Genomic DNA, 139,551 nt, shown 5'->3' on the forward strand with positions numbered 1-139,551 from the left:
GAGCTAGTAATTAAGTAATACACCACGGTATTTTTTTTAGCGGCTTGAATGTTTGAACAATCTATGCATTATTTCTTCAGGATTATCAAATTTTGGCGTGATCAAGACCGGTGGTGAAGCAAGAATCATTTGCACCGTCCCCTTCGATCTATTTGTTTTTCCCCTTTGCCATAGCCACAAAATGCAAGCGGCGCGGACTTTGCCGCGAACCCGAGGGCAGCCCGCATGACGAACCCACCAAACCCGCATAGCTGATGCGGTCCTCGTGGGTATGCCTATTTTTCTCCCCCTTTGCCATAGCCCATTGGAATGTTAGCTATCCTTTCATTTCCTCTCGAGCCTCCAACCACCACAACAACCGCTCAGATTTGAAAGCTTTTTCTATTTCCACACAAGCCATGTCTGTTCCTGGATGAATGTCCTCTGGACAACGCGTACAGGGTGCGTGAACATAATTCGAAGTACTCCTTTTTCTTGCGACAAAAATTAAATTAGAAGCACGCCTTAGAAAGGAAAATAAAATGGCACATGTTTCTCTGTCAATTCCCAATGTTGACAACCACCGATTCCAACAAGGACTGGATCAACATATGGCGGATGCGCGGGCAATGGTGGCTCAAGGTGGACATAATTAACTGAGAATCGAACCTAAATAACTGACACCGAAACCGAAAAAATCGGTTCCCTATTCGGTTCCAGAAAGCATGGAACCAAAATAATCAAAAAAAATTGGTTCCTACTCTCGGGTAACAGAATTAACCGAAAAAATCAAATTACATACAACTCGCAATTTGTAAGAGTATATTTAGTTTATATGTGATGTATCATACTTCAATCACTATGTATTTCTTACTATATTGTCATTGTTCCCTTCTCAATTATTATTCTCTAAAATAGATAAAATATTGTCTAAATTTGCTATAGAACAACTTTTGGTAAAAAAAAATTGGTTAGAACCGAAATCGAACCGAAATAATCGAGAACTGAAATACTCGGTTTCCGAAATTTCTAGGAACCGATCGGTTTCTATTTTCTGGGAACCAAATTTCTTCAAAAATCGAGAAACCGTACCGAACCGAACAACTGAATGCAATGGTGGTGGCTACTCGGCTGCACACGCCTGGTTTTCCGGCTTGAAATAAAGCGACGGCTTTATCTCTTAAAAAAAATAAAGCGACGGCTTCTCTTCGTTTGGTTCCGGTGATTAAACTTTAGTTCATATAACATCAAAGAGAATTTTAAAATTAAAAAATATTAAATAAAGGTTAATTATAAAACAAACTGCAGAACCCTGATGCTAAACTGCGAGACGAATATAATGAGGTATATTAATCCATGATTACCGGATAATTACTGTAGCATTACTGTAATAAATTATAGATTAATTAGGCTCATTAGATTCGTCTCAATAATTATCACTCAGCTGTCAAAAAAATTATAAATAAATTTTATTTGATACTTTAAAATAGTAAAAAAAATTTGATGTGATAGAAACTTAAGAAAAGTGCATGGAAACAAACAAGGGCACTCTTTGGGAGGGCTCCGCTCCGGCTCCAAAACCGGCTCTTGCTGGAGCCCTCCCAGACGATGTTTTTGGCGTCGGCTCCGACCTTGGAGCTCTTTGGAGCCCCTGGATTCACGCTCACTGGAGCAAATTGGACGAGGAGGAGCCAGGAAACCGTGGCTCCGGCTGGCTCCGTGCGGCTCCTCCTTGCCCTTTCCCAGCCCTTCCCCTGGGTGGAGGAGCGCGGCTACGGGGAGGAAATGGCCAGCAGCGGTCGGCCGGTCGCAGGGGCGCGGCCCGTGGGGAGGAGGGTAGCCCGACCGGCGGCGGTTGCCGGGGAGGAGGGCGCTGGTGGCGGCCGCGGGGAGTAGGGGGCCGGCAGCGGTCGCAGGCAGGGGCCTGTGGCGGCCGGGGGAGGAGAGGGCCGGCGGCGACCGCGGGGAGGGGCCGCGGGAGGAGGAGATCGGCGGCGACCACGGGGAGGGACCGCGGGAGGAGGAGATCGGTGGCGACCGCGGAGAGATGCCGCGGGAAGAGGAGGTCGGCGGCGACCGCGGGAAGAGGCCGCGGGAGGAGGAGGGTGGCGGCGACCGCGGGGAGGGGCCGCGGGAAGAGGTGGCCACGACGGCCATGGGGAGGGACCACGGGAGGAGGTGGCCGGCGGCGGCTGCTGGCAGGGGCTGCGGCCGTGCAGGGAGGTGGCGCTGGGGACTAGAAGAAGCTGGGGAGGAGAAACGATAAGGAGAAAAGAGAAGGAAGGGAAGAAAAAAACGAAAGGAAAGAAAAAAAGAAATGGAAAAGGAAGGGTATTATGGGCATTTTACTCCTCAATTTAACAGGTGAAACTGTTTTGCTAAATATTTTTTAAAACGGCTCCAGCTCCACTAGAAAAACTGCTCCACCAGAGAAGTCGGAACCGGAGTTAATTTTTAAGCAGCCGGAGCTTGCCAAACAGCACCAAAGTCAGCAGAATCCGTCGCCTTCTCCGGTCCTCACTGCGCGTTTGACAAGGGGCCAGGTCAGTGCTCAGCACTCAGCAGCGTCGCGCTCACGCAGCCCTCCGGCGAGAACGACGTCGAGTCGATCGGACGGTGGTTGCCTGGTTGGTGGCGATCTCATAGCGGCCTGTCGACGTGGCCGGGATCATGTCCAGCGCCGTGACGTGGGCCTTCGAATTAAAACACGCGGGCCCCGCCTGGCGGACCAGCATGAGACGCAAGGACCGGAGGAAGTCCAAGTGTCGTCTATCCACGGAGCAACTGGTACGGGGACCATGCCGGCGGGCAACTTGACAGCGGCAACTGGCAGGTCTCGCCTTGGCCACCGGCCCGCCTGTGGCTGTTCCCATTGTGGACGGCATCTGTAGCTGTTTCATTCTGGATGATGACACCTGTAAGCGGCTGAGAACAGTGACAGCACGAGACGTCATTAAGGGGGTAAGTGCACGCTCGGTGTCGGTGCGTTTATGCACTGATGGCCGCTTGCAAAGGCTAAGCATCTTTACAATTGGCGATTTCCTCCCTCGGTCCCTCGACCCTCACTCGGGCGCTCCCCCGAGTTCCCAGGTGCGCCACTGCGCACCGCGTGTGCCAAAGCTACTTTTCACGCACCCTGTTGCGACGGTGGTGGGCACAGGTTCGCCCCGGCATCGCATTTCCGCTGCAGCCAGGGCACCTACTTACCTGCACATGATGGGTCATGGCATGGGGATGGGGGGAGTAGCAGGACTGCTGGGGAGAAGGCACGCGATCAAATGATGTGGGATGATGCCCGGCTGACTGCGCACATGCCAACAATTTTCACAGGACAGCGATTGGTTCTAGCCATCACGAACCATAATTTCGCCTTCTGGAGGTTACGTGTCATACTAGATTCTAGAGTTGTGATATATAATGTAGAGTTGTGATACGATTATCTTGGGTAAGCCTAAGTTACTTAGCTAATCTTGCTCACCAGACCCGAACCTGATATTGTCAAAACTGAAGTTTTTTATTTTTTTGAAAATTCTCCTACTCCTACTACGGTACTACCGTCTCAAGCCAAACGTATTTGCTTACGCAACGAAGCACGCGTATCCCTTCATAAAAAAAACGAAGCACGTATACCAGTTGGCCACAGAGAGGCGACGGCGATGCGGCCTCGAAGCTAACGGCTACTTTTCCAGCGCGAGCGGCTTCCGCCGTGTGGCCGTGTGGGGGCGTACCATCCGAGCTCGAGCTTTAGCCTTTCCGTCCCCGACGCCTTTTCCCCCGTACAAAACTCCCGTAACTGCGACGTCGGAGCCGAGGAGCACAGCTCGAGAATCCCGTTCGTCCCTTTCCCACTTTACCCCCGCCCCGCCCTTCTCCCCCGTCGGGATCCACCCAGGCACCCACCCACCCACCCCCCACGTCCGCGCGCGCGGCCGGAGATGGCCGCCACGGCCGCTGCGAAGCCGCCCGCACCGCCGGTGGCGGCGGGCCCCGGGGACGTGTCCGAGGTGGAGCTCTCGGAGGCGGGGTCGCCGGACCTCGGCAGCGGCAGCGGCAGCGGGGGCAGCGGGCGGAGCGCGGCGGAGTACTCCGGGTGGGTGTACCACATCGGCGTCAACTCCATCGGACACGAGTACTGCCACCTCCGCTTCCTCGTCATCCGCGGCAGGACCGTCGCCATGTACAAGCGGGACCCGCACGACACCCCGGGACTTGTCGGTTCCCCCCGGCTCCGCTACCCCTCTCTCTCCCCCTCCCGCTCCGCTTGCCGTGTTCGGTTCCGATGACTGAGATGGGCCGCGTTGCTTGTCGCGGTTTTCTCGTGTTACGGCTTCTCAGGATTTTTACGGGCTGGGTTGGGGGTTAGCTCAAAATTGTGTGGTCTGGCCCGTTTTGGTTGGGGAGCTCAAAGCCTGTAATCGCATCCTTGCCGGACTTGTCGGTTTCGTGTCGCCCGCAGCAATTGCTGGTTGAGTTTGCGCATGCGTCATTGCTCAGTTTATTTGGACCATAGGGAATTTAGATGGAATTGTCGAGCAATGCATGCTCGAATTCGTTATGCTAGCAGCTTGTGGTTTGGTTCGGCGAGTTTTCGCTTGATCCAGTAGTAGAATGCAGGGATTTTGCAGAGAAGTGCCTTACCTGCATATGTCTGCTAGGACTAGGAGAAGCATAAATGTGAATTTGGGGGCACATTTCTTGGTTGTAGTTTTTGCTCGGATCTTGCTACTACATGGTGATTGGATGGCTTGTCTCACATCGAGTTTGGATTGAAGCCTGCATGCTGGGTTCTGTTTGTTCAGGCTTGTCTCACATCGAGTTTTTGTGTTGTTAATTTATTAGTTATTGAAAATTGAAAAGTTGTTGGATTAGGAGTTGTTCGGGGTTTTTAGGTTTTCTGTATCCATGCTGGTATACATATCCAAAAATTGAGTATGTTTGGTGTTCTCGTATGGCCAATAGGTTGCCATACAGTTGGGTAAAGCTATGTTTGGAGACAACGTCACACAGTGGCTCCTCATTTTCACGATTCTCTCTTAAAAGTTCTTACATTGGCTTATTTCTTCTTAAACATTTTGTTTCAGGAACCTATCCGAAAGGGTGCTGTTGGCCACACTCTTATGGTGGAGGAGCTTGGTCGCCGGAGGGTCAATCATGGGGTACGGTTCAACCTTTGTTGAGTCCTTAGCTTCATAATGACATGACTACTGTGTGTTTTCATTGCTACATGAACTCTAGGAACCAGTACATTGTTTCAGTGATTTCCATGTGGTGCTGTGTTGTTTGTTCAGATGTCTCATCTTCTTATCATAACGATTTACCGATTTCTGTTCTAAATGTAGGATGTTTATGTCCTAAGGTTGTACAATCGGTTGGATCAAACAAAGAAAGGAGAGGTACTCAGCTTATGGTGTACTTGCAAATCTGTAAGCACCATTTCTCCATGGCAACTGAATGTTACTGCCGTTGTGGTTTTGATAGATAGCATGTGCTACTCCTGGTGAAGCCCGGAAATGGATTGAAGCATTTGAACAAGCCAAACAACAGGTTGGTATAGCAAATGCTCTAAAAAAAATTAACTGCTACATTTTAGGTGTAGTTAGGTGTTTATGGATGCATCCTCAATACCTCGTCCATTGTGGAACCATGCTAAGGTTCAAGGCACTTGTGCTGAAAGGCTGCTTTATTGCTTGGTGCAGCTGTTGATGTTAGTCATAAAATAGCAAAAAATGTGCAAACAGCAGGAACTATAAAACAACATTTAACATGCATTCAGAACATTAAATTTGCACCCGCTGGTGTTCACATTAATCACAACTATATTTGATTTGTTCATGTTTATTTGACTTAACACATCTTTTCTCATGATGTTTTCTTGCAGGCAGACCATGATTTGATGAGGGGTGTTACCTGGAACAGATTGCAGAATGAAAATGAGTATGATAATCAATTATCCTTTTCTTGTTTGTTAGTAATTCTCTTCAATGAAACACTGACACTGGACATCATGTGACCGTTTTACTACTGTAGGATTAATCTTGATGGTCATCGGCCTCGGGTTAGGAGATATGCACAAGGCTTGGGAAAACTTGTAAGAATTGGTAAAGGTAAGAATGAAAGCTACAACATTAATGTATCAGATCCATATCCTTCATTGCTGTTGAGGATAGTGGTCTCTCCTAGTCGAGTGGAGAATATTGTTCCAGGAGTGTGCAATGCGAGGATGACGATGCAGGCTAAACATGTCAAGGAGGTGGCATGGCAACATAGGGAACCCAGCTGGGTATAGAGGAGATAGGGAGCTAGGCTTGGTGTAGAGGAAGAGCTGAGGCACAGTATAATTTGATGGCAATGTAGGCCAAACATGGCAAGGAAGTTGAAGGTTCCATTCTGATGTGGGCAAAGGAGATCATTCAGCTAGTCTTTTTCAGCTACTTGCTTGTAAAATAATCTAATATTTGAGTGAACCCAATTGTGAAATATTTACAGACTATAATCAGTACAATGAACCATGTTTTTTTTAAAGTCGTCCACAACATGGCTAATGTTAGATCTATTCCTCACCTACGTCGATTTTTATTACATTTTCTTTACAGGACCTGAAATGCTCCTCCGTAAGTCTTCAGATCTTCGGAGCCAGGAAAGGGTTAACACAAACTTTGGAGGTTATACTGGAGATGCATTTGAAGCGCATGAATGGAGATATGTTCGAACATTTAATGGTATATTTAATTCTTTATATACTTTTCCAGTTGGACCCTATTAACATTTATTTCATCTGCCTGTATGTTGCTCTATTAATCTCTTTGCATCATTGTGCTGCTGGATGGTTACACGACTGTATTTTTATTTGGTGAAACCGCATAAGTGATCTTTCCTGGAAAATAGTAAAGCAACAGCTGTGCACATACAGTTCACTGCACAGTTACCCTGGCCACTTGCCTCCTTTTGTAAAACATTTTTTTTTAACTTGGATAGTTTGCATGCAAGAGAAACCATGCAAAGTAAAGCAAAAAATGAGTTTTGTTGGCTTCATATGAAATGGATGCTCCTCAAATATTCACATGCATAATCAAGACAATATCTTCACAATTGGCAATGTGTACTCTGCCATGCCATTTTAACCACAAACGAGTAATTTTTTTTGACTAATATTTGGTGTTCCTGGTTTTCTATTTATGGATAAGGTGCTGTGCATATTTTTCTAATCTGATATATCTTTATCTTCTGCATCGGTGAAAATAGTGAAGCAGAATGTTGCAACCTCTTGTGTTGTGAAACACAAGAGGCAAACTTTGATTAACTGATTAGGTCAATATACAGTCAGGTAGCGTTGGTGCCATGATGTTATTTTGTAACAGCCAATCTGTTAGATTAGCTCACAATCAGCTCCTTTGGGCTTCTTAAATGATACAATGGGCAATTATAAAGTTTACTATTCTTAGAGGAGGATATGTTCTTTATATTTGAATTTGTGATGTGATTAACAGCATAAATAATTGTCCATGTAGATTATGTGCCTTGCAGGAAGAAGTGGTCAATAGCATAACTTTTAAGTGCACCACCTTTGTTTCAGCTATTCATATTCTTATCGGGAAATGGAAAATTTGAAAGTTGTGTGTTTATGTTGAGTCACGTGCGACTTATCTTTATCTTGTTAAGGGTACAAGTGTTATTGTACTAGTCTAGGGTTTGGGGTCTCCTCTTGTATATATAGACCTTTGGGCATATCTCAATATAACAACACAGTTCAGTTCTCCTCCTCTCTCTCAATCGTAACATGGTAACAGAGCTCTAGGTTGAGATCCGGCCGCCACCCTTCTCGTCACCGCTGCGCTGCCCCTGGGAGCTTCGTCTTGCTCTTGGGGGCGGCAACCCTCGAGCCCCAAACCCATTTCCCCTTACAAGTTTGAGTCACAACAGCAGCAGCACTTACCCAATTTTTTTTCCCCGTCGGGTGCCATCTGCCGCCTGCCATCGTCAATCCGCTCGCGGGAGGGGAGCAGCAGCCCCTGCCCGTCATGGATCCGTCGCCGCCGTCCCCTGTCCGCCGCCCGTTGTGGCGGATCCATCCGCGCCGTCCGCGGCCACTTCCTCCGTCCCGGCCGGCCACCGTCGTCGCGCGCCGCCTCCTGTCTGGCCGCCGTCGCGGCTCTCCTCTTCACCACCCGTCCGCGGCGCCCGTCCCCGCCGGCTCGTCCTCGTGTCCGCCGCGCCCGTCACGCGGCCGCCGTCTGCTCCGTCCGCCCCTGGCCGCCGTCCGCCTCCTTCTGCGCTGTCGCGGCCATCCAGTCGTCGGCCGTCCTCTGCAGCGCCTCGTCTCCGCCCCGTCGCAGCCTTCCTGTCGTCCGTCTGTTGCAGATCTCGCCGGGATGTTGCTGCCCATGCAGCTCTGCGGCCGGGATTGGAGCAGCAGAGGCCTGCTCATCTTTGGCTCCTTCAAATCACGGCCGGCCGTATCTTCTCCGTCATCCTGCCGCCCATCATCGCAGAGGAGGTCGCCATTGCTCGTTCACCTGCATCTTCCGCTCGTGAGTAGCGGGTTCCTCTGTTTCCGCCCGTCTTCAGTCTGTCCGTGCCTTGGTACTCTGTGCTGCAGTAGTCCTCTGTTCTGCGGTGCTCTGTTTTGCTGCTTGCAGCTGCTGCTGCTGGTGGCCTGTTCTGAAATTGATCTCGCACATGCAGCTGCTGGTAGTATTGCTTTGCTTCGTTGCACTTGCATCTGCATCCACGCCAATCCAAGTCCAATTTCATTGCTCCGTAATTGTGCTACTGCTAGGCCACTTCTATCCATCTTTTGCATATGCGTGCTGCTTCTATCTGTCTGTGTGTGCGGCTGTGCTGCTCTGCTCATCTGCTCATATGGTCGGCTGTCCATCCATATCATATTTTGCTTGTTGCTTGCTGCTGCTTGTATCCATCATCAGATTTTGCCTGTACCTGCTGCTATCTTAGTCCTAATTGTCCAATTATGTCGTATCCATCCAAATCACTATCAATCCAAGTCCAATTGCATACCTTCAGTTCGTCAATGCCGTGCGTGTCCACAAAATTCATTGTCAGATCAGCCAATTTCTTTGTTTTGTTTTATGGTTAGCTGTCCCGTCGATTTAGCTAATCACATCATCATTGTGGTACGACAATGCCCTCTTGGTCCCTTTCGGAGCCATTTTGCTCCACATCATGATCAATGGCCGTTTATTTGTCGTCATCACCTTCCTGTCTCACCATCTGCCGTTTTGCAGTGGTGCTTTCTATCTTTGGCTGGTTTGACACATCTCACTATTCTTGTCGAGTTCAAAATCTCCAAAGCAAGGTTCATGTTGAAGAGTCGATGTACTGGTTTGTGAAGACTCGGGCTATTCGCTGAAGTATGGTTGTGAAGGCAATACCCTCTTGCGGAGGAGATCATCTACATCGACATGTTCAAGAGTTGCACGCTTCGACGACATCTTTCATTTCGGACTTTGGATGTATCATTTTCATGTTTATGTTTAGTCTAGTGCTTAGTATAAACTCTCCAAATGCAACATCATTGCATTCACGTTGCATTTGAGAGGAGGTGTTAAGGGTACAAGTGTCATTGTACTAGTGTAGGGTTTGGGGTCTCCTCTTGTATATATAGCCCTTTGGGCATATCTCAATATAACAACACAGTTCAGTTCTCCTCCTCTCTCTCAATCGTAACATATCTCACATCAGCTCCATATCTGTGCAGGTATTAGAATTTTTGAAGATATTGCGAACCCAAAGGTGAGAAAGCTATTTTACTTATTAAGGTAAAACATATGACATAGTACTGTAGCTTTGCAAGTTCCCAGGTGAGAAGCGCACCTGCCTGGGTTCGAACCCGGCTGCGTTCACGCTGAGGCCCAGCCCCTTTGCGACGCGTCCCAGGCCGCCACGGTGGCACTGGTGGGCCCCTCTGTTGGCCTTACCTAGTGAAAAAAAAAGCTTTGCAAGTTCCCGATGAACTTAGCCATTTTCTCATGATCCACTTCCTTTGTCTCTTCGTTGGGCTATCTCTTTTAAAACAAATATGTAACTCTCCAGTAAGTAATACGTGATGGCAATTAAACAGGCCTCATAATATTTTCCTGCTACCTGTCTAAGTTTGCAGCAGTCTTGATTATGTGGTTGCACTCGGGGGCCCGGGGGGGGGGGGGGGGGGTGACAAACTGCACAATAGCAATTCTATACATATGTACATATCCTTCAGCACGGCAACTCCTATTTCCATATCAGTATTCCACCTGTCTGAACTTTCTTGCACTGATTTACTAATCCAAATTCTTTCCCTAGATAAAATACAGAACAGCAGTACAGAATTGTAACAGCATACCTATTGGCTTCACTGAGTGAGAAATGCTAAGACCATCCATCTTCATGCAATGATTTATAGCCCGTCCCATTTGGCCCAAATGGATCTGATTTTATTCAACCCGCTAAGCCCAAAAGACAGTCTTACATATATATAGACTCCAACGGCATATTCTAGGGAATATGCTACTAGGCAGCCACAGGAGGCCAGGAAAACGACTGTGTGATCCCATCAACAGTCGAGATCACCCTGAGGAGGCTATACCTAGCCCTATCTAGTAATATAGATAGATACATAGACACACATATGTGGGACTTATCTAACAACTCTTTTGTATTAATTGTTGTCTAATCTTGGAGTATATTTCAACATGCTCTATCTGCGGAAAATGCGTAATGTTATTCCTTTTTTTTTGCAGGGTGGAAAGGGAATACTTCTTAAGTCTGTTGGGGTGGTTGGTGCAAACCCTGACACTGTGTTTGAAGTGGTTCTCAATCTTGATAAGCATAAGAGATATGAGTAAGCTAGCAGTTGATTTGCATCTATGGAACATAGATCTGCATCTTATAGTGGAATATATATTAACTTTTTTTTCTCCTTGTGGGATGGAACACAATGCAAACTCACTATGAAACGTTGATAGGTGGGATATGTTGACAGCTGATTTGGAGTTGGTGGAAACAATTGATGGATACTGCGATGTGGTTTATGGGACCTATGAACCAAAATATTTAAATTGGTACTTTCCTCTGATTACTTTTGCATGTACGATTCTGATGCAATCGTAGACCTTTACCTAATTTTCAGCATTAGTTTTTACCAATGACACAGAAGTGTAAAACATCTGTATAGATCTTTTGAGCATGACCAGATAGCCATCTTTTGGCATTTGGACAAATCTTGATATTAGTAACGTACAGGTTTTTGTGATTTCTCTGATCATCCATCAGCCTTGTGAAGAAGCATGTTTCTTATAGCTGCACATGTATGTTTCAATTTTGTGCCATGGGTTGTAGGAAAATAACACTTAGGTTGTTCTCAGGTGGAAAGGAAAGAATGATTTTGTTTTCTCAAGGCAATGGTTTCGTGGACAAGACGGAGCATATAGTAAGTAACTTAATCTGTTGTGTCAGTCTTTTGGTAATGATATCTCCTTAATAACCCAAAGATGATGTTTTTTCTAACTCCTAAAACATTTTATTAGGTTCACCTAGGTTGAAATGAGAGATATGAGTTCAACCTTTTATATTCAATTGTAACACTTGCATAAAAATTAGTTGGCAGTTTCCTATGTGATATCAGTTGATGTTAAAGCTCCCTATGCTTTCTGAAAAATGTTGCAAATATGATAATTTTACATGAGAAGATGTCAATTCACCCAAGTTTGCAAACTTTCTGTTTCTGAGGAATACATGATAAAACATTTTACATGGGACAATAAGTGAAAATCACCCACCTAAATGTACTTTGTTTGCAATCCTGATGGATTATAACTCAATGATCTTGCTGTCCTTTAAGTGTAACCATCACGGTTCATGGACCTGCATGTAAGTATAGTCTTTTTTTTTCTTGAGTACTGTGAATTGATATCCTGTTTTCAAATAGCATATATCTGGTTACTTTGCTCTGCATGGGTATATCATACAAAAGGTTTTCTAAATCTTCTAGTTATGGTAGGATGGAAATAATATTTACTGTGAATTATAAAAAGATGTACTGTTTGCAAAAAAATTGTACTGTTGACCTGTTGTGCATAAAATATGTATGTACAAATCCTGTTGTGACTATGTCCAGTGGACTATCTATCGAGAAAAGCCACATACAACAAATCAACAATTGATATCCATCAGATTCCAGTTATGTGCTTTACAGGTTCAGAGTTGAGTTGGTCATGCAAGTTTTTCTCTTATGCAGCCATTTTGCAGAGTCCCATTGGTCACAACAAAAGACCTCCAAAGCATGGTTACAAACGTACAAAGATCAACCGTAAGCTTGACCTTTCTTGATTCTATTTGTTGCGTTCTCAGTATGATTCCATGGAGTATTCATTATGGTCGCACCTTTTAGCTTTTCAGCTTGCTTTGCGTTGACCTTTTGTGAAACAAGCATGTTCAGAAAAGTTTTTTTTTTCTCGAACACGCAGGAGATCTGCGTATCAATATATTAAGAAGGAAATGGGTGAGAACACCCAAAGTTACAGGTTTTGTTTTCTTGTCCGGGGAAAAAACTAACCTGTAAAGAAACAAAAAACCCCCCCTATGCCCAGAATATCACTCTATTGCCTATACATCTGATACTAGACCCAAGACCACGGCTAGGAGTAAGTAACCTAACCCACTGGTAGCTGGGCGAGGATGTGAGAAACTCCTCGAGCACCAGCACAACTCCACAGGCGCAGCTCCTCCCTGAAGCATGACAAGACCCCGTTCAGACTTGGTTGCGAACCCTCAAACACAGTGATTGCGATGTATCCACAGCGACCAGGCCACTAGAATTATGATTGAATTAAGTCCTTTCTTAACCGGGCCATCAACCATGCCACTTACTTTCTCCCACCAATCATCCAAGGATTTATCCTCAAGCTGTGGGGCAAGTGCCTGCAGCCCAAGACCTTGCAGAATGCTGAACCACACCTGCCTTGAGAATACACACTGCAGCAGCAAATGGTTTATTGTTTCTTCTTCCTGATCACATAACAGACAATGGTCATGATGAGGTAATCCCTTTCTAGCAAGTCGATCCGCCGTCCAGCACCTATCATGTGCTACTAACCACATGAAGAATTTGCACCATGGTTCTTAAGGCGCTAAAAAATCCAAGGCGTCCGCCGACGCCATGCCAAAAGAGAAGCAAACTGAGAGGGAGGGTGAGGGAGGAGGGAGAGGAAGAGGAGGGGAAGGATTTCGACGATCTGCGGGGGAAGGGGAACAAGAGGGAGGGGGTGGCGGCCTACCTGAGCATGGTGAGGAAGGTGGGAGAGGGAGCGCCGACGAGCATGGTGAGGAAGCTCGTCGGCGCGAGGGCCTGGCGACGGCGCGCGGGTCCGGCGGCGGCGTCTGGCGGAGCAGCAAGGGCGGGCCGGCGGCGGGCGGAGGAGCGATGGCCGGCCGGCGGCGGCGGCGGGCGGAGGAGCGACGGCGGGCCGGCGGCGCGAAGGGAGAGGGAGAGCTGAGAGGGCAGAGAGCTGGGCAGAGGAACGGCGGCGCGGATGAGGAGATCGAGTGGGAGAGGGTTCTGGAGGTGGAGCTATTGTTGGGCTGGGCCTGTTGGGCTGGGCCTGTTGGGCTGGGCAGCAGCTATACCTTCCTCTTCTTTGCCTTTTTTTACTCTTTTTATTTCCTATTTCTTTTCATTTCCTCCCTGTGGCATATGGGTAAGGCGTCGCCTTGCTCGCCTAGGCGTCGCCTCGCCTTGCAGACGGGGTCGCTCGCCGTGCCTCGCCTTAACGCTTTAAGAACTATGATTTGCACTTCCCTGGGGCCCAACTTTTCTAGATCCTTTCCCATGGCCTGAACTGAGTGGATCCAATGAACATAGCCTCATAGGCTGATTTTGCTGAGTACACTCCTGTCATGTGGGGGCGCCACTACAGCCGTAGATCACGGGCTCAGGCTCAGCAGCCGCCGGCAGCAGAGAGTTAGGCGCAAGTTTAGGCATGCACGCATGCAGATCGTGCATGAGGATCAGCTACAAATTAGGGGTTTGTTCCCTCTTTTCAGCAGGCTATGAGCCTATTTAAGAGATGTAATCGCTACACTTGAGAATTAAGCAATCAGTTATCCCTAATCTCCCTACCTCTCTCGTCTTCCTCCCTCTCTCCACCATAGAGCGCCTGGGCAAAAATCCCAGCGCCATTACCGGCCAAGGCTACGAGCTTCGTAGTCGTGGTCCTCCTGTCTTGGGCACCAACGCTCTTGACAACTTGGTATCAGCATCCAGGCGCTCCTCTTCCGCTTCCTCCTCCGCCAGCCCATCGACCGCCGCCGCGCCGCCTGCCCCGTCCATCTCCTCCGAGATGGCTGAATCGACGACCGCCGAACTCGCCGCCCTCATCACCAAGCTTACCTCCACGGTGGAATCCCTCCAGGCCAAAGTCGACACGCTCCAACTAGACCAGCGCGCCGATTCCTCGTCCTCTCAGCGCGACAGGGTCGCCCACGAGCACCACAACGACCGCCCTCCTCGCTTCCAGAAGATGGACTTCCCCAAGTTCGACGGCAAGTCCGATCCCCTCGCCTTCCTCAATCGTTGTGAGTCGTACTTCCGTCAACAGCGCATCGCCGAGGAGAAGGTGTGGATGGCGTCCTACAACCTGGAGGACGGCGCCCAACTTTGGTACATGCAGCTCCAGCGTGATGAGGGAACACCGCCATGGCGCCGCTTCTCCGAACTGCTGAACACTCGCTTCGGCCCTCCCCTGCGATCCAACCCGCTGGGCGAGCTGATGGCCTGCAAGCGCACTGGATCGGTGATCGATTTCTAGGACCGCTTTGAGGTGCTTCTTCCGCGGGCCGGCCATCTCTCCGAGACGCAGAAGGTGCAGATCTTCACCGCCGGTCTGCAACCGCCGCTCAGCCTCGACGTCGAGATCCACAACCCGCAGTCTCTCGTCGTAGCCATGAGTCTCGCGCGCAAATTGGAGCTCCGCGACCAGTGCGCCGCGGCGTCCGCGCCTCTGCCTCGCCAGAGGGGGCTGCTACCCACTCCACCGCCGCGCCAAGCCCTGCCCCCTTCGGTGCCACTGGCCGTCACGACCACGCCGACCGCCGTCGACGGCCGCCAGGTGAAACGCCTGTCGCAATCCGAGATGGAAGAGCGCCGCCGCCTCGGGCTCTGCTTCAACTGCAACGAGCGCTTCAGTCGCGGCCACAACCGCGTCTGCAAGCACATCTTCCTCGACCTGGCAGATGACGACGATGGCGACGACACCGATCAGTCCGACCCCGACGCCGCCGCCGATGAGCCGCAGATCTCGGTGCACGCGATCGCCGGCATCCGCACCATTGAGACGATGCAGTTGGGCATCCGGCTCGGCGACGCCTCCCGCCTTGCCCTCCTGGACTCCGGCTCGACCCATAACTTCGTCGCCGTGGAGGCGGCCTCGCGCACGCAGCTCCGACTCCAACCCGGGGGCAAGATGCAGGTCACCGTGGCCAATGGGGACCGCGTTCCCTACCCTGGCGTGTACTGTGGTGCGCCATTCTCCATTAACGGCGAGGCGTTCGCGGTGGACTTCTACGCTCTCCCGCTCGCCGGCTACGACGTGGTCCTGGGTACGCAGTGGCTCGCGACCCTCGGGCCCATCTTGTGGGACTTCGGCTCCCTCACCATGTCTTTCTGGAAAGGCGACCACCAAGTGCGCTGGCAGGGACAGGCGACCTCCCCAAGCCTCGCCATCCGCTCCTGCACCGGGGACGACCTCCAGCCGGCCCTCCTCGACGCGTTCGCCGTGGTCTTCTCTGAGCCGACGGGGCTGCCACCCCCGCGCTCCCGTGACCACGGGATCACTCTGCTCCCCGGATCGGCCCCCGTGGCGGTGCGCCCGTACCGGTACCCGGCCGCGCACAAGGACGAGCTGGAACGACAGTGCGCCGCCATGCTCACCCAGGGCATCATTCGTCGCAGTACATCGGCGTTCTCCTCCCCAGTGCTGCTGGTACGCAAGCCAGACGGCTCCTGGCGATTCTGCGTCGACTACCGTGCTCTCAACGCCATCACGATCAAGGACGCCTACCCGATTCCGGTCATCGACGAACTCCTCGACGAGCTCTTTGGCGCGCGCTTCTTCACGAAGCTGGACCTCCGTTCCGGTTACCACTAGGTCCTCATGCGTGCTGAAGACATCGCCAAGACGGTGTTCTGCACGCATGATGGCCTCTACGAGTTCCTCGTCATGCCTTTCGGATTGTGCAATGCCCCGGCCACATTGTAGGTACTGATGAATGACATCCTGCGTCCGTTCCTGCGCCGGTTCGTCCTCGTCTTCTTCGAAGACATCCTCATCTACTCCAGCTCGTGGAGCGACCACCTCCGCCACGTGTGTGCCGTCCTTGACGTTTTGCACCAGCACCGCCTCTACGCCAAGCGCTCCAAGTGCGAGTTCGGCGCCACCACCGTTTCCTAGCTCGGCCACACCATCTCAGCCGCAGGCGTCGCCATGGGCCCGGCCAAGGTCCAAGCCGTCTCCGACTGGCTGACTCCCAAGTTCGCATGGGCGGTGCGCGGCTTCCTCGGTCTGGCGGGCTACTACCGCAAATTCGTCAAGGAGTTCGGCGCGATCGCCGCGCCCCTCACGGCCCTTCTCCGCAAGGAGGGCTTCTCCTGGAATGCCGAGGCTGAGGCGGCATTCGCGGCGCTCAAGACCGCGATCACCACGGCACCCGTCCTTGCGCTACCCGACTTCGGCCAGCCCTTTGTGGTCGAGTGTGATGCATCCACACAAGGGTTCGGCGCGGTCCTGCTGCAGGAGGAGCACCCGGTGGCCTTCTTCAGTCGTCCAGTGGTGCCACGCCACAGCTCCCTGGCGGCCTACGAGCGCGAGCTTATTGGGCTCGTCCTCGCCGTGCGCCACTGGCGTCCCTACCTCTGGGGCCGGCGTTTCCTGGTACGCACTGATCATTTCAGTCTCATGTTCCTCTTGGACTAGTGCCTCTCGACGATTCCACAGCATCACTGGGTGGGCAAACTGCTCGGCTTCGACTTCACGGTGGAGTACAAGGCGGGCCGCACGAACACGGTGGCCGACGCCCTGTCCCGACGCGACACGGAGGAGCCGGCCACGTTCGCCATCTCCGGCCCGACGTTCGACCTCGTCGCACGTCTACGCCAGGCCCACACTATTGATCCGGCCTTGGTGGCGCTGAAGGAGGAGCTCTCGGCGGGCTCGCGCGCGGGCGCCTGGTCCCTCGTCGACGACCTCGTGGCCTTCAACGGCCGCCTCTACGTCCCGCCGGCATCGCCTCTCCTTCACGAGCTGATCGCCGCCGTTCACGACGACGGCCACGAGGGCATCCAGCGCACGCTGCATCGCCTCCGCCGGGACTTCCACTCGCCGAGTCTCCGTCGCGCCATCCAGGACTACATCCGCACCTGCGCCACCTGCCAGCGCTACAAGACGGAACACCTGCACCCGGCCGGCCTGCTTCTGCTTCTCCTGGTACCCACGTCGGTCTGGACGGACATCGGGCTGGATTTCGTTGAGGCACTGCCTCGCGTTGGCGGCAAATCGGTCATCCTCACCGTGGTCGCCGATTCAGCAAATACTGCCACTTCATCCCCCTCGCGCACCCGTACACGGCGGAGTCAGTGGCCAATGTCTTCTTCGCCGAGATCGTACGACTACACGGCGTGCCGCAGTCCATGGTCTCGGACCGGGACCCCGTCTTCACCTCCAAGTTTTGGCGCGTGCTCATGTGTCTGGTTGGTGCCAAGCTGCACATGACATCGGCTTTCCACCCCCAGTCGGACGGCCAGACGGAGGCAACCAACAAGGTCATCGTCATGTACCTGCGCTGCTTCACCGGCACCACCTATCAGTCATCCCTCCGCGACACGCCATTCAGGGTCATCTATGGCCAGGACCCCCTCCCTCCATTCGCTCCTACGAGCCAGGGGAGACACGAGTCGCGGCGGTCGCCAAGAACATGACGGAGCGCGACGAGTTCCTGGCTGATGTCCGCCTCCGTCTCGAGCAAGCCCAAGCGGTCTACAAACGCCACTACGACAAGGGGCACTGGGAGCTTCGCTTCGCCGTCGGCGATTGGGTTTGGCTCCGTCTGCACCAGCGCACGGCGTCCTCCCTCAAGACACCCACGGCGGGCAAGCTCAAGCCTCGCTACTACGGGCCGTACCGCATCATCGCCGTCGTCAATGAGGTGGCCTAGCAGCTCGAGTTGCCTCCTCGCGCTCGCCTTCACGACGTCTTCCACGTCGGCCTCTTGAAGCGCTTCGTCGGCACGCCTCCTGCTGCACCACCAAGCCTGCCGCCGGTCCACAATGGCGCCGTCGTTCCGGAACCGGAGCGCGTCATCCGTTCCCGCTTGGCCAGAGGCGTTCGCCAGCTCTTGGTACACTGGAAGGGGGAGTCTAACGCGTCGACCACCTGGGAAGACGCCGACAGCTTCATCGACCGCTACCCCAGCTTCCAGCTCGAGGACGAGCTGCTCGTCGAGGGGGGGCGAGATGTCATGTGGGGGCGCCACTACAGCCGTAGATCACGGGCTCAGGCTCAGCAGCCGCCGGCAGCAGAGAGTTAGGCGCAAGTTTAGGCATGCACGCATGCAGATCGTGCATGAGGATCAGCTACAAATTAGGGGTTTGTTCCCTTTTTTCAGCAGGCTATGAGCCTATTTAAGAGATGTAATCGCTACACTTGAGAATTAAGCAATCAGTTATCCCTAATCTCCCTACCTCTCTCCACCATAGAGCGCCTGGGCAAAAACCCCAGCGCCATTACCGGCCAAGGCTACGAGCTTCGTAGTCGTGGTCCTCCTGTCTTGGGCACCAACGCTCTTGACAACTCCTGACGCTGAAAAACGCCATGTATGACTGTCCTCTAGTTCTGGCTGTAGCTCAACATCCAGTAGTAAATCCCAGAGCCCCAGGTATTCAATTAGGACATTAACAGTTAAAGCTCCTCTTATGTCCGAAACCCATCTCCTGTCAGTCATTGCCTCATGCACCGTCCTTCGTTTTGCTCTGCTGGAAATTGCTTCAAAGAGGTGAGGCACCATCATATCTAGGCTCGGACCGTGCAGCCAACGGTCAGTCCAAAATAAAGTGTTCGTGCCATTGCCAACCTGGGTTACAACCGCCATGCTAAAGAAGGATTTAACTGACTGGTGGACCTGAATTGGGAGGAAAGTCCATGGCTTATCAGGTTCTGTCTTTTGCAACCAGAGCCATCTCATTCTAAGAGCCCATCCTAGTTGCTGCAGATTAGAGATGCCAAGTCCTCCCAATTCCACAGGTCGAGTGACCTTGGGCCAAGCCAATAGACAGTGACCCCCTCTCGCTTCTTTTCTTCCTTTCCAAAGAAAACCTCTCCTAATCTTGTCAATAGCTCTAAGAGTCCACGAAGGTAGATCCATGGCCATTGCCAAATAAATGAGCATTGAGTGAGTACAAACTGAACCAAATTTTTTCTTCCCGCCTTTGTTAGGAGATCAGCCTTCCATCTTGGTAGCTGATCAGCTATTTTGTCAATAATTGGCTGAATTTGAGCTCTGGTCAATTTGAGCCTGAATGGTTTCTTTGTTCAGAAAAGTTGGAACACCTAAAGTTCTTAACCACTCTACTTTCTGTTTAATATATGTAAGCTTCATTGAGCGAACATTGCACATTGCTGATGTCTTGATATACCTGTAATATTGCATTAACTAATTGCCACTTAAGCCGAAATCAGACCAGCCGAACAGAGGGATTGTAGGACTTGAATGTGGCAAGATGAGTACACTTTACTGCTTGGATTTGATAAGAACCCATCTGTAGAAAGTGGTGTCCAATTTTGGCCCATGAATCATATATAATTCACCATTATCTGATTGCCACCCTAGCCTCTGACTATATTTATTTCTTCTGGTAACCCTAAAAGGCTATGCTTTTTCTATTTTTTTTCTTGACCATGGGTGAGACCCTCTGGGCAGTTTTTGGATTGGGAGAGGTACCCACAAATTGGTGAGCCCTGGGTTTGATCCTGGGTGGCCGTACTCTCAACTGGAAGCAGTAACCAACCAAGCTGCTTGGTTCACCAAGATGCACAAGATGAATAGTGATGGCACATAGTTTCTAATTACCTTTTCAGATGCAATAGTTTCAAAAATTACAATGTATATACTATATACCCCATTTTGTTTTTTGTCCCACCAAACACAAACTTTACCAGATACGTGTAGAAGTTTATAACTAACCAATTTATCTGGCATTGTTCAGCTGATGGTGGATTAGATCATTTAGATGAAATGAGATTAAACAAGTATATCCTATAAAAGACACATAGGTGCACGCATAACATAGTATTAAGGTTGACATGAGCGGACACCACTTTACCCTAGATGTTCATTAAGGACTAACTCCTACTCCCTATTACATACTACTTGGATTTTTTTCCCCACTGGTTTTCCACATTGCGTTGGAATGTATTAATTGTGCTACATCTTTCAGCATCAACATGGGAGATAAGGAGGTTGAACATATCAGGATCAAGTCCAAAGTGTGTTGTTACTCTTATGTTGGAGATTTCTCCGAGTTTTTGGGGCAGATGGAAGAGAACGCACTCCTCAAATTTTGACAAAAGTATCCCTTTTGCTTTGCTCAGCCAAGTAGCAGGTTGGTCAAATACGCTTCTGTTGCAACAAATATAAAATAATTTTGATTATATATTAAAGCCCTTGCTTTTTCTCTACTATGGCCAGGTCTAAGAGAGTACTTTGCTGCCAATCCAGCCTTGACATCTGATTTACCTTCAACAGTAGTGAAGTCAAAAGCATCTGAACCTTTGATCATACAGAGTGAACTCGAAGATTCTGAACCTGATGACGAATTTTATGATGCACTTGCTAGAGGTGAATCCTTTGAAGATGAAGATAGCGACGATGATGATGGTGCCACAACTCCAAAGGTGAACACTACGGTTACAAATCAGGATTGTGCAATGCAGATAGCCTGTTATGTTCAACGACAGATGGAGACCTAATCCTTTTATAATCTGTGCAGGCTGGAAAAGTGAAACTGAAGAATGTATCATGGGCTCTTGCTGGTTTAGCTTTAAAGAAAACTAAAGGTAAATTTTAACCATATGCTTTTCAAATTTTATAGCATTGCTGAATATGATAAGCATATATGCATTCAACTTTAGTTTCACAAACCCTACAACTGAACAATTAGACACGCAAATCAGTGTGCCTACACACATAAACATGTATGTAGGTGTGCACAAGGTACAGATATATGTGTGCCCATTTACAGAAATAGTTTGTAGTGGAAGCGCAGAAGAATAGTGGTTGCATAGAATGGTAGTATATCTATAATATAGAAGAAACCAACATGCTCAGCTAGCATGACGGACCAATGAATAACACCACTGTAGACTATGATGATGATCAAGTAAAATGGATACACTAATTTCTGGGTTAAACTAAAGCCTATGGAAACAGTTAACTGACCTCCATTTGTTATACTACTTTTCCAAAATGGGGTCCAATTTTGAAAAGGTAACACAAATATTTGAACTAAAGAGGCTTGGAGGAGGCTTATTATACTACTTTTCCAAAATGGGGTCCAATTTTGAAAAGGTAATACAAATAATTATTTGAACTAAAGAGGCTTGGAGGAGCCCCTACCCTAAGCCTAAGGATCAAGAATTGACATCTCTATTCATTTGCCTACACTTGAATGATGCAATGAATAGGCTCTATATCGATAAATATTGCTAGTATTTTTTACTTCAATGAAAAAGAGAACACGGTCGGTGTTTGTATTGGTGCATTAATGTTCCTTTTGGGTTCGGTTCAAAAAAAAAAATGTTCCTTTTGGGTCACGGCTGAAATGTACTAGTGTAGTAGAAACTAGGTAGATCAAATTCACTATAATTGTACAGAAATGTCCCAACTAGAGTCCCAGTTGTAACATAAAGTTCACTATAGTGTCTCTTTTCTGTCCTTCTCAACTTTGCTTCTTTTCCTAGTTTAGTTTTTGTTTCAGTCGTCATTCATTCAATGCAACCATTTTGTTTCATATTAAATCTTAAGTATGGTTCAATTTTTTCTACAGCTTTGGTTGAGACCAGTGAATTGGTTACGAATTCTAGTCCAGTAACTGCTGACCCCAGCCACTTCCATGGCACCCTTCGTAGAGCGAAAAGTGAAAATGACCCTAATTCTTGGAGTGCACCTGGTGGGGAGAAGTTTATGATCAGAGGGAAGACTTACTTGACAGATTACACCAAGGTATGATCGTGTGATGGAGCACTACAATTGTGGAAACAAACAAAAGTTATTTCTCTGCTAGTTAAAAAGAGTACAAAATCATGGTTCACCTAGAAGATCGAAGCAGAAGTCTGCTATTGTATACAAAATGTTGCTTTCATGATAGCAATTAATTCTTTGGTTAATAAGTATATCTGAGCATTATTTTTTCTCGAACGCGCAGGAGATATCTGAGTATTATTGTGTGAACCGATGCAAATTTGATCTGTTACTTTTCTTATTGAATTGCCTGTGACTTGTTAACTTTTATTTATCAATGCTTCTATATTGTGGAAGCTTCACCTTCATCTTCTTATTTTTATATTAGCTAGAAGGCCCGAAATCAATCAGTAATCACATTGTGGCCAGACATTGTTCTATATAACAAGTGTCTTTGTTTCAAGGCTAATTTGTGACATCTCTGGTGTTAACTTGGCATATAAACAGGTGGTTGGTGGGGATCCGCTTCTAAAGCTAATTGCGGTCGATTGGTTCAAGGTTGATGAGCGCTTTGATTCTGTTGCCTTGCATCCCAAAAGCCTTGTGCAGGTAAGCAAGGTTGATAAATATTACCAATATTCTGCAGTGATGGCCATCAGTTGCTGCTTTTGGAACTCACTTAATGTTAGAATTAGTTTCGTGATTGCATTGATTTTTCAGATTCTTCCTGGCCAATAAAATACAAGTATATCAATGCTTCACTGTCCTCTGCAGAAAAACTTGCATTTTTTACACAGTTAGAAAATTTTGACTTTCGACAAAACTAAAAGGACCTACATTTTGGAACAGAGGAGGTACATACCACTCATCATGTTAGTTCATAGATCTTAGGAACTATCTGTATGGTTTCTGGAAGCTTCAATTTCTAGAGGGAGTTTAAAATTATGCTAGTCAAATGATAGCACTAGTTTAACTTTATCTCTTGCCAATAAACTTATATTAGTATGTAGGCCTGGACTGTTAATTTTGTTGACCATCTTTATTATCTTCTTCCTTCTTCATCAATGGTGTTGGATAAGATTGGACCTTCAACATAATTGTAAGCTTCATTGCCCTTTTGCAAATGCATGTAAGCAATTACTACTTTGAAGTGAACAAATGTAGCCCTAAGCTAAAAAACACAGAAGATTGTATAATCACCAATAGTGCTCGTGCTTTTTTAACATTAATGCTAGTTTATAAGGGCAGTCCAAACCCACTGACCTAGGATAGTTTTCATGGCATTAAATAGCCTGCCATGTAAGCAGTTTGATGAGGTGGCAAGAGAATTAAGGAAGCGAAAGATGGAAATGGTTTCTCATGGAAGAAACCATGTCTACACGAGAACCAAGAAAGTGAGAAAGGGGATAGGGACACGAAAGGAGAGAGAAGATAGGGGATTGATAATTTATTTTGAAGAAACAATCCGTTGGAATATAGTTTCTATGGGTAGTGTCTACTATGACATCGCATGTATAGAAACTACATCTAGTGTCTTGGGTTGGGATTGCCCTAATGTAATTACATGCAGACCCAAAAGGAACTTGTCCATTATACTGTACTCTGTGACTTAGCATGCAAGTTCCTGTGTGCCTAATTTTCTTTTTGTTTTTACATTACAGTCAGAAGCTGCAAAGAAGATTCCTTTCATATTGGTTATAAATTTGCAGGTACTTACAGTTATGAGTTTCTTGTATTGTCTAAATTTATAGTTTGGCTTTGTGCTTAGCAAACCATCGCATCAAGCTTCATTGGAGAGCACCTGTCATCCCGTTTTCTGTGGATGGACATGATACGTGATTTATTGACTAGGATAAACATGCAGGTTCCGGCAAAACCAAATTATAACTTGGTTATGTACTACGCAGCAGAGAGACCAGTGAACAAAGATTCTTTGTTGGGTAGGTTCATTGATGGAACTGATGCGTTCCGAGATGCCAGATTTAAACTTATTCCAAGCATTGTTGAGGTATGCATGTCTTAGTTGATGTATCATATTACCATTGGATGTGATAATTTGTTCATCTAAACTCATGTACGAAATGATCTCAGGGCTATTGGATGGTAAAGCGCGCAGTTGGAACGAAAGCTTGCCTTTTGGGCAAAGCAGTAACGTGCAATTATCTTCGCCAGGATAACTTTCTGGAGGTACTCAATTGTAAAAAAAAAACCCAGCTCTTTCACTGAAAATTTCAAATAATCTAAGATAACCTGCTGGCAAATTTCAACGCCAAACAACTAGAATGTACACATGACGAATAATGATATTTATTTTTTTAGCCTTGTTCTTTTGTTTTTTTCCTATTTTTCTTACCGTATTTTATTATTTTAATTTGAGTATCACAGTGCCTAAGGTTGTTAGCTCAGTCAGTCTGGGCGCAGCCAGCGGCACCCGCAGGTGGGGGGTTCGAACCCCCACTGGGGCGGATTTCCCCCGCCTACGGAAAAAGCCCCCCCTCGCTGTGCTCTTGATGACTTGGGCTGTGTTGTCAGCCTGGGCCCGGCCCGGTGGGTAACGGTCTCAAGAACGTGGCACCAGACCCAGTGGGCTGAGTTGTCAGCTTGGGCCCGGCCCGTTGGGTGACGGTCCCATGAACGTGGCACCAGACCCAAGCTCAAGAGCCGGGGTTCGGGGGGGTTCTCGGCCGGGGTCAACTTGGCCTCTTCTTAATTTGAATGCCGCGGGGGGTCTTTCCCCCACCCGGTCGAGTTTTTTTTTTAATTTCAGTATCACAGTGGCCTTACAAAGGAAATTTGCTTTGCAGATAGATGTTGACATTGGTTCATCTTCTGTTGCACGGAGTATTATTGGTCTAGTATTGGGATATGTCACAAGCATTGTTGTTGATCTTGCTATTCTTATTGAGGTACTCCTTGGTCCCTATTACTTTACCAGCCGGAACTGAAAGAACTATGCGCTTTTATCATTTCCCCCATAAACCTTTCAATTCCTAACTGGATTATGATAAATATGATTTCACAAGCATCTACTGTAGTTATATTCTAGTTTTTACAGACATTCATGCATCTACCACAATGATACCTGCGCAACTTACTGTATCTACTTTGTTAAGCTCCAGCACCAAGGAAAAACCTCATTGAATGTTCCCAACATTTTACCAGGAAAACCAAAGACCACACCTTGAAACCCGTTTGTTAATGTTTGCCTAATTTAGACTTGGATTTCGTCAAGGGATACGCTCAAGAACGAATACCATGCTCTGTTTTATGAATTTAGCAAGGCTTCATTTTGCTCTACATTGGATAACGTGAAGGTGCTAACAGCTTTATCTCTGCAGGCAAAGGAAGAGAAAGAGCTGCCTGAGTACATTCTGGGCACTGTCCGTCTGAACCGCGTGAACCCCGACAGTGCTGTGTCAATCTGATTAAGTTAATTCCTTCTCTTATCGCAATTTTCCTCTTCACCCACCGAAGAGGTATATAGTTTTTGGCAGAACTGTCCATTTTTTCCCTCTCTTATCCTTCACCTAAGAGAAGTAGGATAGCATCTTTAATGTGAAGTAGTGTCACTATGCGCTGATCCCTGATCGAGGGTTGGCATATGTACAGAATACAGTAAAAGGTATGAATACATGACGCATTCGTAAATAGAAGACATGAAAGGTTATGTTATAGTAATATATTCTAAAATCGCGCATGCTGATTAACTGGAATTAGAAGTACAGGCGCACGCTTTTTTTTTTTTTTTGCCCCGGGTGAAAGGGAGTTTAGCAGTAGCAGGATTACATTCGTTCTCAACCAGGTCCAAGACACACACAGGTTCATGTGCGACTGAATTACACTTCCTTCTCACCTGGGTGATGGACCAATTGCCCAGCAGCTGGGTATGTTCTCTGGCTTCAGCAAAGATGAAGCTGAGCTCTGATCTGTCCGTTTTACATGTTAGGCCTTTGAACTATCCGCGCGCAGTCTGTATCAAATATCACTGAGCCTGGCCCCCATTCCGTCGCAAGGCAGTCACCTTCCACCCACGCCATCGCTTCTGCTTCTTCTGCATTCAGGCACTGAAGAAGTACTCGCCAGGCCGTAAATAAGATCTGGCCCGATGAATTCCTGGCCGTTAGCCCCAATGCCAGCTGCGCCGGTTTGGCCAATGAAGGACCCATCCACATTGACTTTTGTCCACCCCACAGGGGGCGGCAGCAATCAGGTTGTTCGCGGCTGGCTAATGTTAATGTACTTCCTCTGTTCCTAATTATAGGTCGTTTGACTTTTTTCACCCTAAATTTGAGTATTCGTTTTATTTAAAAATTTGTGCAAAATATCAACTCTTTTGTTGTGGCTTACTTCATCAATACAAGTTCTTCAAGAATGAGTTAAATTTGACTATATTTTTATAAATTTTTTTGAATAAAACGAGTGGTCAAACTTGGTGCCCTAATTATAGGTCATTTGACTTTTTTCATCCCAAGTTTGACCATTCGTTTTATTCAAAAATTTGTGCAAAATATCAACTCTTTTGCTGTGGCTTACTTCATCAATACAAGTTCTTCAAGAATGAGTTAAATTTGACTATATTTTCATAAATTTTTGAATAAGACGAGTGGTCAAACTTGGTGTCAAAAAAATCAAATGACCTATAATTTGGAACGGAGGGAGTACGGAATAACGTCTCTCTACATTATTTGGGCTATGTTTAGTTTTTAAAAAAAAAATCTACAGTACCCATCACATCAAATCTTTATACACATGCATGGAGCATTAAATGTAGTTGAAAAAATAACTAATTACATAATCTAACTGTTTTGAACGAGATTAATTTTTTTAAGTCTAATTAGTCTATAATTGAATATTAATTGTCAAATAACAATGAAATGTGCAACAGTATCAAAATTCAAACTTCTTCGCGCAACTAAACACGGCCTCATCTTCTTGTTGAGAGAGACCTTCCATGTTTTATTTGCACTTTGAAGTACAACTAGGCTACACGTAGCTAATGTTAATGGTCATGGTTATGGATATGCTTTCGGCTGGCTGTGGCTGGTGGCTGGTGCTGATTTGTTGCGAGAAAAAAGTACTGCCGGTTGGCTGGTGGCTGGTGGCTGGTGGCCGGTGGCCGGTGGCCGGTGGCCGGTGCCGATTTGGTGTGAAAGAAAAATACTGCTGCTGATTGCCGGCAGAACAGAGTCATATGGATTAAAATGTTGCATAAGTCGAGATGTTCCGTGTTCTCACGACTGTCTTCACGGTACACCCATGTTCCCAACAAGCTTATACAATACTCCACTCTAGTTTTTTTAAGCTGCCATGAAAATATAGCGATCAAAACTTCCTCGAAACAAGCGCAATTGTAAAAACCTAGCACCATGTAAAAAAATACACGGCTGGGGGTGAACGGACCTCACCGTTTTTCATTAAGAGGAAGCGACTACGGCTTCTCCCGGCCGCGGAAAAACTCCCGAACTCTGGCCCATGCCCGAGAGGGCCAAGCCTTGTGACAAGCACAGCGAGGGGATTTTTTTACCACACGGACTGAAAATTCGCTCTACACGGGAATCGAACTCCGGACGCGGGGGTGCCACCGGACGCCCTCGACCAACCGAGCTAGCGACCTTAGGCAAACCTAGCACCATGTTAACAAATAATTTAGCAAAACAAGGAATACCAATCTGATGTGGTGATCTCAAATAGTTAACACATTTTTTGATACATAGAGAACATCTGAGGAGCTGTGACTCCACATAGATAACTTAAAACAAGGATCAATCCGATGTGGTGATCTCAAATAGTTAACACAATTGTTAAAAGTTTTGCTGGACATTAAGCATTGTTGAAACACTAACGACATCATAGCACCGCCGCTTTTAGTTTTTTTACTCCCCCCCCCCCCCCCCCCCCAATTCTATTTAGCAACTCCCTCATGTAGCATAGATCAATTCCCAAATTGACATGGCTCTCAAGGTTGAAATGAGAGCCCCCACTCTCGTTTTATTTTCCCCGTTACCAAAAGGCATATTTATTTGCTACCATTCCAACAGCATGCAGGGTTAGGCAGGCTCATGTAGCATAGATCAATTCCCAAGAATGGTGGATGGGGTTATGTCATTCGGGACTCTGCTGGCTCTGTCCTTCACGCTGGGGCAGGGGCCGTGCAGAATGCAATGGATGCTCTCCCAGGGTTTAACTTCCCGGCGGGAAGTAATTTCCCGGTGAAGTCCGGGAACTGGAAACCGGACGGTTTCCGGTGTTTCCGACCAGTTTCCGGCGTTTCCCGATCGGTCTCTCGTTTTTGAGTTTTTGAGTCGGGACGAGAAACGGGAACCGCGGAAACCGCGACGGCTCCCGTCCGGGAAGTTGAACCGCTCTCCACGTTGAAGTGACAGGGGTTGTTTGGTTACAGGGTGAAACTTTAGTCCATATCACATTTTAAAAAAATTAGTATTTAAAAATATTAAATAAAGGTTAATTATAAAACTAACCACAGAATCATGAGGTTAAATTGCGAGACGAATCACTGTAGCAAATTATGAATTAATTAGACTCATTAGATTCGTTTCGTCAATTAACACTAAAAAAATTATAAGCAAATTTTATTTAATACTCTAAAATAGTAAGATATATTTTTATGTGACAGAAACTTAAAAAAAAAGTTCATAGAAACAAACAAGATCTTAAGCTGCTTGGTGGGCGTGAAAGCATCAAGCGATCGGGGGACGATCAAAATCATTGCTGAGACGGGTTCCTTTACTCTGTACCACACGCACATGAATTTGAAGCTCACGTACACTCACACCTCTATGAATATATGTACACAAACTTTATTCTCTATGAGCATTTTCGAAGACTGAGCCGGAAAATCCTCTAAATTGACGAAGTCACTACATACGTCTCGCTCTCAAGATTGACGAAGTCACCACAAATGAACACACAACACAAACTCTACCTCTATGAGCATCTTCAAAGACTGAGCAGGAAAATCCTCGAGACTGACGAAGTCACCATAGACGTCTCACTGTCGACGGAAACATCGCCTACCATTAAATGCATAACACCATTAAATTCCAGAATATTCGCTTCTTGAGAAGTCGAATCCAGAACCTCAGATGTTATCGAGGCTCTTCAACCACCAAACTACACACCCTTTCGCATCGTCGTAAGCTTTCGTTTCCAAAAAAAAAATCATGGTGAGGATTCAAAACTTTTTCCAATTGGAACATGTTCTTAGTGGATGCAGAGAAGAATTCTATGCAGACGATTCGGATATTTTTTTTTACACCCTGACGGCTCGGATTGGATGCCGATCATATTCACACCTCGATGGGTCGAGTCAATTAATCTCACTCAGCGGGGATTAAACCATAGTTAAAAAACCAATCGAGGTTTAAACCGCGTAAAGCTAAGGCCGCGGTGGCCCGTGGATCGATCCGGGCCCGCACGTGGGCCGAATCCTATAAGAAGAGAGGGCTCCACCTGCGCCCCTCCTCCGTCTTCCTTCCCTTCTCTTCTTCCCCCGACAGCGAACTCGGGAGCCGAGACTCCCGACCGAGAAGGGGAGAACTCGGCGACGGCGAGCCGAGGGGAGAACAACCCGAGAGGGGTCCTTAATCAGCGATCGAAGAAGGTGGGTGCAGGAGCAAGCCAGCCCGCTGCCACCATGAGGCGCGCCTCGAAGAAGTCGTCCTCGTCCGCCGCGACCGCCAGCGCTGGTAACGCCCCCGCCCCCGGATCCCTCCCTCCTCCCCTTGTTCTCGTGTACCCTGATCGGGTCGCCAGTTCCCGGGCGGCGCGGATGCTCCCCTGTTCGCGGGATTGGATACGGGTGCTATTTCCTCTGGAAGATCCAATCTCGAGACCGCGCCGCGCTGGAGCGCGCTGGACGGTCCGATTCTATGATGCTCGGTGGCTCGGTATATGAGGTTATGGGTCGTTCGATACGAGATTGGAAGGGTATGGGTTAGGTTAGGGGGCTTCGGCGGCTCGGCGTTGTGGTTGTACGAAAAGGTGTTTGAATCTTTGACTGAATTTTGTGTGGAATCGCCAGTCGATTCGTTTTATCTGATAACAGTTTTGTGCAGTCGGCAGGTTTGATCCTTTACCGGCCTATGTGAATTAGTTTCTAAGCAGAAACTTACAGTGATGATGCCGTTTACTGTGTGTGTTTCGATTTGTAGACTATGAGAACCTTAGGTTGCTAGGTGTAGGTTTGAATTATATGCTTATTCTTAACTGAAGGAACTATTGCTGCCATTGTGATGGCCATATAATTGCTACTTTAATTAATTAGGTGGTTAAATTTAATGATTGAGTCACACTTTTCTCAGAAAGTTGTTGTGAAAAAGTACAGTGCATTCCTTCCATAATTTAGGTTAACCTAGTTTGTATGAAATAGCCTCCAACTCTAACTCGAGATTGTGTGGTCTACTTGCTCCTTTTTGTGCCGTCTCACTTAACTCAAGTTCTCTCGTTCTCTTCCATCTTCCATTCTACTAGTTTGACTTTTTCTCATTTGGGTGTTAAATTCAGCCTCATGAATTCATAGTGACTTTCTGACTCTAATACTTAATTACACTCCAACAAGCTTTAAGTTGAGAAGTTTGAACAAGTTGTTATCATGTAATTACAAGTTCTTTAATTAGCTTCATATAGTCTGCCCATCAGCTCATCTTGTGTCGTGGTTGGTTTTAGTAAGCATTTTATTTGTACTTCATTTTCCATTGCACTCTATTGTTCTTCAAATGCATTGGAGTAGGGGCTCCTTTGCTTTCTATTCTAGGGTATGTGTATCTGAATGAATACTAAGCAAACAATTATATTTAGGTGCGGAACAAGTAAATGAAAAACAAAACAGAAAAAGAAAAGGAGTCAGTACAGACCTGACCAGCAGGAAAGCACAACGTGGTGAGCTGCATTGATTCCTTTTCTTCAATTAATTGTGAAAATGTTTGTACTTATCTGTCTGGGTGTGCAAAGAGTGTGCGTTTCTAAATGTCCACATGCATGGATTTGTGTGTCCCTACCAAACATGCCCATATGCTTATATTCCAATTTATGTTGTTATAGGTTAACAGTAAACCTCTACTAGGTGTCTTCTTATAATATTTTTGAGATACATTTATCCTGCAAATACAGAGATGTGCACAGGACAGAGCAATACTTATGTACCTCGGTTTATTCTTTGCAATGGATGGGTTGGGCCTCATGCTATTTGAAATTTTAGACTGCTATTTATTTATGTCAAGCTGATGTTTTCTCTATGTAATTTTTGTTTTTTTCCTAAGATATCATCTAGAAATTGGAATTATCTAATGTAACAACATAATTTTGACTCATGTTTTGTGCTTTCTATTTATCTGTTTATGATAATGTTTTCACTATTATTACCAGGCCCTACGAAAGCAGTTTCCAAGGAAGTTGAACGGATTGATCAATTTTTCTATGCTTACGCTGATAACTCATCTGGCATGATTGAGTAAGTCTTTTGTCCAGTAATTCTCAACGTTTCGCCACTCTATGTGTTCTTCTCGTTATGGTCCTCTTTTTATCATATGGGTGATGTGCTAGCTCTTTGTCTTGATGATGATGTGCTTAGTTAATAGCTCAATTTTGCGTCCACCATGTAGTCTAACAACTGAACAGGAATCCCACAGCTTTGATGCGATAATTTTTTCATTAGTACTATGAATCTAATTTGAGAAACCAATATATAATGATATTTGGTATTTTTGTTCGCAATTAGAAAAATGAACCCAAAAAGCTCTTTATGTAGCAGCAGTTAGACCAAACCACAAGGTGCTGAGTCCCAACTAAGGACAGTACCAATGCTGAGTTAACTCACTTAGAAGTTCTCACTAACGGTAGTTTTTGTCTTTTTGCTTTAGTATTATGATAAATCGATTCAGATCCATTGTGAGGACTGGTTTGGGGGTGTTATCTACCAAAGTGGCCCACAGTGGTTGTCTTATATAAATGGTCATGGATGAATCCTTCTATTGTACTTGATAGATATTACAAGATCTACTATATTTTTTAAAAACTATGCTATGATACTTTTTCATTTTTTTATTTAACTTCGTGCAACCGTTCACGCTTACCAATGCAATACTGATTATTATTTCTCTCCTGGAACAGCCCAGAAGGCATTGAAACACTCTGTTCTCATCTCGAAGTTCCCCATACCGATGTTAGGATTCTGATGTTAGCATGGTATATGCCATTTTTCCTCTAAAATTTCCAATTTTGTTTGTCCATTTCACAAATACCTGATAAATGCCATGTATGTTGTATCAGGAAAATGGGCTGTGAGAAGCAAGGTTACTTTACCTTGGTATGCATTACACACTTCTTTGAAGAACTTATTTTAGTTCTGATCAGTATAAAACTGTATATGCTTTCATGTGTTGACCAAAACATACTCTTGTGTTGTCAGGATGAATGGCGAACCGGTTTGAAAGCTCTTCGAGCTGACAGTATCAGTAAGCTGAAGAAAGCATTCCCAGAATTGGTTCAAGAGGTGAGTTTGTCCCCCAAATATAATCCGGGCATTACATGCATGTTAGATGTAGCTTGTGGAGTGAAGAAATTAACTTTGTAATCAAGAACTTCCATCTCACGAATTTATCACAAGATACTGCCACCTTATGATTGTAATGGAATAATTAGCTTATTTTGGAAGAGTACTCTGCTTCTGTTGAAAGCAGATGGAATAATGAGATATCATTACTCATTAGTTGTAGATAATTTTTTGTTCAAATGTAATTGAATTTCTGATAACTTTGATCTGCTTTACAAATCCAGGTTACAAGGCCAACCAATTTCCAGGATTTCTACACATATGCATTTCGTTATTGCCTCACAGGTAATGTTACTAGATATTGTAAGTTATAACTGTGCAACAAAATGATTAAACTGACGACTATTTCTGTCAATATTTTCTTATCTTTGCTCAGAGGATAAGAAGAAGTGTATAGAAGTACCGGTTGCTTGTGAGTTGCTGAATCTAGTATTAGGCTTGCAGTTCCGCCCCCAGGTTGACAAGCTTAATAATTACCTCAAGGTAATGGACACTATTTTTCATTCATCCCTTTCTTCTGTGGGACTCATCTTTGCTTAACCGACATTCAATGCTCTTTGTTTCAGTACCAAAATGACTACAAGGTGATAAACATGGACCAATGGATGGGATTTATTCGGTTCTGTAATGAGGTCACTATTGAAACATTCCCAGTTTTGCAGTAGTTCATGTTTTATCGGAATAGCTCAACCTTGTAATCCTTTTTACCAGGTTTTGCGTTATTCTTTGTTCTGTCATTGACACATGGCATTTTTTTTATAATGCAGATAAACTTCCCATCACTCGACAATTATGATTCGGACCTTGCTTGGCCTTTGATTCTAGACAATTTTGTTGAGTGGCTACGAGAAAATAGAAGTTAGATCTTCTATTCCTGCAATGGTGGTGAAGATGTCGTCCAAAATGTAATATTCAAGAATGTAGGTGAATATTGTTTCAATTTGTATATGACATCAATTTTTGCCCCCACACTTGTGTACTTCGACCGTAGTGCAAAAGCACTGCCATGTCATGAATTGAGAATGGGCAGTTCGCCAGTTACATATACTGTTTTGAGCAGTTTTGCGTCCAATGTTCATGCAGGTTTAGTGGTTTACATATATATCAACTTAGATTTGCAAGCATGTATAAGCACGAAATTATCCTTTTTACCCCCTCACATGTACTGCTTGCGATTTTCTGAGCCCATGCTGATTTGTATGCTATATAATTTCAGCACCCTGAAGGCTCCGGAGGATGCAGATTCAGCTTGTTTATGATTGCTTTGGTGGAGGCTGGCTACAGAAATCTTCGATCACTTTCTTGTGTCGCCTTTTGATTTTGGGTGTTTTTGAAACTGGAAACGGTCTATGTTTTTTGGCTATGTTGCGTTCAATCAGTTTTGGTATACTCCATTTTTTAGAGCTTTGCAAGTTGCAAATCTTTCTGGAATGTGCCGTCTTAGTGTGTGTTTTGGTGAAACAGATAGGGTAAGTTTCAAGCTGGCTGGCATTGCAACCTGGAACTCCACTTTGGTCCATTTTCCAAGGAGGGAAGCCCGGATAGTTGATGGGCCCCAGGAAAGTGTAACAAATTCGGGCATGGCGCACGCAACTTCTGAGAAAAATGGCTTAAGGCCCCGTTTAGTTCCCAAAAACTTTTGTACAGTCCGTCACATCGAATCGTTTGACATATACATGAAGTATTAAATATAGTTGAAAAAAATAACTAATTATACAGTCTAGTTGATTAGCACGAGATGAATATTTTAAGTCTAATTAGTCAATGATTGAATATTATTTATCAAGTAACAACGAAATGTGCTACAGTATCAAAATCCAAACTTTTTCGCGGACTAAACACAGCCTAAAGTACACAATTCACGAATGTGGTTAGAACTTTAGGTGCTTGAAATTGGAAAGATGTTCTACATTCGTTTCGTTTTCCGAGTATGTACAATTCCACTGTAGCCTCAAACCTAATCCCCCTTTCCCTCCGAGAGAGAGAGAGAGAGAGAGAGAGAGAGAGAGAGAGAGAGAGAGAGAGAGGAACCGGTCCGTGGCTACTTTGCCCGTGACAGGCACAGGGCTCGCCATCATCCCCATCCTTGGACCAGTTGTCTCCTTGATGCAAGACGAGAAACGCCATGGCCACTCTTCCGCCCTGCCGCGCTGGGCCATGCAAGGGACGAGCCCCCCACATGGCATTCTCTCTCGCTGTGCTAGGTGGGCGGTTCACGTCAGGCTCCAGCTAGTTTACCTCCACAGATTCAGAGCGCAATCAGTACGGAGCACGGCAAGTGGCCACCACCACACAACTAGTCAAGGAGGCCTCAGGCCTCTTCCAACAGCGCAGAATCGATCTCGCTAGCGCTCCGCTTCTCGCCTAGTGCGAAGCCTCTCACACGCATGCGTCCCGAGCCCCCTACTGCTACTGTGCCGGTCTCCTCTCTCCTCCACGTTGCTGGCGAGGTCACCAGTGCCGCCGGAGGAGGCCAGCAGAGGCGGCCGGCGGGAGCGTGCAGGCAGGCATTGAAATCGGCCAGTTCATCCATCCATCCACTCGCCTGGATCTACCGCCCGTCAGCCGGGCACGTCACGTACGACCGGAGCAACACGAGGTGCTCTCCCGCCTCCAGACTCGGGGCCCCTGCCGTGCCCTGGAACAGACGGGATCGCATCGCCACGCGAGTTCACGCCCGTGGTCGCCTGCCGGCAGCGCGCGGCCAGCGCCGCCCCTCGCGATCTGCCGCTGCCGCCCGCCCGCGCCCCTCGTCTCGAGCACGCCGCTGCAGCCAAGCGGATGGCAGCTCGCCGCCGACCGCCCACGGCCTGCCCGGCAAGCTTCTCGACGCCGGCAGAGGAGGAGGAGAAGGCCCGCGTCGCCTGCGATGTCGCTGCCGGAAGCAAGCGAGTAGGGTGCAGTGCAGGGTCGGCGTAGGGGCGGTTAACTTGGACCGGTCCGGGGATCCTACCGCGTACGACCGAGCGTGCGTGTGACCGACGACGACCCCGTCGAACAGCTGGTCCGTCAAGGCTGCCAAAAAGGGAGCCGAGGCACGGTCGCGTCGCCGGCCGGTCGATCAACCTCGATCCCGGCACCAGCCAACTTTGACCGCCGGTTGCCGTTCCGTTCCGTCGCGTCCTCGCTGGCCCGAATCGATTGCCCGACCCTGGCCCTGACCCGACCCCTGCCGGTCCGGCCGGGTCCTCCTCTCGGTCTGGCAGGTTTGGGGCCATCGGGGTAAAAAGCAAGCGTCCAGCGAGGAAAGCGCGCAGAGGCTGCTGGGAGCCTGGGAGACATTTTTACAGCTGCACACAGCAGATCCTGGGGGTCCAGCGATCATCCCCTCTGCTAGTGGCTAGTGCCCGTGTCCAGTTTAACGGACACTTTCGAAAGGCATGGGAATTGGTTAGGCGCACAAGAAAAGGAAAACGGTTAGGCACGCTCGTATCCTCGTATTGGCGAATTCGGGATGCACTCGCCACTCGCGCTCGTGCAAGTTGGTGGTAGCGCACAAGGTGTGCTCGGTGTAGCTTAAAAATAGTATACTTGATTTTTCGTTCCTATTTTGGCTTAACAGCATTCTCTTTTTTTTTTTGCGAAAAGCTTAACAGCTTTCTCTCCGTCAATTGGCGGGTCGTTTTCTCTTTTCTAGATGTATAATATATATCTAAATATATCATTTATCTAGGTGTATAGTCAAACTTATCTATATAGAGAAACTAAAGCAACCTCAACATTAGAACAAGATAAGTATAAGTCTAGTATTTACTTGGAGTGCTATGCTAATATTCTAATACATAGCAAAACTAACTTGATTAAGGCCAAGTTTGATTCACCTCGGGGTTATTTTAAGCCACGTCACATCAGATATTTGATGCTAATTGAAGTATTAAACATCGACTAATGATAAAAAATAATTCCATAACTTTTAGTCTTGTTCGCGAAGTGAATCTATTAAGCCTAACAAGTTCATGATTAGCCCATGTGATACTACAGTAAATATGAGCTAATTATGGATTAATTAGGATTAATATATTTGTCTCGTGAATAAGCTCTAGGATTATGTAGTTAGTTTTATGATTAGCTTATGTTTAGTCTTTCTAATAATTGGCATCAACATATTCAATGTGATAGGACTTATTTTAAGCCATTGGAATACAAACAGCTTAAGAAGATCTCTATCAAATAGGAAAAACAAACAACTTTGCTACTCACTTCGAAACAGTTCCAACATTATTTATCTTGCATTTCCGTAATTTTCTTATCTTTCAACTATATCTCGTTTTTAATATTGTCATACAAAATCACCTACTACCTTATATTCGGTAGTAATTGGTGGATTTCTGAAACTTCTTTGGTGATTCTCTCAACACACGATTAGTTCCAAATTACCCGCAAAAAAAAGATTAGTTGCAAATTACCCGCAAAAAAAAGATTAGTTCAAAATTGATGTATTTATGCAGCATGTTCGGTTGCCAATTCATACAACTAAAGTCTAACCATCGAATAAACCTAGCCGATAGTACCAGGCCCGTATTCAGCAGCGTCCCGGTTTGATACACGAGTTTCCAAAATAAAAAAACATCCTACGAGCTCTTACGAAATGGCCGGTTACAAAGTCCAAATGGAAATGGGGACGCGCCCCTATATTTTTGCCACGGCGAACGAACGTGCCGCGGCAAGCCGGCAACCCAGCCCCCCGCTTGCGGAACGCCACAGCTCCCCCCCTCCGCTTTGGCTTCGCGGCGCCCACACGGCGACGCCTCGGATTCGCACCCTGCGACCCGGCGCACACGTCACACCAACCGGCGCGGCACGCCACGCCGGCCGCGCGAGGCGATGCCCGGCCGGATCGCGGCGTGCTTCCGCTGCGCCGCGGCGGCGGCGCCGTCCTCGGGCGCCGGCGCGGCGGGGCCCAGCCTCGCGACCTCCGTCTACGAGACCCACCTCGGCCTCGTCGCGCTCTCCTGGTCCCGCACCTCGCTCGGCCTCTCCCTCCGCGCCGTGCTCCGCCTGTCGCCGCTGCCCCACTCCGCGCCCGGCTCCTCCTCCTCGGCGTCCGGGGCGGGCTACCTCGACGACGACGCGGACGAGGAGGAGGCCACCCTCGCCTTCCGCGCCCGCCCCTGGCTCCTCTGGCGCCGGCGCGGGACCCGCCGGTTCCGCGCCGGGGACCGCCTCGTCGACCTCGCCTGGGACCTCTCGCGCGCGCGGTTCCCGGGCTCCGGGTCCCCCGAGCCCTCCTCGGGCTTCTTCGTCGCCGTGGTCGTCGACGGCGAGATGGTCCTCGCGGCCGGGGACCTGCCCGACGCCGCGTACCGGAGGACCCGCGCCCGGCGCCCGCCTGGTAGCCGGCGCCCCGTCCTCCTCTCCAGGCGGGAGCACGTCTCGCTGCGCGACGCCGGCGCCGGCCGCGGCCGCAGCCACACGACCTGGGTGACCGTCCAGGGCAAGGAGCGGGAGATCTCCGTGGATCTCGTGGCCCGCGGCCGCGGCAGGGACAACGGCGCCGCCAGCAGGGACAAGGACAAGGACAAGGAGCGGGCGGACGTCGGCATGTCGGTCTCCGTCGACGGCGAGCGCGTGCTCCACGTCCGGCGGCTGCGCTGGAAATTCCGCGGCAGCGAGCGGGTCGACCTCGGCGGCGGCGGCGGCGTCCAGGTCTCCTGGGACCTCCACAACTGGCTCTTCCCCCCGCGCGATCCGCCCCCCGCGGACGCCTCGGCGCACGCCCACGCCCACGCCCACGCGGTGCTCGTCTTCCGGTTCGACCTCGCCAGCGGCGGCGGCGGCGGCGACGAGGAGCGCGACGCCGATTTGGGGCAGGACCCCTCCCCCGACAAGGCCGCGAGGCGGAACACGGGCGTCTGGGGAGGGTACCTCGCGCGGTGGGGGCAGCGGGACTGGAGCGAGGCGGGCAGCAACGGGGAGCGGAGGAAGGGGCGAGTGCGGAGGCTCGCCAAGGAGAGCTCGTCTTCGTCGGCGTCCGTGGCGTCCTCGACGGCGTCGTGGGCCAGCGGCTCCACGGTGATGGACTGGGCCAGCCCCGAGGAGGCCGAGATGCAGCGCGGCGACGGGTTCTCGCTGCTGATCTACGCCTGGAAGAGCTAACACCACCGCCGCCGGCGCGCGCGGCATGGCTCGGATCGGCGCATTCGTCATCTCCGGATTGTTGTAGGTTGCAATGTTCCTGTGCAGTTAGAAGATTGAGTTGAGCTTGCATTACGGTAGCGCCATTACTAAGTGAGGTGAGCAGCTAGTGTTGAATTTTTTCCCCATTACTAGTAAAATTCGCATCTCCTGATAGATTAGTGGATCAGATTTAGGACATTTTGAACAGATTGCAGTCAGTTTTTTTACCTTAAATTATCCAACGACAGCTGCCCCAGCATCTTGTTTTGTGCCCGTATTGTGTATCTCATGTGTCACATACTACCTGCTGAAAAAGCGAATCTAATCTAGTAGTATCAATCAATTAGCTGTCGCAGCAGCGTATCCCTTCCGGTTATCTGGACCTTAATCATGGTTGTTGATCTTAAGCATAGGTGGTCATGATCATGACGTTCGCACGCACTCAAATAATCGATGGTCTCCAGTTTGTGATTGTCTATGCTGCTATCATTAGCATTGCCTTTTAAGCATCCTTGTTTTTTTGGGTAGTTTGTTTGTTCCATTGCAGCTGCCTTAGGCCAGTCTTGACACTCCTCTCATATTTCATGATACTTTTTTTTCTCTCTTCTCATATTATTGGTACATGTTAGCAAATTTAATATCATGACACTCTTAAGACACTGAGATTGGCATTAGCTGCAAACACAAGATCCCTGAAAGCGCCGTCTAGTTCGGCCATCTTCTTCTCTCTTCAGCGAGTGAACGGCGGAGCTCTCTACGCTGTTACGGGCAAAAAATTGTTGTTTAGTAGTTCACTTCCAGTCCACTTCAGTTTTTTTCTTTTGTACTGCAACTGGAGTGACTGATTCTTGGCATGCCCGGTCGGTTAACCTTGGCGATCAAACGCGCGTCAGGCCGCGGTATCTTGACTTGTTCAACGTGCCACGATGCCCTATTAAGCCGGAATGATTGACTTAACTAACCATAGCGTTATTTCTTCAAAAAAAAAAACTAACCATAGCATTATTTCTTCAAAGTCACTCAAGAATGGGATCCTCAGAATGATCACTTGAACAAGAGCACCAAGCTCAGGTCCAGCTCCTTCTCCCGTTACCAGGCAAGGCAGGCATCTGGCTACTGCCACGAACTGCTAGTTCTCCTCCAGCTTTGCCGGAGATGCAGCCGGCATCGTTCAGGATTTCCTACTCGCGGAAAGCAAGCCTGAAACGTCCCTGGCTGGCTGGAACCGAAACTGAAACTGCCTGCCGGAAGAAGCTGGAGGCCGGCTCGCTCGCCCGCTCGGGGTTCCGGACGAAAACGAACTGCGCGTCGGCGTGACGACGTGCATTCCAGCTTGTCGCTAGCTTCCGCTCGCTGGGGCCGTTGGGCTCTGGGGAGTGGTGCCGCCGGCGGTTTCCGCTCTCGCGTCGTAGCGGCGGCCGGCGGCGTGTCCGTGGACGTCGAGACGAGCCATCAGCCGCGCGAGCACGCGACGGGGGATCACGCGAGAGGGCCGGCTCCCGGCTGGCTGGGCACGCAACGAGGAGGCCCCCGCGGCCCGCTCCGTCTGCGCCGGCCGCTCATGCGCCCTCGTGCTATCACGTGGGCAGGGGTGGTAAAGGTTCAAGATTTTAAATTAAAAAATTTAAAAATCGGACTATAACAAAACTGAACTCTAAACTAAAAAATTTAAAAATTTTGTTGGGCTACGAAGAGACTAGCAGAGTCTTCCATTACCACTCGTACTTATGGGTTGTGGCCGGAGGTGGCCGGCCTAGCCGGATGATCCCGCGCTGGGGGCGCTGGACTCGGGCCCGCGCTAGCGGCGCGCACCACGTGGCGCGGGGCCGTGCACCACGCGTACGCGCAACGTGTTTGCTTGCGGATTCGCCCTTGCTGCCCGTTCGTCAGCGCCGTGTCGGGCTGCCACGGCCAGCGGGTCGAAACCCCGCCGCGGACCCAATCGATCGACATGCCGCCGCGGCGGCGACGGGAGTTCTTGCGCCTGCCGTCGTCGGTCGTTGGAGGGAGCCCTCGTCGACGCGGCTTAATTTGTTGGTCCGTTCCTCTTTCGTCACCCACTCGAAAGCGAATCTATGTATCAATCAGTTTTTTTTTTTCGCGAACGTGCCTGAACACGTATTTCATTAAGAGGAAAACAATACAACCATTACAAACCTTAATAGGCAAAGGCTATTAAGGCGGAAAAGGAACACCATCAAGCAAGTGGCAGTCGACCTAACAGCAACAAGAACAGCAAGAAACAACAGAGGAGGAGACACACGAACCCACTAAACCTAGACCGGACCATACAACTATGTCTGCTAAAAGGTACAACAACATCAGAGGTGCAAAGGTCTACAACTCAACAAAGGTGGCAAAGCATCCACCCGATCATCACAACCAAAGCGGCAAAGCATCCACTTGAAGCAACCAACCAACACGACAACGGCGGCAAAGCATCCGCCCGAGCAGTAGCGACGGCAAAGCATCCATCAGCGAAGAAATGGGCGGCTAAGCATCCGCCAAAGGACGACCAATGCAACCTGGACGAAGCGGACCGAAGGCAGACACAGAAGTGAGGACTCTCCGAGGAGAGCGGTGGTCCACCACCAGATGCACACGAAAGGGGCCGGAGCGTCGACAACAAGCAGAGCTTCCAAGACGACGCCTCAAGGGAGGGAGCGACGCCATAGGCGCCGTCGTCGTCCGACCAACATGGCCAGGGTTTTCACCCGGAAGACTCGCCGAGGGAGGGAAGGTGAAAAATGATGCCTTCAACAAGGTGAACGGCGCCCGAGGGCGTCGTCGTCATTGGCTCGCAGCAGACCTAGGCTTTCGCCTTCACCCATTCCCTCCCCAGAGCCGAACAACCCGCAAGGCAGCACCAGAGCGGCAGCACGGAGCACCCGACCAGGGACGGCGACGGCCTGTCCCGGGGCAAGCAGCGGCAGCAGCGGCACGACCAAGACGCCAACGTCCACCCAAGCCACCGGCCCTGGACCAGCCGCGCGGCCACCCCCAGCGGACCTGGCGGCGCACGGCGGCGGCAACCCCGGCCGTGACATGGCCGGCACAAGGCCACGGCAACCCCGACCGCGGCGAGGCAGCACAAGGCCGCGACAACCCCGGCCACGGCGAGGCGGCCCGCCCGTCCCGGGGCAAGCCGCGGCGAGGCAACGCACGGCCGCGGCGACACCGGCCACGGCGAGGCGGCGCACGGCCACGTCGAGGCCGCACACGGCCGCGGCGAGGGGCGCCCGGCACAGCGACCCCAGCAACGGCACACGGCGCCAGCGGCAACCCCGGGCGCGGCGAACCCGAGCCGAGGCCACCCGGGCGAAGGGCCAGCCGGGGGGTGGAGGGGCGGCGACCCCCGTCGGGAGCGGCCAGATCCAGACCTGGGGGGCCCGGATCCGGCGAGGAGGAGGCCGGATCCGGCCCCGGCGGCCGGCGGCGGCGACCATGGCCGAAGTTTGGGGACCGGGAGGAGGGGGTGGAGGGGAGGGGAGGGAAGGGAGAGGTATCAATCAGTTAGCTGCAGCTGTGGCAGCAGTCCGTCCGAAGTCTAAACTATAGACCATAATCAAGGGAGTTAGACCGCGAAAACCGGTTGTTAGGACCCCGGCCGGCATCCCCATCCATCCGTGCGATTGGTGGCCTTGCCATCATTAGCAATAATACTGTTATGGTATACCTGTACTTTTAATTAATTAGCTCTACTGATCAACCACATGATTTGGATTTGGGCCAGATACACCAACATGAATCTAATTACGAGATGGATTTGGGCCAGATACACCAACATGAATCTAATTACGAGATGTTTGGATCTACTCCCTCCGTCCCATAATATCTGTACATCTAAGATTTGACACGCAAACCAATATATAGTGTGAAATTATAAAAATACCTCTTGTCTTGTGTGAGAAGAATCCGGATACAATCTTGTCTCTTGTGAGAATGATGCAGACATTGTCTTATCTTTTTTGTGAGAAGACTTCGGATATTCTTGTCTTTGTCTTTTATAGTAGTGGAGTCGAAGTAGCTATATTTTGTGGGATAAATTTTAAACTCTAGATGTGCAATTATTTTGGAACAGAGAGAGTAAGTGCTAAATGCTCCAACATGCCAGTATGTTGTGGCCTAGACCCTAGACTGACCAACTTTGACCACCAAAATTACGCAGTAACAGCCAGTAGTAACTCGAATGAGAAGACCGACTTTCCAATCATTCTGTTGCTGAACCAAACAAAGGCTGATTTTCGGTGGAAATAGCTGAATTTAGCTTGGTTTTGGGTTATTGCAGGCAGCCCATAAGCGCTCCGGCCGCAGCCCCAGTTCACGTCCGGTCCACTTTCTCGAGTTTGACTGCGACCGCGACGACCAAAATTGAGCTCACCACTTCACCAGCATGACTACCGCGGCGATCAATCACGCGTCCGCCGCACGTGGCATCTTTCCCTGCTTCCCTGCGACGCCGTAATGATGGACCGAAACCTGTCAGCATCTGAGTGCCTAGACGAGAGCAACCGTGCCATCAAAGTCACCCTGCGACGCCGGAATGTTAGACTTTGAAGGTTGTCGAGTGAAGTGGTTCGAGCGTGTTGATTTTCCAAGCCAACCGATCGGCAATTTTTCATATTGAAAGCAGCTGTTCTTCGTGTCGAGTTGACGTTCCCATCCAACCAGACGAATTTAAATTATTTTTATTTTCTTTTATTTCCAGACTATCTTTGAGAATCGTAGTCTTGTAGTTTTTACTATATTACTAGAAACTCGCATTGTCTTGTGCAGATAGTAAAAAATATCACCTAACAAATTAGCACTGGTCAGCTAAGCAAGCTTATGCTGTTATCCCTGCCGTACAAGGCAGTCCCAGACGGGGACGGAAATCACAGGAACGAATGGCTTCGATGACGGAAGACGGTGGGGTGCGGCCGGGCGCGCTGGGCGCTTGGCCCGTTCCCCGGCGTGACGATGAGCGCGTGGCCCCTGGGCGCGTCCGGGGGTGCCGGCGGCGCGGTCACCGCGTCCTTCCGTGCCCCGCGGGCGCGGCGGGGGAGGACATGGAACATGGAGGACGGGCTCGGCTGCCGACCTGCCGCCGGCGTTGCCTCGCGGCCGGGGAGAGGCGGCGCGCGAGCGGGTGGCGTGCCGCGGCCCCACACCTACGCGCGCGCTGCCGCCGCGGGTGCCGAACCCCGGGCGGGCACGCTGCTTGCTGCCTGGGAGTGGACGTGTCCACGGTGCTACCCACGCGTCGCGTGTCGCCTTGTCGCGACTTGTCTTCTCCAGCGACCCGGGAGGTCTGTGCTTCCAGGAAGACTAGCTGAAACTGAAAGCAACCGTGGCCGACACGCTAGGTTCAGTAAGCAGTGAACAGTGCGCAGGGCAGCTGCCCATTGTTGTGTTGGAAAATTAACATCGCTGAAACTTAGGATCAGGTAGCCTAATACATGAACACCTATGAACTGTGCAAATAATTGGAACTTCGTCACTTACGAGATTAGTAGATGCCAATGCGCCGCTGATGTCCTCGTGCCTGCTTGAGGAGGCAGGCATGGCGTAGAGGAAACACCGTCACCAGAGGACGATGCACAGTGTCAGTGCCACTCGCGAGCTGTGACCTTTTTTTTTTTTGAAAGAGCGAGCTGTGACCGGATCAGGCAGAGGCTGTACTTTCTCGTAACTCAGAGAAAGGCTCATGGTGGCTTGGGACCTGGCCCGTTTGGTTTCATTCTAGAGATTCTGGAACACGCAAGTTGAGAAAAAAAATTTATATGCAGAGAGTATTAAATGAAATTTATTTGTAAAATCTCTAATCATGCGGTCAAAAGCCTCATTAGATTCGTTAGGATTCTTAGCACAGTGATTCTTGCCATTTAGCAGCTGGATGGGCCCACTGATCATGGTCAAAACTTGGTCCAACGTGACTCCATTCTCATGGGCAGTTTGCCCCTTTATGATTAGGTCCTCTTTGACTAAGCCAACATCAATTCCAATAATTCCGAGTAAGACTACATTAATTAATGGGCGCGCAAAAGAAAAATGCGCATGCGAAAAACACACATAAACATTTCTTTGTTTCAAATAGAAACCGATACGGCCTTGAAATTCAGCACTCTGCAATGTCGTTTCGTTCTCCTTCCACATGTGCAACTTCAAACTGTATCATACATCAAACTCACAGGCAAAAAAAAAAAAGAAAAAAAAGAATCACATTTCATTCGTTCTGCTCCGTGATCTCTTCAGCATGATGCGAAGATTCTCCGCCACATCGATCATCTCCGGCCTTTGATCGATATTAAGATCCAGGCACTCCACGATCATTCCAGCCAGACTATCAAGAAGCTCCATGTTCTCTGTTACTGCGATTTCTGAGTCGACAAGCTCAATCACTCCTCTCTGCTCCTTGGTGTAAGCGTCGATAAAGTCCCTTAATAAGCTGTTAGAATCTGAGGCCTTCTTCCTTGTGATGAGTTCCAGAAGTACGACTCCAAAGCTGTAGACATCACTCTTACTCGTTAGTCTTCCGGACTGCAGATACACTGGATCCACGTAGCTCACGGCACCGATGACATTTCTCGTGTATTTTTTGTCGACCGTGATCATCCTAGATATACCAAAGTCAGAGATCTTTGGTACCAGGTCATCGCTTAAGAGAATGTTAGCTGGTTTAACATCACCGTGCAGAATCGTCGTGATGGTATCTGAATGCAGATAGGCTAGACCCCTAGCTGACTGTGCAGCGATCTCCAGATGTTGGTCCAAGTCCAGGGGCTCCCTGCTGCCGTGCAAAATGTCATCAAGGCTGCCTTTCGGCACAAACTCATACACCAAAATTGGGATGTCAACTTCTAGGCAACAGCCAACGAGCTTGACGATGTTCTTGTGCATGACTCGGGACTGAATGATAACTTCGTTGGTGAATTGGTCAGCCAAATTCACATTCTTGGGCTTCTTCACTGCTACTGGCTCACCTTCAAGCAGCCCCCTGTAAACCTCGCCAAAGCCACCCTCTCCAATACGATTGTTACTTCTTAAAATTGGCACCAGTTCCTTCTTTTTGAATAGCTTGATCTTGGTAACCTTTTCTAGTGTAGGGCCCCCATTTTTTTTCAAAATATTCTTTAGTCTTCCTTTTCTCTTTACGGAGAAGCCAGACGAACACCACAACCGATATGATGAAAAGACAACCTGCTGCACCTACACAAATAACAAAAGCAGACAACCTAATCATTGTAAAAGTCTTCAAGTGCTCTGTGAGGTAATCTAGGTTGTGCAGAGAGTTGGTAGACTTGGGTAGGTCAACCTCTGTTTGGCCTACTGCAAGAAATGTCTGTAAACTGTTTTCTTTTTAATGAAATACGTGCTCAGTCACGGTCGCGAAAAAAAAAGTCTTCAAGTGCTCTGTGAGGTAATCTAGGTTGTGCAGAGAGTTGGTAGCTCTAGATCAAATGCTCAATGACGTTCATCCTGAGTGAGTTGTAGTCGTGGAGGGGTGTGCTACACTAGTTATTTTCCCATGATGACAGTCTTTGTGTGGGACGGAGGGAGTAAGTTGTTTGTTTTTAGTTTTGGTCCAAGTCAAACTTCTTTAGTTGTCACCAAATTTATTGAAAAATCCATAAATATCTACGGTATCAAGCTAGTTTTCACTAGATGTATCATTATATTTTTTCATAGTCTGTTTATTTGATATTGTGTAAATGTTAATACATTTTTCTATAAGCTTGTCAAAGTTAGACAAGTTTGATTTGAGCTTATAGATCTAGTGTATGTATCAATAGAATATGACATATATGTACCTGAGGCAATTACAAATCCAAGTGGAAATTTGAGGTTGCAGAGCTCTTTAAAGGGATCAGAACTGTGGAAACCACTGATGCATTTGCATTCATATGAACCCAATGTATTCCGGCAAACGCCTCTACATGGGTACTCATCATGACGTTCACACTCGTTGATATCTGTACACAAAGGACGAGCTGTGAGTGCCCCCCAATTAGGAAGTAGAGACTAGATTGGAGATGTGCAAAACTTGACATGTAAAGAAATGTTCTTAAAAATTATTTGGAACTGAAGTTTATAATTAGCCTTATAAACGGGTACATTATTCCTTATAAACAAATGAACAAAATAAAATTAAATGAACACTTACACAACCAAGATTGCCAAGGTTTGACCGAGGGGACTGGCCGTCAGAACAGACGTGCTACTTTGTGTGTGTCTTGGACCAGTGTTGGTTTAGACAAAGTATGAGTACATGATATTATGGACAAATACTGGTATTTACAGAAAAGAGTAGGAGGCGGCTAGAGAGATTGGGGGAGAAGGAGAGAACATTGGGAGATTTTTTTCAGTTGCAACCTCGAAAGAAACCCAAGCGCATAGGAATTGAAACTCTGTTCAAATAAGAAAATCCTAGAGATCTTTGCAAGAAAAGAAAAGAAATTACTAAAGGATCCTTCTCGAGCTCCTATACAAATCATAACCTTTTACCCTGTAAAAGTTTCCAGTAAAACAAAAACCCAATGAAGGAATACCATATTGCCAACAGTATATATACCACGAAAATCCCCAATAGTAATCGGCTCACCGAAGTCAGTTCCTTATTAAAAGGGAAAAGCTATAAATTGCTCGGGTGTTAAAGAGTAACGTGAAAGGGCCTCTAGCCTAGCTGTTAGAGCACCCGAGTAGCACATAGCAGCCTGGGTTCGAATCCTAATCGGGGTGAATTTACGGGTCTGGTGTTAAGAAAATCCCCTCGCCGATAAAAGCCGGAGTTCGAAGATTTTCTTGATCCGTGATCAAAGGTTGTCTTCTACCTTAATTACAATGCCTTTTGGGAGGTCTTCTCCAGGAGGACCAAGTTTTTTTTTTATTAGAGAGAAACATAGTCTACTCTTATGAGCTGGTAGTGTGGTTCACCATCCCTCCCACACGGCACACACGCACGCACACACTTACCCGTGCAGCCATTGACGATGTAGGGGCTGCCCTCGTAGCCCATGCTGCAGTTGCAGACGTACCCGGGTCCATTGGTAGAGTCGTGGCACTCACTGTTTGCGCTCACGCAGGCGTAGCCGCCCTGCGCCTTCTTGGCCTCATCGCACGTCAGGTTGTCACGGATGGCCCAATCCAGCCACACCGGCATCGTCCGGTTGAGGTCCATCCTGAGGTCCGCCGTGTGGAAGGTGTAGTTCTCCTTGTCCACGAGGAAGGCCATGTCGCAGGGGCTGTAGCCAAGCCTCTCCCTGTGGCTGTACTGCCCGAAGCTCATCTTGTTGTCGGTGACGCCGGGCGGGATGTCGACGCGGCAGCACCCGACGCCTGCGATGCCAGAACCACAAAATTTAATACTATTTTAAACGTATCGCCGGTCATTATCATCCAGATGAGAATTAACACGTGCTTGCCGAAGAACGTGCCACGTGTTATCCGCATCTAGAGACACGAATAACCGACACGTCATTCATCCAAAATAATATCAAATCCGGTAGTCCCGGTATGTGCTCCAACATACGCCCAGAATCAGCATATGCACATATCGTTTACAATCGAATATATCGCCAATAATCCACAAAGAGCAGTTTTATCAAAAACAGAGTTCGAAACTTAATATTACAAGTTCAATATATGTGGGTTTCAAACTTCAATTACAAGCCTTGGGCTCACGAAAGTCATATTAAACAGAAACGTAAAGTTTATTGCATTTACATACTCTCACGGAGCTCGATTACGATAAAGACTTACTAAAGTAATGATGTCTTGCTCAAGGACAACATTACAGCCACCACGACATACTCTTCCCCCGCGTTTGGATCAGCGGGGTAGAAGTGGCCGAACACCACTTCGGGCTCACCTGCAACTAGATTTAGAAAGCAACCTGAGTACAAAAGGTACTCGCAAGACTTACACGATTACATATACAAGGATCATACAATGGCTCAAGTAAAAGCTTTAAGGTTAAGTAATTATTGCATAAGCATTAGCTCTCTACACTATCACCTATCAAAATTAATTAATCTTGTCCAAACCCCCAAACAATTTTAGTTGATTAAGAGAGTAATATAATCTATAACTGATCATAGCTATAACAAGAACCATTCCCATCATAATCTAAATTCTACGAGGAATTCATGGGATAAAGAGCTTGCTCATAACCGAGAGCGCGGCAATTCGAATTGATTAAAACCTTGCAAGGGTGTACTACTTTACCCACACGACGCGAGGACCATGCGACTCACCCAACCGATCACGCCGGGCAAGGGGGTACTCACGTCAACTATTCCCAACAAGGCTCGATCATTGAACCTCACACCTAGCTTACGAGTAGAGACTTTGTTCCACCAGGGACATCTCTAAACTTTTCTACACATAGGTCCACCTGGGGACACACTAAGCCTCTCTGCATAGCCCGTAGCCACGTATCTAGGACTGCACATCAATGATCAAGTCAAAGAAGGTAATTGGCTTATCTGTACTATTATATTGGATATGTGGTAGCACGGAACGGTGCTCAAAACCGACGTCATCCACGGACGGTTCTTAAACGATTCAAGCGGACTATGCCCATGTGACTCCATTCTCTAGGCCCTACTATTCTGCTCGAATCTCGATACTACCAAACTCTTAACAACCCAACCGAAACAGTGCGATCAAGGGTAATAGGTAAATGTGATCCTCCAAACCATTCCTGTCTAGTGAGCAATGTAAGTATTCTAAGCAGGGCTAAGCATCTAGTCAAATTAAATAGTTCATTGACTAACAAGTGACAAAGACATGGATAACAATTCAAGGAAGGATAGTGCATCAAAGTAGGTACAAGAATGCAATACATACATAATATATATAACCCAACATTACCCAATTGAGATAACTAAGCTAGTCAAATTAGATAGGTGCAAGAAATTATGCTTAGCTGCTTGCCTTGGTTAACTTCGGGCTCGACCACGAACGGGATTCCGGGTTCAGGCTCCACGGACTCGGTGGGCTCCACGGGTTCGACCTCCGACGGTTTGGTCACTATAATGCATGAATGCGATGCAAGAATTAAGAAACATGCCTTAAACAGCAAGCATAAATCATGAAATAAATTGAGCATGCAGTGGACATTACAAGGAACTCAAGAAAATTGTATTTGCATTAAAACTATTTTCCTAAAATTAACTATTAATGTTACAAGTTTCAGCTATCCTATACAAGTAAATTCAGAAAAGGCATGCAAACTTAACTGAAGAAATCTAAGAAAATTACCACAGTATCTAGACAAGAAAACAAAACTAACAAAATTGGTTTCACCATTTTATCGTTCTTCTACAAAAAGTTACGCAATAAACAACATTTCAGATAGTAAGCATGAAAACACACTAAAACCTTAACAAATAGTAGGCAAACATATGAGAAAGTTGTACCACTGGAAACTACACTTCACAAGGAGTCTAGAAAAATTTGGTTTGACATTTTTAGAACAGTACACAAATAACTAAGCATTTAAATCACTTTTGCAATATTAAAACATAAGTAAATCTACAGCAAAGTAACATGCAAAACAATATTTTTCATGAGTACCAGCTAGAGGAATCCAACAGAATAAGTTTCATAATTTTTGGAGCTATACACGAATTTCTATAGATTTTACAAGATTGCAGACAACTAAAACCTAAAGAAACCCTAGCAAAATTGCTAGGTACACCCGGATCCGGCCACACCCGCCAGGCCAGAGGCCTACAGGTGGGGCCCACGGGCCAGCGGCCCACCAGCCCGAGTCAAGGCCAACCAGGGGCCTTGACTCGCGGCGGGGCGCGGCCAGGACGCGCCGTGGGCGCGGTCACGGCGTCGCGCGTGCGCACGTGCACGCGTAGCGCGTGGCGACGGCGAACGGCGGCGGCGCGAGGCGGCGTGGCGAGGCGAGGCCGAAGCGGGGCAAAGGCCACATGCACGGGGTGGAGGCGATGGCGGCGAGGCTCACCAGCGGCGGCGCAGGCGAGAAGTGGTTTCGAGGAGGCGGCGCAGCGGTGCTAGGCGGCGGCGGGCGGACCGGCGCGGCGACAGCCCTGCAGGGGAGGGGAAGGGGCCAGATAAGGAGGGGAATCGAAGGAGGATGACGAGAGGAAGCTTCCTATGCGAGGAATCGAGGCGGCGCTCACCGGAGACGGCGAATCGCGGCGGCGACGGAGCTCGGGGGCGGCGGCAATGGAGAAGGGGAAAGGCTAGGGTTTGAGAGGGGGAGCCGTGGAGAATAAGGGCACGGCGTCGTCGTGGAGGATAAGGGCGAGCGGAGGACGCGCGCGGCATGGCTGCCGAGGATGGCCGGCATGTGTCCCGCGGTTGGCCGGCGGCGGCGACGCGTGCGTGCGGCGCGCGGAGCAAAACAGAGAGAGAGGAGGAGAGGGGAGGCTGACGAGAGGGCCCGGCGAGGGATTTTTATTTATTTCTTTTTTTTCCTTGGGCTGTGACAGGCGCAGGCGCCGTCCGCCGCGCTGCCGGAGTTGTTGCAGAAGGACATGCAGCCGGTGTAGTAGGCGTAAGAGTAGTCGTTGCCCTCGTTCCTCTGGCTCCTGATGAAGCCTAGGGTGTTGCAGCCGACGACGACGAGTTGGTTGTGGGCGCTGGAGATGCGGTAGATGTCGTCCAGGTTGAACTGCACGTCGCCGTCGCTCGCGGCGTACACCTCGTTGGAGGCATTGAAGCACTGCCACCCGACGGGCAGCATCACGCGGGCCTCCGCCGTCCTGATGGAGACACTACTAGAAAACACGCCAAAGGTACTGGCCAAAAATACCAGCTGCTTTTGCAACCGGTACTGATGCGTGTACTTTGGCCAGCAGCGATCAAAAGTATGGGGTTTGGTACCGGATTAAAGCATTACCCGGTACCAAAACCCCAGTATATGCACCGGTTAGTGCCACCAACCGGTACCAAAAGAACAAGGAGGAATAGGTACCGATTGGTGGCACCGGTACCGATTGGTGGCACTAACCGGTGCCTAAAGGGCGGACAATGGCACCGGGTTTTGCCATGACCCGGTGCCGCCACGTGCCCACAACAAAGGCACCGGTTGGTAACTTCAACCGGTGCCTATGCCTATTGTTTGGCACCGGTTGTTGAGCACCAACCGGTGACTTTGAGCCACACTTATAAATACCCCAACCCCTCCCCCCTCCAAGCTGCCGTGAACTCACTGTTCATGGCAGCTGAGTGAGGGGAGGGGAGGCAAATTTTTGTTTTTTTTTCAAAAAAAGTTTGTTATTTTTCTCTATAACTTAGCAATTGGTTTTTAGAAGCAGTTATCACTTAATTTAGTTTATACATGAGATAATTATTTTTAGTTGTAGCATTTTATTGTAGTTATATGCGTTATCAATTTATTTGATATGTGAATACTATCAAATTATTGTATTTATATGTTTTATCAATTTATTTGATAAGTGAATAGTATATATTTATTATAGTTATATGCATTATCAATTATATATTTGAATTCAAATTTTATATGGAAATATTATCAATTACATATGCAAGGGTGCTTTATTTAGTTCCCTTCAAGATTCCAAAACTTTACAAGATTCCACATTCGAGATGCATGCTGCGCCAATTCGAGACCCGTAGCTCAGCTAGGCCAGAAGGCCACATGCGTCGTTTCTTGTACAAAAGTATAAAGTTCCATATAGAAAACAAAGTTTTTACACAGTCATGCAGTCAGAAGGCCATATGCATCGTTATAATTTTGTAGTTCAGTTTTATTAATAGCGTATTCAATATTAGTTATAAATTAGTAGTATGAATGAACTATTTGTAGACTACAATGATGTATATAAATGTATTGTGGACCCAGATGAGTCGGCAATGGATGTACATGGCCGACCAGCGTTCAAAGGAGTTCATTGATGGCGTGCATGAATTCATAGAAGCGGCCGAGAAACACAAGTATGGCGGTTTCATTCGTTGTCCATGCAAATTCTGTAAGAATGAGAAGGATTACTCATCATCAAGAACCATCCACAATCACTTGTTCAATAGTGGTTTTATGCCGAACTACTATGTTTGGACCAAGCATGGCGAAAGAGGAATTATGCTGGATAATAATGTAGAAGAAGGGGACAGGATTCCTGACTTTGCAGCCAATTATAATGCCTTTTTCAATGACACTGCAATGGGTGAGCCTGAAAAAGATACTGAAGGATACGTTGTAGAAGATGATCTTGGTTAGATGCTGCGCGAAATTGAGGAAGGTTGCGAAACTAAAAAGGAATCGGGAGATCTGAAGCGTATGTTGGAGGACTACAGAACATTGTTGTACCCTGATTGCAAACAAGACCAAAAGAAGTTGGGTACGACATTGGAATTGTTGCAATAGAAGGCATCAAATGGTTTGTCTGACAAGGGATTCGAGGATTTGCTGAAACTTATAAAAAACTTACTCCCTGAGGGTAACACCTTGCCGGCGACAACATACGAGGCAAAAAAAGTTGTTTGTCTTTTAGGATTAGAGGCAATTGATGTGATGCACCTAACAAAAAATCTTTGTGTGAACCTTCTAGGCTTCCTTGGTGTCTACGGTAAGCCAAAGGATACATTGGAAGCGCGGCAAGATCTTCAACGTATGAAACAACGGGCCGCCCTACATCCAGAAAAAAGGGATAAAGTACGTCATTATCTAGGTCTTGCGTGCTACACTCTTAGTAAGGAAGAGAAGCAAAGTATGTTCGACTGTTTGAACAGTATCAAGGTCCCATCAGGCTACTCTTCGAATATAAAGAGGCTACTGGACTTGAAAGAGAAGAAATTCGCACACATAAAGTCTCATGACTATTATGTGTTGATGACGCAATTGATTCCAGATGCACTTAGAGGTATTCTACCAGCTAATGTTCGAGCAACAATTATAAAGCTATGCGCCTTTTTCAACATAATTTCTCAGAAGGCAATCGATCCATCGAGTTTAAGCAGGCTACGAGGATGTTGTCCAAAGTTTAGTCAGTCTTGAAATGATATTTTCTCCATCATTCTTCAATATTATGACGCATCTTATAGTTCACCTGGTCAAAGAGATTGGTATTCTCGGTCCTGTTTTCCTTCATAATATGTTCCCTTTTGAACGATACTTTGCAGTCCTAAAGAAATACGTTCGTAATCGGGCTCGTCCAGAAGGAAGCATTGCGAAGGGTTACGTCACAGAGGAGGTCATTGAGTTTTGTGTTGACTATGTAGAAGAACTCTGTCCAATTGGGATTCTAGTATCACGTCATGAGGGGCGGCTGATTGGAAAGGGCACACTTGGAAGAAAATCAGTAAATGCCATAGATCATGCCACGTTGAGCAAAGTACATCTCACAGTTTTGAAACAATCAGCCTTGGTGGCTCCATACATGGAGGAGCACATGCAAATTGTGCGAAGCATATATCCTTTGAAGTCTGAGACATGGATTACAAAACATCATAATGATACATTCGCCACCTGGTTGCAGAAGGAAGTCATGGCCAACGATCAAATTCATGAGCAGCTAGCTTGGCTGGCCAGGGGTCCGGCAAATTCAATCCTGATGTACCAAGGATATGAAATTAATGGTTACACATTTTATACAAGAGCCCAAGATAACAAGAGCACCAATCAAAATAGTGGTGTCCGTATAGATGCCACCGACTCTAGTGGCCAAACGAACTCATATTTTGGTTACATTGAAGAGATCTAGGAACTCGACTATGGGCCGTTGAAGATATCTCTATTTCGTTGTCAATGGGTTAAACTCACAGGAAAAGGTGTCGATATCGACGAGTACGGAATGGCAACGGTAGACCTCAAAGAGCTTGGCTATCGAGACGAACCATTCGTCCTAGCTAAAGATGTCTCTCAAGTTTTCGATGTGCAGGACATGTCTAGCAAACCGAAAAAGGACAAGTCCAGGAATAAATCAAGTTTTGTAGGTGCCGGAGATGAGCCAAAGCGCCATATTGTTCTGGCAGGAAAAAGGAAAATTGTGGAAGTCGACGATGTCACAGATGAAGAAGAATACAATAAGGTTGAAGATATGACTCCGTTCGCAGTGGAGGTTGATACAAGTATTCTTTTAGCCGAAGAGGAGGCTCCGTACGCACGTTATGATCATAATGAAGGGACGATTGTAAAGCGAACCATCGTTAATATTTCCTTAGTTGAATGATTATGTCTTGTAATATTTTCTGTGAACATTATCAGATTTCTTATGCAATGAATTGATTTATTGGGCAATTAAATGATTTATTATGTAATTGTTTGATTTATTATGCAGTTAAAATGATTACTTATGCACCTAAATGGTTTATCATGTAGTAATTAGAATTATTGTGCATTTAAATGATTTATTTTGTAATTATTTGATTTATTATGCAATTAAAATAATTAGTTATGCACCTAAATGATTTATTATGTAGTAATTAAAATTATTGTGCATTTAAATGATTTATTATGCAATTATTTGATTTATTATGATTTATTATGCAATTAAAATAATTAGTTATGCACCTAAATGATTTGTTAGGCAATTATAAGAGAAAAAGAAAGACGAAAAGAAAAGAGAACCATTGGTACCGATTGGAAAATCCAGCTGGTACCTTAGCGGCCTATTTGGGTAAAAAAAAGTGGGGCGTCGCGCGGGAGTCGAACTGTGGCCACGGAGCCCAAATTACATCGCGTTACCATTGAGATACTGAAGAATTCCATTAAAATCCGGTCAAAGTAGACATAAAAGTTAACTTCAAAAGGCCTAAGGTACCGGTTCCAAAAGTCCACCCGGTACCATAGGTGATTTTCATTTCCCGCCCGTTGGGGCCTAAGGCACCGGGTGTGCTAAGAACCGGTACCTTAGGCTTGCTAAGGGTACCGGGTGGGTCAACAACCGGTACCTAAGGATTACATAGGTACCGGTTGTGTTTTTTTACCCGGTACCTTTGGCCTGGGGTATAAATCCGTCTCCTCTGCTTCTTCCTCCCAATTCTCCACTGCTCATCGCCTCCTCCAGTCGACCGCCGCCGCGCGCCCTCGCATCGTCACCGCCGGTGCCGCTTCGGCCACGCTGACCCCCCCTCGGCTTCGTAGGAGCCTCGTGCGTCGACCCGTGGAGTCCAGGAGCCCGGAGGTGTACTCCTGCAGCCCCGTCCACGAGCACCGTACCGCCCTCGCCGGCGGACATTGACGTCGACCCCTCTGCACCGCGCCATCTTCAGTGTTGAGCCTCGGTGAGCCTCGCCTCCCTCTCCTCTTCCTTTTAGGCCAGCTTTCGTAGCCTGTAGCAAGCCCCAGGGGCCGGAACACCAGACGCCGGTGCCTCGCCGCCGCACCCACCGCGGATCCGCCGTGGCGGACCTCACTACAGCACAGCACAGCCACGCGCGGCCCTTGTTTTGGCCCGCGCTATCCTTGCGCATGCTCACTGACCCGGTTACGCCCAGACCCGAGCACTGGCATCGCCCAACCGCTTGCGCCGGCGAGATCCGCCACCGCAGCGCCGCCTCCGCTGCTACGCATCACGCTCCGACCCCTGCAGAACCCCGCTGTTGCCCTAGGAGGGTTACGCATGTCGCGTACACCACCCCTGACCAGAACTCGGGTCGAATTGGACCCCTGAGCATCGGATTTAGCCAAGTCCGGCAAAGTTCGCCCAGCACCGTCGCGGGATAGCTCGTCTGCGTCGTATCACCGCCGCCCCGCGCGCCCAACCAACCCTGGCCGCCCGATCCGGGACACGCGGCCCAGATTAGATCCCGCGTGTAGGATCAAGTACACCGACTAGAGGGGGGGTGAATAGGCGGTTTAAAATCTAAAGCCAACAACACTAGAGAAATTTAATTAGTAACAAAGGAAAGCCCTATGTCATGCTATTACTATCTCTAGATGGGTTTGCAACCTAGGGTGACAAGATACAAATCAAGCTCTAGTAAAGTAAATTGCTCAAGGTAAAAGCAAGTATTAAAGTGAGCAAGAAAAGTAACCAAGCTTGACACAAGAAATTATCCCGTGGTGTCGATGACTTGCCGGTCACCCCTAATCCACGTTGAGGTGGATTCCAAGAATCAACCGCTCCTCTATCAAGAACCTCTTGATCTTGAGCCGGCTAGAATCAAGGAACCGCTCCACACCTCGATTCCACTAGAGTTGCTCTTCACCACTCCGGTGAGGTGAGCACAAGACCTCTCACAACCGAAATCGGGGCTCCTCAACAATCTCCTTGGAGGTGCTCCACGAAATCCACTTCTCCAAGCCGTCTAGGGAGCGGCAACTCCCAAGAGTAACAAGTTGATGACACTTGCTTGAAGTTTCCCGAATGCCACAAAGCTCAAACTCTTGATGTAATGCACTAGGAAGCTCTCACACTCTCAAAAATGCAATCTCTAAGCAAGTGTGTGTGAGAGAGGGATGCCTTAGCTCTAATGTGTCAAGAATGCTATCCAAATGGCCAAGAGAGACACCCAATGGTCAGGCATTGGGTATATATAGACACCCCTTCAAAAACTAGCCGTTACACTCTTTTCTGCGAAGTCGCGGACCGTCCGCGGTTCAAAAACCGGACTGTCCGCCGTTATAAACCAGTGAGTTAGAGTGCATTTAATGCGTGTCAGAACTAGCCGTTAAGCCCTGGCGGACCGTCCGCTCCCCAGTGGCGGACCATCCGCAGTTAAGAGTTCCAACCCACCAGAGACTAACATCGTCTCTGGAACAACTTTGAGATTAGCCTGCGGACCGTCCGCGCCCCATTGCCGGACTGTCCGCAGTTCAACTTTGAAGCCCACACTAGACAGACACCCTTTCTGGTACAAATTTGAAATATAGTGGCTGACCGTCCGCCCACCTGGGCCGGACTGTCCGCCAGCCCACCAGAGCCTCTGCAAGCTCTCTGGAACGGTCGCGGACTGTCCGCCCCTCTGGGCCGAACTGTCCGCCAGCCCACCAGAGCCTCTGCAAGCTCTCTGGAACGGGCGCGGACTGTCCGCCCCTCTAGCGCGGACTGTCCGCCGTTACTCAGTCAGCTCTCGAACTTAGTCTATTTCAAATCTTTTCAAAACGCCGTTAGCCCTCATGCATGCAACTAGATATTTTGAGCAAAATGGCACTAGAGACCCGTCAAGCATGAGAACACAACCCCTCTTGATAGTACGGCTATCTATCCAACAAATCCGGTCACTTTTCATCCACTAAACGCCTTGTGATCGGTAAAATACAAAGGCCCTATTTTATACCTTTGTCTTGTGCCCGAGCTTTGCTCATCATCTCCAAAACTCCATACGTTTACAACCAAATCTCTTTCATCCGTGGATCAACCTATACTCATTATCTCAAATGAAATCGTTAATCCACAAACCGTTGTCATTAATTACCAAAACTCGAATTAGGGGCCTAGATGCTTTCAATCTCCCCATTTTTGGTAATTGATGACAACTCTAAATTTTGGAGTGATAAAAGTTTTCAAGTCAACTTTATACGCTAGGCATAAGGTGGACTTGGAATTGAACTTTGGAAGAACTTACTCATTTTCATGAAAATTTCAGAATATGGTATGAATAAATTCATCAAGTTCGATGAGTAGAGAGAACTCCCCCTTGATATGTGCATATAAATTTTCATGAATACCAAGTGCACATATATATATTTGAAACTTTTGACGGAGTTTTCCCTACAAGTGGAAATCGAGGCATACAAGATACAAGATATATATGATATGAACTTTAGCAAGATTAGCACAACCTCACAACCACAAGATGAACATAAATAAATAAGAGTAGCACAAACCAACATAGTTCATCACACAATACAAACCAAATGTTCAAATCCAAACACAAGTCTTAAATAGAGTTCATGCAAGACACAAATAAACAAGAGTGGCAAGCGGAAGCCGAAAACAAATGATCTCCATAAGAAGTCCATGAGCTCCCCCTAGATCCAAGCACTCCAAAGCTCCTTCTCCCCCTTTGACATCAATTTCCAAGAAGGTCAAACCATCGGCGGTGGAGGAGGTGGCGGTGGGTAGAACGGCTGGTGCGGGTAGAACTCTGGAGGCGGCACTGGAGCCGGAAACACTGAGTAGAAGTGGTCAGTAAACCCTGTGAAGGCTGTGCTGAAAGCATCAAAGCACTGCTCTAGCTGCTCCTGTCTCTGCTCAAGCTGCTCAAACTGCTCAGAAGAGGGCAAATCCTCAAAACGTGAGTCAAGAGCTGCTATGTCTGAGTGTAAGCTTTCATGAAACCCCTGCATCTGAGCCATCATGGGCTGGAGCATCTGCTGCTGCATGTTCTGAAAGTTTAGGTTCATCTGATTCTGCATCTGACTAGCCAACCCCGCAATCTGAGAAGACATGCTCTCCTGCATGGATGCAAAGTATGGATCAAAATAGCCAGCTGGAGGGGCCCACTGCTGCTGTGCTGGAGGATGCGGTGGTGGCATGGCATGCTGAGCTGCAGCTGCTCCCATGTGAGCATCATCATCACTATCATCTTGCCCCTGTGCTTCGGCATCCATATCATCTCCAGGGAAGGGAGTCAAAGGCCTCAAAAGAAAAGCATTGTCATTCTTGAATGGCCTGAAAGGAGTGTGCTTGCTTTCACATAACCCTCTGAAGCTAGTCTTAACCTTGATGATGGACATAATGTATGGAGCAAAATACAAGTTCATCTCCATGTTAAGCCTCAAATCTGCAAGCTGATCCATGATAAGAGCAATGACATTTATTCTATTTCCATTCATGATATGAGATATCACATTCCAATAGTGCCCTCTAACCTTGTCCTTGTTACCACTCTTAGGCATGAATGTGACTCTGACAATTTTATTGATCACAGCAGGATGATGCCTCAGACCCTGAGTACCCCCAAAAGTTCTAGCAATACCAAGATGTGCAGGCTCATAGAACATGGGGTAGTCATTCTCATCTAGTGAGTTTTCTAACACAACATTCACACTTTGCTCACTAGTGATGAAATCATAATCTAATTGATTTGCCTCAGCAAACTGTGCAAATGTAGCACCATAGGTTCTTTTGCCAGTTGTCCACCTAAATATTTCCTCAACCATGTTGATCTCTAGAGTGGCATAGAACTGGCGTATCACTGTTTCATTCCAATCACACCTATGCTGCAGAAAATTAGCTAACCCCATTTGCTGAAATCTATCCACTAGATCAGACATGACTTGATGTTGTCTCATATAGGCTAGGTCAATGGTCTGATGTTTGAATACATTTTTCTTAATTAGATGACCAAAGTAAACATCTTTTTGTACCTCGGTTTTGAAGAAGAGAATGTTGGTGTCACGAGGCAAGCTGAACTGATCCACTACTCTTGCATTTGCATAGCTTTCTGCAGTCCATTGTCGACTAGGTAGATCCAGCCCCATCAAATCTGTAACATTATTGTCAAGCCCCTCAGTATCTTCCTCTGAAGACTCATCACCAACATCTCCCACTGAAGATGCAGCAGCCATCTCGCTGACATTTGGAGCATAGTCCACATCATCCGAGTCACCACTGTCTCTTTGTCTCTTGGAAGTCATTGCCTTCTTAATTTTTGAAGCAGTGGCCTTGATGATCTTCCGGGGTTTCCTGAGATCAAGATTTAACCATAGGAACAATTACTAAAGTCATAGAATCAATCCTTAATGATATAACTCAATTCAGCACTGATCTGAAAAATCTGATACTAGCGGACCGTCCGCACTTCTGAACGCGGACCGTCCGCGGTTCATGAACTACCATGGCGGACCGTCCGCGTACAGCAGGCGGACTGTCCGCGACCTATCTGTTCTGCGCAGGAACACAAAATCGCCCTCATCTTTAATTCACCCACATTTTGAGTTTCGATTCAAATCTACCAACCAAAATTAAACTATAGCATCTCCTCATCACTAGGAATAAGATCCCCCAAATATTTTCAAGAATCCATGGTCCAAAAATAGATCGGAGCATCTAACCCTAACTCTTTCCAAAAAAGAAATCCAAGAACAAGAGTTAGGGATTCATTGAAGTACCGAGAGGACATGATGCACAATCTTGAGAAGAGTCCGGGGATGTGCTCGGACCGTCCGGGAACCACGCCAAAAAGCCTTGACCTTGTTGTCTCCCCCACGTGCTTGAGAGAGAAAGAGAGAGAGCTTTTGGCTGTTTGTGTGCGGTTTGGTGGAGGGGAGTGAGAGGGACATCCAATATAAGTCAAGTCTGGCCGACCCCACCTTTCTGTCCAGTCGCGGACTGTCCGCGATATACCGGCGGACCGTCCACCTTTGAATCTTTTCACTGCAGCCCGACTGACACTGCCTCTGTTAAATTTTGCACAGCCTCTAGCGGACCGTCCGCAGTGTATTTTTGCAGTTGACAACAACTCTGCTGAGCCTCTGGTGGACAAGTTCCATGAACGGCGGACTGTCCGCTCCATACCCGCGGACTGTCCGCAGTACCAAATTTCGGTCAGCCCAGAAATTTTCCAAATTTCTCAATTCCAACTCCAATTTGGGATCATTGCTCATATAAAAACCAAAAATCTCAAATATTGCATGAAAACATTCAAAAGACTCATATGAGCAAGTTTCAACAAGAATTCGAAAATAAATTGAGTAAAATCATGAAAACTCATAAATGGCTCAAAAATACCTCAAAAATTCAGAAAAAAGAGACAAATAGTGCATGAAAGAACCATATGCCACATGTGCTAGTTTTCAAGCCACATTTCAGAAGTCAATGATATTCAACTCATTTCTTAACTTGCAAAACCGAGATTCATCCAATGGCTTGGTAAATATATCGGCTAATTGATCATCCGTGCCAATACCATCAATCTTGATATCACCCTTGTTCACATGATCTCTAAGAAAATGATGGCGGATATCAATATGCTTGGTTCTTGAATGTTGAACCGAATTAGAGGCAATCTTCACGGCACTTTCATTATCACACAACAAGAGAATTTCATAAAATTTCACACCATAATCTAGAAGAGTTTGCTTCATCCATAACAATTGTGCACAACAACTTCCGGCCGAGATATATTCCGCTTCGGCGGTTGAAAGAGCCACGGAATTTTGCTTCTTTGATGACCAAGATACAAGAGATCTTCCAAGCAATTGACAACCACCGGAGGTGCTTTTCCTATCAACCTTGCACCCCGCATAATCCGAGTCCGAGAATCCAACCAAATCAAAATGAGCACCCTTGGGATACCATAAACCAATATTAGGAGAATATTTCAAGTATCTCAAGATCATTTTAACGGCGGTCAAATGACATTCTCTAGGTGCGGCTTGAAATCGTGCACACATGCAAACACTAAACATGATGTCGGGCCTAGATGCGGTCAAATAAAGCAAACTACCAATCATAGAACGGTAAAGCTTTTGGTCAACCAGGTTACCTCCCTCATCTAGGTCGAGATGCCCATTGGTGGCCATAGGAGTCTTGATTGGTTTTGCATCTTCCATACCAAATTTCTTCAAGATATCCTTCACATATTTTGATTGACACACAAAGGTGCCTTTCTTGAGTTGCTTGATTTGAAGTCCAAGAAAGAAACTCAATTCACCAATCATGGACATTTCAAATTCCCTAGACATCATTTCACCAAATTCCTCACAAAAGCTTGGGTTAGTTGAACCAAAGATAATATCATCAACATAAATTTGACAAACAAATAAATCTTTACCAATATCTTTAGTAAACAAAGTAGTATCAACCTTACCAATTTTGAAGCCCTTAGAGATAAGAAAATCCCTCAATCTTTCATACCAAGCTCGTGGAGCTTGCTTAAGACCATAAAGAGCTTTAGAGAGCTTGTATACATGATTTGGCTTCTTGGGATCTTCAAAACCGGGAGGTTGCTCAACAAAAACAAGTTCACTAATCTTGCCATTCAAGAAAGCACTTTTCACATCCATTTAAAAAAGTTTAATGTTGTGAGAGCAAGCATAAGCTAATAAAATTCTAGTAGCTTCTAATCTAGCAACGGGAGCAAAAGTTTCACCGAAATCCAAACCTTCGACTTGAGTGAAGCCTTGAGCTACCAATCTTGCCTTATTTCTCACAACCATTCCATCTTCATTTTGCTTGTTTCTAAAAACCCATTTAGTGCCAGTAACATTATAATTCTTGGGCCTCTCAACTAAATCCCAAACTTGATTCCGGGTGAAATTATTTAATTCTTCATGCATAGCATTTACCCAATCCGGATCTCTCAATGCTTCATCTACACGGTTAGGTTCAAGAAAAGATACAAAAGAATTATGTTCACAAAATGAAGCAATGCGAGATCGAGTTTGGACACCCTTACTAATATCACCCATGATTTGATCCACCGGATGATCCTTTGCAAGAACATGATGAATTCTTTGAGGAACAATGGGTTCTTGAGTTGATGAAGAAGGTGCACTAGATGAACCAACTTGATCTTGTACTTGAGAATCATCATTACTTGAATCTTGTACAATTTGTTGTGTTTGATCATTTGAGATACAAGTTGAAGGATTAACTCTAATAGAGATAGAAGGACCATCTTCATCTTCATCTTCTTCTCTTGGTCTAACATCACCAATTGTCATATTTTTCATTGCATTTCTCAAACCATCACTTCTCACATCATCAAGATTTTCTTGTTCATTATGAGAACCATTGGTTTCATCAAACTCAACATCATATGCTTCTTCAACAATGCCATGAGTTTTGTTGTAGACCCGATAAGCCTTGCTATTAGATGAATATCCAAGAAGAAAACCCTCATCACATTTGCTTTGAAACTTTGATAACCGAGTTCCCTTCTTGAGAATGTAGCATTTGCAACCAAACACTCTAAAATATGATATATTTGGCTTTCTTCCAATGAGCAACTCATATGGGGTCTTGTTATGAAATCTATGGCAATACAATCTATTTGAGGCATGACAAGCCGTGTTGATTGCTTCGGCCCAAAAACTATCCGAAACATTGTACTCGGAGAGCATTGATCTTGCCATATCAATCAAGGTTCTATTTTTCCTCTCAACAAGACCATTTTGTTCTGGAGTGTACTTGGTTGAGAATTCATGCTTGATTCCTTTCACATCACACCATTCCTCAACTCTTGTGTTTCTAAACTCACTTCCATTGTCACTCCTCACTTTCTTCACCTTGAGCTCAAATTCATTTTCGGCCCTTGTAAAGAATTTCTTGAAAGTGTCATATGTATCGGCCTTGTCAATGAGAAAGAAAACCCATGTATATCTTGAGTAATCATCTACTACCACAAGACAATAGCAATTTCCACCAATACTTCTATATGTTGTAGGACCAAATAATTCCATATGCAATAATTCCAATGGTCTCTCGGTTGACATGACACTCTTAGTGGGATGAGCATTTGCAACTTGCTTTCCGGCTTGACATGCACTACAAAGCTTATCTTTATCAAACTTCACATTCTTCAAGCCAACTACTAAATCATGCTTCAAAAGTCGGTTGAGTTGTTTCATGCCAACATGACCAAGCCTTCTATGCCATAACCAACCCAAAGATGATTGAGTGAATAAGCAAGTGGACAAGTTTGCCTCTTTAGTAGCAAAATCCACAAGATATACATACTCATGTCTAAATCCCGTAAAGATGTGATCTTTTCCATCCAAGCTAGTCACTACAACATCATCTTTAGTGAAACTACACTTATATCCAAAATCACAAAGTTGAGTGACCGCTAAGAGATTAAACTTGAGAGAACCAACCAACAACACATTTGAAAGAGAATGATTGCTTGAGATAGGAATTGTACCAACTCCTTTGACTTTTTCCCGGCTATTGTCACCAAAGATGATGTCACTATAGCCACCCACATTCTCATCTAGAGAGGAAAACATCATTTGATCTCCGGTCATGTGTTGAGTGCATCCACTATCAAGCACCCAATGTCTTCCTCCGGACTTGTAATTCACCTTTGCACCACCCTTTGCCATAAGACAATGTGGTGTAGAGAAGAGTGATGGAGCCTCCTTGATGGCGATCCCGGCAACTCCCTTGGATGGCTTGTCATCATCATCATCATCATCATCATCATCGGAGTTTGCATCGGAATCCCATTCAACAAAATAAGCTTGGCCATTCTTCTTCTTCTTGATGAACTTCTTTTTCTTCTTTTCATCATTTTTCTTGTCCTTTTTCTTGTTTGGACAATTGACAATGATATGACCAACTTCACCACAATTGAAGCAAGTCTTGTCCACAAAAGGATTTTTTCTTGATGATTGATCTCTCTTGCCAAAGTTTTTCTTGCTCATCATTCTATTGAATCTCTTGACAAAGAGAGCCATCTCCTCATCCGATTCTTCTTCTTGGCATCCACTTTCTTCTTCATTTTTGCTATCTTGAGCTTTGAATGCCACACTTTTCTTTTTCATATCAATTTCTCCCCCATGAGCTTCATCTTGAGATTTCTTGAACATGTCATGGGTGAGGATTTCTCCCAATATTTGTGTAGGAGTTGCGGTCTTCACATTTGACCTTACAAGTAAGGTCACAATTGTGTCATATCTTTTCGGAAGACATCTAAGAAACTTGTGGTTGAAATCCCCATCCGGTACCTCAAATCCAAGTCCCTTGAGGTCATTCACAATGTCATTTAGCCGGTTGAACATCTCGGCTATACTCTCATCCTTCTTCATGGTAAATTCACTAAAATTCCCTTTAAGCAAATATAACTTTGCTTCTTTCACAGTTGATGTACCCTCATGAATTTCCATGAGCTTCTTCCATATGTCATTTGCATTTGTGAGGCTCTTGACTCTATTAAATTCATTTACATCAAGAGCACTAAAGAGCACATTAACCCCTTGATCATTTAGTGTCTCATTTTCCTCATCTAAGGGAGTCAAACTCTTTGGGTCCAAAATGACATATCCATCATTTACTACTCTCCAAAGCTTTCTACTCATGGCTTTGAGATGAGCCGACATCCTAGTCTTCCAATAGTCATAATTGTTGCCATCAAAGAATGGTGGCTTCCCAACATGAATCCCATGATCACTAGTCATTGTTCTACTCCAAGATGGTTAAATCCGCAATTAAAGGAGTACTTAGCTCTGGTACCACTTGTAGGATCAAGAACACCGACTAGAGGGGGGGTGAATAGGCGGTTTAAAATCTAAAGCCAACAACACTAGAGAAATTTAATTAGTAACAAAGGAAAGCCCTATGTCATGCTATTACTATCTCTAGATGGGTTTGCAACCTATGGTGACAAGATACAAATCAAGCTCTAGTAAAGTAAATTGATCAAGGTAAAAGCAAGTATTAAAGTGAGCAAGAGAAGTAACCAAGCTTGACACAAGAAATTATCCCGTGGTGTCGATGACTTGCCGGTCACCCCTAATCCACGTTGAGGTGGATTCCAAGAATCAACCGCTCCTCTATCAAGAACCTCTTGATCTTGAGCCGGCTAGAATCAAGGAACCGCTCCACACCTCGATTCCACTAGAGTTGCTCTTCACCACTCCGGAGAGGTGAGCACAAGACCTCTCACAACCGAAATCGGGGCTCCTCAACAATCTCCTTGGAGGTGCTCCACGAAATCCACTTCTCTAAGCCGTCTAGGGAGCGGCAACTCCCAAGAGTAACAAGTTGATGATGCTTGCTTGAAGTTTCCCTAATGCCACAAAGCTCAAACTCTTGATGCAATGCACTAGGAAGCTCTCACACTCTCAAAAATGCAATCTCTAAGCAAGTGTGTGTGAGAGAGGAATGCCTTAGCTCTAATGTGTCAAGAATGCTATCCAAATGGCCAAGAGAGACACCCAATGGCCGGGCATTGGGTATATATAGACACCCCTTCAAAAACTAGCCGTTACACTCTTTTCTGCGAAGTCGCGGACCGTCCGCGGTTCAAAAACCGGACTGTCCGCCGTTATAAACCAGTGAGTTAGAGTGCATTTAATGCGTGTCAGAACCAGGGTTAACGTATCCGACCGGTGACCGGTAACCGCCGGCCTCCGGTTCTGGTATACCGGTCCGGTTTGGCCGGTTACCGGTCGGAACCGGTGGAATTCAAATTTGAATTCAAACTTCCCCGTTCAACCGGTTCCGACCGGTATACCGGTCGGTTAGACCGGTATACCGGCTGGTTTGGCCGGTATACCGGCCGGTTTGGATGGTAACCGGTCAAATTCAAAATTTTTTCTTTTTTTGTTTAAATTCAAATGCCCACAAAGTATACTAAATAAATGTTTGTACAATATATTTTAGTCTAAATGAACCCTCCAACCCTTTTTTATACTACTTTTACATTGTATTTGTATACTTTCGTATGCACGTTTTTTTATTTAACTTATAAATTCCGCAAACCATACTAAATGAACGAATTTTTGAGAAAATTTGACACCATTAGATTCTTTGCACCTTGAAATATTTTTAGGAATTTTTTGAGAATTTTTCATTTTTTTGAATTCAAATTTAAATTTTGAATTTGGACCGGTTTCATACCGGACCGAACCGGAACCGGTCCGGACCGGTTTGACCGGTAACCGGTCAAACCGGACCGGTTACCGACGGTTCGGTTAACCCTAGTCAGAACTAGCCGTTAAGCCCTGGCGGACCGTCCGCTCCCCAGTGGCGGACCATCCGCAGTTAAGAGTTCCAACCCACCAGAGACTAACATCGTCTCTGGAACAACTTTGAGATTAGCCTGCGGACCGTCCGCGCCCCATTGCCGGACTGTCCGCAGTTCAATTTTGAAGCCCACACCAGACAGACACCCTTTCTGGTACAAATTTGAAATATAGTGGCGGACCGTCCGCCCACCTGGGCCGGACTGTCCGCCAGCCCACCAGAGCCTCTGCAAGCTCTCTGGAACGGTCACGGACTGTCCGCCCCTCTGGGCCGGACTGTCCGCCAGCCCACCAGAGCCTCTGCAAGCTCTCTGGAACGGGCGCGGACTGTCCGCCCCTCTGGCGCGGACTGTCCGCCGTTACTCAGTCAGCTCTCGAACTTAGTCTATTTCAAATCTTTTCAAAACGTCGTTAGCCCTCATGCATGCAACTAGACATTTTGAGCAAAATGGCACTAGAGACCCGTCAAGCATGAGTACACAACCCTTCTTGATAGTACGGCTATCTATCCAACAAATCCGGTCACTTTTCATCCACTAAACGCCTTGTGACCGGTAAAATACAAAGGCCCTATTTTATACCTTTGCCTTGTGCCCGAGCTTTGCTCATCATCTCCAAAACTCCATACGTTTACAACCAAATCTCTTTCATCCGTGGATCAACCTATACTCATTATCTCAAATGAAATCGTTAATCCACAAACTGTTGGCATTAATTACCAAAACTCGAATTAGGGGCTTAGATGCTTTCACCGCGTACCCCTTCGCTCAGGATCGCACGATCGCGATCCAACGGCCCAAAGCCGTTTGACTCGGCCGCGTACCGGTCAGCCCAGGCAGTTTTGCTAAAGAGCCCCTCTGTTTATTAGAAATCAACCCGCAGTCCAGCGTAGTTCAAAAATAATTCCAGATCAGCCCAGTTGTTAACGTTTAGGCCCCTGACCTTTTTAAAAATAGCACCCGCCGTCCAGCCCCTGTCTTTTTGCACGTTAGACCCTTGATCTAAGGTTTAATTACATTTTAGTCCCTGGTTTTTGCGCAGAAGCCCCTGGAACCTTAGTTTTTCTCCCAGTTTAGTCCCTAGACCTAGTTTTAGCTCTAGTTTTCACGTTCTAGCTCCGTTTTAAGTGTTCTTTTTGTCCACGCGATCGTTGTAATGCGTAGAATAGCTTTAGCTCAGTTTTGGTTGCCTCCTCTACTCTTTTCCTCTTGTTCCCTTTGGGGATACTCTACCGCTGCTCAGTTAAGGATGGACCCCTTCGGTGATGACGAGGTCGCCAAGCAATACATGTTGGACGCAATAAACGAAGATACGAGGGCCAATACCACCCAGCCAATCGCTAAAGAAGATGCTCGGACAGCTGATTCATTCCTGAATATGTCTGGAGATGCCGATGAAGAAGATGATGACTTCGCGCCGCCGCCCAATCAACAGCAGCATGTTCTAGTACGAATCTTAAAACTACATGCATGGTGACTTCGGTAGATTAGTTTTGTGATTAACATATATTTTCTGTAATTTAGTCGACCTCCGCATCGACTTCGTTGAGCCAGTCAAAAGGGAGACACCGGCCAACCAAGAAAATGGAGGGAAGACAGGTCGTCACATAAGTGGACGCAGAGGGCTGTACAAGTGCTCCAGAGGCTGCTAGCACAAAATTTGTCAACCAATGTGGGGTTATTGTTCGGGCAAGAATTCCGATCACCACAAGACTATGGAAAACGAGCAAACCCGAAGAACAGCAACACGCCGTGCCTGCACATCAGAAGGAAATGCTATGGGCAGAACTCAAGGATATGTTCACTCTTCCTGAAGGAGTTGACCAAGAACTTGTGAAGAAATGTGCCTTGAAAAAGATGGCCCTTGCCTTTGCAACTTTCAAGAAGAAGTTATACATCAATTACATCAAGAAGGATAAGGAGCCGAACTGGGACGATCTTCCTCAGGTTAAACCATACTGGGAGGAGTTCAAACAATACAAACTATCAGAGGAAGCCCAAGAAAAATTCGAACAGGCCAAGGTGAATGCAGCAAATAAGAAGTACAACCACCACTTTGGGGCTGCCGGGTATAAGAAGTCAGTTAAAAAATGGCAGAAGATGGAGTAGGACCTTATGGATAGAGGCATCAGGCCGACGACTTGGGATTGGCCGAATAGATTCAAGTGGTGGTTATTTGCTAATGGTGTGATACTAAACCAGTTGGATGGAAGTTTGGTCGTGCCCGAGCATATGCAAAAAATGTCCCGCGATCTAGTCGCTGCAATAGATGATACCCAACAAGGAACATTCCAGCCTCAAAGGGAGAATGATGAGCTGACAAGGGCATTAAAGAATCCGGAACACCCTGGACGAGCCCGCGGCATCAGCGTGGTCCCATGGAAAGTTGCTTGGGCCGGAGATTCCTCTTACAAGACTCACCGAAAGAGCAAAGCCGAACAGGAAGAGAAATTTCGTGCCATACAAGAAGAGATGAACAGGAAGTATGCGTCCTTGGAATCTCATATGGACGCCAGGGTCAATGAGGCAGTGCAGCTAGCTTTGAACCAAAGGGCCACTGCTGGGTCGCACCCGGATGTTGTGATAAGCCCAGCCTCTCAGCGACGCAGCAGCTGTGCATCCACGGCAGCGCCTGACGTACAAGCGGAACAGCAACCCCAGATTGAGCCAACAGCGGTAGATGACCAGAGGTATCCAGTGGATGATGTCACCATGCCGATACCGTGCGAGCTTCATGTGCGAGCAAGAAATATATCCATTCATGTCGCATACGGGTCAGCCCTGCCCTTGAATCCTTCTACTACAATTCATGGAAGGCCGATACCCCCTGACTACACCTCCGTCACAGTCGAGCAGATAGTTGGAAACAATGAGGATCTTGATCTCGACTTCGTTAGAGGGGATGGAGAGAAGACATTGGGAGACACACTGCACGGGGTCGTTCTATGGCGTAAGGCCGACATCAAACTTACTGCAAGCACAACGGCTCCCGTGCAGACTGATCGCCCGTCTCCGCGGCCTCCCTCACCGCTGTCCCCACAACCACCTCCTTCACCACCGTCTCCGCCGGCGCAAAGGGCCATGAGTACTCCAACTCCTCCTGCACCAAAAAAAGGAAAGAAAAAGATAGCATCCCTCCCAGCGGCTAGACCCTCAAAGAAGAAGCAGAAAATGGTCGAAAGAAAATTAACCTACGAGAAAACCGCTGAGAAGTTGGAAGAGAAAACTGCTCGATATATAAAAGAACAATTAAAGCCTAAAGTCCCCCCGCCGAGCAAAAAGGTACCTCTAGAACTAGGGAAAAAGCTTCTCGCAAACCTAGACAACCCACCAAAACCGAAAAGTTTACCCTCGGACTATGATCGTACTCTGACAAAGGCACACAAGGTGAGAAATCTGAAGAAAAAATATGGCAAGATCATTCCTCAGCTTGGCACACAACAAAAAGAACTCGAGCCCCTCCGGGTGCCAGGGTTGCCACTCCTACACCCGACGGACGTACAACTCCAGGCGGACCTACATGCCGCGATATTTCTTTCTGAAACTGGATTAACACTAGAGGAGGCAACGGGGCAAGTGGAGGCGGAAATCCCTATCGCTCCCGTTCTTACTCCATTCCAGTATGGAAAACCTTTTGTCACTGAGGAAAAGGAGAAAAGTCTAGGCACGCAGATGTTCAATTTGCATAGATGGTACCTGCGAATGTCGAATGATGAAGGGAAAATGTTTGGAGTCAAGTATCGTGACCATGATTTCTTCCGCGGGGAGTACGACTTTTGGGTGTACTTCGAAAATTTATATCACATTTACCATCAACAAGCCCTCGACGCCTCTATCATCACCATTTGAGTTTTGTAAGTATCACTTACCTCTATATTAATACTTTTTGTTAACAAGAACATAATTATATATGTACATTATAAAATTTCTATTGTATCGTTTAGACAGGAAACCCAAAGAAGCCGAAAACATGGATGACACCATCAGATCGGCTTCATGTCTCCTTTGCTAGTCAACCAGAAAGTGCTCAAAGAAAATTATAAGGAACGTGCCAAAACATGTACGATTGGTTGACTAGGCAAAATTACAAATCCTATATATTCATACCATACAACTTTGGGTAAGTCTTGGTCGACTCAATCCTCTGTTAGATTACTAAATAAATACTAAGTCGTCTAATGCATGTATGTATATATCCTATCTATATCTGCAGTTATCATTGGATTTTACTCATACTTTCCGTAGAGACCGGCAATCTTATAGTCTTTGACTCAATGAGAAATCCAAAGTCCTCAATCCAACATATCCTAGACCCCTTGAACAGGTAAGTTCAGTTTGCACAATCAAATACTTTTTCTGTTAATAACAATTTCTGAATATCAAACTTAACTTTGAGCGCAGGGTTTGGAAAAAAATTGTGAAAAATAACAAAGGACGTGGTCAATGGAGGCCCGAACTGAACGTTAACATGGATTATCCGGTATGTTGATTCATAAAGATTTGTCTAGTTAAGTATATAATCCCAAATTGTTCTAAATTGAGTAATTTATTTATTTCTCCCTAAGTGTGCGAGACAACAACAAGGAACTGATTGGTGCGAGTACTACATATGCGACTACTTGCACATCATGACTCCATGCGGGAAGGCTACTGATGAAGACACGAGAGTACGTCCAAACCGTTCACTAGTATATTTTCATAATTGTACTAACGCACATGATGTTAATCTTTTTTTCCTAAATGATAGATGTCTCAAATGGGGGATGAATGTTACTCTACTGATCGGATCAACGCCGTGTGCGAGCAGCTCGCCGGATTCATTTTGAACGAGATCTTGGATCCTAGAGGCGAGTTCTACCACGACGGTCACATCCATAGAGGACTTCCATCGACCTCCTGAGGGGATCAGTAGTTGGACTACAAATATGACTTGTATATTTGTAAAATGTGATGTCTTGATATTTGTATATTTGTAAATATATTAGTTTATCTAATTAGCTTAATTATATGCTCGCATTTCACTTTTAGTTAGTTTCAGATATTCTTTGAAAATGAACACATACGTACGACCAATGAACGTATACTACTGTAGAGCTCGAGTGCGTTTAGCAATTATAAAAGAATAAATAGTAATAAATAAAACAAACAAAACTGGAATACAAGAAAAAAGGAAAAAGGTCATTAGCACCGGTTGGAAAGATCAACCGGTACCAAAGGGTCTGCCACCTTGCGTCAGCATGGCAGCCGCTTTGGCACCGGTTGGTCTTTCCAACCAGTGCCAATGGAAGCCTAAAACACCGGGTTAAATACCCGGGGTCTTAGGGAAACATTATTGGTCTCGATTTGGGGAGAACCGGTTGGAAAACCGGTGTCGAAGGGTGTTTCCAACCGATTCCCATGATGTGTTTTCAAGTAGTGAGAGGTGGCTCACCGGGATGGGCGCCGTGGCTCCGGCGAGCACCGGCCTGGCGCCGCCGCCGTCGCAGACGATCTCGAAGCCTTTGCGGAAGCAGCCGGCGCCGATGCCGAACGGGTACTCGATGCTCATACCGCCGCAGCTGTCCGGGCAGGCGCTGGTGCTCTCAGCGTCGGCGGCAACCATTGATGCTGCTAGCAGGAGGCATGGCAGTAAGATTACGGCCATCTCGACAGAAATTTGCCCTTGTTGATCGAATGATCTGGTGGCTCACTTTATTCAATCTGCCGCCACTGAGGTCCACTTCCAGTAGCTATGCCTCATTTCATTTACTTATATATGATAATGGGCTGTTACCTTTCTTGTGGCAGTAAGCAGTGATGTCTGCATGAACTTTACATTATTTGTATGACATATCTTTATATCAACAGTTCCTTTTTTTATTTATTACAGGTAAGTGAGTAGCACACAAAACCTCAAAAGTATCTCAGTATGCATGACGAGAAGCCTCTGAAACGACAACAACAGAAGGTAAATTAGTTAAATCTATCCAACAGGCACCAAGTTTTAAACAGAAAAATAAGCCTTCTATGAATAAATTTCAGTTTGTGGGAAGTGATGGGTCGCAAATTAGAATTTTAAACTCAATAATAATATTGGGTATGAATACATGCTAACCTTGTGGAACTAGGTCTAATCATGCTATCTAAAACCACTTTGTCATTGTTAATTAGCTGCAGTTGTTGTATGTTAGATGCCATGTCTAGAGAGCCATCATTGTCAGTTCATTAATCAGCTGGTCATGTTAGTTGAAAGGGATCTCATTAGTTAAATGGGAACATAAGAAGTCGCCACTGAACTGTGATCCTGTTCTGAAGACTTGACTTGACAATAAAACCTGTTGTCAAATAGTCCCCCAATGTTTGTTAGTTTCTTGTATGGTAATAGGAGGTCTGAAAGATTATTGGACTTTCTTTTTCAGTCAGACAAATGATGTCATGTCATCAAGAAAGGCATCATCAAAGGCAACAAGTTAAGTCATCGAATGCAATTTCATATATCTGTATCTTGCCACTAGCACCCGCTACATCACCAAGTCTTTATCCCCCCCCCCCCCCCCCCCCCCCAACTTTCTTAAAGGTGGCCACAACATGTTCCCACATTTTGACCTCTACTTTCTTTTTTTTTCATGTGTAAATTCAAGACATGTCACTGGAACCCGCATGTTTCCCTAGGGTTGTTTGAACTTTCCTACAGAAATATTGTTTCCCTAGGATTTTTTTCAAAAAGTGTAGGAACTATCAATTTATCTAGGAATATAACTAGTTTTTTAGGGAAGTATTGGATCTTTCCCAAGGAAACTAATAGCATCTCCAGTAGTCCCCATTCTCCAATAAACTCCTACTATTGGAAAAAGAGTGTGCTCTAGCAGTCCCCAATACATATCCCTTTCTCTAATAAATATTGGGTTGTCCCAATATTTCACCCCAACTCCCATCAAATAAAGAAAGGGTTCATGTTCTCCCAATATGCTAGTTATATTGAGACAAGTATTGAAAGACTGCAAAAGCAACTCCCCCAATAATCCTAAAATTGCTATTGGGACATCTCCCAATACCAGTTATTGAAAAAGAATTATTGGGGAACTGCTAGAGATGTTGTAACCGTATTCCTTGCGAAACCACAACGATCGCACCCGCTGTGTACACAAAAGCTTCAATTTCGTCCTATCATCCCTCACTCCTCTCTCTTCTCCTCACCTCTCATCGCCTCGCTGGCCATGTGGTGGTGGCCCGAAGCTACAACAGCGCAGCAGCTGTAGCGGAGCAGGGTGGCGGTCCGAAGCTGTGGCGGCCGGCCGGGCAGCAGCTGCGGCGGGGCGGAGCTGTGGTGTGATGGTGCGGCAGCGTCCTCGCAGCGTGCGGCAGGGCAGAGCAGCAGTATGCAGTGGCCGGGTTGGGGCGAGCGAAGCTGTGGCACCGGCACGGCAGGGCAGCGCCGCGCAGCGGGGCATAGCGGCGGCAATTGGGGCCCGAGGCCGTATTTTTTTTTAAAAGAAACTTTTTCTAGACAGATTCCTAGGGTTCAAATGTTTCTAGGGAAATTTTTCCTATGGTTTTCCATTAAATCTGTTGGACAATCCTCATTTCCCGTAAATTTTTCTAGAAGTCTTTCCTTACCAATTTTCTTAAAAAATTCTTTCCCTAGGATTTTTCGACCATTACTCTAGGATTTTGGCCCTAGAAAAACAGGTCAATTCTAGTAGTGGGAAAGTAGAAGCAATGGCACCACCAATAAAAAGAAGAAACATGATATTTTTTATAGCGAGAACCACGATCCAGGTCCCCTAAATACTGGAGACGATGACTGAGGCAACGCCATTGGTAATGAATAAAGTGAGGAAGCCAAAGATCTGCGATTTTGCCATGAAGAGAGAAATTAGGGACCTAAGCTAATTAGATTAAAGCTACTACGGTAGCATGGAGTATGTACATCGTTCACTAGATTCATGGCTCCACTACGGTAGCATGGAGTATGTACATCGTTCACTAAATTCATGGCTCTCCGTACCCTCCGTGCCAGTAGGATGAAAATGGTCAGAAACGATTGGCAAAAAGCTTTGTCACTTTCACATATTTTCCATCGAAAACAAAAATAATACGATATGGAGGCAAAAATGACATTAGTATTACGGTAATTTTGGAAACAAAAATATACAATCATGAACACATTGATATTGATTGAAACCCATCCAAACAATATTTTGAAAAAGGAAAAATTATGTCCAACTATACAGCACAACACTAACCATATGACTTACGCATTTCATACACAAGTACTGATGGTTAATATATTAATTCAAATATCCATCCATTCATGACATATATCTGATTTTACAGTACTAAAAATTTAGATATTAATCTCACCATCCATGAAACTATCAATAGTCCCATGAATTCAGGTACCTAGTTTGTGATTTATGGTTAGGATAAATGAGTCATGACTGAAAATATAGATATGACATCTAAAAATGTAGATAGCAGGATATGCTGGCATTGCACATGAATATGATATTTCTATCGGTAAAATACGATAGAATATCACAAAAAATATGATATTTCTCGAAAACAATCAAAAGATGCTCTCGTAAACTACCGTTTTCGATTTCATCCTTTAGCGTCGATGAGCAAATCGCCTCAACGTTGCCCACAAGTGAACAAGTCTTGTGACAAAATATGAACTTGCATCCTGATTCCTGGACCAAGCAGCAGCCTTTTTTTCTATGAAGCATACCTATATTGAGCGTTAAGGAAGACATACAACGGCCCGTACAAGTATAGGTACACTATACAAGGATACAGAGGACAATTGTCCTACCCAAATTGCACAAAGGGCCTCTAGAAAGTTAAAATTACAACTTGGCCCCCAGACCCCTAGCATCCGAACTCTCCAGAAATCCCTGCCGCCAAGGTTAGCCGGCTTCGGCTGCCGCCGGCCAGATTGGAGGGAGCTCCGCACAAATGCTTTGCAAGCCGTAGTATAGTAGCCACTCGTCCCCTCGAACGAGATGAGGCCGTCGCCGAAAAGCCCATCAGCCAGGGCCGCGCCCCGAGCACCCTTGATCTTGGATCGAAGCTTGCCATCGGCGACGACCGTCGCCGCGGGAACCTCGAGCCTGGTCCATCCTCTTAACTTCTGCAAAACTAGCAGCCGCATGTTCTCACCTTCGAGCAGAAAGCTGGCAACCCTGTCACCCCCCAAATATAAAAAGCTATCACCGACGAACTCGTACATAGAGAATCCACATGGGGAGACATCGCCACCAGCACCGGGGTGGAGTACAAACAGGCTAAGTAAGAGTCTGAGAAGACTTATTCCGCCACACCGCCGCCGCTACTGCCTCACAGAACCCTAACCCTAGAGACCCTAGGACCTAAACTACAATCTACCACATCTGCTAGTAAAAGCTCAGTGGTCTTCGGCACCTCGCGATCCCCAACGGACCATCAAAGGCGGAGGATGCTGCCATTCCTGTCGGCGGCGACTGGATCACCTTTTTCTTCATTGTTCAACTATAGCAGGCAAGGCTTCAAGAAGGTAATACCTGCTCAAACCAAGCAGTTGCCTTGGTATGATGGATGGCGGCCAACTAGCAGGCCGCGAGTCCACGACGACGGCGACAAGGAAACTAGGCCCACTTGCCAAACCCCAATCAGCACGGCCCAGTCACCCAAACCCATCTTGTGTGACCCGGCACATCTCGATATCCTGATACTGCTCACCCATGGCGTAGCCGGACCTACCCCTGCCTCTCCGACATCTCATTCCCCATCTCGCCGCCATGCGCTCACGTTCGGGGGGTCTATTCCTCGATCTCTGCAATTGTTCATCCAACCGCTAAGGAGTGCCCTCGCCAGTTCTCCACTGCTAACCACTCTCGCCGCCGGGCCGCCCGTCCACCGCCGCCGCTGCCTTCTCCTCACCCCCTCCGTCGGCCACCGGCCACCGGCCACCGGATATCTGGCCCCAGCGGGCCGGTGGTGGTCCCACACCGCCTCGTCTCTGATATTGAATGTTGCAATAGTTTATTTTCGATGTTGCGATAGAATGTCCGGACGCTAATAGCTCTGATATTCAAATATGTAATCCTATATCGCTAAACCAAAAGGAGGCCTACGGGAGCCTCTCGCCGGTTCCGCCAGTACTATCGCAGCCCGCGTATAGCTCTTGTGGCGACAGAAAGAAAAAGTTACCGCTTCAGCATAGCGCGTGGCAATTTACCGCGTTGTCTCTCGGCCGCTCAACGAAACTGTCACGCTGCAGAGATATACCTCGGCCAATCCGCCGTGCTTTGGTCAAGGTTGCGTTCTTCTTACGCCAGAGGCAGCTGCAGCGCCCTTGCCTAGCGATTTTTTTCAGCATCGCACGTTCATCGCCACCGCTTGGTTGTGCTCTCCCCTTGCTCCATGCCTTCACTTGCTTTCCTGTTTCTGTCCCCGTCCTGCTGGAGGCGTGGCAACGGAGGTTGCCTTCTCCTGCGGCCTTCCTCCGCCGCCGCCGCGGCTTGCCGACCACACAGTTCTAGCGGCGCGCCCATGCAGCACCTGCAGGCCGCACGCCAAAGGCCCATGGGGACATCGGCGCCGAGCCCTGATCCATGATACCGTGGCCGTTGTTGGCCCTGCGCATCAGCTCCCTAGACGGCGGGATTGAGGAGAAGAGCTGACGACGACGCGATGTAGAGCCGCATCAAGTAATCTCCCTTCTGTCCATTTTTTCTGTCAGCTTAGCCGCTTCTGGTCTCGCTGCCGCCACGGCGAGGCCCCTGCTGTATTCCATGATGGCCATATAACGACGTTCCTTAGTCGATCTTCCGGCTTTATTTGGGCCACCACGTTTTCAATATGCCATGCCCAGAGCTGGGCAGCGTGTAGCCAGTCATGGAGCAATAGATTTGCTTGTGGAAGGGCAAACATGTTTCCTCTCTGGTGGTGAAAGTTGGGACTTTCTGATTCATTATTTTGAAATTTGGGACAGTGGTTTCTAATACGACGCAATTCATATGTGCAGTATCTTCGTAGTTGTATGAATGGTTTTTGGACAAATACTATTCGTGTGTCAGAAGTCTTCATAATTGCAGGGCTACATTATATGATGTGCCCACATTTTGGGTGCCTTCTCTTTTGAGAAGATTCATAAGGCATTCTAAGATTCATTACTTTGCTTAGGACATCTTTGTTTTTCAGGTAATTTGGAAACTTCTGATGCTATATATAGATGACAGTAGCAATGTAGGATCCACCGAATGACCCAATGGATCCATCGAGAAGATTCATAAGGCATTCTAAAATGGTAAGCATCTCTTATGTTTAAATGGATGTACTGCTTCCGACTTGGACTGTTCCATATTTACGAACCACTGTGAAATGTATTCATGCCTCCATTTTTTTTGTCCTATTCATATTTCAGTTACAGGCTACTATTTCTGCTTGTTATTCCAGTTTGATGTTAATCTTAGTAAGCAAATTAAATCCTGTTCAAAAAGGTAAGATAGGAAACAATATAGCCTTTCTTAAAAAATTCTCGCTACAAAGATTTTTGCTGTTTATTTCTTTGTTTTTTTTTTGTGATAGACCATTGCTCATATCTTAATTGCTATCAATATGAATAGTATTTTTGGATCATCATACTTCCAGGGCCACCTTATCTGCATAAATGCATGATTGCTTACAATATAGAAAAAAAAACAAAATTAAAAAAGCATATCCACGCACCTCTACAGGTCACACGGTAAAGTATAAAAGTCAAAGTATGCACAAGAATGTATTAACATCTACTTTTGTGGTTGCAGGATGTGACTCCATGGCTTCAATTTTGAGTTGTGCATTCTAAGCTCTGTTTCTGTTGGAGTGATATGTGAGTCACTCGGCAGATCTAACTCGATGATGTTTTGGGTGAATTATATTTTCCACACGCTAGAAGGATAGGCACAGGCTATTATTACATAATCTAAACGTTTACATATAGGCAAGTCGATATGGATTTAATCCGTTCACTGCACCCACAACGGAACAGTGCTCCTGACAGACGGGACTGGCACGAATAGCAGGCGCCGGCGCCGGCGCGGCAAAGCGCGCCATTCTTTCTAGTAGTTCAGGCGTGCATCAGATCCAATGATTCAAGTTTAGCAACGCTCGATCGCGTTACTCCCTTTCCATGACCATGAGTAACATAGTTGTGGGTTTGATCCGTACATTTCAGTGCTCTCGCTGTCAAGGATCCCATTGTTACTGAGCCCAGGAGAGCCCATCAGAGCAAAGTTGCAAACTCGTTGGCCCATTCTGACCTGAAAAGACTGGGCCGTGCCCTTGCGCCACTGCACTACGCGCTTCGCTTCCCTTCCAATTCGGCTGCCCGCAAACCCCCCCCCCCCCCCCCCCCCCCTCAAAATCTCCTCCGACTCCCCGCCGCCGACGAGCACCACCATGGCGCTGGCACGGCGGCTGCTCCGCCTGCGCCCCCACCTCGCCACGCTCCCGCTCCCTCCCCCCAGCCCCCCGCGCCTCCTCCAGTCCCGCACCTACATCTCCGACATGCGCCGGTCCGCCCTCGTCGACCGCCTCCTCCGCTCCGTCCGCTCCGAGATCTCCTTCCTCGACAACTCCGCGCCGCCACCATCGCCTCCGGCCCCCGCGCCCTTCGCCGTCGAGGACTGCCCCGGCGAGCAGTGGGCCCGCCTGCGTCGCGTGTTCCCTGCGGCCGAGGGGGAGGAAGAGGAGGTCAGGGTGGACGCCACATTGGTCGACGGCGCGCTGCCGCCCTCCCGCTCTGGCGCGGACACGGGCGGCCAGCCCAGGTTGCACATCAGCGTCAAGGTCGAGGTCTCCAAGGCCGCGCGGCCAGGGGTGGCGCTCAACTTCGAGTGCTCCGCGTGGCCTGACGAGATGGAGGTGCAGAGGGTCTTCCCCGTCCGCCGCGGCGGCCCTTCGCCGCTGCGGCAGTACGTCGGCCGCCAATTCAGGTGATAGCATCTCTAAATTTTGCATGGGAAGATAAACTTTCCGGCTGCCATGTTGCTCTCTCAGTTGCTGCTTCGGATGTTTGGTAATGGTCTTGCTAGTGATAAAAAGGCGCTACGTGCTTGTTATTGCTGAAATTGAGGATGGTGTGAATTGTGATCAACTGATCATTCGTGAGGTTAAGTACTTGGGCACGGGGAAATGTCTGAAACTCAGAAACCCGTTCCGTTCCAAATTCATTTTCAGTAAATGTGACTGCATTTTGTTTGCAGAAGGAAATGTTGCAAAATGTGCGGAAAAATACCCAAACCTCTGTTTTTTTTAAGAAGTGGCTGGCGCCAACTTGTTTGATGCAACAAAACTAAAGGACTAAACTATTTATTGCAATTACCTTAGTCCTGTTCTTCTGTCACAAACCCTGTTCTGTCAGCAATTATGTACGCTATAATGATTTAATTGCTCTTTCTTCCCACAAATCATTATGTACGCCATAATGATTTAATTATCAGGAAGCTGGTTTTTGAGAAGAAAGAGCAGCTAAATCATTATGGCGTAAGAACAGGACTAGCTAATTGCAATATTCTGATAATTATTTGGTCCTTTCTTTTTGGAGCATATACTGATAATTATTTTGTTATTCTGGTGAGCAGTGAGTTAGATGAGGAGATGCAAAGTGCGGTGCGAGATTACTTGGAGCAAAGAGGAGTGAACGATGAGCTTGCAGCGTTCCTGCATGCGTACATGGAAAACAAGGAACATAGTGAACTTATAAGATGGTTGAAGAACGTTGAACTCCATGTCAAAAAGTGAACATTCAAGTTGGGTTAATTAGTTTTTCTTACACCACTTAGTGCCCATGGTCACAACCTTGGCGCTTTGGCATTGTATTGTTATATTGGAAGTTTACTTTTGTTGCGCCAGTTGCACCTATTGTTGGCAGTTGGCACTTTGACATTAGTGTTGCTATACTGGAAGTTTATAAAAAATGAACATTCAAGATAGCATGGCTGGGATTATTGATTTGCAAAGACCCTTTCAACGGCGAGCACAGTAATGCAAGCTACTAACATAATAAGCCTTTCAACACTAATCCAAAAGCTGAAAGAGCATGCCGCACCAATGAGGCGGGGGGACAACATTGATAGAAGTTGGTGGGAACCACTTATGTAAGTATTATAGAGACATTAGAGTACTCTACATATTACATAGATAGGCAGTTGCTTGAAATGCTGAATTCTCAAGACCCCTGATAGGTGCATCATTTAAGTATCCTGGGAGTAATTCTTTACTAACTCGTGTGTAAAATGTGGGTGAACTAGCTCAGTCTGAGCTATAGTCATCTGAGGTTGCTTGAACACAAATAGAATCATAACAGCACTGATATAACATTGTCCAAACATCTATCACTAGCAGGTATATACTACTTATCTGAGCTCACAACACTCATAGTACTACTATTTTGACAACCAGTAGATGAAAATAAGAAATGCACAAACAGAGGCAACTAATGAAAGAATAATTGTGTCCATCGATTTCTTCCTTCTGATTGATGACAGGATCTGATTGATCTGCATGAGTACAGAAAGAATCAGAAGTAAATAAGATGTTGCAATGAATTATATGAAAATACCTACAAAGGAGATGGAAAATACCATAGGGAGCCGATTGCCAACGCTGCTAATTTTTGTAGTGATTCCACCGAATGTCGATCGTTGTGACATAAGGGCACCTAGGGCTGTGTGAGCTTGCGATATCACATTATCCATCTGCCGTATTGTTTCAATGTAAATATCGTTTCCAATAAGGATGAATCCAAATACTAAACAGTAGTGATAGAAACTAAACTACAAACTGATTTTTTCAGGCAAACAGCCACAAGGAGCGTTCCTTCACTCTCTAAAATTGATTTGAGCATTTCTAATTCAAGGGGCTTGGATTTCATTCCACAGATAACGGGCTTGCATCTATGATGATCTGACAAAAATCCCATATTTAATCTTTATTCAGTCTTTGAACTTGTTTACATAATAACTGAACGATGCTCTTTTCAAATAACAAAACAATCTTTTTGTTTTTTTTATTTGAGACCACCTTTGGTGTTGTAATGGCTGCCAGCATTCCCACAGCAACATGTTTGGGATATATTGTCCATTTGAACACTTATGCTGAATAAGATGGCAGAACTGAAACTCAATGGCATTTGTATAATTTGATGAGATTAAGTGCAATTATATACATATGAGATATCATGTAGACAGATGAACGAGTTGGCTCAAGAATATAATGTTCACCCAAACAATGTAGATCTTAAAACAATGTGAATCTTAAAAAAAGCACTGGGAAATATATATGTAAAAAGACAAGTTCCTACATCAGGTATGTTTTCACAAAAGCTGAACATCGGCGTAGACCAGAGCACACACAGCAAATATGGTCAGCCTAGTCAGAAATGCACTTTCTAGCGGGGGTTTGACTGCCTGTTATTATAACGAAATTACTCAGTTGGAATGTCAGAACTTACAGAAACCAGGCCAATAATAAGATTTTTAAAAGGAGATAGGGGAAGTGGTCGTACCTGTCCAGTACTTCGGGTGATTGCTGCTTGTTCTTTTAGGAGAGATTGATCGGAGGAATCTGCAGCCTCTTCAACATCAAAGCTTGCTCTGTCAAAATCTCTAAAATCAAGGAGGGAAGCATGTTGCTGCTTTGCTCTGAGACTTGATCGGAGGCGGAAGAATTCCTGCATTAGAATAAAGCAAGATTAAGAGATTAAGGGCAAAAATTATCATCACATATTTGCCATCATAGGAGTATTGCTCCACGACAAGCATTCTGTTATGTTTTCAAGGTGGAAGGCAAACGTAGCTAGAAACACAAATCAGGACATGCTGGCCTTAATCTGATTAAAATGAAGACAGCACTAAACAAGTGCAAGAGAAAGCAGTAACCTGTGAAAGATCCTGCAAAATCTCCATATGTCGAGTCAAGGTGTGAGAAAGGAGTTCTGAGCCTCCTGATGATACCCAGGCCTGCATCTGAGAATTTACTTGCTGAAGTTGCTTCAGTGATCTTTCTATATCAGACTCGACGTGATTCTCTGAATCATCGGATTTCATAGAAGCCAATTTCCGGTATGCGTTCAGTTGGTCGTCTAACTGAGCTTCTAGCTTCCTTGCCTTCAAAATAACAAAAATTTGTTCAAACACAATTTGCGGTTGAAGTTGACAATAGTATTTTAAAACAGATGAAGCTAGATGTGCCAACAAATACGTATTAGTAAGCATGGTCTACAGGACTCATGCTACGTCTGATAGCATGCCTCTTCCCGTAACAAAAGCATGACGCGGTGACTTGCATTGTGCAGAAATGCCAGACGTTATGCAGAAGTTAGAAACAGAAATGGAACTCATCCTAACCCCTGCTGACCAGCCAACAAGATGAGTCATGAAGAACTTCTCAGATAATGCTACAGCAGGATGCTGTCCTCATAGGTGACAGTAACTAGTCGCCAAATGCAGTTCACAGCACAAACTACGTCATCAGACAATGCCGTAAGAACACTCAACGTAATAACCGTGGGAGCTGGGTCAACGTTGGAGCAAATGTTTCACCCTGATCAGCCAGATCGTGGCTTCTCCAATCTCCAGTCTCCACCCAGGACGCGCAAATATCCGTAGGAGCGCCACGCTAGCTGGCGAATCACGCCCATAACCATAACCCAAGGGGGCTAAACCTCTGCTCTGAGGCCGCTAGACCTGAAATGCCAAAGCGGAACACGCGAACCCGGAGACCAGCCAGGCCAGATCTCCGTGAAGCAGCGACGAGATTGCGCGAGAGAAGCTCCGTTCAGAGATGAGCCGGGGCGCGAGAGAGGCTGGGGAAGCTGGCATGGCAACGCACCTGCTTGCGGAGAGCGTCCCACGAAGACGCCTCCATGGCGGCGGAGCGCTCCTCTTGGCGGACACAGGGGGCCGAACCGGGCCGGGCCCGCGCGAGATGCCGGCTGTTGGCCGCTGTGCCTGGATCTCGCCTCCCGGGGCACGCGCGCGCGGGGGGGGGGGGGGGGGGGGGGGGGGGGGAGTTTGGGAGGAGGACGGGGAGGCGGGGAGGACGGAACGGGCGCTGGAGCAAGAGCCGACGTGGGCTGGAAGGAGGAAGAGGACGCCGGGCCGCGTGCTGATTCGGCAACCACCGGACTGAGACGACGGGTTCTTGTCCACGTGGGCAGTAAGACCGGTCTCGGAGTTTTATGGAAGGTTTCATGACATTAAATATTATTATTTTTATTGACATAGCAAAGAAAAAAAAGACTAGAGTTTCATGAAATGTGAGGAGAATTTCATCATCATGAAACTCATCTGACACAGTTACCTAGTTCTGTAACTGTGTTCATGATGATATTTAACTGTGTCCATGAAACTTCCACTGAGACTAGCTTAATGTGTGCTTAAGTCCTATTTAAAGGAGTTAAAATTGAATGATAAACTTTAGCATGTATGAGCACGCTTATATATAATAAAATTTAGCCTATTCTATTAGCACTTCCATTTAGATGAGCTAGTGCTAAAGTTAGCACTTTCACCCATTAACGCTTGGATCCAAAATATTTTAGTATTGTTTTTACTATTTTTCGCGCAATGTCCTTTTCCTATTGGGGCGAGATTAGACCTTGGAGGTAGCCAGGTAGGATTCGGATTTCGAGCCTGTTTGTGATGCTATTTTTGGCCTAATCAAAATTATGGTAAACTAATATCATAACTTGCCAAAATCAGGTCTCGGTATGCTGGTAAAAAATTAGATATTCATTTGATTTAGTGTAAAAATATGGCAACTATTTCATCCATTTTAAAATGTATAGATTGTTTTAACTTCTATACACTATACATTTTGGCAGTTCGCCACACCTATTTGTGTCGAGCAGCGTGGACGGCTTGTACATACCTAACTTTGCATAGGCAACGTTGCGTGAAGAGCAAAGAGGAAGGTGGATTTCCAGTTAAATAAACCCCCCTATGGAAAGCGTGCGCGGCGCGCCATTAAAAGTCAAGTTGTTCTGCTCGTTGATTCTGCTGCAGTTGTCTTTAGAACAGGGCGACATGGCCTTCAGGGCATCATGCAAAACTGTTCCGTGACCAAGCAAATGAGTCGGTCCTCCATCTCTTCTATCGTTGCTATCTAATGAAATAATTCTATCAGGCATATCGCTGATGCTACCACAATCCGTCGAGTTGATCGCAAGTTTCCTTTGTGCTCTGGAAATTGTGGTTGGAAGGCAACGTCCGCTATTCTTGATGAAACTGAAAAGGACAAGCATTTTTTTTTGAGAAACCGGGATTGCATTTCATATATAGAAGGTAAGGCTTACATTGCAATTTTTGCAAAAGCACCCTCGGTACAAAAGAAAATTACACAACAGTCCAAGCAAGGGTCTCCCGGTCGTCTTCGTCACCGGCGCACAGAGCAGCCTCCCGACGGATCTCCACCGCACCAAAGATTGGAAGAGGAACATGTCGAGGATGCAATTTGAAGCTGAAGCCCTTCCCGACGAAGAAACGAAGTTTTTGATTGCCTCACCGAGTAGCACATCGAAAACATCGACATGCCGTAGAAACGTTGAACGCCCTAGCAGCAAAGGATGACCACTGGCCATCACGACGCCGGGGAACTTGGGTTCTGTCGCCCCAAGCACCGCCGGCCACCCCAATGCACCGAATAACCGAGCAACCGAAAGGGAAAGACCGCCCAAGCAGTTGCAAGTAAACCTCTCCCCCGATTCCTCAAGAAAGTGGTAAGCAAACCTCCCTAGACCCTCGCCGAAGATGGCATCGATGGCGGTGCCGTCGCCGGAGAAGATGAGGGAGGGACAAAAGAACTCACCGGATCCGCCGAGGATGCAACTCTCAAGCCCATCGATGGTGTCGGAGGCCGCACCATCGAGACGGAGAAAGGGCCAGAGTACCTTATTCCGACGCGCCGGCGCTGTCTCCGCCTCACCGTCGCCGCGAGAAGCACGGGACCTAGACAAATTAGTACTTAATTTACACCGCTAAGTAGAGATCCGTGGTCCACCCTTGCACCCGAGGCCAGAGCGGCCATCGGCTGCAAAGGGGACCAACGGTCTCGCCGACGGGAAGAACTGGATCTTGAGCCGCCTCCTGGTCGCCCCTCTCAACTGTGCGGAAGGACGGGAGAGTTCGAGAGGCTAGATGAGGGGGGTCTGCTGCTTGTACTACTGGAAGTGGAAAGACAAGCATTTAGGCACTAGTGCTCGCAAGCCTCTGAGCCAGCAGCCAGGGCCCATGAGCGAGAGAGGACCACCCAAGCAGAGAAAAAAAAAGCCCCGGCCACGATATTCCGTCGGCCCAAAAGCCGAAGCAAAACCACCGCGGCCGCGACGCGCACCGAGCAACACGCTCCCATAACGCATCGCCCACAATCCTCCACGTCTCCCGCACCTGCCTTTTATTGCTGCCTGCACCGCACTGCACATCCCTATGCTCTGCTCCGATCCCCCGCCCGACAGCCCGCCTTCGCATCCGCCATCCCCCACCTCGCCCTCTCCCCACTAAACCCACGCCCGCCGCCGCCGCAAGGGGACGCCCGACGCCGGCGCGATGGCCATGCGGGTGGTGCGGAACCTGGACCTGGAGCGGTACGCGGGGCGGTGGTACGAGATCGCGTGCTTCCCGTCGGCGTTCCAGCCCAAGACGGGCACCAACACCCGCGCCACCTACGCGCTCAATCCGGACAGCACCGTGCGGGTGCTCAACGAGACGTGGACCGACGGCCGCCGCGGCCACATCGAGGGCACGGCGTGGCGCGCCGACCCGGCCGGCGACGAGGCCAAGCTCCGGGTCCGCTTCTTCGTGCCGCCCTTCCTCCCCGTCTTCCCCGTCACCGGCGACTACTGGATGCTCCACGTCGACGAGGACTACCAGCACGCGCTCGTCGGCCAGCCCTCCAGGAAGTACCTCTGGGTGCGTGCGCGCGTGCTGATCCCATCCCTCCCTCCCCAATTCTCCATCCAGCTGCTGATTCCACACGCATCTGTGGCGTGGCTGATCTCTGCGTATGTTTGCTCGCGCGCAGATCCTGTGCAGGCAGCCGCACATGGACGAGGCCGTGTACGACGAGCTGGTGAAGCGGGCCGACGAGGAGGGGTACGACGTGTCGAGGCTCCGCGGGACGGCACACCCGGACCCGCCGCCGGAGAGCGAGGCGAGCCCCAGGGACGGCGGGACGTGGTGGCTCAAGTCCCTCTTTGGCAAGTAGCGCGGCGTGGCGGCCCCGCGGCTGCGCCGGTCGAGCAGGCGGCGAGATGGCCGCGGCGGCGCTTGGAGAGTTGGAGTCCGGTGTTTACAGCTAGCGGCTAGCTACTGCCGTTTACCGCGTGTAAATTTGTGTTTTGTTTGGTCGGTGTTTACCCGTTTTGAAATGAACTTGGACTTGGAGTCAACTGCATTCCTCTGGCGATGTCCTGAATTCTCCACCGAGTTCTTATGCCGATCAGTTGTGGGGGCGCTGCGGAAGTTCGACGGAGACGAACAGAATTCGCGCACGGCCGCCTCTACTCCGCCGGCTGTCCTGGTCACGCCATGCGCGCATACATGCGGCGCCCTTTGTTGCATCATACATGCGGCGCAAGATCTCTTAAAGAATATTCATTGCTGATTGCTCTAGTATGCATGGTAGTTGAGACCAGTAAACTTCGCATTCTTCACTCTTTGTTGCATAATCAATCATCCTTTTTCCTGTTTGGTAACAACGAATTCCAAGTTCCTTTTTGGTAAATGATTATATGTTTCAGAGGGTTTGATGAATAGATAACGAATCCAGGTGTCCTTGATAACATTGCTGTCCTATGTATCTTTACTTCAGTCTATCCTTTATATTTTTATTATTATATATTATTGCTGATTCTTTGTGCCTGTGGGTGCTTTGGTTATACAGGTACAATTTTCTCAAACACGCAGGAGAACGGCGTGTCATTGGATTACAGAAATTTGTCTTGTTCACTTAGATTGCTCCTAATATTGTCTTCTTATTGTGCCGGTTCTTTGGTTAGTTAGTAGATTAATTTTGAGTGGTGAAACATATGGTTCTCCAGGCCCAGTATTAGTATTGATGTCTGCAGTGATCACCAAGTTCAATTGGTCTTGGAGGTGTGGTTGTACCACTTAAGTTTGATGTTTTCTCTAAATTAAATAAGTACAAGAAATGGTTTTGTGCCGGTAGATTCCTTTGCTCATGTTCTTTGGTTGCAACCATCAATACCTGCAAAGAGTTGAAGGATGCAAAATTTCATATCTATTTGAAATAAGCTGCTTATGTGAGTGTAGGAAACTATGATTGCTAAAATTGGTTGATCCAAATGTAGAATTCCCTGTTTTTTATAGAGCAAATAGTAATTGCAGAGAACTAAGTGCAGATGCATTCCATGACTTCAAAAGGAGGGGCCGAGGATTGTAGCCTGTCCTCCGAATCCGTTCAGGTCGACTCCGGCGAGCCCCGGAGGCGGCTGCATGCCAACGCCGAACGCAGCGACGTCAAAGGCCACGCCACCGGCAAGCTGGGGCGGCTGCCGCCCCCTGCACCCGACGAGCAGCGCGTCACGCAGCAGCTGGTCGGCGCTGGCCGCCACCGCGGCCTGCACGCCTATCAGCGCGCCCCAGAACGCGACCAGGTCGTCGTGGCCCATGGCGCCAAGGTCCGCATCGAGCCACGCCATCGCTTGACTCCTCGCGGCCCTCTCCTTCCGGATGGTCTCGTCGGCGCGCTCCTGCCGCACCTTCTCGTCGTCCAGCTGCGCACGCAGCTCGCCATACTGGCGGTTCAGCTCAGAGACGGCGTGGTCGCCCGCGGAGGAGAGGCCGGCCCCCGCCCCAGGCGAGGTGTCGAGGAAGCGGTCGAGGATGGACTCGACGGAGGGGTGGCCAAAGGAGAAGGCCTTGCCGGCGGGGGAAAAGACGACGGCGGCGACGTCGGCGCCACAGAGGATGGAGAGCTCGCTGGCCTTCTTGAAAAGCCCCGCGCGGCGCTTGGAGAAGCACACCTGACGCGCCTCATCGCTCTCGATGCGCCGGATCTCGATCTTCTGCCGCCCCATGCTCGGCCTGCGAGGAGGCGCCATTGCTGCTACTTAATTATGCACGTCGCCGGTGGATTGGTCGTCGGAGATGTGTAGCCTTACCATCGAGTTGGTGCTTGGAGGTTCATCTTATATAGCTATCGAAAAGATGAGGTTAAGAGAATTTGATGGCATGAGTTGTCGCTTGTTAGGATTCTAGTGAATTAAGTTGCTAGCTAGCTAATTCTTTAGGTGTAATTTAAACTCAATTATACATGCAGTTACTAGGTGGCTTGGAGAGATGAGATTATGAGAATTAGATGGCATTAGTTGTCGCTTGTGAGCATCCAACAAATACAGTGAGTTAACTTGCTAGCTACTATAGGTGTAATTTAAGTAGGTATTAATTTCATAACATAAGAAGTAACTTATATTAGTGGTGGTGTATGTGGTGTATAAATGGACTGTATTTATATGATTCCCATTCTGAAGCTTCATATCTGGAGGTAAACGGCTGCTGTTGCATTATATTCATGTTGGTTGGCTCATAAGAAGGCGCGTATCTGTACAACTGCATGTATGCCAGCTCACTGATCAACCGTGCCACCTCTGACTTACCATCCTTAATTTTGCGGGAAAAAAAACTCTCCCACGCACGCACTGATCTCCTCACCTTTTGGGCCAAGCTAATCTCCCTTGCGCATCAGCCCAACCCACCTTCTCTCTCTGCTCTTGAAAAGTCGAAAGAGAGAAAAAAAAAACAGCCCAACTTTGTGCGGCCCGCTCCGCCACTGATGTCCGTCATTCGGTGGGCCTGACGGCGGCTCCCAACGCAAGGCCGATCGCGCGCCGCCGCACCGCTTCCCCTCCCCCCTCTCCCTCTCCAAGCGCCGCCGCCGCCGCTCCCACCCGTGCCGTCCAACCCGCGGCGCCCACCGCGCGCTTACCCGCTCTTCGGCACCGGCCGTGCTCAGCGTGTGGTCCCGACACTGGCGGTGGCATGGCTGCCCCGCGCGCCGCCGCCGCGTCGGCGAAGCAGGTGACGAGGCGGAACTTCGCCGAGGCCGCGCGGGAGCTGGGGGCCCACCTGGAGTCCTGCGACTACGTGGCCGTGGCGGCGCAGAAGACGGGCGCCCCCACCGGGTGGCGCCGCGCGCTGCCGGTGGACACCGCGGAGACGGCGTACCTCAAGGCGAAGGTCGCCGCGGAGTCCTTCCAGCCTCTCCAGATCGCCGTCTGCCCCTTCCTGCTGCGCAACTCCTCTCCCTCTACCCTCGTCGCTTACCCGTAAGCAGCTCTCTCTCTCTCACCCATCTCCCGCATGGAACATCAACAATTGGGATTTCTGTCGTGGTGTTCTGTCGAGCGTGTTGTGCCCGCGGCAACAGACGGCTAGGTGATTTAGCTAGGCTAGGATGGGTGTAGCGTGTCAGCCTAATATTTTGCAGACTAAGCTTGAGGCGTTTCGTCAAACACCTTGTGTGTATAAACGGAATGCTGCTGCTTTTAGGGAGTAGTATGAAATGTGAACATTGCAACTCCAGTAGCTAAATGGAAACTTGCATCAACATTTTCTGAAGCTTAGTTGTTCTGTCACAGTGAGCAGTACTATATCCATGTCATGCCCTGAAGAGGTTCAACCAGAAATGGTACGTGAGGAAGAAAACTAGCATGATGGTTTCAGTTTGCATAAGGTCTCAGGCAGTCAATAGACGTAGAACATCAACTGTATAATCAACAGTCAGAAGACAAAATGAAGAAAAATGGCTACATCTGTATAAGGGAAGTGTATTGAACAAAGTATTTCAGATAAACAACCTGATTCCTGAACAAATAATGTGAAATCACAGAATGAAACCCCTGTTTTAAAAAAACGTTTTAAAACTACATTTAATCTTGATTAAACTCTAAACTTTGGCCTACCGTTGCGTTTAATCACAGTGTCGTTTAATTACAAAAGACGTTTAATCTACGTTTAATCACAAAAACTCTAAACCATAGGCTAGCGTTCACCTAGCGTCTAGCGTTTTTTAAAACCTTGAATGAAACTGGTATATTTTTAGGTAGTTTAAAACGTCCCCGGGTTCACAAGTACACTCCCAAGCTTTGATAACAAACAAGCTACAACAAAGTCTATAGTGTGAATTGTGTTTAGGTTAATTCTATGCTTCGATGAATGCCAAAGCTGATCTAAGTTAGAAGAAACATTTTGAGTAAGACTCAACTAGGAACCAGGAGTATCTATCCAGAGCTTAGCTTTGGTGGATATCCAAATTCTCCTGTAAAGGAATAGCTGGGTCAGATGGCGCCTCATGTTTAGTTTCCTTGAGCACTAGCCTTGCGTGGCAAAGGGACTAGGACCTTGCTAGGCAAGAAAATCAGACATACCTGGCAATCAAATGAAGAATGTTATGTGAACTAGCCACCAAACCAATAGGAAATGAGGCATCACATAGAAAAACCTTTTCTGGGTTTTATTATTCCTGTTGGAAGGAAGTTCTGACCATAGTACCATTCAAAGTTTGTCGGTGAAGATCTCTTAAAGGATATTCATTGTTCATTGCTCTAGTGTGCATGGTAGTTGAGATCACTAAACTTTGCATTCTTCACTCTTTTTTGTATAATCATCCTTTTCCTGTTTGGTAACAACGAATTCCAAGTTCCTTTTTGGTAAATGATTATATAGCTTCAGACGTTTGGTGAATAGATAACAAATCCAGGTCTCCTTGATAACATTGCTGTCCTATGTATCTTTACTTCAGTGTTCAGTCTATCCTTTTTATTTTTATTATCATATATTATTGCTGATGCTTTGTGCCTGTGGGTGCTTTGGTTATACAGGTACAATTTTCACATATTTCCTAGAGATGAACTTCAGTTAGGAATGCCTTCATACAGTTTCTACTGTCAATCATCTTATTTATCAACTATGGCTAATGCTGGCTTTGATTTCAATATGTGCATTTATGATGGTGAGTAGTAACTTACGTGTCAAATCAACTATTAAGTAAGGTTATTTTATAAATAGGACTAATTCTCTGTTAACTGTATTGACAGGTATATCTTATCTATCAAGGGTTCAAGAATCTTTTGCAAGGCAAAAGATATGTACTCCTCATGTTCGTCCACTATTGCCATTGCAAAGCACATCAGTTGCTGATTCAGTTTTCAAAAGTAGAATAAAGTCAAGGATAATGCACTGGAGAAAAGGATATGCAGAACCAAACAAAAAGGATGATGGTAGGTTACTCTCCATAAATGACCCTCATCATGGCCTTTCACTTCTTTTTTTTCTCAAACACGCAGGAGAATGGCGTGTCATTGCATTACAGAAATTTGTCTTGTTCACTTAGATGGCTCCTAATATTGTCTTCTTATTGTGCAGGCTCTTTGGTTAGTTCCCTTAGTAGATTAATTTTGGGTGGTGAAACATATGGTTCCAGGCCCAGTATTAGTATTGATGTCTGCAGTGATCACCAAGTTCAACTGGTCTTGGAGGTATGGTTGTACAACTTAAGTTTGATGTTTTCTCTAAAATAAGAAGAAGAAGAAGAAGAAATGGTTTTGTAGTTGTACTGGTAGATTCCTTTGCTCATGTTCCTTGGTTGCAACTATCAATGCCTGCAAAGAGTTGAAGGATGCAAAATTTCATGTCTAGTTGAAATAAGCTGCTCTGTATGTGAGTGTAGGAAACTATGATTACTAAAACTGGTTGATCAAAATGTTGTTTTTGAATTCCCTGTTTTTTATAGAGCCAATAGTAACTGCAGAGAACTGTGGCATTCTTTAACTATGTTGAGTTATTCTACAGGCAGTAAACCATATCTCTGATGACCTTGTACCTCTTGTTGTTCCGGACAAAGTTGGAGCTGCTAGGGCTGTGTGTGTGATATTTACTAGTTCGAAAGAGGATAAGAATCTTTTGCTGGTTTGTATCTCTGCTTATCTAGATAACAGCAGTATAAAAAAAGGTCGATTTCATACAGAACTCGCTTGCAGATGGATATCCAGCAATCAGAAGAGGAAAAATTCTGTGGATTTAGAGAAGTTATTGATCTACTATCATCTTCACAAAAGCCAATCGTATCGTACAATTGCTTGAACGGTAGGTTGACGCATCACCAATTTGCACAGTTATATGGCCCGTTAACCACTTGATTATGTCTGTTTTCCCTCTTTTCCAGATCTGACAATGATGCACTCCAAATTTGTTGCACCTCTTCCGCCAAACATGCATGAATTTATGTGTTCTTTAAAAATGGTCTTCTCCAGTGTTGTTGATGTCAGCCACTTGTGGAGACAAATTGGCCCATTGAGAAAAGCAAAGAATATACAAGCTGCTCTCAGTTACTTACAAAGACAGTACTTTGTGCCGATGGAGATTAAAATACCAGAGCAAGGTACTGTTCCAGCTAACATTGTTCACACATCATGTCTTTATAGTAAACCATGTCTCATTTTTCACCTTTTCCGTCTTGGTTAAGAAAAAGGATTTGGTATTTTATTGGTAACTAGTAACATAAGCATCAAATTGCTGTATACATCTTCGTAGTGCTTCCTCACTAGCATTTTAATTAAACCGTCTCTCTCTTGTCTTTTGCACAGATGATACCAGTGGTGTAACGAAAAATGAGCAAAATGTTCTGAGAATAACAAAATTATTTGCTAAGTTAAGCAATTTACTAAAAATAGGTCCTGAGTGCCAATTACAATCTGGCGAGCAGTATGCTGCAGTTGAAGAGTATTGTAATGTCTTTTATCCAAGTTGTATGATTGAAGATTCTGATGATGTTGACTTTGCTGATGAGCCAGACACCGCAAAAGTTGTGAGCACTGAGAACATCGTTTTCTTGTGGGGCTTCAGGGGAAAATCTGTCAAGGAGTTGAAATCTTACCTTCCTGGCTTACATCAGATCTTCTCAGAAGATTTTGAGGTCAAGTTATTGGATAAGACATGTTCAGCTTTACTATTTCGCAATTCTGGTACTGCAATGCAGTTACTAAAAGAAATAAGCTCAGAAAGCCCATCATTAAATAATTTCTTCTCAGAAGGTCTGAAAGCTGCAGGTTTTGAAGTGTACAGAAAGGTTTGCAGGTTAGGACTTTGGGATTCAGAATTAGCTGAGGCCCTGGAGCGTGTTTCGGCTGAAGTAGCTGCTTCAACACTTTCTGAGTGCAATTCCTCTCAGATATACTGGAATAGTTCTTTGATGCTAGATCTGAAGGAATATTTGGAGTGCTAAAACATTATATAGCCCCTTTGTTATTTCATGTCTCTCAGATTGATCAGAGCACCCCTCAAGAAATCTGCTACAACAGATAAGTGAAATTAAATGCGAATGGGAGAGGCTTGATTATTGGAGGAACAAATCTTTTCCTGGGCACTTGATATTTGATCTGGGGAAATTTCATGTGTGCCTTATCAGTTATACAAGACGGCATCTCAACGGTTGGTCTAGCTTTGAACTGCAAGGTATTGCTAGATATTACATGACATCATTGCAACTGGAAACCAAGACACCTGACCTATGCTTCTTTTGTTTTGTGCAGCCTCAATAGAATTTCCAATATTGTGGAGCACATTTCCTGTACAGTCTGTCTAATTTCCAATTTGAATTATCATTATTTAGCTCCGTTGATGGATCGCTAACTTGGATGACATCAATACGGCGTAGGGGGACTTCTTTCTAAACGGATAGTATGTCATATCTAAATAAAGCCGAAGTCTGAACGCTAATTACCTACCTTGTTCACTGTGCTACTCGTGGAATCGTCAAAAGGTTGGTTTCGAACTTTCAATGGTGGTCAGGCGATTGTGAACAGAGGCTGCTGTGCTCCTGCCTAACAACCTTTCTCGGTCTTGGAACGCCATGAAGTATAGAAACAAGATATTGGCTGAAGCCTGAAAGGAACTGAGTTTCGGTATGAATTGATTGATGCCTTGATTGTGTGTTACGTAACAAATGCAATACTGAAGTTGCCTTTCGATGTCAAGAACACATTCAGGTTGTCAGCATGGCGAAAGTAAGATTTAATCATGCCTTTTGATCATTACCTCCTTTTCTGTCAATCGGTTTGGCATGCCATGTATTCGTGATACGCCTAACCTGTGGCGGGTGGGGATTGTTTCTAGCATGAACGATCTATCACTTCCATCCATCACAAAAGTGGAACAAGAGTGGCATGTGCTGTGTGCAACGTATTTTATGGCCGCTGCCGTTTTGGTGCTACTATGCTACTAAGTACTGGGAAAAAAAGATCCAGATGATCACGAAAATAGCTGAAAAGGACTGATCAGATAATATGCGATATAGTCAGTGATAAACGAAAATATCACACTTGCATGTGGGATAAAATCAAGGTTACCAACACCAGCTGGGTCTACCCTTTTCGTTTTTCTTCCTTTTGTTTTTATATTTCATCTTCCAGTCCTTTGTTTTCCTCAGTATTTTATTTGAGTTTGCCTCGTAACAATTTGAGTCCATGTATAAGTAAAAAAAAAAATTCACAACATTTTAAGTCGTATCCACTCTTTGGATAATTAGCAGCATTCATAACACTATTCCAACTCCTAATCGCTGCAATGCCCTTTAGCGCAAACCTAGATCCGCTCCGAAAGGTTGAGTTGGTACATCGCCTGCATATACAAAATCAATCTGGATTTTCATGTGATACAACCTTTCATATGGCTGCACTAGTTCGAGCGCCTAAAAATAAAACCAAATTGTGGCCGCGTGTGGCTTGGACGAGTTTTCCTTAGTTGAGGAACTGTTCGGCTTTTTCCCTCCAAAACTTGGGTGCGCCAAAGTTTCTCGTTCCCATGTAAGGTCATGAACATAGCACCCCTACTCGCCTGTTGTTCACCGCTGAAAGGCCTTAATGGGAGAAAATGCGTGTTAATGGTCAAATTACACAAAGTAAATAAGAAAATCACACTCAAACGAATTATGGTCACGTAGTTTAGGAGCATAGAGAGGTTCTATGCAAGGTAGACTTTTTTGGTGGAGACGGAAGTGACTATTTGATCATGCATTGATCATGCTCACACCACCAACATACTGAGTAAAAGAAAACGGAAAATGATTGTGCCATGTTGAGTAAAAAAAGCTAGGAAAAAGTGTGTAGATGAAAGAAAACTTCATCATACTATCATAGTCAAATACCGAGATTGAAATAGAGAAACTGAAAAACGGTATCTCGTCAGCAACTCTTTACTCGCCCTATAGCAACCAAAACTATTATGAGTATTTGCAAAAAAAATAGCAAGATAACATGTTTGTCATACACAAATATGTTGGCACTGTCATAGTTAGATCAATGACTCCAAGAAAAAACAGTCACATGAGATGTCACGCGCTGTAACCACATGCTATTTGGGCTCCAATGACCAAACAAGCATTAAAAATGTGAAACCGCTGGCCCCCTACCTACTCCGAACGCGTCACAAGGGATTCATTTCCGGTGGCTCACGAAACTGCCAAAGAAAGTTTGGAGAGTTGTGAGGTCAGCTCGAATCGTAAAGAAGCCAAATTTGAGTGAGAATCATGGCTTTGTGAGCCGAAACATGCTAGAGGAGGATACGGCTCATTCATCTTTTCATTCATCTTTTCGGTGAGTAAAATACAATAGTGTAGATGAGGAGGGCTGGTTTGTTGTTTTAACCACATTTTATACTTGGTCAATTTCTTGAACTAAAGCATAGGAAACATTATTTTTTCCTTTTCTAAATGGAATCATACACAACACTGAATTTGAATCCGCGGAAATGTAACCGCGGAATGGAAGTATGACCCAGCCGAGCCGAGCATGTTCGAGCTTCGATCGAGCCGATCTTGAAGCTCAGCTGCGGCTCGAGCCAAGATTTCGTTCGTCCGAGCTCGGCTCGCTGACAACCAAGCATACCGCCTCCGCTTTCCTCTCGCCTTCTTCTCCAGGGGATTCCGACCCGCTAGATCCTCTCCCTGTCTTCTCGCCTCGCACATCGGCAACTGCAGCACCTCACCTCCCCGATGGGCTCTCACTACCGCTGACATTGGGGCCCAACGCTCTCGCCCGCCTCCACCTTCCCTTCCCCCTCCCCCTTCTCCCCTTCCCCCCTCCTCTTATTGCCTCCACTGACCCACGCCGCCCGCCCCCGCCCGCCAACATCGGATTCCTCCAGCACGCATCGTAGTCTCTGAATGAGCATCGGCCACCCACTCACAAAGGGAAGAAGGGGAAGAAGAATCTGCTGCCACCATCATCGCCACCGATGGCAGGAACCCCACTCCAACGTCACCGCACGAAGCAACAACATAGACAAAGAGTACATCCCCAGGGATGCAAGAGGAATCCACCCTTCCACAAGGAAGATGGAAGATGGACCTGGAGCTGCCGTAGTCGGAGGAGTCGGAGAAGACAATGCATCCACGCCAACAACCGCCGAAGACAAAGCACCACGTATATACACTTATCACCAACGGAAGAACCATCCGGAGCAAAAGAAGCCGCCATGGATAAGAACACACCGCCGTCGCCGCCACGAAGACGACCAGACCTTGGCGATCAAATCCACCGTCATAACCTAGCCACCTAGCACAAACCTAACCTATACTAGTAGCTACACCTACACCGGACGCCGATCCGCCCGATTCCAGCCGCCGAAGGCGGGGAATCGGACAGATCAACGCCGGAAAGTGGCGACACCCCTGTTTCGCCTCTGTAGAACTGTAGAAGGGGAAAGAAGGACTCTTGTATCTCCTTTGCTTGAGCCTTTTCCCTCCAAAACTTGGGTGTGCCAAAGTTTCTCGTTCCCATGTAAGGTTATGAACATAGCGCCCCTACTCGCCTGTTGTTCACCACTGAAGCCACCGGAGCCGGGGAATCGGACGGATTGATGCCGGAAAGCGGCGACGCCCCTGTTTCGCCTTTGGAGAACTGTAGAAGGGGAAAGAAGGGCTCTTGTATCTCCTTTACTTGAGCCTTTTCCCTCCAAAACTTGGGTGTGCCAAAGTTTCTCGTTCCCATCTAAGGTCATGAACATAGCACCCCTACTCGCCTGTTGTTCACCGCTGAAAGGCCTTAATGGGAGAAAATGCGTGTTAATGGACAAATTACACAAATTAAATAATAAAATCACACTCAAACGAATTATGGTCACATCGTTTAGGAGCATAGAGATGTTCTATGCAAGATAGACTTTTTTGGTGGAGACGGAAGTGACTATTTGATCATGCTCACACCACCAACATACTGAGTAAAAGAAAACGGAAAATGTTTGTGCCATGTTAAGTAAAAAAAACTAGGAAAAAGTGTGTAGATGAAAGAAACTTCATCATACTATCGTAGTCAAACACCGCGATTGAAACAGGAAACTGAAAAACGGTATCTCGTCAGCAACTCTTTACTCACCCTATAGCAACCAAAACTATTATGAGTATATTTGCAAAAAAAAATTTAGTAAGATAACATATGCCATACGCAAATATGTTGGCACGGTTATAATTGGATAGATGACTCCAAGAAAAAACGGTCAAATGAAATGTCACACGCTGTAACCACACTCCAGCTGGGCCCCAATGACCAAGCAATCATTAAAAATGTGAAACCGTTTGCCCCCTACCTACTCCGGACGCGTCACGAGGGATTTATTTCCGGCGCCCCACGAAACTGCCAAAGAAAATTTGGAGAGTTGTGAGGTCGGCTCGAATAGTAAAGAAGGCAAATTTGAGTGAGGATTATGGCTTTGTGAGCCGAAACATGCTAGAGGTTGATACGGCTCATTCATCTTTTTGGTGAGTAAAATTCAATAGTTTAGATGAGGAGGACTGGTTTGTTGTTTTAACCATATTTTATACTAGGTTGTTTACTGGCTCCTAACTTGTTCGATTTCTTGAACTAAAGCGTAGGCAACGTTTTTTTACCTTTTTTTAAATGGAATCATACGCAACATTGAATTCGAATCCGCGGAAATGTAACCACGGAATGGAAGTATGACTCAGCCGAGCCGAGCATGTTCGAGTTTCGATCGAGCCGATCTTGAAACTCGGCTGCGGCTCGAGCCGGAATTTCGTCCGAGCTCGGCTCGCTGACAGCCGAGCACACCGCCTCCGCTTTCCTCTCGCCTTCTTCTCCAGGGGATTCCGACCCGCTAGATCCGCTCCCCGTCTTCTCGCCTCGCACATCGGCAACCGCAGCACCTCACCTCCCCCATGGGCTCTCACCGCCGCTGACACTGGGGCCCAACGCTCTCGCCCGCCTCCGCCTCCGCCGCCGCCTCCTCCCCCTTCTTCCCCTCCTCCTCCTCTTATTGCCTCCACTGACCCGCGCCGCCCGCCCCCGCCCACCGACATCGGAGACCTTAGTCCTAGCTGCAGTCGGAACCGCCGGGCCGGCTCGCCGCTCCCCCGCCCGAAGCCTCCCCGAGCACTTGGATGCGCCGGCTGCTCCGATGGCTGCCCTTCCGCCCGCCGCAGAGGGCCCCGACGCCGTGGAGATCCGCGAGGTCTGGGCGGGGAACCTGGAGGAGGAGTTCGCGGTGATCCGCGGCGTCATCGACGAGTACCCGTACGTCGGCATGGACACGGAGTTCCCGGGCTTCGTGGTGCAGCCGAGCGGCAAGTTCGCCTGCCAGAGCGACGTCAACTACGCCAGCCTCGCGGGCAACGTCAACGTGCTCAAGCTCATCCAGCTTGGCCTCACCCTCTCCAACGAGGCCGGCGAGCTCCCGCCGTTCGGCACGGGGGGCCGGGGCTGCATCTGGCAGTTCAACTTCCGGGGCTTCGACCAGCGCACCGACCCCTACAGCGCCAACTCCGTCGACATGCTCCGCCTCAGCGGGATCGACTTCGACCGCTTCGCGGCTGAGGGGGTCGACTCCACCCGCTTTGCCGAGCTGATGATGTCGTCCGGGGTCGTGCTCAACGACAACATCCAGTGGGTCACGTTCCACAGCGGGCACGACTTCGGCTACGTGCTCAGGCTGCTCACCGGCCGGGAAATGCCCAACACCTTGGATGAGTTCCTGAAGCTCACCAAGATCTTCTTCCCGGTGCTGTACGACATCAAGCAACTCATGAAGTACTGTGATGGCCTATATGGCGGGCTGAACAAACTTGGGGAGCTGCTCAAAGTCGAGCGCGTTGGGATCAGCCACCAGGCCGGTTCAGATTCACTGATGACTCTGCGCTGCTTCTTGAAGGTCAAGAATTTGTACTTGAAGGAATCTGTCAAGCTGTATGATGGTTTGTTGTATGGGCTTATTCCTGGGGAAGGGGTGATCAAACATGGACCTCCGCCCATTTAATCTGTAATGGATAGTTAAATAACCAGATTCTGAATGAGAAAAAATGCAGAACAAAAGCTATTGTCGGTGAATATGTGGCTGATCTGATGGTTTCTTGTGCTTGATATGATAAGCCTTGTCTCTACCTATTCTTCCCATGCTTAAGAGTTTCTTTGTGTTATGTGCTCATCTGGCTAGCTATTACCTAATAGTTAACACCAACATTTTGTTTGAAATCAAGTAGCAACTACACGAAGAATCAGGCAACTGAAAGTTCTTACTTCATTTTCTGTATTTATCAGTGGATTAACTTGCTGGTCATCTTAAGTATTTCTCAGTAAGATAGCTTATTTGATATGCTATTAGTGATTAAATGCATGTATAGGGACTGTTGCTTTAGTTATCTTCATGTGCTTATGGGAAAATGAGCAACTGTCTGCTTGGGCATTGTTGATGTTAACATGGGTGATTCTATCATTTTGCTGCTTTATTGCTTTGTGCGCAATCTGGTAACTTTCAGGATGTTATGTTGATTGTTGGCATTCCTTCACTGTTTATATTCCATTCTTCAGTCATTCAGCAAGGGGTAAATTTCATATTGCTTGCACAGTAGTTTAGCTGCAAAACATGCTTTCCTGAATTCCAATTCTTTTGCTTCATGCTGCTTATTTGTCATACAAATTTTGACATGTGCTGAATTTTGTTGCCCATTTCTGATTCGCAAGGGAAGGGACCAATGCATTGCGAAGTCTTAGCTTGAACTTGCTGCACATGATACTTCACTTTTTCCTCTTTACTGTTGATGTGGAGTCTTTGTTCCTTACAGTAGCTATTTAAAGGGATTCCAGGTAAATTAGAGTATTAAGGGGGAGTGTCATGAACTTATGGTGCGCCACATTTGACTACATGTGGCTATACTTGTTCTACTGGTACTTCAGGAATTCATTGGAAACACCCTAATGGACATGTTTGGGTTTGCTTATTGTACAGTTTGATTTTGTTCGTTGCTGAGTTACCTTTTCACCCTATGACAACTGAATGAAGTCCTGTATGTTGTGTATTGACTGCACGGTTTGATATTTGATTCTTAGACAGGAGCTAGAGTGCTGAAAGCATTGTATTTGATGAATTTGCTGTTCCATAGTCAAGAGTGATATCGAAGAATGGGTACACAATACTGTTGGCTAATTGCATATTTGCATAGCATATAGCCCTTTCTTGGGAGTTGCGATATTGCATAGCATAACTCTTATCTGATGTTACTGACAATGCCTTAGTCACTTTTTGTGTGTTCTTCCATTTTTTTGCTAATTGCGTAGCATAGTTTTTTGTTTCTTTCTTTGGAACTTACAATGTTGCATACCATAAAACTAACTCTGATGTTACAATATTGCATTGCATAAAACTCTTCTCTGATGTCACTGATAATGTTTGTCACCTTTTTTCGTATTGTTCCAATTTTTATTGTGCCAGCTTCAAATAAAGTGGGCTTGTTTTGTTGTTGTACGGAGCACCTGATCGTGGCAGCTTGTAATGATTAATGGATTGGGCTTGTTTTGTTACTGGCGTTTTGCTGCTGTAACATAATCATTCTGGTTCAAATTCCAAAGTCACAATGTAGCGGGTTCCAGCAAAAGCTTCCAGACTTTTCAAAACTTTTCTGCGTCACATCTGGAAATAAACATCTGTAGTTTTGAATAAAATGTCTCACTTTCATATCTGGGTGACTGGGTCTATACATAGTCATTCTGAATTGTAAATATCAATTAGGAGCCTGTACTGTCGTCATTCTGTCGACATCATCTATATTCACCATATCACTCAAGCGGTCAGGTCCCAGGTTCAAAGAAGAAACAAGAACAAATTAAAACGGGAAAAACATCTGATCCTACGCTAACTCTCATGAAAATGAAAAAACACTAGAAAATGCTGTTTCACTTGCTTCCATTAACTGGGAGATAAACACCCTCTGCTGCCAACCAAATGTTCTCAGCTCGCTTCTCTCGGACACCGCAGACCTGCACCAAAACACGTCTCAATTTAACAATATTTATTTGTAACATGGCAGTAAAATGAAATCGTATGGAAATAGAGTAGAATGATCAAGGGCCTTTTCAATTCACAATACATGCAAATGAGTGTCGAACCTAGTAGGCATCTTTTGACTGTGCAAGAAATTTTTGCAAACAAATAAATATCTCACCTCTTGCTGCCCACCACCAAGGCGATTGTACTTCTTGTTGTGACTATGCAGATAACCTCCAGTATCAACGTGCCTAAGCCTTATTTTTTTATCCCTTTTCCATACTTTTCCGCTTCCTTCGATTTCTAGCCTGTGAATACCCAGAAGAAAAATATGTGGTAAGCAACAAACAACACACCTAGATCCATATTACATGTGTAGGTAAATCATACCTCCAGTAGTCACCAGTGTCTGACAGTTCATCCCCACCAAAACAGCTAACCTATACAAATGTTGACATTCAAGCTTCAGAACACATTCTTAATATGAGAAAGTAACACAAACAAAACAGAGCAGACAGAAGAGACATAAAAATTGATTTCTTCAAATGCAAAGCATCGGATGATGTATTCATAAAGACAGTCATGATAAGAAGGTATTTGCTTCACCGTAAGAAAAGCTGAAATATATTCAAAACATCTAAGTAATCATAAGATGATCTAGTTTGCTGAAAGTCATTAGGCATTTAGGCCATAGCTTTCATATTGATTTTGTACATCATCTATAATAAGCTGGTCTACAGAGGGAAATTTTGATATAATGTTTTATTGGTCAGTTGGAAGCCAGATGACATGCTGTTTTGTTACAGGAGTAAATTATGTGCAGGGCATGGCATGCTATATTTTCTGAAACACCATGGCTTCACAATAGCAAAAGTGAAAACATTATACAGAAGCAATATAAGTTGGAGCGAACAATAAAAATATAAAAATGTTTGAGAACAAGCTATAAAGCCATAATATACACATAATGCTTTCGGACAAGATTATGAGTAGTAAAAAAGGCGTTAAAGTATGTATTACAGCGCATTTCCATCAATTTTCTACACCACAAAGCAGTTGGCTACTTGGCTGTTCATTGTTGTATAGAGACTCAAATTGGATATGTGCAAGCATATTAGATATTTTTTTGGTTGAAAATGATATATCACAACAGAATGTTTAACAGCTTTGTTTCAATTGGAATTACAAGAGCTAATACGAAACTATTTTACTATTTCCGTGCAATATTCTATTCTAGTTTATCCAGAAAAGTAGACGACGGGACAAGATGTTCCATAGAATCTGGGTAGTAGAGGATAAAAGCATATTGTCTATAATACTTAAAGCTTTCCTACTCAATCCTTATCAGACATGATTGGTACAACACAAAAGATGACATGATGAACTCAGTAGTCAGTACTCACATTCATTAAAGAGGTCTAAACAAATTAAAGAGAACAACTTTATATTTCAATCTAAACAAAGCTTGCAGGATGTACAGAATTTGAATCGTTAATGAATACTGCAACATGAGAGATTGATATAAACTAACCTCAAGGTTACCAGATAACGGTGATGCGTGCAAATGACTATGCAGCCACCTACGTGTCCTCATGTGTTGCAGCTTTATGATGCTACCAGTCTCGATGGAGTCACCTTGCTTAGACGATGAATCAGGAATAGGCCTTATGATCTGCATTTAATATGTCCATCACTTTTGAGCTGACTGCTTAAATGGCAATTACATCTGTATCAAAATGTAACTGCTATTTTTTCATACCAAATATGGTAAAATTGGCGGCTGAGGTGAACACAGAAGTATAAATCAGATTCGCAATAGTAATGTTTTTTTTCTGCAAATGTTTACTTGTTTCATTAAATTAGTACCTGAGGTTATATTTTCAAAGATATCCTACATTCTTGCTAATCATATGAATTAGCTCACTGCTGAAATCTACAGGACAATTTGCAGGCTGAGTTCAAACAAACTGTCAGTGTGCTGCAACCTGAATATGAGGGCACTGATCAATTAATTTAATTCGATGCTACATTCAGAAGTCTAAACTACAGTCGATTCAGGACACTTTGAGTCACTGATCTTTTCATAAATTTCCAGTAAGAGTAAACAGGGCATGCCCACTATATGTGCAGACGAGGGAGGGAGACGCACCCAGTAGCTATTGGAGTCGTCTCCTTCGGGAAATCCCGTGACGGACTGCTGGCCGCTGCCCGAGCCGTAGGGCACGTCGTGCGAGTGCAGCCGGTGCTTCGTCTTCTCGTGCATCAGCTTGATCACGCTCCCGTAGGTCACCTGCAACCGCCCGCGCAGATCCAGATCACAACCACACCCAAACCCATAGACAACAAAAAAGCCGAACCTCTCCGGCAGATCTTAAGATCCGGGACGCGCACCTCGCCGCCCTCCGTCTCCACGGGGGCGCCCGCGCCCCTGTCGACGCCGCCGAAGCCGCCGCCGACCAGGAGGGCCACGGCGAGCGCGAGCAGGGACGCGGCCATCGCGACGGCGAGCGCGCGGCGGGGCCTCGGTGGCGAGGACGGGGAGGAGGCGTCGGCCTTGCCTTTCCTCTTGGCGGTCGGGGCGGGGGCCGGCGGTGCCGTGGCCGCGGGCGGTGACCGAACGGCGCGCGCGCGCGGGGAGCGTGTGGCGGGGCGGAGGCAGCTGAGGTCTCGGGCGTGGTGTGCCTGCGGCGCGGCCTGCGCTTGTGATTTCGCGAGTTCGCGGGGGAGACTCGGGGAGTTCGGGACTAGGCGCCTTGGCGGGGGCCGTTGCTTCCGCAGAGACTGGGGGGCACCTCGGACCGGGCTCCACGTGTGGCTGGCGAATGAGGGGGAGCCACGTGTTCTTGAGACGTCACGAGATGAGGCTGACGCCGTAGGGTGCAGGATGTGCGGTGGAGATTGCCAGTGGATCCGCTCGCACCAACGGGACAGGAACTCTTGTGCCACTGGGCTCGAAGACAAGCCCATCCAGGCCCGGCCTGTCTCGTGCCCTGGCCTAGTTTTTTTTTTCCTGTAAGCGTAAACAGGGCATGCCCACTTTATTTCCAGTAAGAGTAAACAGGCCGGTCGTCTAGGTTGGTATGGAGACGGCCCGTCCTAGTGTCACCAAACCACTTTGTTAGTTTTTTTTGGTGCAGGGGTGCTGGTCGGAGTATGCCTGTAAGAATTTTCAGATGGTAAGGTACATGTAAAAGGGTGTTGAAACTAGGACCGTGTTTGGATGGCTCATGAAAAAAATTTTATGAAAATTTTTTGGTACTTTAACCACTAATTAGGGGTATTTAATGAAGTCTAATTACGAAACCACCTCCACAACTATGGTATTGTAGCAGTTACTGTAATCAATAAGGCATTTAACCGTACAATTAGGGATGATTAGATGTGGTTACTGTAGTATCACTGTAGCCAATCATGATGGAACTTGGCTCATTAGATTCGTCTCGAAAAATTACATTCATCTGTGAAAAAATTTCGCAAATAAACTTTGTTTAGTACTCCATACATTCATTCGTCTTTATGTGAAAAAAATTTCACCGTCATCTTAGCAAGTAGTATACATGACAAAACCCAGAGCCGGAGCCCGGAGGCACACCGTTTTCTGCTGCTGCCCTGCTGCTGCTGCAGGTTTTAGCGCAGCAACTGGGCAGACAGGGGCACGCACGGGACGGCGACACCCCCAAGGACGCAGCACGAGTTCATCAAGATCGCCGCAGCAGAGGAGGAGCCAGCCAGCCCAGCGAAGAGAGAGAGAGAGAGAGGGAGAGCTGCAGTTTGAGACTCGGCAATGCGTACAAGCTCCAGCGTACTTGCCGCCAAAGCGAGTCGCAACCAGGCGAGTCGGCGTCTGGGCGACCCATCACCTGCTTTGGACTTTGCCACTTTGGCTACTTGGCAAGTTCTCGTGGACTCAGATCTGCACCTCCGCTTTACTTCCTGTGTGCGGCCTGCGGGCGGCGTGCCGGGGCCCGAGATGGGAGATTCAGCGCACGCCACAGAATCAATCAATGTGACACGCGCACACACACGGGAACACACTCTGTGTTCACAGTACTGTGGTTGGTGGCTGATGCTGATTTATTATGAGAGAAAAGTACTACTAGTTGGCTGGTGGCTGCTGGCTGGTGTTGGTTTGGCATGAAAAAAAAATATTGTTGGCTGGTTGCAACGAACAGAGCGATAATGTCAGAGAAAAAAAACAGTGGCATTCCCACGGCGGCTCCGCGTGCGTCAGGGGATCACGCTAGCTGCCTCTGCACGCGAGTTCAAGATCGCGCGGAAAGCAGCGGCACCAGCCGGCCGCTGCACCAACACGAAATCATTCGGGGAGATTGGGGCTTCAGATGAAGCGTCCGATCACTCCTGCCGCCTGCCGGTCTACCACCAGGCACCAAGCCACCAATAAAACCGAGGGCAGGGCTCCGGCCTCGGCTGCTCTCGGTCGCTTGTTTCCCCCGTACCCATGGGCCACGGTCACGGGCGGGGGCAGGTGGCTGGTCACTCGTGGCGTTCGCATTCGCGGCACGAGGCCCCCCGCCAGGGCCAGAAGTAATTGGCGGTCACGGTCCGGTGGCCTCGCGGTGGCCGGTGGGTGCCATCTGCCATGGGTGGTGGTTCACTCGCTGCCCCGCGCGCGCCATGACGCGACGCGATCGATCGCTTGCTCCGGCGCGGCGGGGCCGAGCCGAGCAGAACGGGAGGGGTGGGGATCTGGTGGGTCAGCCGTGAGGCCAGGCCGGCCGCACGTACGTGGACGCCGCGGGAACCAGGAAACCGCCGCAGCGGCCAGCGGGCGAGGCGGGGCAGGTGCCAGCGGACGCGCGTGCGCCGTGCGCGGTGGCGCGGTGGTCCGAGGCTCCGGCTCCGTGGTCCTTGGTGCTGACTGCTCCGCCGGGTGCCGGGCGTTGTGCACAAGTACAATGCAGGGAGTAGTTCAGGACTTGAGGCTTCTCAAACCTGTGGCCGCGTAGTATACTGGTACTAGTATACTTTCGTTGCTCCTTGTGTTGTACTGCTGCTGTGTTCCGTTATTCGAGAGCCAATCGAGACCGTGGAACGACCGGCCATGTATCATGTGAAATATGTCTCCATCGATCCACGGTTTAGGACTAATGATGAGTCAATGCAGCAAGACAACAGAAGCCCATCCCCAAATGGCCAAATCCCTCGCCCATCAGGTCTAAAAAATTAGGTTATTTCTTGCAGAAGTTTTCATACACATTAATTAGCATGTCATATGGAATTATGATGGCATGACAACATTCTAGGGCAAGTATATTGGTGTCGTCTTAAGGCGGTCTCATGCAGTGACACGTAATCTTGAAACAATCTACTAGACAAACTTCTACAATGACTTGTCTTTTTTGTTGTATCATAGTTATACCACATCCCTTGATTTGTGGATGAAATAAAAAAAAAATTGAGTTGCATGGCAGCAACAACTCGTACAATGGTGGGAAACAGTCTCATACTCCTAAATTTTAGCTTATGAGGCAGTTGTTTCGCGAGACAACCACCTCTTTCTCTCACCTTGCTCTCTCTCCTCCGTATCGCCAAAAATCCTATGTGGCATTGCATGAGACGACCTATGAGATGGATGACGTATAGCAATGTACCTGCCTGAAATCTTGAAATTAAATGCAATATTGATCGCAACCCCCTCCCTCCCTTCTCTCTTCCCGCCGCCTCCCTCCCCCGGCCTCCAAATATGGCCCTTTCTGGTGCTCACCGCAGGCCGCCGACCCGGCCTTCCCGTTGCTGGATCTGGGCCCCGATCCAGATCCGGTCATCCTCGGCAGGCGCGGTTGGGGAGCACCGTGCTGCTCTTCCTCGTGTCGTGGCCTCCTTGCCAGGGATGCCTTGGGTGCTCTGCCACTGCCGCCACGACCCTCGCCCTGGGTTCCCGCGGTGGCCCTTACCCTCTGCTCTGCCTGCTAGGTCGGGGGTGTGGTGCGCCACCGCCTCCCTAACAACCCCCCCCCAAGTCGTCCTCACGCTACAGCCTCCTTGCTGGGCGCCTGCTCACAGAGGTTGCCCGCTGCCGTCGGGTCCTCGTGCGGGTGCTGGTCTCCTGGTGGGAAAGGGGCATCCTTTCGTAGGGCCATGGTGGGTCGGGCATACGCCTTGGGTGCATCGCAGCCTCCCTAGTGGCTGGTTACGGGCATCAGGGTGTGCGGGCCACACTCTAGGCACACCCCAGTGATCACGCTCTTGTCAGGGAGGTTTGTGGCGCTCCGATGGTTTCTTCAACTTTATGTGGGAATAGGATGACGGCGAAAGTCTAGGGCCTGATTGCAGGCCAATGACAGCGACACCCTGAGGCGATGTTTACCATTTTGAAGATGTTATTTTTCCCACTTCTTTCCTCCTCTCTGGGTGAAAACTTTGACCACAATGGTCGTGCAGCTGGTGGCGTCGCTCTCTTCTTTGAGGCGTTGTCTTGGAAGCTCTGCCGATTGCCGATGGATTCATTGCCGAACTCCAACCTCCTTTTGCCTGATTCTGGTGGTGGTCGTCAACTCCTCCGGAAGTCCCTGCTTCTGTACCTACCTTCGCCCTTTTTTGTCCACCTCATCTGGGTTGTGTAGGTCGTCGCCTGGCCAATACTTTACTGCCCCTCTTCACTGGCAAATGCTTTGCCGCTGCCGTAGTACTGGTCGTTGATCGCTTCAGGCCGATGCTTTACCGCCTTGTTTTGTTGGTTAGATGGATGCTTTGTCACCGTCTGAGTTTGGAGACCTTATGCATCCTTGAAGCGCCCCCCTCATAAGAGGTGACTTAAATGTGATACAAATATCAGTCCCAGGAGGCTGATACACATTTATTACATCAGATGGTACATCACCGTATAAACCTCCGAGGAGGCGAACACTCGATACAAACGATAACAAGAAGTAAAAAGGCTACGGTAATACACCAAAGCACGACCCACATGGGATCCAGTTCGGGCTCAGAGTATCGCGCCAGCGGAAGCATCCTGAACAGGGCCAACACCACAGGCAAGGCTGGGGTTCGGACGCAACCTCTACTCGACGTCTTGAACAGCGTAGTCCGGATCTTCTTCTGAAGAAAAACCACAAATATATATCGGGTTGTAAGGATCGATGGACCAAGAGGGGGGGTGAATTGGGCCTTTTTCAATTTCTAAAACAAAGTAAAGCAACCTTAACCTATGCAATGCTAGTAGGGCACCAATTCACCAACCGGATAACTAAGCTACCTACACAAGCTAAGAGAGATAAGACAAAGTAAAGCCTAGCAAGGTAGAGCTAAGTTATGATCTCTAAGTCAAGCACATGAGTAAATTGCATGAAAGAAAATGCTTGAATAAAGAGAGTGGACAAGAGACGACCGGATTTTTTCCCGTGGTATCGATGTGTTGGCACACACCCCTAATCCACGTTGTGACACTCACAAAGAGTCTTGTCACCTCCCAAGTCACCGAGACGAGGGCGCTCACTAAGAGTCTCCGTTCACCATCCCGGCGTGGTGGAGATCAAGCCACGTACAATCTTCTTCTCCGGGCTCCCACAATCCTTGGCAAGCTCCGCGAGAAACACCTCGATCACCAAGATCGCCTAGGTGATGCCAATCACCAAGAGTAACAAGCTAAGGCCTTCACTTGAGCAAGAACCGATCACCAAGAACGGATGCACACTAGCTTCTCTCTACTCAAGTCCTTAATCTTGCTTCTTGATTGATTGAATGCACAAGTATGTGAATGATGAAGCTCAAGGTGGCTCTTGACTATAGTATGAGTGTATGGATGTTGCCTGGTGTCAAGAGTGGGCGAAATGACCCATTGGAGGGGTATATATAGGCAGCTCACACAAATAGAGCCGTTGGAGAAAAGCTGCCAGAAAACTGCGTAGCGCCGGTTAATCCGACGTCCCTCCAATAGTCATCGTCGGTTTAACCGGTGAATGTAAACTGCCTCTTCTGAAAACTAGCCGTTACCACTTGGGCAGATTAACCGACGTATCATCGGTTTAACCGGTGAGTGTAGTTGTCCACTGATCAACTGAAAAACCAAGTCTCTGGACAACTGCACCGACGTTAACTCAAACCTATCGTCGGTTTAACCGGTGAGTACAACTTTTGAATTCCTCTGAAAAACCATCTCACTGGTCAATTGCACCGACGTCTTGATTTAAACAGCGTCGGTTTAACCGGTGTATAGAACTTGAAATACCCTAGAAAAACCAACTCTGGACTAATGCACCGACGTTAATTTCAAACACGTCGGTTTAACCGGTGTATTGAATTTGTCCAGACTCTGCTGACTTCGTTTAACCGACGTATAGAAAATTGAGAGCGTCGGTTAAACCGGTGTATAGACTTTTTTCTGATTTTGTCTTTTCTGATCTGAGTCTTGAATGAAATCCAAATATTCTTGAGATATAGTTTGAGAACCACTTATTTGAACTTCTAGAAACCTGAGTGACCATAGTGTGCATCCATTTTCTAATGACCATGTCCATGCTCAAGTTACTTAGCCTTAACCCCTCTTAATAGTGCGATCACTACAAAACTATAAAACCTATACTAACCTAAGTGTCCTTCTCAACCTTGTGACACTTAGGACTAGAAAGATCCTTAGCCTTGTCATATATAAGTTGAAAACCGAGATCGCCTTTTTGAATAACCGAAATTGAGGGGCCTCTTTTGACATATGACCAAATGAGCGATAATGATCTATTAAGCTGCACAAACTCATTAGTCACAATAATGGTTGTCATTAATCACCGAAACATACCTTGAGGGCCTAGATGCTTACAATCTCCCCCTTTTTGGTGATTGATGACAACACAAACATAAATAACGAGAGAGCGAGAAAGATAAAATAGGATAAACACAAACAAAACTCGGAAGCAGGACCAAAGAGTTCAACGGCTCAAACGAAATCCATAGATATGTCTCAAAGAACGGCATACTCAAGCGACAAATGTACATATCCATGAATTAACACCAAATGTGATACAAAGAATCAAAGTCCTGATAACTACGAGCTCTCTCTAGCTCTACCCTCCCCCTAACTCTGAGGCTCCCCCTACCACCTCTCCCCCTTTGGCATCAAAGCACCAAAAGGCGAGCTACGGGTCGTGCTGTCGTGGTACGGCGAGGAAGCGGTCCGGGTCGTCGTCGTCGTCGGACGGAGAGCTCTCACCCTCGGTGACAGACGGAAGCTGCTGGTCTGGGTCTGAGCTCACTGGGGGAGTGACTGTCGTGGAGGCTCTCGTGCTGGCACTGCCTGGTAGAGGATCCGTAGAAGTCGTAACCGGGTCAGCAGAAGAAGTATCAATATCTGAAGAAGTGACTGCTGAGGCTGCCGGCTGCGTCGACTGTGGAAGCAGGGACTCCTCTACTGCTCCTCCCCCTGAAGATGCTGCCTGAAGTGAGGAAGGGAGGGCAACCGACTGAACCGCTGACGGTGAGTCCTGAAAGAGTGTGGTCGCTGGCAGTGGTGAAAAGAGCGGACGACCGGCAGACCCAAAGAGTGCGGACATCGAGAACGTGGTCTCCGGTGTCGCTGTGGTAGCTGGAGCTGTAGTGGGGGCTGGAGGAGGAGGAGCTGGTGTGACTGTAAGCTGAGGTGCTCCTACACCCTGAAGTCCGGGCTGCTGCTGCTGTGGGGCGAGTCCGGTGTGAGAGTAAAGCTGGGAGATCATCCCGAACATTGCCATCATGCCCTGCTGCATCTGCTGGAACTGAGCGTCTGTCCTCTGTGAAACTCTGTCAATGAGGCCGACAAAACGCTCCTCTGTCGCTGCACGCTCTCGGGCTGCCTCTCTCTGAATAGCTGCAATCTGGGCCTCATGGGCTCTCCTGGCCTCCTCCTGAGCAAGTCTGTCCTCCCTCTGCTGAGTCACGAGCTGCTGTAGTAGTGCAGTGAGCTCGGACGGCTGAGTCACCTGGGACTCAGAGACTGTAGCAGCTGCTGAAGTCGGAGGAGCTGGCTCTCCGGAACCTCCTGCCTCGTGGTCGTGACTGGCTGGGGCAGCTGAAGGAAAGTACTCTACGTCGTCGGAGGAGTCTGACTCAAGCTCAGACCAGTGAATCTCATCATCTCCCCCGGGAAGCTGTGCCTCGGCTGCCAGGAGTGCCTCATCCTCCTCTGCCACTCGTGCCTGAACCTCTGGTGACAGTCGAGCCATCGCTGCTCTATCTGCGTGTCTGCCCCTCCTCCTGTCCTGTGGAGCTGTGGGTCGGTAGACAGGGAACCTAGGAGCCTCGTCGTGACGGTAAGGGGCGCTGATGGGTGACTCTGCTGGCACTATCATAGAGCATATGTAACTGATCCAGTGCGCATAAGGAAACTGTCGCACCACACCCATCCCATCGGTGATCACATCCTCGATCTCAGCCAGAATAAAGTCAACTATATCAAATGGCTCGTGAGTGAGGATGTGTAGGAGCAAGAGCTGTTGCAAACCTGTGAACCCCTCTGGGTAGCCACTCCTCGGTAACAGAGTCCTCCGGAGTGCCATGTGAACAGCGTATGCCTCTGGAGTCAGCAAGCTCGGCACTCTGGCGTAAGAGGCTGGGAACGGCTGGCGGAAGCACTGAGTGATCGCCTCGTGGGAAGGAGCAATCCCGCCAACCATCGCCCTGCGGGGTGGATCTGAGTCCCCGTAAACCCTCTCGTGCAGCGAGACGTCGACCAGGTCAACTCCAAGTATACCAGCAATGGTCGCCCTCGACAAACCAAAGTCCTGCCCTCCAAACATGAAGTGCACGGCTCTGCGCTCGGGAGCTATCCAAGCTATGGCGTAGAACACTCTGACCCAGTCCTCGATATAACGGTTCTGCTCCATCTCTAGCAGCCTGGGCAGTCCTCTGAAGTGAGCGAAGTGTGCTCTCACGTCTGCTCCCCCTGCGGTTGTCCTCAGTGAGACCCAGTCAAGAACCCTGTGCTGGAAGATCCGGTGGCCCCTCCGCTGGAAAGTCTCGTAGAAGCTGGCCTGTAGCAGAGTCCAGAACCTCCTGTCGACTCTGCTGTCTCGGGTCACTGGAAACCAGACCTCCTCCTCAACACTCCACCTGAGCCTCTTGACCTTGGCCGCATTGGCTCGGGTCAAGTTCTGGAGCATCACACCTGGCTCCAGACGCACAACAGTGTCCATGCGGAACACTGCGCGCTCGGCCTCTAGGGCCTCGGCTCTGCGAGCTGCTGCTGCTGCTGCTGACCTGCGGGGCTCCTGTGGCTGGTGTCCTCCCCGAGTCCTCGGTCCAGTGCGACGCTCTGTCGCTGCCGGGGAACCTCCCTTAGACGACTGCTGTGGCGAACTCTGCCCCTCTGACTGTGCTGCCTCTGAGTCAGAACCATCTGAATCTGTCGCTGCTGCTGCTGCTGTCGCGGCTCTGGTGGCCCTGGCACCTCTCACTCTGCCCATACCCCTGCCTCTGCCTCTGCCTCTGGGATCCTCTCTGATCTGGAACGGACGAGCACGACCTGATGCCTGCTCCTCGGCGGCCTTGGCCACCATCTCGGCCCTCTCGGCCTCCTTCTCTGCACGAGTCCGCTTGCGAGCGGGCTTCTCGACCACAACTTCCTTTCCCTTCCTCTTCTCGCGACCCATCTCTACTGGCGAAGGCAAGAACGTGGCGCGAGAGTGGTGCGAAAAGCGGCGCGGGCAAACCCTCGAACAGTTTGCGTGCGCGAAGCGGTGGTGGCTGCGGCGTGAGAAAGCGAAGGCGGCGCGTGGTTGCGTGGGCTGCTCGACGTGTGGATGGCATGGAGGCGTGGAGCACGGCGGCGCTGGAGCACGGAGGAGTGCGCGGGCGGAGCAGGTGCGCACGGGCGGCGCTGGGCGAGCGCAAGGGCGCGCGGTGGCGGCTTGAAGCGGCGGTTGGCGACCGTGGCGGCGAGCAAGGAGCGCGGCGGCGGCGGCTCGGCGTGCAGGCGAGCGGCGGCGAGTGGTGGCGGCGCGGAGGCGGCTCGAAGGGAAGGCGGCGGCGTGACGGGATCGAGTCGGGCGGCGGCGGCGTGAAGGGAGAAGTGAAACAGAGGCCGGCAGCGCGGGCAAGAGACATATATGACAGGTGGGCCTGCGATTTTCCTTAACGCCGGTCGATCCGATGCCTAGGGTTTGAGCGCCGGTTGATTGCGTCGGTGCAGTTCACCCGAGACTTCTGCAGATCTGAAACTGAACGCCGGTTGAACCGATGCTGTCAAAAGTGAACTCGTCGGTTGATTGATTAAAACGCCGGTTGATTGCTAGGTCTGATCTGCATTTATAATCACTGGTTGATCCGATGCTCTGACTTTTGAATACGTCGGTTGAACGCCTGAAACTTGACTGAGCTGAGCCACAAGTTAGTAACGCCGGTTAAACCGATGGGTATAGATCCTTTGAACGTCGGTTTAACCGGTGAAGCCAAAAACCCCACACTCAGCTCACTCTTCTATGCTAAGTCCAGTAAACTTATAAAACTCAAATAAACTCAAGTTAATGGACTTGCATAGGCGACTTTACCCCTCAAAATAAATAGGATAGCATACTTGCTTAAAATAATTTTCTTTTCAAACACAAGAAAAAGCCGCAAGAGAGACAAAGCGCCAAATAAAATGTATGAGCCTTGTCATAGGAATATTGAAGATAGAGAGCTTCAAACTCATTATGACATGACTCACTAGGCAATAACACACATAACACCTTGCTCTATTCACTTTTCATGAATTAAGATCTTGTATATGAAAACAAGTCTCATTTTCATCAAGTGATCTCCTTTGTGACCCTTACGCATGCAATGATAATGCAAGCTACAACCACATGCGAAAGAAAAGTAAACATGAAGTGCACATCTATATGACAAGAAATGCATAACAAGAAATTAAGATCTACTTGTCAAGTTTGAACCCACGGGAAGCTTCTCCATGATGAGCCTTTCTACAAGCATAGAGGAAAACAAGTGGACCACCACCTCTAGCTAAACCCTTGCTCATCACTATCTTACCATGGTTAGACAAGTGTCCTATATGTATGCCTTTTTCTATATGACATGGCAACTTACATGACGTTTGCCGCATCTAACACATTAAGCTCATTCCTTAGCCTAACAAAGGTACTCTCGTCTAATGGTTTTGTGAATATATCCGCCAATTGCTCCTCGGATCTCACACCTTGGAGAGATATGTCTCCTTTGGCTTCGTGATCACGCAAGAAGTGATGGCGAATATCAATGTGCTTTGTGCGAGAGTGTTGAACCGAATTCTTGGCAATTTTTACGGCACTTTCATTGTCACAAAGGAGTGGGATCCTATCTAGTTTCACACCAAAGTCCAAAAGGGTTTGCTTCATATATAGGATTTGGGCACAACATGCACCGGCCGCTATATATTCCGCTTCCGCGGTGGACAAAGCCACGGAATTTTGCTTCTTACTCGACCAAGAAACTAGAGAACGCCCAAGCAAGTGGCAACCCCCGGAGGTACTCTTGCGATCCACACGGCTTCCGGCAAAATCCGAATCCGAGTATCCCAAGAGATCTAAACTAGTGCCTTTGGGGTCCCACAAGCCTATGCTAGGGGTGTGCTTGAGATACCGAAGGATCCTATTCACAGCCGAAAGGTGTGACTCCTTTGGGTTAGCTTGAAAGCGGGCACACAAGCACACACTAAACATTATATCGGGCCTAGATGCGGTAAAGTAAAGCAAAGACCCTATCATAGAACGATAGAGGGATTGATCAACCGGTTTACCGTCCACATCCAAGTCGAGATGCCCATTGGTTGCCATGGGTGTCTTGATTGGCTTGCACTCATCCATCTTGAACTTCTTCAAGATATCTTTAGTATACTTTTCTTGATGGATGAATGTCCCTTCCTTCATTTGTTTGACTTGAAAACCAAGGAAGAAGGTCAATTCGCCAATCATGGACATCTCGAATTCCCTAGACATCATGGTAGCAAACTCATGGCTTAGTAAATCATTAGTTGAGCCAAAGATAATATCGTCAACATAAATTTGACAAATGAAAAGATCCCCGTTGACGTCTTTTGTGAACAAAGTGGTGTCCACCCTCCCGATCTTGAAGCCTTGCATGATTAGGAAGTCACGAAGCCTCTCATACCAAGCCCTTGGAGCTTGTTTGAGCCCATAGAGTGCCTTGTGCAACCTATAAACATGGTTAGGATTTCTCGGATCTTCAAACCCGGGAGGTTGCTCAACATAAACAAGTTCGTTAATAACGCCATTTAAGAATGCACTTTTCACATCCATTTGATACAACTTAATGTTATGATGTGAAGAGTAAGCAAGAAGGATACGGATAGCTTCAAGTCTTGCGACCGGAGCAAAAGTTTCACCAAAATCCAAACCTTCGACTTGAGAGAACCCTTTTGCCACAAGTCTTGCTTTGTTGCGTATCACCACCCCATGTTCATCTTGCTTGTTTCGAAAGACCCACTTGGTGCCGATGATGTTCTTGTCTTTCGGAGGAGCTTCGAGGACCCAAACTTCATTGCGGGTGAAGTTGTTCAACTCTTCTTGCATGGCCATCACCCAATCCGAGTCCTCAAGCGCTTCCTCTATGCTAGTGGGTTCAATACAAGAGACAAACGAGTGATGTTCGCAAAAAGAAGCATGTTTAGAGCGAGTTCTTACTCCCTTGGAAGGACTACCAATGATTTGACCAATTGGATGATCCTTGGAGATGCGACCATGCTTCACTAGCGGCATTTGCGTGGATGCTTGTTGGGGTGGATCATGGGTGACTTGTGCTTGTGGTGGAACACTTTGCTCTTCTTGTTCTTGAACTTGGGGTGTTGGCGTTGGCACATCTTCTTGAGGTTGTGTATCATCTTTTTCTTGATCTTCATCCACTTGGGGCGCCGTGGAGGTGCTTGGTGTAGATGAGGAAGGTCCTCCCCCTTGATCATTGCCTTCATGCACCTCTTCCGGCTTGATATCCCCAATGGACATATTCTTCAAAACTTCATCAATCTCCTCATCACCTACATTTTCATAGCCAACAACCTCCTCTTGGGAGCCATTAGATTCATCAAACTCCACATCACATGTTTCTTCAACTAACCCGGAGGTTTGATTGAATACTCTATATGCTTTGGAGTTTGATGCATAACCAAGAAAGAAACCTTCATCACATCTACTTTCAAACTTACCGAGCCTTTTCTTCTTGTAGATGAAGCATTTGCAACCAAAGACTCGAAAGTATGATATATTTGGTTTCTTCCCGGTGATGAGCTCATATGGAGTTTTCTTGAGGAGTCGGTGAGGATATACTCGGTTGGATGCATGACACGCCGTGTTGATTGCTTCCGCCCAAAACTTCTCGGACGTGCCATAATCATCCAACATTGCTCTAGCTAGGGTGATGAGTGTCTTGTTCTTTCTTTCCACCACTCCATTTTGTTGAGGTGTGTAGGTGGCGGAAAACTCATGCTTGATGCCCTCTTCATCGCACCATTCTTCAATCTTTATATTTTTGAACTCGGTGCCGTTGTCACTCCGGATCTTCACAATTGGGGAGTTGTACTCCCTTTGAGCTCTTCTTGCAAAAGTCTTGAAGATTTCCGGAGTTTCACCCTTATCGCCTAGAAACATGACCCAAGTGTAACGTGAAAAATCATCAATAATTACTAGGCAATAGAGGTTACCACCAATGCTCTTGTATGTAGTTGGACCAAAGAGATCCATGTGAAGAAGCTCGAGCGGCTTGGAGGTAGACAACATCGTCTTGATGGGATGATGTGTTGCAACTTGCTTCCCGGCTTGGCATGCTTTACATAGCTTGTTTTTGTTAAACGTGACATCCTTCAAGCCGGTGATCATCCCTCTCTTGTGGGCTTTCTTGAGGTTGATCATGCCAATATGAGCAATTCTTCTATGCCAAAGCCACCCAAGAGAAGACTTGGTGAAGAGGCATGTCATGGTGCTTGTTTGCTTTGAAGAGAAGTCCACTAAATAGATGTTGCCATGCCTAAACCCCGTGAATACCATTGACTTGTCTTCTTCAAGAGTTACTATAACACCATTCTTGTCAAAGGTACACGTTAGTCCAAGATCACACAATTGAGCAATAGAAATGAGATTGAAACTAAGTGCTTCTACAAACAAAACATTTGAAATGGATAAATCTTTAGAGATAGCTATTCTACCCAAACCTAAAACTTTTCCCCTTGAGTTATCACCATAGGTGACATGTTCATGATCGCCGGGGTCTTCAAGGGAGGTGAACATGCTATCATTGCCGGTCATGTGTTGAGAGCAACCGCTATCAAGTACCCAATGTTTTCCACCGGCTTTGTAGTTCACCTACACACATGAGAATTCACTTTTGAGTTTTAGGAACCCAAACAAGCTTTGGGCCTTGCACATGTGTGGCAAGAGCTTTTGGGACCCAAAGTTGCTTGGGGAGCTTCTTCTTTGACTCCTTAGTGAGTTTGCCAATGAATTTGGCCTTCACCTTGCCCTTCACTTTACTCAAGAGAAAATGGTTATTTTGAAACATTGAGGAGTAATTCTTGGGTAATTTAGGAAGAGGACGTGATGGTAAAGTGCACTCCCTAGTGTGGTGCCCGGTGACTTGGCAATGTTGGCAATATGATCCAACTTCCTTGATGAAGCTAATCTTTATCTCCGGAGAAGGAGTAGTAGCTATGTTTGGCTCCGGAAATGAACCAAGACCTCTCTTGCCATAGTCACGGGCATTGTTGAAGAGAATCTCTTTGTGGATGTATTCTCCTCTTGAGAGCTTCTCCACACTACTCTTGAGGCTTGCAACTTGATCCATCAATTCCTTTTCCCTAGAAGGTGCAAGGTTGGGCAAAGCATTAGTAGCATTTGCATTAATGAGTATGTCATCACATGAAGTAGAAGCATTGACCTTCTCAATAGTTTCATGAGCAAAGTTCTCAAGACTTGGGTTAATTGCTTCATAGGCAAATTCAAGTTCTTGATACTTGTGAGCCAACTCCCTATGCTCTTGTTTAAGCTTTTTGTGGCTCTCTTCAACTTGCTTAGCAAGTACAAGTGACTCATTGTGCTTTTTGAGCAAGTCATTATACTTGCCAAGCAAATCGAAGTGGGCAAGCTCTAACTTGGCACGAGTGCTCTCAAGAACCTTGACTTTGCCCTTTTCCCTCTTGATAACGGATGTATACTCATTAATGAGGTTAGCAAACTCATTAGGGTCAAGCTCATCATCACTATCATCTTCACTCTCACATACCTTAGAGTTACCTTTGGCCATGAGGCACATTGGAGGTGGAGGTAGTGATGGTTCTTCATTTGTGAGGGCGATGGTGACTATGTCTTCTTCATCACTTGACTCTTCGCTTGATGAGACATCGGTCACCCACTCATGTTTTTCCACCAAGAAGCTTCTCTTGGTGTGCCCTTTCTTCTTTGGGAAGAGCTTGGTCTTCTTGTCATGGCTCTTTTTCTTCCCAAGTCTCTTGTTCTTGTTTTTCCTTTCTTCTTCTTCATCATCGCTTGAATCATGGCGATGCTTGCTCTTGTTGTCCTTGTTTCTTTTGTCCGGCTTGGGGCAATTTGGACGGATGTGACATTTTTCTCCACAATTGTAGCAAATTTTGTTCTTGACATCCATTGGCCGGAACATTCCCTTTTTTAGTCAAAGTTGAAACCCTTCTTGTTGATCTTGTCATTCAAGCGGGTGAACTTTCTCATCATGAGAGCAAGCTCGCCATCATCTTCAACATCGGATGAGCTTTCATGATGATCATCTTCTTCATTGCTTGAGCTTGAATCTTGCTTGATCATCTTGAGCTTGCGGGCTTTGTTTGCCTTGGTTTTTAGAGCAATTGATTTGCTTGAAGTTGGCTCTTCGGACATACCAAGGATACTCATCTCATGAGCGCGAATTTCGCCCACAAGTTCTCCTACTTCCATTGTGTCAAGATTCTCCTTTTGAAGCATAGCATTGATGATGTTATACTTGGGCTTCGGGAGGAGCATGAGAATCTTGCGATTGATGGAGGCACTGTCAATTTTGGATATTTCAAGTGCATTAATGTCCTTGACAATGACATTCAAGCGAGAGTACATATCATTGCAATTTTCATGAGCTAGCATTTTAAAAGAATCATACTTAGCTCTAAACAAGTGATATTTTTGCTCACGAACTTTAGTGGAGCCTTCATGAATTTCAATGAGCTCCTTCCAAATATCACTTGCTAAGTCCATGCCATTAACTCTAGCAAAGACTTCGTCACTAATGGCTTCGAAAATTGCATTTCTAGTCTTGGCATTCCATTTTAATTGTTCGGTGGTGAGAGTTCCGGTGAACCCGGTCTTAGTGGCCAACCACACTTCGGGGGCAATCGCATCAAGATATGCGGCCATGCGAACTTTCCAATAAGCAAAGTTCTTGCCCTTGAAGTGAGGCGGCGAGCCACCCATCTTGGCCATAGCTCTAGGCGGTGAAGCCTAATGATCCAAATGAGCAACGAGGCTCTGATACCAATTGTAAGGATCGATGGACCAAGAGGGGGGGTGAATTGGGCCTTTTTCAATTTCTAAAACAAAGTAAAGCAACCTTAACCTATGCAATGCTAGCAGGGCACCAATTCACCAACCGGATAACCAATGCTAAGAGAGATAAGACAAAGTAAAGCCTAGCAAGGTAGAGCTAAGTTATGATCTCTAAGTCAAGCACATGAGTAAATTGCATGAAAGAAAATACTTGAATAAAGAGAGTGGACAAGAGACGACCGGATTTTTTCCCGTGGTATCGATGTGTTGGCACACACCCCTAATCCACGTTGTGACACTCACAAAGAGTCTTGTCACCTCCCAAGTCACCGAGACGAGGGCGCTCACTAAGAGTCTCCGTTCACCATCCCGGCGTGGTGGAGATCAAGCCACGTACAATCTTCTTCTCCGGGCTCCCACAATCCTTGGCAAGCTCCGCGAGAAACACCTCGATCACCAAGATCGCCTAGGTGATGCCAATCACCAAGAGTAACAAGCTAAGGCCTTCACTTGAGCAAGAACCGATCACCAAGAACGGATGCACACTAGCTTCTCTCTACTCAAGTCCTTAATCTTGCTTCTTGATTGATTGAATGCACAAGTATGTGAATGATGAAGCTCAAGGTGGCTCTTGACTATAGTATGAGTGTATGGATGTTGCCTGGTGTCAAGAGTGGGCGAAATGACCCATTGGAGGGGTATATATAGGCAGCTCACACAAATAGAGCCGTTGGAGAAAAGCTGCCAGAAAACTGCGTAGCGCCGGTTAATCCGACGTCCCTCCAATAGTCATCGTCGGTTTAACCGGTGAATGTAAACTGCCTCTTCTGAAAACTAGCCGTTACCACTTGGGCAGATTAACCGACGTATCATCGGTTTAACCGGTGAGTGTAGTTGTCCACTGATCAACTGAAAAACCAAGTCTCTGGACAACTGCACCGACGTTAACTCAAACCTATCGTCGGTTTAACCGGTGAGTACAACTTTTGAATTCCTCTGAAAAACCATCTCACTGGTCAATTGCACCGACGTCTTGATTTAAACAGCGTCGGTTTAACCGGTGTATAGAACTTGAAATACCCTAGAAAAACCAACTCTGGACTAATGCACCGACGTTAATTTCAAACACGTCGGTTTAACCGGTGTATTGAATTTGTCCAGACTCTGCTGACTTCGTTTAACCGACGTATAGAAAATTGAGAGCGTCGGTTAAACCGGTGTATAGACTTTTTTCTGATTTTGTCTTTTCTGATCTGAGTCTTGAATGAAATCCAAATATTCTTGAGATATAGTTTGAGAACCACTTATTTGAACTTCTAGAAACCTGAGTGACCATAGTGTGCATCCATTTTCTAATGACCATGTCCATGCTCAAGTTACTTAGCCTTAACCCCTCTTAATAGTGCGATCACTACAAAACTATAAAACCTATACTAACTTAAGTGTCCTTCTCAACCTTGTGACACTTAGGACTAGAAAGATCCTTAGCCTTGTCATATATAAGTTGAAAACCGAGATCGCCTTTTTGAATAACCGAAATTGAGGGGCCTCTTTTGACATATGACCAAATGAGCGATAATGATCTATTAAGCTGCACAAACTCATTAGTCACAATAATGGTTGTCATTAATCACCGAAACATACCTTGAGGGCCTAGATGCTTACAATCTCCCCCTTTTTGGTGATTGATGACAACACAAACATAAATAACGAGAGAGCGAGAAAGATAAAATAGGATAAACACAAACAAAACTCGGAAGCAGGACCAAAGAGTTCAACGGCTCAAACGAAATCCATAGATATGTCTCAAAGAACGGCATACTCAAGCGACAAATGTACATATCCATGAATTAACACCAAATGTGATACAAAGAATCAAAGTCCTGATAACTACGAGCTCTCTCTAGCTCTACCCTCCCCCTAACTCTGAGGCTCCCCCTACCACCTCTCCCCCTTTGGCATCAAAGCACCAAAAGGCGAGCTACGGGTCGTGCTGTCGTGGTACGGCGAGGAAGCGGTCCGGGTCGTCGTCGTCGTCGGACGGAGAGCTCTCACCCTCGGTGACAGACGGAAGCTGCTGGTCTGGGTCTGAGCTCACTGGGGGAGTGACTGTCGTGGAGGCTCTCGTGCTGGCACTGCCTGGTAGAGGATCCGTAGAAGTCGTAACCGGGTCAGCAGAAGAAGTATCAATATCTGAAGAAGTGACTGCTGAGGCTGCCGGCTGCGTCGACTGTGGAAGCAGGGACTCCTCTACTGCTCCTCCCCCTGAAGATGCTGCCTGAAGTGAGGAAGGGAGGGCAACCGACTGAACCGCTGACGGTGAGTCCTGAAAGAGTGTGGTCGCTGGCAGTGGTGAAAAGAGCGGACGACCGGCAGACCCAAAGAGTGCGGACATCGAGAACGTGGTCTCCGGTGTCGCTGTGGTAGCTGGAGCTGTAGTGGGGGCTGGAGGAGGAGGAGCTGGTGTGACTGTAAGCTGAGGTGCTCCTACACCCTGAAGTCCGGGCTGCTGCTGCTGTGGGGCGAGTCCGGTGTGAGAGTAAAGCTGGGAGATCATCCCGAACATTGCCATCATGCCCTGCTGCATCTGCTGGAACTGAGCGTCTGTCCTCTGTGAAACTCTGTCAATGAGGCCGACAAAACGCTCCTCTGTCGCTGCACGCTCTCGGGCTGCCTCTCTCTGAATAGCTGCAATCTGGGCCTCATGGGCTCTCCTGGCCTCCTCCTGAGCAAGTCTGTCCTCCCTCTGCTGAGTCACGAGCTGCTGTAGTAGTGCAGTGAGCTCGGACGGCTGAGTCACCTGGGACTCAGAGACTGTAGCAGCTGCTGAAGTCGGAGGAGCTGGCTCTCCGGAACCTCCTGCCTCGTGGTCGTGACTGGCTGGGGCAGCTGAAGGAAAGTACTCTACGTCGTCGGAGGAGTCTGACTCAAGCTCAGACCAGTGAATCTCATCATCTCCCCCGGGAAGCTGTGCCTCGGCTGCCAGGAGTGCCTCATCCTCCTCTGCCACTCGTGCCTGAACCTCTGGTGACAGTCGAGCCATCGCTGCTCTATCTGCGTGTCTGCCCCTCCTCCTGTCCTGTGGAGCTGTGGGTCGGTAGACAGGGAACCTAGGAGCCTCGTCGTGACGGTAAGGGGCGCTGATGGGTGACTCTGCTGGCACTATCATAGAGCATATGTAACTGATCCAGTGCGCATAAGGAAACTGTCGCACCACACCCATCCCATCGGTGATCACATCCTCGATCTCAGCCAGAATAAAGTCAACTATATCAAATGGCTCGTGAGTGAGGATGTGTAGGAGCAAGAGCTGTTGCAAACCTGTGAACCCCTCTGGGTAGCCACTCCTCGGTAACAGAGTCCTCCGGAGTGCCATGTGAACAGCGTATGCCTCTGGAGTCAGCAAGCTCGGCACTCTGGCGTAAGAGGCTGGGAACGGCTGGCGGAAGCACTGAGTGATCGCCTCGTGGGAAGGAGCAATCCCGCCAACCATCGCCCTGCGGGGTGGATCTGAGTCCCCGTAAACCCTCTCGTGCAGCGAGACGTCGACCAGGTCAACTCCAAGTATACCAGCAATGGTCGCCCTCGACAAACCAAAGTCCTGCCCTCCAAACATGAAGTGCACGGCTCTGCGCTCGGGAGCTATCCAAGCTATGGCGTAGAACACTCTGACCCAGTCCTCGATATAACGGTTCTGCTCCATCTCTAGCAGCCTGGGCAGTCCTCTGAAGTGAGCGAAGTGTGCTCTCACGTCTGCTCCCCCTGCGGTTGTCCTCAGTGAGACCCAGTCAAGAACCCTGTGCTGGAAGATCCGGTGGCCCCTCCGCTGGAAAGTCTCGTAGAAGCTGGCCTGTAGCAGAGTCCAGAACCTCCTGTCGACTCTGCTGTCTCGGGTCACTGGAAACCAGACCTCCTCCTCAACACTCCACCTGAGCCTCTTGACCTTGGCCGCATTGGCTCGGGTCAAGTTCTGGAGCATCACACCTGGCTCCAGACGCACAACAGTGTCCATGCGGAACACTGCGCGCTCGGCCTCTAGGGCCTCGGCTCTGCGAGCTGCTGCTGCTGCTGCTGACCTGCGGGGCTCCTGTGGCTGGTGTCCTCCCCGAGTCCTCGGTCCAGTGCGACGCTCTGTCGCTGCCGGGGAACCTCCCTTAGACGACTGCTGTGGCGAACTCTGCCCCTCTGACTGTGCTGCCTCTGAGTCAGAACCATCTGAATCTGTCGCTGCTGCTGCTGCTGTCGCGGCTCTGGTGGCCCTGGCACCTCTCACTCTGCCCATACCCCTGCCTCTGCCTCTGCCTCTGGGATCCTCTCTGATCTGGAACGGACGAGCACGACCTGATGCCTGCTCCTCGGCGGCCTTGGCCACCATCTCGGCCCTCTCGGCCTCCTTCTCTGCACGAGTCCGCTTGCGAGCGGGCTTCTCGACCACAACTTCCTTTCCCTTCCTCTTCTCGCGACCCATCTCTACTGGCGAAGGCAAGAACGTGGCGCGAGAGTGGTGCGAAAAGCGGCGCGGGCAAACCCTCGAACAGTTTGCGTGCGCGAAGCGGTGGTGGCTGCGGCGTGAGAAAGCGAAGGCGGCGCGTGGTTGCGTGGGCTGCTCGACGTGTGGATGGCATGGAGGCGTGGAGCACGGCGGCGCTGGAGCACGGAGGAGCGCGCGGGCGGAGCAGGTGCGCACGGGCGGCGCTGGGCGAGCGCAAGGGCGCGCGGTGGCGGCTTGAAGCGGCGGTTGGCGACCGTGGCGGCGAGCAAGGAGCGCGGCGGCGGCGGCTCGGCGTGCAGGCGAGCGGCGGCGAGTGGTGGCGGCGCGGAGGCGGCTCGAAGGGAAGGCGGCGGCGTGACGGGATCGAGTCGGGCGGCGGCGGCGTGAAGGGAGAAGTGAAACAGAGGCCGGCAGCGCGGGCAAGAGACATATATGACAGGTGGGCCTGCGATTTTCCTTAACGCCGGTCGATCCGATGCCTAGGGTTTGAGCGCCGGTTGATTGCGTCGGTGCAGTTCACCCGAGACTTCTGCAGATCTGAAACTGAACGCCGGTTGAACCGATGCTGTCAAAAGTGAACTCGTCGGTTGATTGATTAAAACGCCGGTTGATTGCTAGGTCTGATCTGCATTTATAATCACTGGTTGATCCGATGCTCTGACTTTTGAATACGTCGGTTGAACGCCTGAAACTTGACTGAGCTGAGCCACAAGTTAGTAACGCCGGTTAAACCGATGGGTATAGATCCTTTGAACGTCGGTTTAACCGGTGAAGCCAAAAACCCCACACTCAGCTCACTCTTCTATGCTAAGTCCAGTAAACTTATAAAACTCAAATAAACTCAAGTTAATGGACTTGCATAGGCGACTTTACCCCTCAAAATAAATAGGATAGCATACTTGCTTAAAATAATTTTCTTTTCAAACACAAGAAAAAGCCGCAAGAGAGACAAAGCGCCAAATAAAATGTATGAGCCTTGTCATAGGAATATTGAAGATAGAGAGCTTCAAACTCATTATGACATGACTCACTAGGCAATAACACACATAACACCTTGCTCTATTCACTTTTCATGAATTAAGATCTTGTATATGAAAACAAGTCTCATTTTCATCAAGTGATCTCCTTTGTGACCCTTACGCATGCAATGATAATGCAAGCTACAACCACATGCGAAAGAAAAGTAAACATGAAGTGCACATCTATATGACAAGAAATGCATAACAAGAAATTAAGATCTACTTGTCAAGTTTGAACCCACGGGAAGCTTCTCCATGATGAGCCTTTCTACAAGCCTAGAGGAAAACAAGTGGACCACCACCTCTAGCTAAACCCTTGCTCATCACTATCTTACCATGGTTAGACAAGTGTCCTATATGTATGCCTTTTTCTATATGACATGGCAACTTACATGACGTTTGCCGCATCTAACACATTAAGCTCATTCCTTAGCCTAACAAAGGTACTCTCGTCTAATGGTTTTGTGAATATATCCGCCAATTGCTCCTCGGATCTCACACCTTGGAGAGATATGTCTCCTTTGGCTTCGTGATCACGCAAGAAGTGATGGCGAATATCAATGTGCTTTGTGCGAGAGTGTTGAACCGAATTCTTGGCAATTTTTACGGCACTTTCATTGTCACAAAGGAGTGGGATCCTATCTAGTTTCACACCAAAGTCCAAAAGGGTTTGCTTCATATATAGGATTTGGGCACAACATGCACCGGCCGCTATATATTCCGCTTCCGCGGTGGACAAAGCCACGGAATTTTGCTTCTTACTCGACCAAGAAACTAGAGAACGCCCAAACAAGTGGCAACCCCCGGAGGTACTCTTGCGATCCACACGGCTTCCGGCAAAATCCGAATCCGAGTATCCCAAGAGATCTAAACTAGTGCCTTTGGGGTCCCACAAGCCTATGCTAGGGGTGTGCTTGAGATACCGAAGGATCCTATTCACAGCCGAAAGGTGTGACTCCTTTGGGTTAGCTTGAAAGCGGGCACACAAGCACACACTAAACATTATATCGGGCCTAGATGCGGTAAGGTAAAGCAAAGACCCTATCATAGAACGATAGAGGGATTGATCAACCGGTTTACCGTCCACATCCAAGTCGAGATGCCCATTGGTTGCCATGGGTGTCTTGATTGGCTTGCACTCATCCATCTTGAACTTCTTCAAGATATCTTTAGTATACTTTTCTTGATGGATGAATGTCCCTTCCTTCATTTGTTTGACTTGAAAACCAAGGAAGAAGGTCAATTCGCCAATCATGGACATCTCGAATTCCCTAGACATCATGGTAGCAAACTCATGGCTTAGTAAATCATTAGTTGAGCCAAAGATAATATCGTCAACATAAATTTGACAAATGAAAAGATCCCCGTTGACGTCTTTTGTGAACAAAGTGGTGTCCACCCTCCCGATCTTGAAGCCTTGCATGATTAGGAAGTCACGAAGCCTCTCATACCAAGCCCTTGGAGCTTGTTTGAGCCCATAGAGTGCCTTGTGCAACCTATAAACATGGTTAGGATTTCTCGGATCTTCAAACCCGGGAGGTTGCTCAACATAAACAAGTTCGTTAATAACGCCATTTAAGAATGCACTTTTCACATCCATTTGATACAACTTAATGTTATGATGTGAAGAGTAAGCAAGAAGGATACGGATAGCTTCAAGTCTTGCGACCGGAGCAAAAGTTTCACCAAAATCCAAACCTTCGACTTGAGAGAACCCTTTTGCCACAAGTCTTGCTTTGTTGCGTATCACCACCCCATGTTCATCTTGCTTGTTTCGAAAGACCCACTTGGTGCCGATGATGTTCTTGTCTTTCGGAGGAGCTTCGAGGACCCAAACTTCATTGCGGGTGAAGTTGTTCAACTCTTCTTGCATGGCCATCACCCAATCCGAGTCCTCAAGCGCTTCCTCTATGCTAGTGGGTTCAATACAAGAGACAAACGAGTGATGTTCGCAAAAAGAAGCATGTTTAGAGCGAGTTCTTACTCCCTTGGAAGGACTACCAATGATTTGACCAATTGGATGATCCTTGGAGATGCGACCATGCTTCACTAGCGGCATTTGCGTGGATGCTTGTTGGGGTGGATCATGGGTGACTTGTGCTTGTGGTGGAACACTTTGCTCTTCTTGTTCTTGAACTTGGGGTGTTGGCGTTGGCACATCTTCTTGAGGTTGTGTATCATCTTTTTCTTGATCTTCATCCACTTGGGGCGCCGTGGAGGTGCTTGGTGTAGATGAGGAAGGTCCTCCCCCTTGATCATTGCCTTCATGCACCTCTTCCGGCTTGATATCCCCAATGGACATATTCTTCAAAACTTCATCAATCTCCTCATCACCTACATTTTCATAGCCAACAACCTCCTCTTGGGAGCCATTAGATTCATCAAACTCCACATCACATGTTTCTTCAACTAACCCGGAGGTTTGATTGAATACTCTATATGCTTTGGAGTTTGATGCATAACCAAGAAAGAAACCTTCATCACATCTACTTTCAAACTTACCGAGCCTTTTCTTCTTGTAGATGAAGCATTTGCAACCAAAGACTCGAAAGTATGATATATTTGGTTTCTTCCCGGTGATGAGCTCATATGGAGTTTTCTTGAGGAGTCGGTGAGGATATACTCGGTTGGATGCATGACACGCCGTGTTGATTGCTTCCGCCCAAAACTTCTCGGACGTGCCATAATCATCCAACATTGCTCTAGCTAGGGTGATGAGTGTCTTGTTCTTTCTTTCCACCACTCCATTTTGTTGAGGTGTGTAGGTGGCGGAAAACTCATGCTTGATGCCCTCTTCATCGCACCATTCTTCAATCTTTATATTTTTGAACTCGGTGCCGTTGTCACTCCGGATCTTCACAATTGGGGAGTTGTACTCCCTTTGAGCTCTTCTTGCAAAAGTCTTGAAGATTTCCGGAGTTTCACCCTTATCGCCTAGAAACATGACCCAAGTGTAACGTGAAAAATCATCAACAATTACTAGGCAATAGAGGTTACCACCAATGCTCTTGTATGTAGTTGGACCAAAGAGATCCATGTGAAGAAGCTCGAGCGGCTTGGAGGTAGACAACATCGTCTTGATGGGATGATGTGTTGCAACTTGCTTCCCGGCTTGGCATGCTTTACATAGCTTGTTTTTGTTAAACGTGACATCCTTCAAGCCGGTGATCATCCCTCTCTTGTGGGCTTTCTTGAGGTTGATCATGCCAATATGAGCAATTCTTCTATGCCAAAGCCACCCAAGAGAAGACTTGGTGAAGAGGCATGTCATGGTGCTTGTTTGCTTTGAAGAGAAGTCCACTAAATAGATGTTGCCATGCCTAAACCCCGTGAATACCATTGACTTGTCTTCTTCAAGAGTTACTATAACACCATTCTTGTCAAAGGTACACGTTAGTCCAAGATCACACAATTGAGCAATAGAAATGAGATTGAAACTAAGTGCTTCTACAAACAAAACATTTGAAATGGATAAATCTTTAGAGATAGCTATTCTACCCAAACCTAAAACTTTTCCCCTTGAGTTATCACCATAGGTGACATGTTCATGATCGCCGGGGTCTTCAAGGGAGGTGAACATGCTATCATTGCCGGTCATGTGTTGAGAGCAACCGCTATCAAGTACCCAATGTTTTCCACCGGCTTTGTAGTTCACCTACACACATGAGAATTCACTTTTGAGTTTTAGGAACCCAAACAAGCTTTGGGCCTTGCACATGTGTGGCAAGAGCTTTTGGGACCCAAAGTTGCTTGGGGAGCTTCTTCTTTGACTCCTTAGTGAGTTTGCCAATGAATTTGGCCTTCACCTTGCCCTTCACTTTACTCAAGAGAAAATGGTTATTTTGAAACATTGAGGAGTAATTCTTGGGTAATTTAGGAAGAGGACGTGATGGTAAAGTGCACTCCCTAGTGTGGTGCCCGGTGACTTGGCAATGTTGGCAATATGATCCAACTTCCTTGATGAAGCTAATCTTTATCTCCGGAGAAGGAGTAGTAGCTATGTTTGGCTCCGGAAATGAACCAAGACCTCTCTTGCCATAGTCACGGGCATTGTTGAAGAGAATCTCTTTGTGGATGTATTCTCCTCTTGAGAGCTTCTCCACACTACTCTTGAGGCTTGCAACTTGATCCATCAATTCCTTTTCCCTAGAAGGTGCAAGGTTGGGCAAAGCATTAGTAGCATTTGCATTAATGAGTATGTCATCACATGAAGTAGAAGCATTGACCTTCTCAATAGTTTCATGAGCAAAGTTCTCAAGACTTGGGTTAATTGCTTCATAGGCAAATTCAAGTTCTTGATACTTGTGAGCCAACTCCCTATGCTCTTGTTTAAGCTTTTTGTGGCTCTCTTCAACTTGCTTAGCAAGTACAAGTGACTCATTGTGCTTTTTGAGCAAGTCATTATACTTGCCAAGCAAATCGAAGTGGGCAAGCTCTAACTTGGCACGAGTGCTCTCAAGAACCTTGACTTTGCCCTTTTCCCTCTTGATAACGGATGTATACTCATTAATGAGGTTAGCAAACTCATTAGGGTCAAGCTCATCATCACTATCATCTTCACTCTCACATACCTTAGAGTTACCTTTGGCCATGAGGCACATTGGAGGTGGAGGTAGTGATGGTTCTTCATTTGTGAGGGCGATGGTGACTATGTCTTCTTCATCACTTGACTCTTCGCTTGATGAGACATCGGTCACCCACTCATGTTTTTCCACCAAGAAGCTTCTCTTGGTGTGCCCTTTCTTCTTTGGGAAGAGCTTGGTCTTCTTGTCATGGCTCTTTTTCTTCCCAAGTCTCTTGTTCTTGTTTTTCCTTTCTTCTTCTTCATCATCGCTTGAATCATGGCGATGCTTGCTCTTGTTGTCCTTGTTTCTTTTGTCCGGCTTGGGGCAATTTGGACGGATGTGACATTTTTCTCCACAATTGTAGCAAATTTTGTTCTTGACATCCATTGGCCGGAACATTCCCTTTTTTAGTCAAAGTTGAAACCCTTCTTGTTGATCTTGTCATTCAAGCGGGTGAACTTTCTCATCATGAGAGCAAGCTCGCCATCATCTTCAACATCGGATGAGCTTTCATGATGATCATCTTCTTCATTGCTTGAGCTTGAATCTTGCTTGATCATCTTGAGCTTGCGGGCTTTGTTTGCCTTGGTTTTTAGAGCAATTGATTTGCTTGAAGTTGGCTCTTCGGACATACCAAGGATACTCATCTCATGAGCGCGAATTTCGCCCACAAGTTCTCCTACTTCCATTGTGTCAAGATTCTCCTTTTGAAGCATAGCATTGATGATGTTATACTTGGGCTTCGGGAGGAGCATGAGAATCTTGCGATTGATGGAGGCACTGTCAATTTTGGATATTTCAAGTGCATTAATGTCCTTGACAATGACATTCAAGCGAGAGTACATATCATTGCAATTTTCATGAGCTAGCATTTTAAAAGAATCATACTTAGCTCTAAACAAGTGATATTTTTGCTCACGAACTTTAGTGGAGCCTTCATGAATTTCAATGAGCTCCTTCCAAATATCACTTGCTAAGTCCATGCCATTAACTCTAGCAAAGACTTCGTCACTAATGGCTTCGAAAATTGCATTTCTAGTCTTGGCATTCCATTTTAATTGTTCGGTGGTGGGAGTTCCGGTGAACCCGGTCTTAGTGGCCAACCACACTTCGGGGGCAATCGCATCAAGATATGCGGCCATGCGAACTTTCCAATAAGCAAAGTTCTTGCCCTTGAAGTGAGGCGGCGAGCCACCCATCTTGGCCATAGCTCTAGGCGGTGAAGCCTAATGATCCAAATGAGCAACGAGGCTCTGATACCAATTGTAAGGATCGATGGACCAAGAGGGGGGGTGAATTGGGCCTTTTTCAATTTCTAAAACAAAGTAAAGCAACCTTAACCTATGCAATGCTAGCAGGGCACCAATTCACCAACCGGATAACCAATGCTAAGAGAGATAAGACAAAGTAAAGCCTAGCAAGGTAGAGCTAAGTTATGATCTCTAAGTCAAGCACATGAGTAAATTGCATGAAAGAAAATGCTTGAATAAAGAGAGTGGACAAGAGACGACCGGATTTTTTCCCGTGGTATCGATGTGTTGGCACACACCCCTAATCCACGTTGTGACACTCACAAAGAGTCTTGTCACCTCCCAAGTCACCGAGACGAGGGCGCTCACTAAGAGTCTCCGTTCACCATCCCGGCGTGGTGGAGATCAAGCCACGTACAATCTTCTTCTCCGGGCTCCCACAATCCTTGGCAAGCTCCGCGAGAAACACCTCGATCACCAAGATCGCCTAGGTGATGCCAATCACCAAGAGTAACAAGCTAAGGCCTTCACTTGAGCAAGAACCGATCACCAAGAACGGATGCACACTAGCTTCTCTCTACTCAAGTCCTTAATCTTGCTTCTTGATTGATTGAATGCACAAGTATGTGAATGATGAAGCTCAAGGTGGCTCTTGACTATAGTATGAGTGTATGGATGTTGCCTGGTGTCAAGAGTGGGCGAAATGACCCATTGGAGGGGTATATATAGGCAGCTCACACAAATAGAGCCGTTGGAGAAAAGCTGCCAGAAAACTGCGTAGCGCCGGTTAATCCGACGTCCCTCCAATAGTCATCGTCGGTTTAACCGGTGAATGTAAACTGCCTCTTCTGAAAACTAGCCGTTACCACTTGGGCAGATTAACCGACGTATCATCGGTTTAACCGGTGAGTGTAGTTGTCCACTGATCAACTGAAAAACCAAGTCTCTGGACAACTGCACCGACGTTAACTCAAACCTATCGTCGGTTTAACCGGTGAGTACAACTTTTGAATTCCTCTGAAAAACCATCTCACTGGTCAATTGCACCGACGTCTTGATTTAAACAGCGTCGGTTTAACCGGTGTATAGAACTTGAAATACCCTAGAAAAACCAACTCTGGACTAATGCACCGACGTTAATTTCAAACACGTCGGTTTAACCGGTGTATTGAATTTGTCCAGACTCTGCTGACTTCGTTTAACCGACGTATAGAAAATTGAGAGCGTCGGTTAAACCGGTGTATAGACTTTTTTCTGATTTTGTCTTTTCTGATCTGAGTCTTGAATGAAATCCAAATATTCTTGAGATATAGTTTGAGAACCACTTATTTGAACTTCTAGAAACCTGAGTGACCATAGTGTGCATCCATTTTCTAATGACCATGTCCATGCTCAAGTTACTTAGCCTTAACCCCTCTTAATAGTGCGATCACTACAAAACTATAAAACCTATACTAACTTAAGTGTCCTTCTCAACCTTGTGACACTTAGGACTAGAAAGATCCTTAGCCTTGTCATATATAAGTTGAAAACCGAGATCGCCTTTTTGAATAACCGAAATTGAGGGGCCTCTTTTGACATATGACCAAATGAGCGATAATGATCTATTAAGCTGCACAAACTCATTAGTCACAATAATGGTTGTCATTAATCACCGAAACATACCTTGAGGGCCTAGATGCTTACAATCTCCCCCTTTTTGGTGATTGATGACAACACAAACATAAATAACGAGAGAGCGAGAAAGATAAAATAGGATAAACACAAACAAAACTCGGAAGCAGGACCAAAGAGTTCAACGGCTCAAACGAAATCCATAGATATGTCTCAAAGAACGGCATACTCAAGCGACAAATGTACATATCCATGAATTAACACCAAATGTGATACAAAGAATCAAAGTCCTGATAACTACGAGCTCTCTCTAGCTCTACCCTCCCCCTAACTCTGAGGCTCCCCCTACCACCTCTCCCCCTTTGGCATCAAAGCACCAAAAGGCGAGCTACGGGTCGTGCTGTCGTGGTACGGCGAGGAAGCGGTCCGGGTCGTCGTCGTCGTCGGACGGAGAGCTCTCACCCTCGGTGACAGACGGAAGCTGCTGGTCTGGGTCTGAGCTCACTGGGGGAGTGACTGTCGTGGAGGCTCTCGTGCTGGCACTGCCTGGTAGAGGATCCGTAGAAGTCGTAACCGGGTCAGCAGAAGAAGTATCAATATCTGAAGAAGTGACTGCTGAGGCTGCCGGCTGCGTCGACTGTGGAAGCAGGGACTCCTCTACTGCTCCTCCCCCTGAAGATGCTGCCTGAAGTGAGGAAGGGAGGGCAACCGACTGAACCGCTGACGGTGAGTCCTGAAAGAGTGTGGTCGCTGGCAGTGGTGAAAAGAGCGGACGACCGGCAGACCCAAAGAGTGCGGACATCGAGAACGTGGTCTCCGGTGTCGCTGTGGTAGCTGGAGCTGTAGTGGGGGCTGGAGGAGGAGGAGCTGGTGTGACTGTAAGCTGAGGTGCTCCTACACCCTGAAGTCCGGGCTGCTGCTGCTGTGGGGCGAGTCCGGTGTGAGAGTAAAGCTGGGAGATCATCCCGAACATTGCCATCATGCCCTGCTGCATCTGCTGGAACTGAGCGTCTGTCCTCTGTGAAACTCTGTCAATGAGGAGGGGACGGCGAGCGGCGGCTGCGAGCGGGGGAGGCGGCTCCCAGGGAAGGGCTCGTGCAGGGGGGGCGGCGTGCCGAGCAGAGCTCGTGCAGCGCGTGAGGGAAAGGAGGAGAGGAGGGAGAAGGAGAAAGGAAAGGAGGGGGAAAAGAAAAGAGAAAAGGAAAAGGAAAAAGAAAAAGGAAAAGGGAAAAAGAAAATGGAGAGAGAGAGAAAGAGAGAGAGAGCGGTCGGCGGGATTCGCGGCGGCGGTCGGCCACGCGCGCGCTGCTGCGACAGTTGGAAGCGACTCGCACGCAGAACGAGGAAAATGGGAACACAAGGACGGGGATTGAATTCGGGTGTCGGAACGGCGGATCGTCGGGAAAGATTTTGAGAGATTAGGAACTCGGACGGAAAAAGATTTAGAACGATTTGAGCTCAACGACGAAAATGATTTTGAAAATTATTTTTAATGAGTAATTTATTTTGGTGAATTTTCCGGGATGTCACAATCCTTGATGTTGGTGCAGTGGCGGAGCTAGGGGGTGCTGGGGTGCTCAAGCCCCCTACTCCCATGGAGCCCAGCCCCTCCCCCCTCCCAACATTTTTGAACCATGCATGATGACGAAGAGGAAGAAGAAAAGGTGGAAGAAGAAGAAGAAAAAGAGAGAAGAGAGGAAGAAAATGAGCCCCCCTAAATTTAGATCCTAGATTCGCCACTGTGTTGGTGTATCTTTCAGCAGGTTTGGTTGTTTGGTCATGTGTAAGTTTGTGGGTTTAGGTGTGTTCTATCCCCTGTTGTTCTTGCTATTTTTATTTTGTGGTGGGATCGCCTACCATTTGCTTGGTAGTATTTTGTAACCGCTTTAATAGCCTCTGACTATTAAAATTTATATAGATCGTATTGCCTTCCTCTTAATAAATACATGCTCAGACACATTTGTGAAAAAAAATCCAATAGCATATGTTTCAGACTAATGATTACTTAAAACAATTATAGATTTTTGGCATACAAAAGTATATATGAAAACACCTTTTACAAATTTTCTTAAACAGTTCTAGTTTTTGTTACAGCTAATAATATATATACAAGGAAAGACTCAATACGCGTGCACTTGTGAAAAGGACACATTATCATACAACAAAACTACTACGGAAAGAAACTTGAAAGAATCTAGGTGCGCTTTATCAACCCATTTGGTATGGGCGCCTCTTACCTTCGACCGAGCTACTCCTTCCGTCATGAAATGTAAGATATTGAAAGGTTTTAAAATTTATTATACTCAAATGTAATGGATTCTAAGATTTTTTGAATAAAAAGATATACTAATTTTCTTAGTTTTTGTGCTAGCTTTGTAAAGAAAGCAATTGCGGTGGACCAGTAGAATAAAAAAGGCCTACTAATTTTTTTGATTTTGGTACGGACAGCTAAAAACTAAGCAATTGATTAACTGAAAACTGCACTAACGAGTGGCACATGTATTTTTTCTCTACCTCTATAATCTATTTAGAAAATCTAGGATGCCCTACACGCAAGGACGGAGGGAGTAGCTATCAATCGACGGACGAGGTATAAATACAGTTGGAATGGCAGCGGTGCTCACAGTCACGTGCGGAGAACTTTTTCAAGTATTCCAATGATTATTTGCACCATTTTTTAAAACTATTGAGTGAAGAAAATATCACTATCACATTTAAATAGAGGTACATGAAATGTACGAGCAAACGAGATACTTGCACAAGTGAAATGCTTCTGGAGGATCAACACGATCCGTCTCCGGAAATATTGGAGCAGTACGTGTCACTGTACTCGCCGGGACACCTCTGCCGGCACGGGCCAGGCAGGTGGTGCCGGTGCCGGATAGGCTGCGAAGCCGAACGCCCCCGCGTCACCCGTTTGGGAAGTGGGAACGCCAGCCACACAGCGCCGTGATCCGCGGCCAGAGGCCACCGCCCGGCGCCGAGCCACGCAGCGCAGAGGGAAAATAGAGAAGGAAACCGGCGGACGGGGACCAAAACCTCGTTCCCTCTCCGTCGTCTTCCTCCTCCCCCTCCTCCTCCCCGCCTCGGTGGGTCCGCTGCGCCCCGCCACGCGCCGGCCTCCTATTTAACCCCATCCCCCGCGCCCCTGCTCCGCCACTCGCGCACCCATCACGCCCCCAACCCCCCCCCCCCCCCCCTCCCCCTCCCCTAGCCCTCTCCGCCACTACCGCAGCAGCAGCTCGAGCTGTCCCTGCGGTGCCCCCCTGTGCCCTTGCGTTTCCGCCACAAGTCCGCTCGCCCGCTCGATCCGCCGGTGTTGACTGTGCTGGTGGTAGGTAGGCAGGCGGGCGCGGCGGCCATGGCGCTGGCGGGGACGGGGGCGTTCGCGGAGATCCTCGACGGCGATGTGTACAAGTACTACGCCGACGGGGAGTGGCGCGCCTCCGCCTCCGGCAAGTCCGTCGCCATCGTCAACCCCACCACCCGCAAGACGCAGTACAGGGTGCAAGGTGCGGGCTCTCGCTTGTGCTCCCCTGTTTTCTTCTTCGCATGCCCCTAGCTAGCTGCTCCGGCTCCAAGAACCTCGGGGAGCTAGTGCTAGTGCTGTGCCGCTGTCCCCTGGTTTGGGGAAAAGGCGGTTGATGGGGACCCAAACGTGCTACAGTCGAATTCCGTCAATGTTCACCAAGTTAGCTTGGCCGAGGAGCGTCATCAATGGCTGCCTCCGCTATCACTTTCCTTAATTATGCTGACCGCCTCTGATAGAGCCTCCTAACTACTGCCCCCCAAATAGTCTCACTTTCCATGCTTAATTCTGCTGTCCCCCAGTTGAGCCACCTTGCAATTTACCGGAAGAACCCCTCTTCAACTAACCAGTTCTCCAGTGGATTAGCGTTTACTAACCAGCAAAAGGAGTTGACCTCACAATCTGCTGTTTGGTCTCGACCCTCTGCGGCCTGTCCAGCATGCACCCAGGAGGAGGTGAACAAGGTTATGGAGGCGGCCAAGGTCGCGCAGAAGGCGTGGGCCCGGACGCCGCTATGGAAGCGTGCCGAGCTCCTCCACAAGGCCGCCGCGATCCTGAAGGAGCACAAGGCGCCGATCGCCGAGTGCCTTGTCAAGGAGATCGCCAAGCCGGCCAAGGATGCTATTTCTGAGGTCCCCAGCAGATGAAAAATCCTGATTGTGTTTTGCTCTGTTTCTTCAGTCGAGACTGCTAACAGATGATAATGTCCTGTTGGGTTTGTTAATAGGTTGTGCGGTCTGGGGATTTGGTGTCGTACACAGCTGAGGAGGGTGTTCGCATACTGGGGGAGGGCAAGCTGCTGGTTTCTGATAGCTTCCCCGGTAATGAGCGGAACAAGTACTGTCTGAGCTCCAAGGTATAGCTGTACTAGTACTACTACTATTATTTTGCTGGACATGCCCCATCATTTTCACTATGACATTGTTTGTATACCATGTTTTATTCAGAATTGTTATGCGACAACTAAGCTAAGTTATGTTTGTATTTATGTTTGTCGTATTAACTGATTTGACCTATGATGAAAGCTTGGAATGGGAAACAAAGTTTTAATTTGTGCTGCAGTATGTCATCTCTAATACAATGATAAATATGCAGTTCGTTTCTCTGAGGAAATTATATATCTTATTGACATGCAAAGGAGGATGGAATATTCCTTGGATTCCTCCGATTCCTTTTACTTTGTCTTGCCTTTTCGTTTATTTATGATGTCATTGCCATGCCGTGATTACTCAGGTTTTGTATTTTCTCTCCTAGTGCGATGTGTTGGTCCCTTGTCCATCCTATTTTTCATCTGTGTCATTGATTGTGTCTCGGCCAAACTCAACTGTAAATGTACCAAATTGGGCGGAAATTGGTCAGATTCAGCCATAGCTCAAAGAAAACATAGGATCAAACAAGTGAGGAGTAGTATCGTGCCTCGAGCTGGGATTCTGGTAACTTCAGTAAAATGGTTGGTTGCTGCTAATTTGCAAATCTTGCCATGGATTGAATCGTCCATTAGCATCAGATTGACAGATTTTTTTGCAACCCTTGCAAAAGTCGGAAAACCATAGTCTATTACTAGTGCGGTCACTTCATTGATATTTGTTCAACCTAAGTAATTGAGCTGGTTGTTCCTCAGTGTATTATTGAAATCATTGACGCTGTTGCTTTATGAAGTGATCTTTTCGCCTTTACTTTCTAAACCAACTTGCTGACCCCTGTGACCACTTTACATTCGGTTATGTTTGTTAGAATGTTAACTCCAAACACCATACATTCAGTTATGGACTCCACACCATACATTCAGTTATGGACTCGACACCAAACTTTCATTTATGGACTCAATAACCAAACAATATTGTTGCTAAACATGAATTTACAGATGTTAAACTGTAGCACTCAATATCCAT

General features: G+C 47.3%; 11 protein-coding genes, 1 long non-coding RNA gene and 1 pseudogene across 21 annotated transcripts in view; 8 read left to right on the forward strand and 5 right to left on the reverse strand.

Moving 5' to 3' along the window:
- The first annotated feature begins 3,896 nt into the window (after positions 1-3,896).
- On the forward strand, positions 3,897-25,890 carry LOC120712468 (protein ENHANCED DISEASE RESISTANCE 2-like). Of its 2 annotated transcripts, XM_039998252.1 has the most exons (22): positions 3,899-4,190; positions 5,061-5,135; positions 5,319-5,372; positions 5,458-5,523; positions 5,858-5,913; positions 6,007-6,083; positions 6,573-6,698; positions 9,695-9,729; positions 10,716-10,816; positions 10,941-11,036; positions 11,340-11,404; positions 12,212-12,283; positions 20,459-20,623; positions 20,710-20,915; positions 21,011-21,077; positions 22,067-22,242; positions 22,708-22,809; positions 23,862-23,909; positions 24,065-24,208; positions 24,292-24,387; positions 25,005-25,106; positions 25,539-25,890. In XM_039998252.1, the coding sequence occupies exons 1-22, from the start codon at positions 3,915-3,917 to the stop codon at positions 25,623-25,625; spliced, it is 2,292 nt and encodes a 763-aa protein (XP_039854186.1). In that variant the 5' UTR covers positions 3,899-3,914; the 3' UTR covers positions 25,626-25,890. The 2 variants fall into 2 exon arrangements, with proteins under 2 accessions (XP_039854187.1, XP_039854186.1); XM_039998253.1 differs by lacking the exon at positions 23,862-23,909 and having other exon boundaries at positions 3,897-4,190; positions 25,539-25,886.
- Positions 13,938-18,816, reverse strand: LOC120712469. The gene is made up of 2 exons (XR_005690896.1): positions 18,707-18,816; positions 13,938-14,109 (listed from the first exon to the last, which is right to left on the reverse strand). It is a non-coding gene; the product is annotated as an uncharacterized LOC120712469 (long non-coding RNA).
- Positions 25,891-29,672: 3,782 nt separating the features above from the next.
- LOC120712470 (DCN1-like protein 4) lies at positions 29,673-34,328 on the forward strand. Of its 7 annotated transcripts, none has more exons than XR_005690898.1 (11): positions 29,673-29,906; positions 31,018-31,098; positions 31,585-31,669; positions 32,329-32,403; positions 32,488-32,524; positions 32,627-32,710; positions 32,995-33,055; positions 33,147-33,253; positions 33,337-33,402; positions 33,538-33,694; positions 33,987-34,328. XR_005690898.1 is itself a non-coding variant. In XM_039998255.1 (10 exons), the coding sequence occupies exons 1-10, from the start codon at positions 29,855-29,857 to the stop codon at positions 33,631-33,633; spliced, it is 744 nt and encodes a 247-aa protein (XP_039854189.1). In that variant the 5' UTR covers positions 29,673-29,854; the 3' UTR covers positions 33,634-33,829. The 7 variants fall into 7 exon arrangements, 2 of the variants coding, with proteins under 2 accessions (XP_039854189.1, XP_039854190.1); XR_005690897.1 differs by having other exon boundaries at positions 33,538-33,690; XR_005690899.1 differs by lacking the exon at positions 33,987-34,328 and adding an exon at positions 33,862-33,911 and having other exon boundaries at positions 33,538-33,690.
- A 3,083-nt stretch (positions 34,329-37,411) lies between these two features.
- On the forward strand, positions 37,412-39,230 carry LOC120712471. The gene has a single exon (XM_039998257.1). The coding sequence runs from the start codon at positions 37,595-37,597 to the stop codon at positions 38,864-38,866; it is 1,272 nt and encodes a 423-aa protein (XP_039854191.1). The 5' UTR covers positions 37,412-37,594; the 3' UTR covers positions 38,867-39,230.
- Positions 39,231-44,931: 5,701 nt separating this feature from the next.
- On the reverse strand, positions 44,932-73,088 carry LOC120713449 (annotated as a pseudogene).
- Positions 73,089-78,850: 5,762 nt separating this feature from the next.
- Positions 78,851-81,396, forward strand: LOC120712472 (uncharacterized protein At2g39795, mitochondrial-like). 2 transcript variants are annotated; one of them, XM_039998259.1, is made up of 3 exons: positions 78,851-80,382; positions 80,447-80,583; positions 81,031-81,174. In XM_039998259.1, exons 1-3 carry the CDS (start codon positions 79,847-79,849, stop codon positions 81,036-81,038), a joined length of 681 nt encoding a protein of 226 aa, XP_039854193.1. In that variant the 5' UTR covers positions 78,851-79,846; the 3' UTR covers positions 81,039-81,174. The 2 variants fall into 2 exon arrangements, with proteins under 2 accessions (XP_039854193.1, XP_039854192.1); XM_039998258.1 differs by lacking the exon at positions 80,447-80,583 and having other exon boundaries at positions 79,801-80,382; positions 81,031-81,396.
- Positions 81,397-81,518: 122 nt separating this feature from the next.
- On the reverse strand, positions 81,519-84,564 carry LOC120712474 (Golgi SNAP receptor complex member 1-1-like). Its single transcript, XM_039998260.1, has 5 exons — positions 84,281-84,564; positions 83,329-83,556; positions 82,956-83,120; positions 82,033-82,146; positions 81,519-81,948 (listed from the first exon to the last, which is right to left on the reverse strand). Exons 1-5 carry the CDS (start codon positions 84,314-84,316, stop codon positions 81,835-81,837), a joined length of 657 nt encoding a protein of 218 aa, XP_039854194.1. The 5' UTR covers positions 84,317-84,564; the 3' UTR covers positions 81,519-81,834.
- Positions 84,565-86,860: 2,296 nt separating this feature from the next.
- On the forward strand, positions 86,861-88,229 carry LOC120712475 (temperature-induced lipocalin-1-like). Its single transcript, XM_039998261.1, has 2 exons — positions 86,861-87,357; positions 87,470-88,229. The coding sequence occupies exons 1-2, from the start codon at positions 86,995-86,997 to the stop codon at positions 87,650-87,652; spliced, it is 546 nt and encodes a 181-aa protein (XP_039854195.1). The 5' UTR covers positions 86,861-86,994; the 3' UTR covers positions 87,653-88,229.
- A 594-nt stretch (positions 88,230-88,823) lies between these two features.
- Positions 88,824-89,925, reverse strand: LOC120713450 (agamous-like MADS-box protein AGL29). The gene has a single exon (XM_039999411.1). It carries the CDS (start codon positions 89,508-89,510, stop codon positions 88,824-88,826), a length of 687 nt encoding a protein of 228 aa, XP_039855345.1. The 5' UTR covers positions 89,511-89,925.
- Positions 89,926-90,286: 361 nt separating this feature from the next.
- On the forward strand, positions 90,287-95,818 carry LOC120712476 (poly(A)-specific ribonuclease PARN-like). Of its 2 annotated transcripts, none has more exons than XM_039998263.1 (9): positions 90,287-90,734; positions 92,289-92,419; positions 92,505-92,687; positions 92,833-92,945; positions 93,259-93,375; positions 93,447-93,552; positions 93,632-93,847; positions 94,260-94,920; positions 94,998-95,818. In XM_039998263.1, exons 1-8 carry the CDS (start codon positions 90,448-90,450, stop codon positions 94,688-94,690), a joined length of 1,584 nt encoding a protein of 527 aa, XP_039854197.1. In that variant the 5' UTR covers positions 90,287-90,447; the 3' UTR covers positions 94,691-94,920; positions 94,998-95,818. The 2 variants fall into 2 exon arrangements, with proteins under 2 accessions (XP_039854197.1, XP_039854196.1); XM_039998262.1 differs by having other exon boundaries at positions 90,303-90,734; positions 94,053-94,920.
- Positions 95,819-99,564: 3,746 nt separating this feature from the next.
- Positions 99,565-100,824, forward strand: LOC120712477 (probable CCR4-associated factor 1 homolog 6). The gene has a single exon (XM_039998265.1). It carries the CDS (start codon positions 99,877-99,879, stop codon positions 100,729-100,731), a length of 855 nt encoding a protein of 284 aa, XP_039854199.1. The 5' UTR covers positions 99,565-99,876; the 3' UTR covers positions 100,732-100,824.
- A 1,572-nt stretch (positions 100,825-102,396) lies between these two features.
- On the reverse strand, positions 102,397-105,451 carry LOC120712478 (stromal cell-derived factor 2-like protein). Its single transcript, XM_039998266.1, has 6 exons — positions 105,127-105,451; positions 104,885-105,025; positions 104,267-104,407; positions 103,126-103,175; positions 102,914-103,043; positions 102,397-102,728 (listed from the first exon to the last, which is right to left on the reverse strand). Exons 1-6 carry the CDS (start codon positions 105,229-105,231, stop codon positions 102,645-102,647), a joined length of 651 nt encoding a protein of 216 aa, XP_039854200.1. The 5' UTR covers positions 105,232-105,451; the 3' UTR covers positions 102,397-102,644.
- Positions 105,452-137,264: 31,813 nt separating this feature from the next.
- The window catches only part of LOC120712479 (NADP-dependent glyceraldehyde-3-phosphate dehydrogenase), a 4,505-nt gene continuing 2,218 nt past the window's right edge, over positions 137,265-139,551 (forward strand). The window contains exons 1-3 of the mRNA XM_039998267.1: positions 137,265-137,642; positions 138,098-138,291; positions 138,387-138,515. Of these exons, the coding sequence (XP_039854201.1) occupies positions 137,492-137,642; positions 138,098-138,291; positions 138,387-138,515 (474 nt within the window). The 5' untranslated portion in view covers positions 137,265-137,491. The remainder of the gene's footprint in view (positions 137,643-138,097; positions 138,292-138,386; positions 138,516-139,551) is intronic.

The sequence above is a fragment of the Panicum virgatum genome, chromosome 6K (genome assembly GCF_016808335.1).
Source record: "Panicum virgatum strain AP13 chromosome 6K, P.virgatum_v5, whole genome shotgun sequence".
In the NCBI taxonomy this organism is placed as follows: domain Eukaryota; kingdom Viridiplantae; phylum Streptophyta; class Magnoliopsida; order Poales; family Poaceae; genus Panicum; species Panicum virgatum.

Coding starts and splice junctions, on each gene's coding strand:
- LOC120712468 (XM_039998252.1), top strand. CDS start 3,915: ATGGCCGCCACGGCCGCTGCGAAGCCGCCCGCACCGCCGGTGGCGGCG. Junction 5,373..5,457: donor ATCAAACAAAGAAAGGAGAG/GTACTCAGCTTA, acceptor TGGTTTTGATAG/ATAGCATGTGCTACTCCTGG. Junction 22,810..23,861: donor ATCCCAAAAGCCTTGTGCAG/GTAAGCAAGGTT, acceptor TTTACATTACAG/TCAGAAGCTGCAAAGAAGAT.
- LOC120712470 (XM_039998255.1), top strand. CDS start 29,855: ATGAGGCGCGCCTCGAAGAAGTCGTCCTCGTCCGCCGCGACCGCCAGC. Junction 32,404..32,487: donor AGGATTCTGATGTTAGCATG/GTATATGCCATT, acceptor ATGTTGTATCAG/GAAAATGGGCTGTGAGAAGC. Junction 33,403..33,537: donor TTATTCGGTTCTGTAATGAG/GTCACTATTGAA, acceptor TTTATAATGCAG/ATAAACTTCCCATCACTCGA.
- LOC120712471 (XM_039998257.1), top strand. CDS start 37,595: ATGCCCGGCCGGATCGCGGCGTGCTTCCGCTGCGCCGCGGCGGCGGCG.
- LOC120712472 (XM_039998258.1), top strand. CDS start 79,847: ATGGCGCTGGCACGGCGGCTGCTCCGCCTGCGCCCCCACCTCGCCACG. Junction 80,383..81,030: donor TACGTCGGCCGCCAATTCAG/GTGATAGCATCT, acceptor TCTGGTGAGCAG/TGAGTTAGATGAGGAGATGC.
- LOC120712474 (XM_039998260.1), bottom strand. CDS start 84,316: ATGGAGGCGTCTTCGTGGGACGCTCTCCGCAAGCAG. Junction 83,557..84,280: donor GGGACGCTCTCCGCAAGCAG/GTGCGTTGCCAT, acceptor GTTATTTTGAAG/GCAAGGAAGCTAGAAGCTCA. Junction 83,121..83,328: donor TTTTGCAGGATCTTTCACAG/GTTACTGCTTTC, acceptor ATTCTAATGCAG/GAATTCTTCCGCCTCCGATC.
- LOC120712475 (XM_039998261.1), top strand. CDS start 86,995: ATGGCCATGCGGGTGGTGCGGAACCTGGACCTGGAGCGGTACGCGGGG. Junction 87,358..87,469: donor CCTCCAGGAAGTACCTCTGG/GTGCGTGCGCGC, acceptor GCTCGCGCGCAG/ATCCTGTGCAGGCAGCCGCA.
- LOC120713450 (XM_039999411.1), bottom strand. CDS start 89,510: ATGGCGCCTCCTCGCAGGCCGAGCATGGGGCGGCAGAAGATCGAGATC.
- LOC120712476 (XM_039998262.1), top strand. CDS start 90,448: ATGGCTGCCCCGCGCGCCGCCGCCGCGTCGGCGAAGCAGGTGACGAGG. Junction 92,688..92,832: donor ACCAAACAAAAAGGATGATG/GTAGGTTACTCT, acceptor CTTATTGTGCAG/GCTCTTTGGTTAGTTCCCTT. Junction 93,553..93,631: donor ATCGTACAATTGCTTGAACG/GTAGGTTGACGC, acceptor CCTCTTTTCCAG/ATCTGACAATGATGCACTCC.
- LOC120712477 (XM_039998265.1), top strand. CDS start 99,877: ATGGCTGCCCTTCCGCCCGCCGCAGAGGGCCCCGACGCCGTGGAGATC.
- LOC120712478 (XM_039998266.1), bottom strand. CDS start 105,231: ATGGCCGCGTCCCTGCTCGCGCTCGCCGTGGCCCTCCTGGTCGGCGGC. Junction 103,176..104,266: donor CGTTATCTGGTAACCTTGAG/GTTAGTTTATAT, acceptor ACATTTGTATAG/GTTAGCTGTTTTGGTGGGGA. Junction 102,729..102,913: donor TTGGTGGTGGGCAGCAAGAG/GTGAGATATTTA, acceptor GTTTTGGTGCAG/GTCTGCGGTGTCCGAGAGAA.